General features: G+C 39.2%; 3 protein-coding genes across 5 annotated transcripts; 2 read left to right on the top strand and 1 right to left on the bottom strand.

Annotated features, from left to right (window-relative positions):
* Positions 1-31,476: 31,476 nt before the first annotated feature.
* Positions 31,477-46,562, bottom strand: CZH9orf85 (chromosome Z C9orf85 homolog). The gene is made up of 4 exons (XM_074811558.1): positions 46,253-46,562; positions 37,413-37,519; positions 34,332-34,445; positions 31,477-33,579 (listed from the first exon to the last, which is right to left on the bottom strand). The coding sequence occupies exons 1-4, from the start codon at positions 46,442-46,444 to the stop codon at positions 33,402-33,404; spliced, it is 591 nt and encodes a 196-aa protein (XP_074667659.1). The 5' UTR covers positions 46,445-46,562; the 3' UTR covers positions 31,477-33,401.
* Positions 46,563-46,618: 56 nt separating this feature from the next.
* On the top strand, positions 46,619-65,100 carry ABHD17B (abhydrolase domain containing 17B, depalmitoylase). 2 transcript variants are annotated; one of them, XM_074811557.1, is made up of 5 exons: positions 46,620-46,859; positions 53,163-53,396; positions 53,484-53,637; positions 62,509-62,688; positions 63,570-65,100. In XM_074811557.1, the coding sequence occupies exons 2-5, from the start codon at positions 53,171-53,173 to the stop codon at positions 63,787-63,789; spliced, it is 780 nt and encodes a 259-aa protein (XP_074667658.1). In that variant the 5' UTR covers positions 46,620-46,859; positions 53,163-53,170; the 3' UTR covers positions 63,790-65,100. The 2 variants fall into 2 exon arrangements, with proteins under 2 accessions (XP_074667656.1, XP_074667658.1); XM_074811555.1 differs by having other exon boundaries at positions 46,619-46,859; positions 53,163-53,637.
* Positions 65,101-87,433: 22,333 nt separating this feature from the next.
* CEMIP2 (cell migration inducing hyaluronidase 2) lies at positions 87,434-138,840 on the top strand. 2 transcript variants are annotated; one of them, XM_074812743.1, is made up of 24 exons: positions 87,434-87,684; positions 100,876-101,212; positions 105,932-106,072; positions 106,603-107,164; positions 109,822-109,991; positions 111,296-111,484; positions 115,083-115,252; positions 117,773-117,982; positions 118,370-118,575; positions 119,135-119,204; positions 121,625-121,753; positions 123,354-123,442; positions 125,379-125,510; positions 126,010-126,045; positions 126,745-126,900; positions 129,051-129,228; positions 129,704-129,919; positions 130,619-130,827; positions 131,359-131,544; positions 132,706-132,925; positions 133,532-133,630; positions 134,818-134,966; positions 135,710-135,816; positions 136,568-138,840. In XM_074812743.1, exons 2-24 carry the CDS (start codon positions 100,888-100,890, stop codon positions 136,762-136,764), a joined length of 4,146 nt encoding a protein of 1,381 aa, XP_074668844.1. In that variant the 5' UTR covers positions 87,434-87,684; positions 100,876-100,887; the 3' UTR covers positions 136,765-138,840. The 2 variants fall into 2 exon arrangements, with proteins under 2 accessions (XP_074668844.1, XP_074668843.1); XM_074812742.1 differs by lacking the exon at positions 87,434-87,684 and adding an exon at positions 88,269-88,751.
* Positions 138,841-144,179: the final 5,339 nt, after the last annotated feature.

Here is a 144,179-nt window from a genome sequence, read left to right as displayed (position 1 = left end):
TTTTCTAAGGCTGCAAAAGAACAGGTGTTGATGGGCCTTAATTTTTCCTGTATCCATTTCCTTAGTCCTAGTTTTTGTTTATGTTTTGCTTGTGTTTTCCAGGAGGCTTTCAGTAGTGTGAGTTTCCCTCATAAAATTACTGTTTTATCTTGCTTGCTGACTCTCAAACACTCAGTGGTATAACTCCAAAGTACTACATGTGTGTGCCATATTGTCACCCAATAAATGTGTTTATGTTAGCAATTTACTGTGCTGGACATGCAAATTTCCCAGATGAGATTTTTTTTTTGGGTGCAGATTTGTCTTGTGTCTACATTTAGAGTCATGCAGTGCACCACTTGTGTGCTTGGCATGGTTTCCCTCTTGGTCAGAGGGAACCCATGATGACATTAAACCACATAGAGGTCCCCACCTGCAATGTGTCTGCAAGGTCCTTCAGTAGTTTGCTCTTTACATGTGCCCAGGTTTCTGTTAGTAAAGACTAGGTAGTCTGGGATGTTTCTACAGAAATCTGGTTTCACTTATCAGCTGTGGACATATTCATCTGGGGATTGCTTATTAGGTGTGGACACATGGTGTGTACTAAAGACCAGCAACTAGCATGAACTCCATCACTGGTAAACACAGCTTGGGTATATAATCCTAGAGCCATAACAGATAGCATCAAATCAAACTGCTATCCCTTTGAATCACACCAGTGAGTAAAATGGGATCCTTAAGCCATTAAGGACACCATCCCACACAACATCCTTGTCACTAAATTAGAGAGAGATGTGTTTGATGGATGAACTATTAGATGGGTCAGGAACTGGCTGGATGACTCTATCCAAAGAATCAATGCCTCAGTACCAAATAGACTGGGACTGGTACTCGTCAGTATCTTTATTAATGAAATATAAACCGCGGATTGAGTGCATCCTCAGCAAGTTTGTGGATGACACCAGTCTGAGTGGTGCAGCTGATATGCTTGAGGGAAGGGATGCTATCCAGAGGGACCTTGACAGGCTTGAGGAGTGGGCCCATGTGAACCTCATGAAGATCAAAAAGGCTAAGTGCAAAGTCCTGTACCTAGGTGTGGTGGTTTAGCCCCCGCCGGGGTCTGAGACCACGCGGCCGCTACCCCTCCCCCACAAAGGGAGTGAAATACAAAGCCCCAAGACTGAAATAAGGAAAGGTTTAATACAACAATGCAATAGCAACACAACCAACAACAACAATAACAATGACAGTAATAGTGATAGCAATGAACAGAGCAAAATAGCAACCAAATACAGCAGTTTGAAGCACGATGTACAAAACCACGAGTGCACCGTGCTCCTGTGCCAGGGAAAATGTGACCTGCCAGGATGTGAGGTCCGCATGGTATCTGAATAACCCGGCTAGAGCTCCCCCCCACTGCTGGGGAAACTTAACCCTATCCTGGTTAAACCAGGACACTAGGTTGGGGCAATCACCAGCATCAGTAGAGGCTGGGTGATGAATGGATTGAGAGCAGTCCTGCAGAGAAGGACTTGGGGATACTGGTAGATGAAAAATTAGATATGAATCAGCAATGTGCTCTTGCAGCCCAGAAAGCCAATTATATGCTGGACTCCATAAAAGGAAGTGTGACCAACAGGTCAAGGGAGGTGATTTTCGCCCTGTATTCTGCTCTTGTGAGACTCCATCTGGAGTACTGCATGCAGTTCTGGGGTCCCCAGCACAAGAAAGACATGGAACTGTTAGAGCAGGTCCAGAGGAGGGCCATGAAAATGATCAGAGGGTTGGAACACATATCCTGTGAGAGAGCTGGAGTTGTTCAGCCTAGAGAAGAGACGGCTCCAAGGGAGACGTTATTGCAGCCTTCCAATATATATCCTTTCTTATATATATCTTATATAATTATTTCTTATATGAAAGACAAAGAAAGGGCCTTTACCAGGGCCTTTAGTGATAGGACAAGAGGTCACAGTTTTAAACTGAAAGAGGGTGGATTAAGATTGAACGTAAGAAAGAAATCCTTTACTATAAGGCTGGTGAGGCACTGGAACAGGTTGCCCAGACAAACTGTGGCTGCCCCCTCCCTGGAAGTGTTCAAGGCCAGGTTGGATGGGGCTTTGAGCAACCTGGTCTAGTAGAAGGTGTCCCTGCTTATGGCAGGGGGTTGGACTAGATGAACTTTAAAGGTCAAAAAACCCCCAAACTTTCTGTGATTCTAAGTATCAGCCTGCTGAAAAAAAACAATCTCTTTTTTTTCCAAAGGTAGTAACAGTGTTCAGAATTTTATAGTGTGCTATTTTTCTTGAATCTCGAGTTGACATCTGGGAAACACAGTCACACATCCCATGCTGTTGTTGACACCTCCAGAAAGGAATTCTGACAGAATTTACAAAAGCATCACAGGGCTTCTCTCAACACCAATGGCAAGGCAAAATTGTTCTGCTGGAAATGTGCCTGCAAAAGCCGTGGAGAAACTATACTGACTGGAGCATTCTGAACATATACAAAGACAGCATACTGCCATAAAGCAGAACACTGTGACATGGAGACATGTTGTAGAGGCCATGTGTTAGTGGTAAGAGGCATTGGATCAGTTCTCATTTTCAGACAAGTGTTGTCCACAAACATTGTCTCATCATGATTGTCATTCTTTATTTCTTCATCTCAATTTATTGACTAGCATCATAACTAACAGCTCTTTTTCAGTTCTGTTTTTATGTGACTCCTATTTATGCTGCAGTCTTTCTGCTGTTTATGAATACTGTCAGACTCAGGTTTGTTTTCAGATGTTTTTGTTGTCCTGCAGCATTCAAGGATTGCCATAGTTTGTACAATGTTTTCTTCAGACTTCCTTGAAACTTTAAGTAAAATTCCAAATTTTTTTTTAAAAGTGCTTTGCAGTTTTTCACATTAGTGATATTAATATATATTATATAATATATATTATGTGTATGTTATATATATAATATATATATCAACATATAGGTATATTAATACACCTGAGATTGTTAAGCTGTGATGTATTCCATGGCTGTTCCCTTCATCCAGCTACATTTATATAAAGGAGAAGGGACAACTGTGATCCTGTAGTCTAATCATCTATGTAATATGCATCATTGGCTATGCCTGAGGTTATGCATGTTTGGGTATAGCTCTAGGAAGATCTTGATACATAATTTGCCAGTAATGGAGAATTCATTATGGCCTTTAATAAGATATGCCAATTTATTTTTATGGATAACTAACTTTCCTGGCAAAAAAAGGACGAAAGACACCTTATTTATAATTTGAATTTGTTTACCTTGGATTTTCAGACTCAAAGTATTTTTATATTGAGTAGAAGAAACTCTTATGAAAGCTGTGCTTTCTGAGATCAAGCAGATTCCTTCACTCTCTCTTTGACAAGCTAAATAGATTGTGCTCTTTTTCTTTCAATGTACAGTTTGTTTTCTCAGCCTTAGATGTTCCTTATGGCTCTTTTCTGGATCTTGTCTAATTTCAGTGTCTTTCATGGACATTGAGAACTGGACATGATATGCCAGAAGCAGTCATGCCAAATGCAGAAGTTATGTAACATCCCTATTTATACAGCTGAAACCAACATATTTGCCATTTTGCTTGTGCTGTTGCACTGAGAAGTCATATTCTCTTGATTATCAATCACAGCCAATCCCATGGCACAGTTAGCTACTGAATAAATACACCCTACATTCTTTATTCCTAAGCATACACCTTATATTCATTTTTGTTGAAATATGTCCTCTTTGTTTGACACAATGCAGTTAAGCTGTCCAGATCACAGAACTGTACTCACTATTTACTACTCTCCTTACCTCCATGTCTTTTTGCAGATTTTACCAATGACATGACAGCTTTGTATTTTCTTCCAAATGGCTGGTAAAAATAGTGTAGAGCCAAGCAGTGGTATCTGCACAATTCTAGTAGAGACACACCATAATGTACTTGCACATTTATAGTATGCCTAGAGATCTGTCTGCTTTCTCATATGAGTTGGTGGGGTGGTCAACAGCAGACTGTCTATGGTACCCCATCTTGTGTTTCATCTGATAAAATACATTTGCTAAACATTCGGTGTGAAGTTTTTTCTGAATTTTCAGTATTTTGAAAACAGAATTACTTTTTTTTAATTTTAACACTTTGTTATAGCAGAAAATTCTTATTTAAAAAAAAAAAAAAAAAAGAAAAAGGCAATCAGAAACACTGGGGTAATTGCTTTCTGTGTTTTTGTTTTTTCTCATCACTTCTTTTAATGGTTGCAAAAAAGAGCAGTAGGATCTCCACTCCAAAGCATCCGCGTGCATCAGCTGGCACACGTTAGCAAATGTCAGCTCTGAAATGCTTTCAAAATTAGTTAAAAAAAAGTATGAAGCAACCTGTCAAGCTGTCACAGATGAGGCAGATTGAATGACAACCCACCAAGGATCTGGGTACTGGGGTTTGTTTAAGAGCCAACAGGATTAAGGTTTCTTCATGCACTCACTTCCTCGCTTCCCCCAGCATTAGGCTCCCAAGCTCTCGACCTCCGTCCCCAGCAAGGAGGTCACTCCTGATCCAGTATGGGTGGAAAGTCACATAGGCTGCTGCTGTGATGCTGCTAGCAGTTACTTCTCTTGGGTGTTACTGGCTAAGGATGCTGGGCATCCCCTAGTACTCATCTCCACTCAGCTCTCTGATCTCCAGCATCTTCCCCCACTTCCAGGATGTTTCCTTCAGCCAGGATCTTCACCTGCTTTTTTTCCAGGCCTCAGCTTTCCCAGCCTGAATAGTCTGTGTGCAGAAGCAGGTCAGCAGTCAGCCTCTTAAGTGGTGCAGATCTGCCTCTTAAGTGGTGTCTCATGTCCCTTCATCAGTTGGAGTATTCAGGACGTGCCACCTGTGTTTAGACCAGGTGTTACCAACATTTACAACTGTCCCTTGTACCAGTTGCAACTAGCAAGTAGCAGGCTTCTGCTTGGGAGTGTAAAAGTTCAGTTTCGGACATCTACTCACATACACACATGCATCTAATTATCCACCACCTGCTAGCATTCACAGCTAAGCTATTTTTTCATCCACCGCACAAGCAAGATTGTTTTTGTGATTCAGAAGTACTGTCGTGACTCATAGGCCCTTTTGATATGCAAGTATGACACTTTAAATAGTAAGCTGTGACAGAAAGACAGAGCAGGCAAAGTGACTTGTCTCCTTTGAGAATCTTGATCCCTGGTAAGTGACACTCATTCACACACTTTAAGTGTTAAACTGCTGTATTTTTGTAGATTTTTGGATTAGAAACAACAGAGAGAAAAAAATCTAAGCCTTTCTAAAAGGCAGTTAGTTTATGCGAATCAAATGGGTTCCTGTTTCTCAGTCCTCCATACAGTCAGAGTTGCAGAAAAACAGCTGAGACACAATGGATTCTCAGTGCTTCATTGTCTGGGCGAAGAGCACTTTTATCCTACTGCCTTGTCAGTGTGAGAGAAATGGATGTCTGGATTAACAGCCAAGTACCAGCCAAAACTACTGTTTCTGCTCTGGCTGTGTCATTTGAGAAAGAGGACTTTTCTTTGACTCTACAACCACACTGGTTTTGATGTGTTCCTGCCCTACAGCTCCCAAGGCAGATACTGGCAGAAAGACCTGCTGGGCTGAGGGAGAAGAAAAGAAACTCCCATACATTCCCAGGAGAAGTTCTGTAACTCCCACAGTATCAGCACTAATTCCTAGCTTTTTTCTCAAAATGGATGTTAGAGAAAATGTTTCACTCTACTTTTTGCTTTTTAACAGTTTTGTCGAGAGATTTAGGTAAAACATTGCCTGCTAAATAGCAGGAAGCTGAAATGAAGAGCTCATAGCTGTTCTTGTAGCAGCTATATGCCTCCCAAGGAGCCTCCCAAGGCTGCTAGGTCGGGGTCATGTATGTGTACTGTTCTTCAGTGGAAGCTCTGAGTAGATGGATTCCAGGAGAAAGTCTGAGAGATTTTGAAACTGTAATATAACTGGACTCCAGTATAGCAGTAATGGTTCATGAGAAGGAGGACCATCTTCACCATGCAGAAGTGGATAGCCATATCCAGGGAGAATCCCAAGTAGCTACTGATAACTAGTTGGTGGTCCAGGATCAAGAGATGTGTGGTAAATTCTGTTTTTCTAGGCAACACATAGTATATTTCAGAGGTGTTTGCACAGCACAGACAGTGTGCCAGGGGACACTGAGAGACTAAAGAAGTTAGATGTGTCTGGGCTATTCCAGAACCATGTGCTAGCAAACCCTAGAGCACTTTAAATAAGAATTACCAGGCTCCAGTAATGTCAGATCTGGTGTGCCACACCAGAGAATCATGCAGAAATGTAAAATATCCAAGCAAGTTTCTGGCTGGAGAGTTTCATGGACCTCTCAGCTACCCCTATTGATCACTTGAAATGAGTGGTGATCCTCTCCAGACTCTGACCTCAAAGTATCCTCTCTTGTTGCAAAAGTTAGGTCCCATGTACATTTGGTAATCTTGAAGCATGCTGGAACTGGCTGAACTGAAATAATGGGTAGTGATTTTGAAATTATTACTGTTAGACCTCCTGATTTTACCTTAGATATGTAACCACAAAATTGATTTTTAGAAAAGTAGCAACTTTTACAACGAAGGCTGACCTGCACAAGGAGCCTAAGTTGCATCATTCACTGCACAGCTGAACAGTCAAGTCTGAACTGAAAAAGCCAGGCTACGTTGCCACAGGCAAACTACAAAAGAAGAAATGATCAATCGAGGATGTTTTTCATCACAGAATGAAACTGAGGGTTACATTTGTCTATACTTTTGGCAGTAAAATAGAGTAGAAATACAAGATTTTGTGTGCATTAAACTTTTATTTTATTAACAATAGGGAATCATTTATTTCTCCAGGGAGAGGATTCATGAAGTATGTGAAGTAACTGAGTACAGTGAAGGAGTTAACCAGAAAAGCCAACTTGCATTTCACTTTCTAGGCAACTTAATTGAACTAGTTTTGAGATTGAGCAGATACCTTTTCTAATAACCTGTAAGGGTTAAAGATTAAACAACTGAATAGCTGAAGATTGTATTAACACTAACAGCAACCTCAGTTCATGTGCCTTAAACAAAAATAGCAACACCCACCAGTATTTGTTAACTCCTCACTGCCAAATACTTTCATTCACTTCCCACATGCAGACACCCACTCTGTTCATAACTCATTCCTTTAAATCCTGCTCAGATGCACCAGATTAAATACAGTCTTGAGGTTTTTTAAGAGTGATAATGCATTATATATTTTCGAAGAGAAAGTGTGTCTGCTAACAAAATATCTAATTTCATGGAGGGGGGTGTAGCTAAGCTTGCACATGCAAGTCTAATTAATGCTTTTGGGCCTGGGTTTTTTCCTATTTTCTGGTTTAAACTTCTGAAATCATATGTTTCACTTCGCAGCAATTCTTTGTTGTCCCTGTCCAATCCCCACTGGGTGCTTGCTTTCACCCCCAAAGAAAGAGTTTTAATAGCTCTCTGCATAACAGACTGCCAACTGAGGTATAAAAAGTTATAGAGAGGTGGTTTCAATGTGGAGGATGTGAAACAGCTTACTATACTAGGCCCTGTGACTCCTGCCACTAAAGTATTTTGTTAAAGGGCTTATGAGGTTTCTACTTAATAATTTGAAAGTTTAGTTTTACATCAGCAAGAGAGTTAAAGCACTGCGTAGGGAGAAAAAAATGAGGTCACCCTGCCCCTTAAAATGGAGTAGCCTCCACAATTAGTTGTTCTTTCAGCTAGTTCTTTCAGCTAATGAGTTGTTCTATCATCATCACTGTTCCCTTGCACTCAAAAGCTACAGCAATTCCTGCCTTGTCAAGATCGGGCTTCAGATCATATGTCTGTTACTTAAGCTTTTTCAAGGACCTAATTATGACAATTTGTGGTTGGATGCACTTTAGATTAAGAATCTGTGTTTTCAGTAACTTGAGGATAAGAAGGGAAGGGAGAAAAGGAAAAATTATTCACCGCTTTCACATGTAAACTAAGTGCCTTATTTTCCACTAGAAGTTCCATCAGCGAAGGCTGTAATGCAACTCTCACCTGCTATGCACCCGAATTATATATCTCTGCAGCTACAGTAGGAGTTGTTTGATTAAGACTGCATTTATAAGAGTTATGACTAGTACAATGAATAGCACAATGAAGAAGGACCAAATTTAATATAAGTTGTTTGTGTTTTTCTGGAAAAAACAGCCTGGTGTCCTTAAAGAAAGGGGAAGGAAGTTTTCCTTTATATAATTCCCTTCTTTCTCTCTTGGGATGCTGGATAAAACTGCTTCTTTGTTCTTCCCCATCTCACTTCTATAGATGCATAGGTAGATATTTGAACAACTGGCTGATTTTATATTTGAAAGACAGTGCTTGAAAGATTAGGGACTGCTTTCTGCATTAGTGAATCTCCCTAGAATTATTACTAAGTCATATGTGTTTCCATACCATTTTTCCACTTCACAGTAACATCATTTTGGGTGTGTTTTTTATTTAGCTAGCTGTTTGGGAAGTATGATTAAATTTTAATTGCCATTCTTAATAATGGGAAGGTTAGTCCTTCTCTTATGTCCTATATCAGCTCATAAAAAGAGATAATTTTCATGGCTGTACTGAATTTCCTTTCCAAAGACCCTAAGTGTTGCATATATACTAGACTGACACTCACAAGCCACCTTGCCTTATAGATCAGTGTTTAATGGAGTTGAACTGACTTCCACTAGTTGAAAATAAGGCCTTGTGTTTCCAATCATCCTGAGGATTCACTGAACACTAAACGATGCACATATATTCAAGAATCTAAAGTATCATTACAGTTCTTTCCTTTTGGATCTTTGTCTTCCTTAACAAGCCAATTTGTTTTACTGAATCATGACTTTGCAGCTCTTATTCAATATAAAGAAATAATGGGAAAGCAATTTGCCTTTTACTGTTTGTAACTATATGGAAATGAGAGTGGCTAGTGCTGCTACTAGGATGGTACATATTCACTATTCCATAGAATGATCATTCATTTTACCCAGGGCAACCATGTGGAAAGCAGCAAAAGAGACATTCTGAATAATATGAACCCTAAGCATTCATACATCATACAAGTATTTCAGCAGCCCACATACCACAGCCTGCATACGAAACAGTAAAAAACAGCAAAAGTAAAAGAACATTTCTGTTGAATAAAAAATATCAGGTGATCTTCCATCTAGTCTTGGGAGTTACAAGAAGCTGGCATTGGCTAATACATTCCAACCATCCAACCTCCAATAAAAGAGTAAGCATTTCACAGCAGAAGTAAACATTATATAGCTCAATTTATGTTTACTTCAGTAGAATGTCTCATTAATTTCTACACAACATAAGTTCCTTGGATTAAGAGTTTTACTGAAAATCTTTTTCCTGCAGCAACAAATATTATCCAGGAGAGACACTATAAGGCAATAAAAGCATTTGGTGCTGGCATGAAATCACCTCAGTGCAGTGTTTACTGGCACTTAGGCAGTGGGCATTTCAATGGGGCCATGACTAGTTAATACCAATGGCTTTCCATTTTTAATAGCATTGCTTGCTTCAATCAAAGAACATGACTTCAAGAAAGACAGCTCCAGAACCTGCTTCTTTCATTAGTGTCAGCTGTACTGAACTGAGGCTTGTAGACAGAAGATCTCCAAGACCCTTGCTGCAAAGAAGGCACTAAATAGGAGTGAACATTGATATATCACCATATGAAGGACTTCCCTTCTTGCATCAGAGACCGTATGAGCCGTATGTTCTACACCACTGTTTATGGGCTATTCACCTACTGAACTACTTTGAAAAGTCAAGCTGACTCTGCTGTGCATTTGCAGAGCTGGCTTGGTAACTGTTTAAGCCAGTAGGACTTGATATGTGAAAGTTCTAACCCTTTCAATCACTGCTCCCACCAAGGCACATTTCAACTGCTGCACTGTGTTTGAAGTAACACAATTCATGTCATTATTAAGGGACAGATGGAGGCATTAACTCATAAAGTTAGGAGCCTTGTCACACTGCACAGTCAAAGAAAAATCTCAGTTAAGTGCTTAAAGACAGACATTTCCCATTGCCTCTTACATCCTAGGGTATCTTTGTACTTATTTTAAACTGGAGACACTAAGCTTCTTCCTAATATATCTACAGTTAATGTAATCCCAGAATGAATTCTATAATCATTTAAAGATTTATTATATTTATGGTAATATAGCAGCAAGAAAGACCCCCTCAGTCACTGAGATCAGCTATCTGATGCCACCTCGTGAAGTCCCATAAATCCATGCAATATCAATTTCCATCTTAAAGCTAACTAGGATTTCTGTCCTGACTCTTGTGAGGTGGCAGCCATTCCTCATTCTTCTAATGGAAGGATTTTTCTTCTGATTTCTAGCCTAAATGTATTCATGGAGATCTCATAGATCAGACAAACAAGATCTCTTAGTTTATGGATGAAGTAAAATACAGATATAGATATATTTGTTCCATACACCAGCAAATTTGAAATCAGACTGATTCCTGTTAATGATCAATTATAAATTATTTATCTTTTTTTTTTTTTTTCTTTCTATTCATAAAACACTAGAACTGTAGTTAGGTGTCTCAGCTGTTACTACTGCTTGCTTTCTACAGGTTTCCAAATGTAAACATTTCTATGAAAACTCACACATTTTTTATTTGCTTTTGTTTTTACAAAAGGAACAGTAACAGAGATCTGAGTGCTTCCAAAACATGGTAACAGGGTACACAGCCTCTGTATTTCTAATTTCTTGATAGCATGTATTAGTCTCTGAAGGAAGTGCAGTATGGGGTAGGAAGGGGATTTTTAGTCTCAGTCTCCATGAGTATGGATGCCATATGCTGTCAGCATTTGAGAGGTTACAGTAAAGGGAACAGGAGGAGAGCCTTCATTGCTACTGGCCCTATGGTCAAGAAATAGATTTTTGAATTGTAAAATAACAGTTGCAACTCAGCACTGCCTATGTGCATGGTGTATTTATTCATGTTAGCTTTTGTTCATAGGCAATATATTTTTTATTAAACTTTATTAAGTAAGTTACTTCTACATGCTGGAAGAAAAAATATTTCACTATTTTTTTCTAAGTCTGTTGTTTACTAAAGCACTAAGAGGTTAGTTGAAAGCAAGTAAGGTTTGTAAGCCTGGAAAGCGCATATTTTCAGATCATGCATACAGAGACTGCACTGAGTCTGTTATATGCTGCTGCCCTCAGAGGCACAGTTCTGTAGCTGCAGATGTGCAATGGGTTTTCCATCTGTTTTAGCCTTCTGGTTTGTTCAGGGGCCAAAGACACATAACCAGGTCATCCTTTTATTTTCTTTACAGCCAGAATGACAAATAGTTATAACTGCTAACAGAAGACGCAAACACAGAAGCAGAGTGGACATAAAGGCATTTTGTTTGACCATCAGTGTGGGTCCCCATGACAAAGATGACTGGATAAAAGCTGAGATTAACTAGTGAGATTTAAATAAAGGATGTTGATCTGCTCGAAGGTAGGGAGGCTCTGCAGAGAGACCTGGACAGGCTGGAGCGATGGGCTGAGGCCAGCTGTAGGAGTTTCAGTAAGGCCAAATGCCGGGTTCTGCACTTCGGCCACAACAACCCCCAGTAGCGCTACAGGCTTGTAAATTCTCACAAGGATGTATCTAAATAATTCCCTAAATAAAAATTACCAATGCTCCCAAAAGATTTTCATTTTCTGGATATGCACAAATCCACCATTTTTGATTTAGGCAGTTCAAACACATGTTGTGGTCTGAAGAGCTACTCAGAGCTCTGGATTTGCAGTTTATAACTTTCAGGTTCAGGGAAGCAATGCCCTTCTGTCAATAGGTAGCAGTGGTTATCAGTCTGTAACAAATGTTTTCACAGTTTATTCTTCTTATTTATACATCACACTAACTAGATGCTTGAATGAAGAGAATTGGGGAAGGGACTGAGAAAGGAGATAATGCACAGAATGGAGTTGAAATCCTCCTTATAAATGTAATGGCTGTGTCCATGTTAGTCAATAGAGACAGCTTCCTCCCATGGTGCTTCTGCTGGGTAGACTTCCATTCTGCTCCAACTACCAGGATCTCCAGAGTGGTCTGAAGCTCATACTTCCTGAGGAACAGCTGTGCACAGCACACCTGCAGTGTAAGACCAATGTCAAAATCTGCCCCAACTGTGGTTGCAATGATAGTCCAGTTTTGTAAATACTCAGCATGCAGTCTAGCTTTTCCTGAAATAAGCAGTTCAGTCTGCTACATCAGCCTTGAAATTATTATGCCTGACCCCCTCAGATGTAGGATGATGCCTTTAGCACTGCTGTTTGCTGTGACTGACCTGTACCTGTGCTCCTTTCAATCCAAGCATCACCAGGTCTTTTGCCAGTTCTAAGCTGAACATGGATGCCCGAGTCTCTTCTCAGATTTTTGTAACTGCTGTATTGGTCATTTGAAACTGAAAATGATAACAGAGGACATATGGAAGAATGGCAAAAAGTAGGCAACTCTTACTTGCTGGACTGGGTACTTTTGCTCCTGTGGGAAAGACTGCAGTCTTGTGGCTGAGACTTTTGCACTAACATGGTGCGCCATGGGAAGGGGCATTTCTCAGAACATGGAAACTGCAGACAACCTGCTAAGATGATTGGATCTTAAGAAATTCAGGTTGGAAGAGTCCAACTGCCTGGTCAAAGCAGGCACAGCAGTGAGACCAGATTTTATCAGGGCTTTACCCAGATGGGGCATGAAACTTTCCCCATGCTGAAGATGGAGCAACCTCCCTGGGCCCTGGCTCCACCGCTGGACCAGCCCCAGTTCCACAGCCTCTTCTCCTAGGGCAAGAGGTCCAGCTCCATGGTGGCCTGATGTGAAGTCCTCACTTCCTACCAGTTTGTCAGTGTCATTCCTGGGTTGAGGACCCAAACTGGAGGCAGTACCCAGGTGGGGTCTGGCAAGCATTGAGCAGAAGAGACAAGCCCTGCCCTCCTCTAGCTCATGAGGCCATGTCATGATCACACCAGCCTCCAGGCAGTGTCCGAGCCATCACCTGCCACCCTGTGACGCCAACACCCAACCAGATTCTCACCTGCCAATGTGTCCTCCTTCCTAGACTGTAATGTCCCAGCCCAGATAGAAGAATACTGAGGAGACAGTGCCGAAAGCCTGGCTAGAGCAGAGGTAGGTGGCATCTGCTGCTCTCTTCTCATCGCCATGATTTTGTCACAGAAGGCAGTTTGGTGGGTCAGGCATGATTAACACTTGTTAAATCCTTGCCAATTGCTCCCCATCACTGTCTTCTCCCTACTGTGTTCAGATGTCCCTGCTGTGCCCAGACGTGGGCTCCGGGACGTCTCACTCCTTGATTTTACCTGGAACTGACAGGAGACCAGCCAGCCTGCAGTTCCTCAGGTTGACTTTTGCCCTTTTTTGAAGGCAGGTGTGACAGGCAGGTGTGAAGGCAGGCATCAGCCAGCTCCCTCGACACCTTGCGGTGCAGCCCAACAGGTCACAGGGACGTCTGTGGATCAAGTGCTCCTGAGTGATCTTTAACTTGACCATCATCCCTAGCTGGTATCTCAGAATCACAGAATCATCTAGGTTGGAAAAGATCTTGGAGATCATCTAGTCCAACCATTAACCTAACACTGACAGTTCTCAAATACACCATATCCCTAAGTGCTGTGTCCACTCAACTCTTAAACACCTCCAGGGATGGGGACTCCACCACCTCCCTGGGCAGCCCATTCCAACGTCTAACAACCCGTTCTGTAAAGAAATACTTCCTAATATCTAGTCTAAACCTTCCCTGGTGCAACTTGAGGCCATTCCCTCTTGTCCTATCGCTTGTTACTTGGTTCAAGAGGCTCATCCCCACCTTTCTGCAACCTCCTTTCAGGTAGCTGTAAAGGGCGATGAGGTCTCCCCTCAGCCTCCTCTTCTCCAGACTAAACAACCCCAGTTCCCTCAGCTGCTCCTCATACGACCTGTGCTCCAGACCCTTCACCAGCTTCGTTGCCCTTCTCTGGACATGCTCGAGTAATTCAATGTCCTTTTTGGAGTGAGGGGCCCAAAACTGAACACAGGAATCGAGGTGCGGCCTCATCAGTGCCGAGTACAGGGGTAAGATCACTTCCCTGTCCCTGCTGGCCACGCTATTTCTAATACAAGCCAGGATACCACTGGCCTTCTTGGCCACCTGGGCACACTGCTGGCTCATGTTCAGCCGGCTGTCAATCAACACCCCCAGGTCCCTCTCTGACTGGCAGCTCTCCAGCCACTGCTCCCCAAGCCTGTAGCGCTGCTGGGGGTTGTTGTGGCCCAAGTGCAGCACCCGGCATTTGGCCTTAGTGAAACTCCTACAGCTGACCTTAGCCCATCACTCCAGTCTGTCCAGGTCTCTCTGCAGAGCCTCCCTACCCTCGAGCAGATCAACATTCCCACCCAACTTGGTGTCATCTGCAAACTTACTGAGGGTGCACTCGATCCGCTTGTCCAGATCATCAATAAAGATATTAAACAGGAGTGGCCCCAAAACCGAGCCCTGGGGGACACCACTCGTGACCAGCTGCCAACTGGATTTAACTCCATTCACCACAACTCTTTGGGCCCGGCCATCCAGCCAGTTTTTTACCCAGCAAAGCGTGTGCCCATCCAAGCCTCGAGCAGCCAGTTTTGCCAGGAGAATGCTTTGGGAAACGGTGTCAAAGGCCTTACTGAAGTCAAGGTAAACTACATCCACAGCCTTTCCCTCATCCAATAAGCAGGTCGCCCTGTCGTAGAAGGAGATCAGGTTTGTCAAGCAGGACCCGCCTTTCACAAACCCATGCTGACTGGGCCTGATCATCTGGTTGTCCCACATGTGTTGTGTGATGGTACTCTGGATGAGCTGCTCCATCAGCTTCCCGGGCACCGAAGTCAAGCTGACAAGCCTGTAATTTCCTGGATCATCCTTCTGACCCTTCTTATAGATGGGCGTCACATTGGTCAATTTCCAATCTGTCAGGACCTCCCTGGTCAGCCAGGACTGCTGGTAAATGATGGAAAGCAGCTTGGCGAGCACCACAGCCAGCTCCTTCAGCACCCTCGGGTGTATCCCATCCGGTCCCATAGACTTGTGTATGTCTATGTGATGCAGTAGGTCACTGACTACCTCCTCCTGGAATGTGGGGGGGTCGTTCTCCCAGTCTCTGTCTTCTGGCTGAGGAGGCTGGATTCCCTCAATACAACTAGTCTTGTTATTAAAGACTGAGGCAAAGAAGGCATTAAGCACCTCAGCCTTTTCCTCATCACTCGTTGCCATGTTTCCTCCTGCATCTAGCAGGGGATGGAGGCTCTCCCTGGTCTTGTCGCTAGATGCAGAAGTCTGGCAAACCTTGCTGGTGATGACAAAGAAGGTCATGAGGACCTGCCTTATCTGTGTTTGCTGTCACTAAACCACCCACCCCATCCTGCAATGTGCCCACATTTTCCTTGGTCAGCCTTTTGTGACTAACGTAGCCATAGAAGCTCCTGCTGCCCTTGACATTCCTTGCAAATCTCTGCTCCAGCTGAATTTTGGCTTGGCTGATACTGCCTCTACATGCCTGGGCAGTGTTTCTTGATTACTCTTCTGTATCCTGTCCTTGTCCCCCACCTGTACCCTGCCTTTTTGTTTTGGAGCTGTGCCATGAGTTTCTTGCTTTCCCAAGCTGGTGTCCTGATATGTCTCCTTGTTTTCCTGAGGATGGACCATCCTTGCACTCAGACAATTCTATCCTTAAGGGCCAGCCCGCTTTGCTAGGGCCTTTGCCCTTCAGAGCTGCCTGCTATAAGATCCCACCTACAAGTTCTCTGAATAAGGCAAAGATTTTGTGCTTGAAGTCCAGGGTCTGTGCTCTGATGATTACCTTCCCTTATATGGAAAAAATTGTGCTATTTGTGTTAGACATATTTGAGCCATTTTTAAAGGATGGACCAGTGATTGTAACTCCAAAAGAATGCCATCTTCAAAACACTTAGCTGTGATTTCTCTATTCCTGTAAGAAAAGAACACACTCTGTTTCTAGAGAACTATTTTTATTTATTCATTTTTTCTATAAAATCACTCCAATTTTCAATGAAAAGCATGAGAAAGGGGAAAGCTATGCAGAACATTAAGCACAATAACTCCCTAAACTCAAAGTGGAAAATATATATGCATGCATTTGTCCCCACCAAGAACTTTGTATGAAACAACCAGACAACTAATTCCCTATTATTATCTCAGCTAACATTTTCATTTCATTAATAAAGCATGTTAAGCCATGCATAGGTTTCAGCTGCAGTAAGACTGTGACTTAAAAGAATTTCAAATGAGTCCAGATCCAACCTCAGAAAAATTATAGCTCTGTCTAATTTGGAGCTTATTTGATGGTGAAGAGATTCCACAGAAAGGGAAAGAATAAAAGCCCTCTCTCCCACCAAATACCTCCCCCAAATTCTCCCACACCCTAAATTCAGAAGAGTTTGGTGAAACATTAGGCAGAACAGAAACATGAAGACTGTGCTCCGAATCTAGCACACATTTCTGTGTTCACATCTTTTTTCTCTGACTCACCCCTTTAAGTCTGTTTTCATTAACCAGCCACACATGTTTAGTAGAGAAAAAAATACCTTAATTAATTAAAAGACTGGTGTAATTTTTAATTTTTTTTTTAATATCGATTTTTTGCTTTGTAGCTCAGGGAGTGTGGTAAAAAAAGTTTCCACTTCTTAGAAAAAGGTATTATTACACTTCTCAAAGATTACTTCAGCTTTGTTCAAATGGAACAGGAAGACTTCAGTCAAATACACATCTAGTTTCCACACAAAAGGACTGGAACACCTACAGGCTAGAGGATTTAAACTGTTAAGCACTTTAACAGTTTTTTTTAAATTAGAGGAATTTGCTTAGATTCTTTTGAGAGGTAGCATCCAACAGAAATGCTAAATTTGTGAATTGCAAGGAATAAACCAACATTGCCAAAATAAACAAAACCAAGGAACTGGCTTTTCAGACAGATGGCCCCTCTCACCTAGTTACTTAAATTCTATTAAATTCAGTGATGAATGCTTTAGGGCAAGGCTTAGCTCAAGTACTGAAGTGAACCATCAGGCAGCAGCAAGTATTTGGAGAGATTATCCTCAGTTTGGGGCTGGTAGGTTTTAGCATACTCCCAAAAGAATGAGAGCTCACTTTATATTGCTTATTTTTATTCCAACTCATGCATCTCCAGTTTTACTCCACACCAGGTTTGGGCATAAGCAAGGGGAGGTGGTCACCTAGCCTGACCCACTTTTGCTGCCTGCCTACCAGCCTGCCCTGCAAAACCAGCACTATGTTCCTGTTACTTAGAATAAGAAAATACAACTTTTATCAATGGTCCAGATAATCTCTGTAATTCTGCAAGCATTGTGTGGGGTTTATCTCTCCTTCAGGAAAAGATCTTGTAGTTAGCAGCACCCTTCCTCTGTTTTTCATCTTCCACCAAAATGCAGTACTGTGGCGCTCTATCCACCTCTGGTGTTAATTTAGTCATAGCCGTACAGAAACAAACTCTTTCAGTTTTAAAATAAAATCTGGATTACAGCAACAGGCAGCTTCAGTTTCCATTTTGCAGTCACAGTCCAACAGATGTTTAAAATGCAAGCTCTCTCCATGGTTGAGACTTTGTTCAATGAAGTATAGTCAAGGGAATTTTTGTCCTTTATCAAAAAGATTGTACTGAAACTGCTTGAAGAAATGTGTTGTATAGATATACAAAAAAATCACTATGGGACGTCTGTTCTAACCTTGTTCTCAAGTTTTTTTTCTTATCTTTCAGAATAATTGTATAACAAAGGTTGTTAAAGACCTGGAGGCTTCTTTGCAAAATTATTTTAGATAATGGTGTCACGGTTATCTTGATAATTCAATTTCTTCTTTCTGGTAAGGCTTTTTAAGGTAAGAGAGATTTTCAGATTAGCCAATTGCAACTGAGAAAATAAGAGTACGTTTAGTGTTGAGTATGAAAGCAATTTTATGCAAAAAATCCTTCTTTACACATTTAAGAGGTATGCAATCATAGAAGCAAGGAAAAAAGAAACTGAAGAAGCTTTCCCATTGGTGGACCTCAGCCATCATAATGATCGTAGACCTGCTAACCAGGTAGAACAGTTGCTGCTCTAATTTTGTCAGACAGAACCACATGAAGTGATATACCTGAGTACACTTCCTGTAAACAGAGCATTTCACTAGCAGGCATCCCTTTATTGTAAGGACCATTTACAGACATATATATTAAAGTTAATAAAGGTCATCTATAGATGAGATATACCACTCTTCATACTTTTATAATGGAGCAAAAGATGTGGAGATAAGTCCATGATCTTTCATGGAGTGAACACGCACAGTCCACGCTGATGCACAGTCCACACTGATGTACATCCTGTAATCATCAGAAGTACAATAAAACAACTCTAGGGGGATTGGTTGTCAGTGTTAGGCATGATCCTTCACTGGGCAAGAAAACCCAGTATGCATCCCCAAATAGAGCAAGGTGGTGTCCACTGCTGGGGAGAGGCTCCTGGGGTAGTCAGTGGTGGTGGCAGCACTATGGCTCAACTGGGCTGGGAGGCGAGGGGCTCCTTCTTCTGCCAAATGTCCCTTTCCTGCCTCCCTCTGCGCATCATCTCTCTCCTGGCCTTCCCAAGGTGGACTTCCCAGCACACTGGTGATCCTGGAGACACTTCTTGGGTCAGGTACAAAACTCCTGAGCACCGGCTGACCCCTGCTTCAGAAGTGAGATGGACAGCTTGAACAAGCACACCAGTGAGCTTCATCCATTGAGGAGCCAGGCTCCCCAGTCATGTGAGTGCTTTTGAAAGTCTTATCTTGCATGTGAAGAATGTCCTTTGAACTTGTTTGGTCAGCTTTTTTCCAGTTTGCTGTCAGAATTGCCAGGTAGATATGAGACTAGAGATAATCTGCTGCATGATGCAACGACTGCAGTTTGAAGTGAGGATGAATCATAAGAAGCTTTGCTATTAGCATCACATTATGGAGCAGTGGAGTTATTTCGGCAAGGTAATTCTTTTGGGGGGATTAAAGAGGGAGTAAAGCTCTGAGAGATGACAATCTCAGAGTCTGTGCAGAAGTTCAGCTTTTGCTGTCACCATGGTTACTTACTTCTAGGCCAGAAACAGGGAGGGAATGTATAATACATTTCTTGAAACTGTCCTGCCCCACTGAAGCTGTATCATGTTCCAGACTGGCCCCACTTTCAGTACAGCTGTTCAAAGGAATGGGCCTGGGTTAGATGTGAAACACCACAGCCATTAATGAGTGTTCCTGCACTCTGCAAACAGCAATTGTAAAAGAGATGAACTGATAGCAGGAGCAAAAGAAAATGAACTAACCAAGTCAAGGCTCTTTACTGGGGTTTGTTTTTTTTTTTAAGGTGGCACAAAAATAACTTGATTTTTTTCAGAAGGTGAAGTTAAATTCCAGTTGATTGTCTGTACAAGGTCAAGAGGACTATTTAGGCTTTTTAAGCAAGTTGTTTGTGGTGCACAGAACATTTTCTAGGCCTTCTGCACTGATGTGTTTGTTCTTGTAGCTGTCTTCTGTATCAGTAAAAAATTGTTAGTAAGGAAGTTAGTGTCTGAAAACTATGATAAAGAGAATATTAGTGAAAATAGTATTTCTGTTTATTAATTTCTATCTACCAGTCAAAGGAAGGACTTTTTCTTTCTCTCTTCTTGTCCACTTGCTCAAATTCTCATCAACTCACTCCTAATTAGGAAGTAAAACAGCTGGTAGTTCTGAGAGAGGATTTTTCTTCCACCTTTATTCTGCTTGAACTTAGGAAATTCTTCAACTCCAATTCTTCAATAGCTGCTTAATTAACTGGGAAATACCTATCTAAAAATTAACTCTTCACTGAAAGTTTCAACCAGCTCATGCAAGCAGCAATAACTCCATATTGTAGTTGCATCACCAGTCTATTTACATGCCATTTGAATACCTTGCCATTATAAATGTGGCATTTACAACTAAACAATGTTGTCACCTTGCTATATATTTTCTTACTTAACTAAGAAACAATCTAGAGAGAACACAGTTTGCTTTTACTATTTCCTATCTGACGAACTATGTTAGACAAGTGATTTAATGCTAGACCACATTAGCAATAAACAGGGTCTGGCTGTGGAAAATGATGCAAGGCTAAAAATGTAAGTTGAGATCTGTAGAGAGATATATTATCATAAAATCACAGAATCATAGAATGGTTTGTGTTAGACGGGACCTTAAAGATCATTTAGTTCCAACCCTCCTGCCATGGGCAGGGACACCTTCCACTAGATCAGGTTGCTCAAAGCCCCATCCAGCCTGGCCTTGAACCCTTCCAGGGAGGGGGCAGCCACAGCTTCTCTGGGCAACCTGTTCCAGTGTCTCACCATCCTCACAGTAAAGAATTTCTTTCTTATATCTAATCTGAATCTACCCTCTTTCAGTTTAAAACTGTTACCCCTTGTCCTATCACCACACTCCCTGATAAAGAGTCCCTCCCCATGTTTCCTGTAGGTCCCCTTTAAGTACTGGAAGGCCGCTATAAGGTCTCCCAGGAGCTTTCTCTTCTCTAGATTGAACAATCCCAACTCTCTCAGATTGTCTAATAATATTATCTTTTATTAGATAAAAATTCAGCAGATGACCAGTACAAATGTCTGTCATTTGATAAGCAGAATTCCTCCTGTTACACGTTATTTTATGTAAATCAACGAGAGCTTACAGAGCGAAATGATTTTCATATGTTACATCTAATTCCTAAAAGATTACATTACATCTCTTTATATAACATGACTTGTTCCATCTTCATGCACTTAAGGGAAAAACATGTTGCTCCATATATGATTTACTTATGTGATGGCCTGTGCCCTTTACTGCAGTGTCATTTGCAGCACAAGAAGCATTGTGGATCAAATTCAAATATTCCTCAAAAAAGATCTGCTTTCAACATTTAAGAGAGACCTAGACACTGCCTTATCCATTTTAAAAAACACTAGGAATATGCCTACTTAGAATATCGATTATGACACCATTAGATGTATTCTGTGATAACAAATATAAATTTTACATAGTTTTAATAGTAATAATTTTGTTTGTACATTTGATATTATTAGCACTAAATCAGAACTGCATTGTGAAAGCTGTAGCTTTCATGTGCATTTTCATTTCATGCTTTTGATCTGGTCTTTAAATACAACTCCTTGCACTGTAATTCATGGTACAAACATGGTGACATCATCAGTTATGTTTTTGACCAAACATTTGATTTTGACACTTTTATGATTTCCATTATGTGAAGGAAAAGTTCTTGACAGCTGAACATTGGTGGTGTAGTTAATCCAGTCACCACTTTTACTACAGTCAAGGCAAGTGATTCATGAGCTAAACTGTGAACAAAAACAAACTTTTTGCCTGCTGTATCTCCCCTACAAAGTCAAACAATAAAAAATGTATCATTTGTTTAAAGCAAGTCTTAGACTTTACCTATAATAGTTCAACTGCAAATACTTTTCAAATGAGAAGAGCACTGATGCCCACCCCCAGTGTGATGTTATAAATATAGAAATACTGTTCTGCTGTTACCATAGAAATCATTTAAGATCACAACAAAAAATTATTGTGAAATTTAGGGAAGATTTGCCCGATGCTGTTAAATTTCATCTATTTTGCTTTCAGTGCACAAAATACCCTCACAGGCAAAAAACTGTCAAGCTTCTGTTCATTGAGTGTCCTAACAGGGGACCTAGGGATTGTCATGACAATATAAAGCTGTGTAGATTATAGCCATTGGATAGTACACAGGGTTGTGGGGAAGTCTGGTCAGCAGTAGGAGGGATGTCCTCCCTGTTGGATATCTTTGGTGCTGCCACTTCCCAAGAAAGGGCTAGAAAAACAGACACATGGCTGGTAGCCATCTTATTGAACTCCTCTCTGCCCACAAGTCTTACACCATTGGAAGACAGATCCTTCAGCTCAACTTTCCTGAGATTTAGGTCAGAGAATTAATTTGAGGGATGAACAGAATTTACATCAATTTGTTGGGCTGGAAAGAGTTCTATCCCAAAAATCTACTTCATTTGGGAGTTGAGACCTCTGGAACAATAGTCTTTCCATCAAGAGAACTTCACATCAGAATCATATACTGATACAACAGCTTTTCATAGTAGTTTCTGTGTGACCAGTTTGTATAAACAAGGTTGTTACCATTTGTGAGTAAATACCCTTATGAATCATTACATTATAGTGAGACTCCACATGCCCATGAGGTCTTCTCAGCAGAAGCAAGTTTTGCTCTAAGTGTCTAGAATTGCAATTTCATAGTCAAAGTCACAATTAGCACAGTACAAATTTAAAAATGCCAGCTCCAGAGAACATTAGATTTAGTAGCAAAACTCCCATTGATTTTTATACAGTCTGGATTTGACCCAAAATAAAGGAACAATTCCCTAATTCTCAGAAAACCCTTCCATACTAAAATTTTATGCAGTGCGGTTCTCTGAAGTACTATACAGACTTTTAATACTAATTAAAACAACATGCTGGTGTGGATCTGAATGCTCTTATGCACATGGCTAACTGCCAGAGATCACCAAGCAGAGTATGAAATGAATTGTAAAAGTAATAAAAAAGGAGATCTGTTTTCAGGAGTGGCCAATAAGTAGTTTCCAGATTTCTCTTTCCAAGCACTTAGACTGTGATGTGTCCTGCTCATGACCACCCTCATATCTGAACTTCTTCAGAACACACATATCTGTGAAGCGATCCAGGAACCTCCAAAAGAGGAAAAGATAAACCACCTGCTTTGCACAAACTCAGATGTCACTCTTTGATTCCAAATATCCAAATCCTAAACATCCAGCAACTTATAGGTATTTTTTTCCAGAGTCTTCAAATACCTAACTAATGAAGACATTGATTTTTTTAAAAATATAGGTTCAAATCTTTCTTTCAAGAGTTGCTTATCATGCATTTTACCCTTCAGTGAATACAGCAACTAACTTTTAGTGAGAGGCAAACATTTAATCAGATTGATGCATATGGATTCCCATGTGTATGTTCATAAATTTTCTTACAAATTTGCCCAGTCTGTGCCTAAAAAGGTCTGTATTGTCAATTTTATAATAATTTATATTTTTGGCACTCAGACCTGAGTTTGCTGTAACACTGAGACTATTCAGAAAGAAAACTCAATTTGTAAATGTACCAGATCTGTCTGGGATGGGGTTGAATTTCTTCACAGCAGCCCATATGGTGCCAAGATTTGCATTTGTGACCAAAACAGTGTGGCGAGTACACCCATGTTTTGGCTGTTGCTAGACAGTGCTCACAGAGTCAAGGCTCTCTTTCACACTCTGCCCTTCACCAGGAAGTAGGCAAGGGGTGGGTAGAAGGCTGGGAGGGGACACAGCCAGGGCAGCCAACATGAATTGGACAAAGGGATACCCAATACTTTATGACATTGTGCTCAGCAACAAAAGCTGAAGGAAAGGAGAAGGAAGGGGGGGATGTCTGATGGTGTTTGTCTTCTCAAGTAACAGTTACACAAGATGAATCCCTGCTTTCCAGTGTAAGGAACTGAAAGAAGTAATGCCTCAAACATTCATTGACACAGAAAACCTCAAGGACAAGCTGTGGCCTTTGGATTAGTGTAAGGAATGTCACCCAAGGAAGCAGGAGTGTATTGAAGGATGCACCCTCCACTCCCTTGCAGTTGCATTGATAAACTCCTTAGATAAGCCTCAAAGGGGGAGACATGGACTGAGCAAAACCAAATGTTTATCACTGGCTCCATCGTGTAGTCATCTGTGACTCTATTGTGTACATCAGACACCATGCATGCATTGCTGATGAACTGATAAGAGGTGAGCATTTCTGCCCCAGAAGCCAGATGATTGCTCAAGAAGCATGAATTCAGCAAAAACCTGTGGGAACAGAGGAAAAACAAAAGCTGGGCAACAACACTTACTCAACTGGAACCCATGCTCCACCTTTTTCCTCATCTATCATGGAAATGAGTTTATGGAATACCTGCCCATCCTCATCTAGTATGCTAATCAGCTAATAAGATGAACTTAAAAAGGCAACAGAAACTTTGCTGTGTGTGCACCCACCATTGAAGCTAGATCCATGTGCACCCACCACCCAAGACTACCAGACCTGAGACAACGCTGTATCCAGAATTGGTGATCTGGATTTCTTTGACCCCTCCCCTCCCCTCCCCTCCCCTCCCCTCCCCTCCCCTCCCCTCCCCTCCCCTCCCCTCCCCTCCCCTCCCCTCCCCTCCCCTCCCCTTCCCTTCCCTTCCCTTCCCTTCCCTTCCCTTCCCTTCCCTTCCCTTCCCTTCCCTTCCCTTCCCTTCCCTTCCCTTCCCTTCCCTTCCCTTCCCTTCCCTTCCCTTCCCTTTCCCATTGCTTATTATCCTTTTCCAAGTTTAAATTGTTCTCTACCACAAGTAAAACATTTTAACTGGTCATTTGATGTTGTTTCACCTTAATTTAACCTGAGGGGATCACAGAACCATTGCGATTCTCTGGGCTTCCAGTCTGGGTCGTGACATCCACGGAGTAGCTAAACATCTGCCTCGCCATAGGAAGTGGTGGGTGAATTAGTCTTTTTGTTTTGCTTGCATGCACAGCTTTTGCTGTCTCTGTTAACCTGTCATTATCTCAGTCCACAAGTCACCTCGCTTTCCTTCTACTTTCTCCCATGGCATGGGAGAAGGGAGCAAGTGAATGGCTGTGTGGGCATTTGGCTGTTAGCCAAGGCTGCCTCACCATGGTATACGAGCAGGTGCTTATTGAGGTGGAATTCAACAGACGAAGCCAAACTAACTCTTTTTCATCTGCTCTTGTTCTTGGCTAACTGAAGAGAAGGGTAAAACTTTTGTTGGCCGTACTTTCAGGCCCCATCAACTAGCAGCTCAGAGGTGCTCCTGAGAAGCTGCTGCTGAAAAAAAAAAGTGTTCTGGGTGAAATATCATTTAGTTGGCAACATTTTTCATTTTCAAGCTTCTTTCTCTCTCTTTCAGCCACCCTATACCAGTTTTCCAAGATGTCTGAGAAAATTCACAAGCTCTGTTTAATATATCAGTGCGTAATCCTTCCTTTGGTGTGATTGATATGTCATTTGTAACATAATGGATTTTTTTTAATTTGCATGACAGGGGGCCAGAGTACTGAATGAGCACATTAGCACTTACTTTTGAAAATTCAGTATTTGCCTACTTGTGATATTGCAGCTGCATGTGTGGAGGTCAGTCTGGAAAGCATGGCCCTTTAAGCCTTCCCTAAAAGTAGACTGCAAATTAAAAGCAGAATTCCCAGTTCAGGTGTCTGCCCTTGATCACAGCCTCCTCTCCTGAGCAGCTTACTAGAAGTGTAGATCATCTGGGTCGCAGCTCGCTGCACTGATGAGGGAGAGTTGCACTGCTGTGAGATAAAAGCTGGCTAGCCAGCTGCGGGGTATGAACGCAAAGCACTTTCCAGACACCCAGCCTATGGAGCGGAAGTGGCTGGTGGTTTTTAGAGCTGTTGTCACCATGCAGCGTGAAGCCAACTGCCAAGCCAACGTTTTCACTCTGTTATAGTGACACCTGGTGTTGTAAGGGAGCCTTTTCGAGAGAGAAACGTGAGGCCGTCAGTAAAAGCAGCATCAGAAAAGCTTGCATCTTTACGTAGCCATTCACTGTACATCACTGGCAAGCAAATGTGCCGATTTTTGAACACAAGGTTCTTTTCAGCACTGTTTTCTTTGTTCCACATTTATGCAGTGAAAAAGCCCCAAACTGTTAACTTCCTTTCCTTTTTAGATTCTTAGTCTATATGAGATCATACCTCTCATATGTACATTGTGTGTAGAAGTCACATGGTGGGCAGCAAAATCAAATGGGTAAGGCACCGGAGCAGGATGTAAAAGTTTTGAGTTCTGTTGATAGGGTCTTGCTGACCTTGCAGCTTCGGTGACCTCATGCATCTACCCTAACTGATTTATGCAGCATACTCTGGAACAGCAACTGCCACAAAGATCTGGGGTTCTTTTCTACAATGGAGCGCTCCTGTAAATAAAAACATAAAAAAACCCCCAACCCTCAGTCAAAGTAAGTCAAACATGAAGCCCAGTGGACTATCTTGATGTTAAACCACTTAGGGAATGTATATTTAACCACCAATATAGTTTACTCAAGATCAGTAAATCAAGCTCCCTTGTAACAGTCCTTACCTTTAGGAAGGAACACAGCATTTCCAGTTGCAGAATAACACAACTCAGTGGTCTTGTTAAAGCAGTAGCTTTGTGCAGAACAGAGCTACACTCAATTATGTAACTAATGGTAAACATCGCTTTAATATGAAAAAAACCCAACTCATTAAAAAGCCCATCAAATTACAGAGGTAGAGTCGTGATAACACTGTAGTTTGTTATTCTGAAGGTCTACGTTCAGTTCCAGGAATGGGATTCTTAATCTGAATTATTCTTTTTAGGTAATTTCCATTTAGGCCTCAGAAGAACAAGTATGTTACAGAATAGTTACTGTCTATTACAAAGTTTTGTTTAAATTGTTTTCATTTTCATCTAAAATTAAGAGAACTCAAACAACAAGAAGTTATTCATTCCTTGGAGCGTGCTTGCAAATCTCATTTAACATGCTAGGGGGCAATAAACACTAAATTTTTGTCAGGCTAATTATGGTAAACTTGTAGGTTTATTATTTAGATAAATTTCCATGCACATTACAGTGACAGCTGGAGACTGGGAAGATGAAGAGGCAGTTGCAGGCTGTGTGAACCTTTATATTTCCATACTCACAAGCTCAGTGCTGTGTTTATTTCAGTTAGAAGCTTTTTCTTTTTTTTTTCCCCCTCTAAATGGCATTTTGGACAGACCTGGCTTGGGCACCCTGCCTGACACCCTCAGATATTTGGCAGAGACCCTCCTCTCCATTTAAAGACTAGAGGCATATATATTACCATTTCTTTTGAGCCACACGCTGTGTTCTCATTAATGGCAAGCAAAATGCCTCTGCTCAGTGGGGGAACAATGCACACTTTTAATTCCAGCCTCTATAGTAGAGAGAGGTCTGAAATGCCACATGCTAGAGTGGCACAGGACAAGAATGCCCAACAGGATGCATTTCTGCAGCGCACTGGGTGAGCGCTACAGTCTTTTTTTTTTTGTCACAACCAGTCAGCGGCTAATGTGATTTTCTGAAGTAACATAGAGAGCCATCACCTTTGTTTGCTATCCACAGTCCATAGAGAGAAGTTCAGTCATGAGGATTTCAAAGGGGCAACTAGTTGAATGTGGTGATCCAGAATTCTTTCTTGATGTGGAGCGATCATAATGTCAATAATACTTATACCCAAATGCAATCCAAGCTAATACAAAAACTGGAAAGAGTAGAAAACTTTCTGCTGAAACACAGTAAAAACAATAGTTCTGAAGTTCCAGTCAGTGCATAGTTTTGAGATGGCTTAATCCTTCATGTAGCACTTTCCCAAAATAGGAAGATTTTGGCATAACAGCATCAGTCTAGATATTCTATACCGAATTCCTTATAGTCTTTTCAGAAAAGAATATATTACGTCTTTTCTCCAAATAATGCAGGTACAAGCTTGTTCCATTCTGGGAGGTTCCATCACAAAGTTATTGTAAAAAAGACTGAGCCACTACTGAAGAGTTATTATCCTTTGAGCATGAGATATTAGCCGTTCACAGAGAAAGACTTTTTAAATCTCTGTCATGTAAGCAATAGTAAATCTGCTGTTGCTGAAAGAATAGATGTAGTCTGATTTTATAGGTTTTATTTTTCCTTGGAAATTGAAGGTTTGGGGTTATTCTGCATTACTCTATTACAATAAAAAATATTGTAGGACCATTTTGTCCTTTCTCCCTAGACCTGCAGTTTCATTTCACTTCACATACATCTCACAAACATTACCACTTGGAAGGTTTGTTTTACAGTTCTGGCATCAACTCTGTTGCTGCTACTGGGAATAACCCAGAGTACTGTTGCTGTCAGTCAGGGGCTGTATCAGTTCTCATTCAAGCTAGCAACTTCTACAGTGTAGAACCACACTGTGGGACAAAGAAAGTAACCCTAAAAGGAACAAAATAGGAGACAGAGTAAGGTCTATGAAAAAAAAAAAAAAAAAAAATCAAACTGTTACACATGTAACTTGCAATTACTGATTTCATCAATGCTACAAGTTTCACTGCTGCTACATATACTAGAATGTTAAACTATGGATAGGCTTTACAGATTGTTTTTACACATTATGCCACACATGCTCACATAGAAACAGCAAACCAAATGCAAGGAGCATAGCTGTGACAAACTTCAGCCTCAGAAATGCAAGTTGTCCTAAACAGAGAGATTTCAAGTGAGTGCTGCCATTCAGGAACATGCATAATCCATATATATTTTGTACAAAAACATGGTCTTCCATGTTGCAGTTTTAAGAAAAATATTAAAATATTTCCTACTGCTTTCAAAGCACTTGTAGTTATGAGACTACACAAGATCCTTTTAACTTGGGTTTCTAAAGCTATATCAAAGGCAAGTGCAAGTAAAGATGTCACACATATCTGAAATTCAGGTCAAATTTTAATGTGTTGGATGTGGTCTTCAGACCCTGTTTTCAGATCCTCAAATTAAAGCTTCTTATTGATGACTGAATTGAGTTCTATCCCTATTATTAGAATCAGTTGTTTTCTCACTGACTTGAGTAGGAAAAAAGACAATGCCTATGTGACTTCATCTTAACTATTTTAGAGGCTCCAACAGCAAAATCTGATACCTTAAATATGCCAAATATTTCATTTTTAGTCTGTTACTGGTGATCTTTTCTGACAATGTATTATCAATCCCTAGACAGATCTACCTGACCTCAAATACTAGTGTATTTTCAACTGTTCTGAGGCTTAGGAACCCTACTTTACACACTCACTGTATGTGATGAGAGCATGTATGCAGAGCACATACTTTCTTTTTCATATACAGTTTGTCTTTTAACAGCTTTCAGATAAAAGGTAGGCAGAAGAATGAAGTGAAACATATGCTGACAGTGTGCATGACCACCTCTCTAAACAACTGATTATTAAGAATCTATCTCCATGCTACCTACAAACCTTTCCTCATTACCTCTGTCAGTCAGCCTGATGCTTCCTTAAGCAGAGGTAGTTTTGCATTTTCTACCAGCACCTGTTTACTTGTGAGAACTTCTGAACAAAGAAAACATATGTAATTGTAGGGCTAGAGGGTTACAAGGTGGCTTGCATTTGATTACCTGCTATGTTTTCCTCTATTTTCCTTGCTAATGCTATGATTTGCATCTCAGCATCCAAGTACATGCCCATTATAGGGAGAAAACAAGCCATCCTTTTTCTAATTAACCAGTAGTCCTATAAACCTCCAGAGGCTGGTATTATTTTAGTACTTGAGAGGAATACAGATTAATCAGTAGCCAAGACAAGAATAAAAGAGCCCAGCCCATGCAAAACTAGAAGTAAATCATTGGGCAATGTTTTTTGTATCGCCTGATACTTCAAAACATTTGATGATAGCACATCTCAGAGATGCCTGCAAACTTCTGACAAAGAAGAATTATGTCAGGGAATTAGGCTAGGAGGCAGCACTGTGTCCATACTGGACTCTCACACTGCAATGAATCCAGATTGTCCTAAGAAATCCTTATATATGGGAATTCGGTTTTCTGGAAACCTGTATGAGTCAAGAATGACAAGTTCTGACAGCTCAAGCTTATGAGCATTTCCCCTTGTGAAGTAAGAATCACCTTGTGTGCCTGCTTTACACATGCCGACAGTCCATTATTTAATTAATTACTGTCAGTGTTGAGTCACACTAAATGAGAATTGGTAACACTCCTAAGGACAATCAGTTAACAGGAATCCAGCTGTGTCAGCAGTATCACTGCATTGTCTCTATTCTTCAGATGACTAATTATTAACATCTTCTTCAGCAATGTATTCCTGAAACCCCCAATCAGTCATTCTAGATTAAACTGCATTTCAACATCCTGCAGGCATGGTGGTATTATTATTTGCCCTCTTTTGAAGTTTACAAATACAAATTCATTATTGTTTGTAAAAGAAGAGGCAGAAACCTTTCAAAATCTCAATTAAAAACTCTAAAGATTTCTCCTATTGTGCAGCTACCCTAAAGATTTTCTCAGAAATCTCTTTAATGACTTTTATCTCCTTCCTTTTTCTTTTCTCATCTGTATATTTTACTGAAGATCATCGTTTAAAGGGGTCCTGCCCCTGCAATATCCCTCAGTTCAACAAGTTCTTCACAAAAAAAACCCCTCCTTGAAACTCAGAACTATTACTTAGCTCTTAGAAAAATAATCTTACTGTAATTCCAAGTATGTTCTAACTTCAGTCAAAATTAAACAAGAAAACTAAAATTGTTCCTTTTACTCATGTTAGAGGTGTCTTTAGTAAAATACAAACTCCCTTCTCCTATAATAATAGCAAATGTGCCCAAACTCCAAGTTAGCAATTTTGCAAGCTGACTTGCCATCACCGTCATACATGGTTTTAGTTGCAGCAATCATTTCCAGCAGTGTATCTTTTAACTGCAGTTACAACCAAAGACAGAACACTCGCTGGAATGAAAAGCTGTCTCCAGAGAGCTTGGACTACCACCAGCCAGCCACCACTGCAGCTGTGCTCACTGACAGCAAATTTTCACCAACTGTAGCATCAACTGCCCCGTTAAACTCCAAACAGTTGCATGACATGATGATGCTAACTTCAGAGGACTTCCTCTAACAGTTGTGTTTTGTTGCTACATGTTGCTCATCTGCGTGGCACTGCTCTTTGCCAGTACAGGCAGGTTGTCACCACTTTGAGAAGAGAGCTCTTCCCCTTATTTTCTCATTATACAGCTCCTGCCAGTTCCATGACACGTTTTCCTATTGTTACAGGATTTCCTCTCATCTTTGGGCAAAGATATAGGCCATTACCTAATTTTTCCAAGTGGAAGAACATTTCCCGTATGTATGCCACTTTCAAAAGCCAAGTTCACTTTTGATGACGCTTATGGTTTCCCCTTCAGAGACCCTTTTTGAAGCTAATGCCAGATTACTTATTAACTCCCCTCTATCCCCCCAACCAGTCATCTGCAGTGTGTGTGTGGGGGATATTCCTTACTCACTCTGTCTTTATCGATGTCAACGGGCAGGACAAGTGATGTCACACTAAGTCAGACATCACTGCTGTCCTGTTGGGAGGACTTACCTGTCAGTGCAACATGACCTTCAGACCAATTTCCAGTCACTTCTAAACACAACAGACAACCTCCTTTTCTGTCACTAAGATCCTCTTGGTGCTTTACAGCTTCACTGACTCTTCCAAGACAAACCATTGGCCTTCTACAGATTTTAAATTTCCAAAATTCTTGTTTTTTATTAGTTGCAGTTAAGTGAAAGAACCAGTATATTTAATCACAAAACCAGTGGTTTAGCTTATAAACAGCATATTTATAGAGTGGGTGGAAAAAGATGGGTTGTGTGGGTCATCAGTCCTGGTCCTTTATGATTGCAAAGTGTGTAATAAGCAACCCCAGAAGGAAACAGAATACCACCCAAACACTTAGTAAACTTTAGAGTTTGTCTCAGTGAAAAGCCACAAAAGTTACAATGCATCACCGGAAGAGAGTAGACCAGTAGCATGTTTTTAAATACTGCTAGTGGTTATCACAAAACACTTGGCCAAAATCATGTATGCAAAAGATCTATATGGGACAGAAAAAATAATCTTAGGGAATCAAATTCTTCAACAGCACAAGGGCAGCACAGAAAAAGAACAAAAAAAAAGAAACCAAGCAGATTACCAGTCCTTAGAGATCATTACAAAAGCATGTTTTAGATATTGATACAAACTTAGAATAGCTTAGAAAAGGTAAAAGGGTGTTTAAGTGTACAAAACAAAAGTAAACTTATGTGTAGTGACAAACACCCACACAGTTAAGAAAAACCAGTAAAAGCTCACTGTTCCATGGCTGATTACAAGAATTCTGCTGTTGCATGTTATTGTCAATACTAAACAATAAAGCTATCCTTTAAATCAGAAGTTTCTAGGCTATTGACTGCTTAATGCCTTAGTACTCCACATCCTGGTAACTAGATTTTCTTTAAAGTTAAGGTCAACTACAGCAGCCACAGGACGGCCATCTCTACCCAAAGAATAAAGTTTAAGTATTTCCCCCATGGCGGGGGGAGGGCAGGGAATAATCCCCAAGTTTAAATTTCTTACAATTCATTTGAAGAAGGTAGCTTGGGAATGAAATTTTTCCATGCCCACTACTGCAAATCAGGCAGAACACCAAAGCAAGATGTGTACCTGTTTTGCCATCAGTAAAAACAGCATAGTATATTGTCATAGGTCAAACCATTTAATTACTAGGAAATACTTCTTCAGCTTTATTTATAGAGGTAGACAATACAGAAGACATCAAACCATCCTGAATTTATAAAAGATAGCTACTGCAAATTCAGTTAACATCTTCCTAGAGCTTAATCTACATTGAAATAACCCCTAGAAAGAACTGAAAATCAGGAAGAGTGTAACAATATAAGCATCACTACACTACCCAAGTGTTTTCATATCAGCAGCCTACATTAGATCTGCAGTCAAAAGAAAAGAAAGTGTGAGATCTGTAATGAGGAATTCTGAAAAGTCTTCAGGTTTTTTTCTTTTTAAAGCATTGGTAATAACAAGGTCACAAATTTGTAATGCACACTTATATATGGTAAATAAGCATTAACTGCTCATTAACTATACTGGTGATGGCATTTAGATCCTCTTTTTTTTTTCCACAGAAAAGAAACAACAGGTAATGACCACTTGGTGTTTTGACCCTGTTTGGAAACCCATTGATAGAAGTTGCAAATTCTTCCTTCAGTAAACTATTACATGTGGATTAGCTCTTCCTTTTTACAATAAGACTCTGTATTTATACTAGACTTCCATGTAGCTTTCCAAGTAGCAATACAACAGTCATGTAATACTGACTTTAGAACAATTACAGAAAGAGGCTTTATTCCAGAGAAACAGGAAGTTGTTACATGTATGCAAGAAATAACTATGCTTAAAGATTCAATTCCTGAATCTTTTCACAAGAAATTCTGCTCTTAATACAAAAAAAAAATTTTATACAAAACCCCCAACAAGTGTCATAATACACAGTGTCAACATTTATATGCAAGGACCTTAGATGTCAAATCAGGTTTTCAGAGCAGTTTAAGGCAAACATTGGTTTACCACTTTTGATTGCATATAGTCTCTCATATAAACTCCACATTTTAGATCGCTGTCCTTTCAAAATTCATACTTTTAAATTGTTCTTGAAGCACATCAGAATCTTCACCACTCTCTGTGCTACTGAAGTTTGTACCAAAATCCAGCTCACCCTCTAATCCACTGCTCTCTGGGCCATTTTTAGTAGTCACACTCACAGTTCTGTCTTGTCCTTTATCAATCCTGCAGAAAGCAAGAGGATATTATCACCATTCACTTTTGGAATTTATTTTTCTTTTAAACAAGAATGGGATGGAGGGTAAAATATTTTACCAGGGATGGAAACGGGTGGGATATGGGGAAGAGGAGGAGAGGGACAATAACCTAAAGTTCCTTTCACATTGAATAGGAAAGATATAAAAGACAGTAAAGGAAAAAGTCTGTGAAGAAAAAAATAAATATATGAACAGTTTGACCAGCTAAGCAACTGCTGGCCAGTTGTCACAAACTAGCAAATTGATACCAGATGCTCAATAGAGAACTCTAGTAAAAGAAAAAAAAAAAGCTTGATAAATATATTATTGTAACTGTGCTCAATATCAGCCTTATTTAGTGTTTCTGTTCACTAGTAGATGAATCATCAAATAACAGACAAAATGTAAACAGTAAATTGGCTTATGCATATTTTATGGTGCTCTATACTGAAATCCATTTTGAAGTGCTTTGTTCCTAAGGAAGATAAGCAATTTACCCTTTGGAATTAAAATAAAGTGTCTTATCCAAGTGATACTTTTTTTGTCCCGGCCCCACTAACAGCAATAGCCATTTCACTACTTTCAGTAGAAGAAAGTGAGGATAACGACTCCACTTGATTCCTGTCAGGATTACTCAGAATACGGCATAAAGTACAGTTTCTTGGCAGTTCCCAAACAAGCTTTATAAAAAGGGGAAGCAACAGTGCAGTACTGAAACTATGTAATCTATGAGCTACTTACGGAATTACTATTTCTTCTTCTTTTCCACATTTAGCACAAATTTCTAGTTTACCAGCACATGGTCGACAAATAATATGGTAAGGATCTTTTACAGTCTTCTGGAGGCACTTCACACTGTGAAGAGAAAGAAAACATGATTAGAAAAATATTTGTGGACACTTATTAAACATTCTGTGTTCAAAGACAATACAGACATACTCTTCAAAAGAGGAACAACATGTTATAGCCCAGTTTCATATGAAACAATTGGTGTTTTAACAAGCAGCACTACCAAAATCATTGCCTGTCTCCCCTTTCCTTTAACTTTTTCAGGAAGAATTATTAAAACAAGAACTGAAGAAGAAACATAAAACCAAGAATTTTTATATTTAAAGTGACAAAAAAACCCTTTCATTTTACTTCAGTAGGTAGTTTTACTTTAAAACCTACATAACCTTGTCTTCTGGTTTACCGGTAATTCTTAAGTAAGAATATAGTACAAAAAGGTGCATGCTTTTCACAAATAAAAAGCTTTCAATTTTACAGTGTCTTTCTCTTGATTTTCTCAGAGTATAAACAAAGCCCGTGCTAGACTTCACTTTTTGTGCACTGAACTATATTCTAAATAAACCCAACCTAATTACATAGAGGTTTTTGGCTATTCTTTTTCAAGATATGATAAAACTCTGTAGATGAAGTAATTTCTAAAATGCTATAGCTTAACATTCAGCTGACATCTCTAAAGCCTTGTATTTTTGGAGAACAGAACCCAGAACTACACATCCCATGTAATGCAGCTGTCCTAAAAGTCACTCTTTCTTGGTTCCTCAGGCACTCAAAAGTGTCAGGAAAGATTAAGCATACAGTTCTGAAGAGGGGATTTGAAGACTTGGCTAAAACAGGCTGAAGGAAAATATCAAGTTTTTGCATACCTTATAAGGAGAGATGCACTAACTAGCATCTAGTGAAACAGAATTTTTAGTTGCTTTCTCAAATCTCATTCTTAAGCACTATTGCCTTCTTCCTACTATCTTCATCTAGGCTCTGTTGAGCTTTCGTTATTAAGATGCACATACCTAAAAAAAGCTGTAAAATCACAAGAATTGCTGTAGGACACATTTGACAAAAGCAAAGTCTGAACTGCCTAGTCTCTTTGGTCTTCCATTCCTCCAGGAAAAACCTACAGTTAGATGTCACTGGAAATACCTACTTCGGTTGGGTTTTTTTTTCCCCTTTCTTCTATGTTCAGTCACTTTAGTATAAAAAAAAAGTCTACATCTAAAAAAAATGTCTAGATCTTCCGAGCCATGTCACACCAAACAGGGGTACTATCTATGCAAGATGAATAGACTACTTTTTAAAAATAGTATTATTTGTAATAAATAAATAAATACTAGAAATAAAAGTAAAGTAGGGATAACTTGTGGCTGTACTAACAATCATAATATTGAAGGTGTTAAAAAACTAAAAATAAGTCGAGGTACAGAGAAGTCCTCCATTCCCATCGCCTATGAAATGAAGAATTAATTTTTTTCCATATAGTCACGTTTTTAATGTCTGTAATGTGTCTACTTCACCCAGAAGCTTCACCCATTGAAAATTTTCACAGTCTTGTCCTTTCAGAACAGCAGCCCACTCAGCCATTGTACTGCTGTAGGCTGGGCTAGAAACCACCACCTGTAGAGCTAGAATGGTCTGCAGCCCAGTTTACTTGTTTAAAAATATGATGGAAAACATTACATATCCTGTCGTAAGCAGCTGTCCCACAATGCCACTTTTTCTATTTCCAAAGCTTCACCAATTTACATGCTTTTTTGCCTACTTTATTTTCCTTTTGGGGGTAGGCAGAGGCAAAAGAACCAGATTCACCACCACACGATTTGTTACAGCTCATTACTTTTAAACAAGATGCACATAGTCATTTCAGAATGAGTTAAAAAAAGACAAATCCCAACTTTATCTGCGGTGAATAGAACCCAGAATGTTCACTTTGAGAATCAGTGAGACTTCTACCTAATCAATTTTTTTTTTTTTTACAAGGTGAAATCATTTACTAAAACCAAATATTTGTTGCATATGTTTTCATATTAAAAAGAAAAACTTCACACAAATGGGGGATATAGTATGAACTAACCTTCTTTCCCTTTTAATCTACTGAAAATCAAAATAAAATACACTGTCATAAAGGGAACTGCACACATACATTTACAGAACCTCTTCAAGCAGTCCATAAGTATTTCAGGAGTATTTAACAGAGAACAACACACAAACATAGAGTGAATTACTGTGACAAAGCTGGCTGTATCATACACCACAGCCCAGCTGCAGTTTCTTTGAGTTCAATATTTCATTGTTGAAACACCGGCTGTGTCTGCAGCCACAGAAGGACCTCCACAGCTGAGCAAGTAAGAAGGAAGCAGAGAGTATCCACTTCAGAAAATTAACCTGTCACAAACCTATAAATTATTTTAAGATATTTATAATCCTCGTTATGTACTTATCCAAAAACACCTAATACAGAATTGTATGCAAACAATGCTAAACATTTAATATTTGGGATTATAGTTTCACATACAAAAGAGAGAACGTGCTAAGAGGTAATGAAATGGCATGTATTGCAAACATTTTGTAGAAACTGAGGTCTCAGTAATGGTAAGGAATTTTGATATGACACAAAAATAAAGCCTTCTGCTCCTCACTTCTCTATTAGATAGTCTTTGTGAACTACAAAAGCTAAGACACATGCGGATTCCTCTAGTATTGACTTGTAACGAGGCCTTAGAAAATCATGTTACGACTGGGTCAGGTTTGACTTTTTGTTCAGGAGTACACACTAACAGTTTTGAAAACTTACAGCTCCACGGTTCAAGCATTTTAACAGCTAAGAGGTAATCAGTTGGTTTTCCACTATGTTTTCTTTTCAAGAGTTTAAGATACAAGATTACTGAATTAGAAAATTAACACTGGTTATATATTGCCATTGCAGACTCTAAATTTGAAGAATGTCCTATAGTAGCAGCTACTACTTGTGAGTTTCCAAAACTAGAATTTTTTCCAAAAAGTTCACACACTACACGATTAATACAAAGTATCTTAACTTACCATTTTTTAGGTTTTGATAGTAGTTTGTACTTGCTGAATTTTACCCGCCACTCCAAGATTCCTTTGCAATGCTGACAGACTCCATCATGAAGCTTAGCGTTTATTTTCTGAATAAATAAATAAAAATTAAATTAATAATACATTGAAAATTTCCTATTTTTATGAGTATAATCTTGGTCATTCAACCCATCTCGCATTTCAACCCATCATGTAATTAATACAGTATTTAGAAAGATGTTTGTTTGATATTAACATAAGAATTTTACATACATTTACTGCTAGTAATTTTCTTCAGTAGAAAGAGTGCTGAGGTAGTCTTTTACCTCAAAGTAGTCTTCATTATTATTATCATCATCATAATTTTAATATTGTTAATAGTAGTACCTATTTATGTTATTATACTGTTGATAATAACAAAATATTCATAATAATCTATTGTTTCATCTCTACATACTTTACAATACAGATTTAAGTATAAATGAGACCTGAAATAACATGGGTTTTATGCAAGGAAGACACCTTGCAAGACTTAACTTTAAACTTATTATTGTTCAAGCTATATATTACATACTTTAAGTAAGTAGTATCAGGACTTTTTCTCAGATCACATTGAAGTAGAATCCACACATTTGCCATCAAATCATTCAATGTCTCTTTCATCACAAAATTCCTTTATGAAAAAGTAATACATTTTTGCTCTCAAGTAGCTATGATAAAATCCTCAAAATGGTCGTTTGAACTATGGTATATTTTCAAGTCAATGCAAAGTTTACCTTAAGATCTTCTAGAACATTCTGCATTTAGTTTGCTCAGGAATACAAAATGTTAACTGGCCAGTACTATTATCACAAGAGAAGTTAATCTGAGATAGAAGTAGTACCAAACCACAGTTACCTTAAATAACAAGCAACATACACTTGTACATCGAATCCACTTTTACTTCTATTCTAAAAATGCAAGCAGTAACTTTATCTATCATACAGTTATGTGTACTAATTCAGAACTTTAAAAACAGAAATTTCACGATTAAAAAAAGCATATAGCCAAAAAAACCTATTGGGCTTTAAGACTGCCTAAAAATGGCTACCATACCAAAATTACATTATTAACATGGTTTAAAACACATCTATTTTTCAGAATACCTAAAAGTTCACTGAAACAGATTCTGCATTAATTGTGATTACAGTTTATGTTATTATTTTACAAATTGAGAAGTTATTCTATGCATACAGTAACTTCTGAAGTAATTTCCTGGTTTTATGACCCACAAGAGCTTCTTGCTACTCCACAAAGTTCTGCTTCAATACACTAGACAAAAGAACAAGCCCGGTTTTAAAAATACAGTATCTTATTCTATTCTGAAAAATGTACATGGCAAAGGAAATGCAACTTATGACTAACACCAAACTATGGGACTTGTTTTCCATTGTTCCCCTTTTTACTAGATTTCAACCATTCAGAATAAGTTTTTGCACAGTGTGTAGTTAACTGAAGGTGTGGTGTGGGGCTTTTTGGCTGGTTCAGTTTAAAGACAGTAAAACCTTTTTCCAAATGATCAAATACAGATTTTGTTAAAAAAAGAAAGACAGGCAGACAGAAACAAACAAACAAAGTTTTGCAGAATGCTTGAATACTGAATACAGAGAGCTGTGGTTTTGATGTCAGCCATACATCATGAATTAGATGCTCCAAGAAACACAAACATTTGGCTAATGTGGAAACTCTCTGAGAGAACAGCACTGGTAAGTTCTCAGCCAGTATCTGTTAAAGGGCTGACAATTCAAACTGCTGTCAGCACTGACTCTTCATTCTTTCAAAATTCACACAATTTGAAGATAAGCCTTCTTTTCAGTGCTTGACTAGCACAAAGTAAGGCTCCAAATAATATAGCCTGAATAAGCGTCTAATAACCTTCAAATTAGCCTGAACTTCCGGGTTCACCCTCTGACTCTCCTGATTTGCATTAATTAGTAATGCAGGAGGGGAGAAAGACAGAAACACTGTAATTTGTATTCCTAGGTGTTTTTTATTGTGATCAACTATTCTTAGCACTACTAAGGCAGAACCCAATAAACATCAAAAGATGGCAATAGTTTAAGATGGTTGTCTTTCCAAAGGGAGTCAGCTTCCTTGCTGAAAACCACCTCGTTTCCAATAATACATCGTGACATCACAGCTGCAGATGGGAGCCCTGTTACTAAGTGATGCAGGGACAGGCTCAGCAATGCGTAATGCACTTGGAATGCAAGGGGCCACGCTTAGGACTGCATGTGGCATAAGCGGTTCAGAAGAACAAAACAGGAACTACTTTCACCTCTCATCTACAGGAAATCCAAAGTTTGTCAAACAGGCAGCCTATTACAAATTCTGCTAAACATTCGCCATGGAACAAGGAAATATGCAGAATTATTAATGGTGCTTTATAAAGCTCTTCTTCCTCCCAATATGCTTATCATCTGGCTCCAGAATACACAATCATACAGTGATGAATTTATTTTTTATTTTGTTTTTTATCAAACTAAAATGCAGGCCATCCCAAATTCCAAAGATGCTTTTTCATGTTTCTCATTGTAGGCCTTTGCATGAAAATACCACCTCATAGCAAGGCCAAGTGACTAGTCATGTGGCATAAAGACTTTATTATTGGGATTTCTTCACCTTTGCTTCAAATAACAAAGCCCTGCATCTTATCTGATGCCTTCATCCCAAAGATTAGGCCTCCCTCTATATTAACACATTGTTTCACCACTGAAAAAGGTCTTTAGAAGATAAGCAACACACAAGAAGCTCTGAAATTAATGTAATTCAATTGCACAGCAACAATCACAGCCACATAAAGGCAATGAATCTCTATCAGAGCTGGTCTGTGTATTTCCACTACTTCTACACATTCTCATTTGAACTGTTCTGTCTTCTTGGTACGATCAGCAACACTTCAGATATCCAGTCCAAAGGTAAAGATTAAGAACATCGACCAAAATGCTGCCTAAGAGTCTTCTGACACCAAATTAGATTGTAGCTATGAAGATCACAATTATGCGTAACTTTAGATCCTGATCCAGGTGTAAAGATGCCTGGGCTTTTCAACCTAGTCACCTGTAGCACCACAAATCTTAAGAAGCAACCCAGAGAAACCACATGGTACCTGCTCAGAAGGTAACTGGTAATTGGAAGAAAGATTACAACTTTTCAGTTCTAATTTCCTCCTTCTAACATGCACACATACAGCACAGTCTCTTCCTCCCCTTCAGCAACTTCCTCTTTTTTCTACTCAATGTTGGTACTTCAAGTATGGAGTGGTGTAGTTAATCATTGGCTCAGCATATCTGAACATGACAGAGACTATGAGTCTACAATCCTTCTACCACGCTGTGATTTAGAAAGTCAACAAAGAATGATGGATTGATGTTAAGCAAGCAAGCAGGGAAATTTACAGAGTTCAACCTTGACTTGTGTTTGCCTTTTAAGTTTACTCTCCTCAGGAAAAATGCCTGACATTTAAATGTTATTATTACTAAAACAAGTTGATAATTTACTGTGGTTTTCTACACTAAATTCAACATTTCCTTTGACCAAATAAAAGTACCGTATCATTTTCAAAAGTAATGCAGACTTGAAGAAGGAAAGAAAGCTGTCCCTAATTAAAGATTTGGATAAACTGTTATTTTCAGATTTTTGAAATCACCAGAGAACACGTGAGAGTAAGTTGTCCTAACAAACTGGAAGAGAAACTTTCCTAGTCTCTCAGTTCCCAGTCAGAATGGGGAAGTAACAGTTAAATCAAAGAAATCCCTCCGCTGCTTCCTTTTCCTATTAATATTCACTTTTTAATATATTTTGTACATGGTTTAAACTTTCATATATTTGTATTTTCTTCCATTCATCCATTTAATAGCTTGTTTTCCTTTAAAGGTACAAAAAAACAACAAACCACACAAATATCTGAACAAGGCTTGTCAACTTCATTATTCTCTCCCAACTTTTCTACCCAGCTTTTATGCAGGCAGTTAGCTCTCATACACAAAGAGGTGGTAGTGCTTATGGTCTGAAATGGATTTCCTGGTGTGAGAACTACTCTGAGAAGTTAGATTCTGTTTCTGCCACAGCAGTTTCTCTATTTTTTTTAAATGCTTATTTCCCTGTTTTAGTCAATAGTTCTTTCCTCTTTTGTCATATTTCCCTTCAAGCACAAGTGCAACTCATTCAGTGCTTACAGTATGTCTATATACTCCCCAAAGAAATTACACTTATGCAATACAGATATACATAAACAGTCTTAAAGTATACAGTCACAAAATATTCCATGTGCATATTATACACACTGTCAGGTCAACTGCATTAATGAAACATCATCCTTTGTATGTTCACGTAACCCAACATCAATTCATTTAACAACCCACCAAAAGCAATTCAGAATGTATTGAAGTAAACACATGCATCTACACCTACTAACTTGGCACATAAAATAATCCCTAGCTTAAGATAGCATCAAAGCACTCACAAGCAAGATGTAATGATGGGGTTTCAAAGAAGCCTCACTGTCTGTTTGGAAGTTTCTAATTATGTGTGAACCTATGGGTATTTCAATTTACTCTACTGCAAGCAGACTCCTACTACTCAGCACACATCAGTGGTCTGTTCTGCTGTAAAAAAAATGCAATGCCATCCATAAACTTCCTTCCACAGGTGATATTGCTTCAATCAACAAGGCTGAATGCAGTAGTTCTGAATAACTACACTTCTCAGAAAAACAAAAATCCCTAGGATCTCCAGCACATGACTGCAAAGCAGTTAGAGCAGATCAGTTCTGACTAACAAACCTGAAACTGTGATATGAGACATCAGCTTTTCAGGGTTCTAATACACATCTCCCAGGTTGAAATCAAGTCCCCCAGCTTCACTTCCTCACATATTGTATGAGTATTACTTTAAATTCCATTTTCTACACAGTTATTTTCTCATCTCTTTCTAAAGAGAAGTATATTTAGCTTTTTAACCAAAGTCTTAGTCTTCCCTACATACATACTGGTTACATATGGATGGCTATATAGCTAGCATTTAAGGCCCTTTCATGTTTTATTGCTACAGACTATAAAACACATGAAATCAAAAGCTTTCTCTATGTCCAATTCCAAATGGCCATTTGGAGATCATCAACATGTTTAGCTTTTTCCAGATCAGTGACCATGGATCTGAAAACATGCAAGTAACCAGCAAGAGAACATATGCACTTGGAAGGACCAACAGTCAACTCCCATCCTTTTTCCCACAAAGAACTGAACACACACATGCTCACTCTCTCTCCATGCCTCCCCTGAGTTAGGTTAGCATCCAGAATATGCTTGCTCCTCCTCTCCTTACATGAAAGAGTATAACCCAAGCCTGAATGCACTTCTGAACCCAGAATAACAGGGGTGGCTAGAGAGTAGATGTTAGCCTACCAAGCTACTGTATGTTGCATGAAGAACAGAAACTAACGAAACTCCAATGCTGTTATTGGACAATTCCAGGTGGCTACATGTTTATCTGTATCTCCCCTCTGAGCTTCAAGTCACAATCACTGACTCAGCATTTAAGCTCCGTATTCACTTGTTCTGTTACCACTGCTTTCCCACAGTCTTGACCAGTGTCTCCACTGAAACAAGTTATCTATCCATACAGACAGCTGAAGAAGCAGCTGACATCAACACTATGGTAAAGTTGAGGTTCAGAGTTAATAAGCTCTGAAATTTAGGGAAATGTGGATTATCATCTGGAGCATACTTAATGAGAGGAAAGAAATGGAGAAACAGATCAGTCATTTGGGTGTAAATATGAATCACTTTGTGGTTTACCATCTTATTGCAGTGGAGTTCTAAATGTTCTTGTTGAATACTATTTGCTTTCATCTCTAGAACTACTCCAGCTTCCATGTTGATTTATGTAATACACTTTACATAAAATGTATATTCATATAACAATGTATATTCCTCAGCTCGGTGCACAAACAACTGTTCCGGAATATACTATGTAAAGCAAGCACCCATAAACAAACTCCAAGATTCAGAAACTAACAACACAGTGTGTCTTACCCTGTCCCAGCTCTTCCTTCTTCAGGCCATCCTAGGATGCAAGCTTTCCCAGCAGTGTTGTAGGCAGTTACCCAAATACAGTAGAGAGGCAGTGTACTTCGCTGCAAGGGTGTTTTAACTCAACTAGCCTATCCCACAGTAATGCTGTAGTAAAGACTGATCATCAGAGGAAAGACAGATGGATCTTTCAGCATGTTCTGCAAGTAATCAGATCTATGGTCTTTAAAATTAGAAAATGGATGCCAAGCTCGGTGTCAGACAGAGAGCACAAAACCTTTCAAAAAACCACAAAACAACCAGATAATGACTGCCAGCAGGAAAAAGTCATAAGTCTATTAGATCAATTTCCTCTGCAGATATTACTTTACTGAGAGAAACAGCAATAACGCTGCAAGTAACTACAACTCCACCCACAGTACAGCCTAAAGCTACTGTAGTTAATACTCCACAGTGCACAAATGTAGGAGGATAAAAATTTTAAGCTAAACAGCACGCTGCAGCCTTTCAAGATGTATTGCACTGGACAGTGTGTAACAGTAGTCAAAGACAGGGCAAACACCTAAAACTCCCCAAATATTAGCAGTGATTTACAGGAGACCCACCCTCTTTCAGCAGCTCTGAGTATTCCTCTGATCTTCTGAACTAGTGAGAGGTGGAAAGGAAGAATGCCCCACTCCTGTATCAGTCCCTGTGATCAAATTGCTACTATCTCTTCCTTTCCCTCTTCACACTTTGAACATCTGTGGTGCATCTGATCATTGAGGACTACACAAGACCAAGATGCAAAAACTGTAATTATTCAGCATAGCTTGTATCTAAACTATGATATTAATCATCACTTAATCTTTGTTAGTCTAACTTCTTTTCAAATTTCTCAAATAGCAGAATCAGGCCTAGTTATTACTATAAAGACCTCCCTGTATCCTCTTGCACTAGAATTTGTACATAACAGTATGCCAAAAGAAAAATGCATACTTTCCTTTTACCACACACTATCTAACTCCGTAATAAGATGCACCTTCTTCAAGAAGCTTCTTTCTTGTGTTCAGCCATCTCCATGAACTGGCAGGCACACAGAGAAAAGAAATCATTCACTTGAAACAGAAAGAAAAAAGACACAGTCCCATATCACAGTCAATGCCCACAATGAATCCTGACTACATTCAAAAGCTTTAAAAAAAAAAATATTTGTTTGAGTGCATGATATTGTGTAGCCAGTTCTATATGATACAAAATATCTTAAAAGGGAAGAAAGCCAGCCATGTGGATATTAAAGTGATTACTTCAGTTACAAAACTGATGTCAGAACTCAGTTTCTCTTTGAACACTTTCCTGATAGACCTCTACCATATTTTTGTGTGTGCATGTGTGTGGAGGCCAGACAGGAAAACACTCACCTATCAGGGATCATGCAATGACTCACACAATAAATAACACTGGTGCTGCTTAGAGCCCCAGGAAAGCAGCCTGTTCAACTTGCAGAACCAGTCCTACAACATCTGGGAAGAAAAAAAAAAAAACAAAAAACAAACCCCACCACCACATCTCCCTCTTTGGTGCCATTGCTTTAACTTACTACTTTCTTCCCTTCCTCTCAGTTCCTTCTGACAACCCAGTCAGGTTCAGTTAAAGGGATATTGACACGACAGCAATAGCACCAGATAAGCCTCTTCTAGAATGCTCATCGTGTGTTTTGCTTTATTCATCACTTTCACTTTAGCCTGTAAAACAAAACATCCCACTTCAGTGTTGTTAGTGCTCAAGCACACTGCTTGGCACTGCTATTATGTTATCACAACCACAAGCATAGAGCATGTTCCAAGAATATATGGTAAACCATTACTTCTTCCTTGCTTAGAAACAAAAAAAGGACAACAATGGTCTTTTGTAACAGTGTAAGCCAAAACGTTTTACGGTAACAATAGTGCCAAAATATCAAACCATGATAACACCATTCTATGTAACTACTCAGAAAAGCCCCTTAAGATTTTTTTAAAGCCTTAAAGCAAACACTAATAATTTTTAAATTGTCTCAAACATATGTAAAGTGAAATTTGATATTTATATGGACGATGGGGGAAGTTGTTCAAATCAACTTTTCAAAATAAATTCTCAAAGTGTTAAGGTGTCTGAAGTAAAACCACACTGTCACAAACTTTAAGACCATATGCCTTAGAAGAAGTCACATGGATAACACCACAGGGAACGTTTATTTACTGCACTCACACTGCACAAAAGTAAATGCTTTATTTCAGTCTTCCTCTTAACAATTCTTTGGCTTAACGAGGGCTTTTCATGTCATACATATGATTCAAGGATCACACAACGTATTTGCTTACACAACACCTTAAAACACGGGGTCAGGTGACACCTGACTGAGAGGCCTTATTACGGATTACTCCTTTAACGCCGCAGTGAACTTTCTGGACTAACCTGGGCCAAGAGTTTCTCCGCCGCTAAAATGAAAAGGTTTCTCGGCTTCCTCTCCTATCTGGCTTCGTTTACGATCCCGAAGCCCTTCAGGACCTTCCGGCCGAAGGGGACAGGCCATCGCTCCAGCGCCATCCGTGCACCCAGCAGGCCGCACAGGCGCTATTTACCCCTTCCGCCGCTCCACCGCCTCAGAGGGGTCGTCCCTGCCGCCGCATCTCCCCGCCCGCCCGCGGCGCACCCGTGGCCACCGGGCAACGAGCTGCGCGACCCGGCCCAGCACAGTCCTGTGCCGGAAGGGGGCGGCCAGGCCGGTCCCGGGGCGGCCCCGCTGCCTACCTTGCGCTGAGCGCTGGTGTCGTACTTGTCGTTCCTGAAAGCGCGCGCGTTCTGGTAGCGCTGGGGCCGTGTGCGCGAGACGTTCCCCTTCTCCGAGCTCATCCCCCCGCGCACCCGGCGGCGGCGGCGCCTGACCCGGAACCGCTCCCTGCGCCGCCGCAGCCCCGCCGTTGGTCCGGAGCCGACACCCATGTAACCCCTCCGTCCACAACGGTTCGCTGCCTCTTCGCTACTTCCCGCCCACCGGCGTTCAGGCGGAGCCCCAATGGCCGGAGCGGCGCTGCGGGCTGCCCCTCTATTGGCGCGCCGAGGCCGGCGCCGCCCCGCCCCCTGGGCCGCTCCGGCAGGCGCTGGGGCCGATGCAGTCGTTCGGCGAGGCGAGGCCGGCGCCGTTCCCCTAGGCCGCGCGGGGAGCAGCTGTCCAGGGGCCGCCAGCTCTCTGCCGCGGGGCCGCGGGCGCTGGCCGGGGCGCTGACAGCCGCCTGCCGCCGCACCGTTACTCAGCACAACCGGCACCCCTCCCCCGCCGGCCCGGCGCCCGAGCGGCGGTGGTTGGGCAGGTGCGGGGCCGCGCGCGCGCCGCCGCCGAGCGGAGCGCCGGGCGCAGGTACGGGCTCTCCTCCCCGCGGCAGCGGTGGGGTCGGGCGAGCTGTGGTGAGGAGGCGGTGGGGAGCAGCCGGCGCGGCTCCGGCTCGGCGCTGGCGGCGGGGTTGCGGTTCGAGGATCCGCTTCCGAGGTGTGGCGGCGAGTCGGCCTCTCGGCAGGTCCGGCCGTCTCTGCCCTCCGTCCGGGGCAGGCATGTGGCGGCCCGCCTCCCGGGGCTGTGGCGTGGGGCAGGGGGAAGGGCCGCGGCAGGACCGGCTTTTCCTCGGTGAGGGAGGCGACGCGTCGGCTCTCCGACCCGAGCCGGGCAGGGGAGTGTTGGCCCCGGCAACCCCCCTGCCCGCCTTCTCGCTGTGGGCTCGGGCGCCTCTGCCCTGCCGCCCTCGGTGCCCCCAACACCGGAGGCGGGGCGTCGCCTGCCTCCCGAGGTACTGCGGGCGCTCTGCCCCGGGGCTCCCGGCTCCGTGGTCTTGCCGTGGACGCCTTTGTTCGGGAAGCGGGCGTGCTGACTTTTTAAACGCTTGTTAAATTCTGGCTTTTACCGGGTCTAAATAGTGCCTCCCGTGTCAACGTTGTTGACTTCTGCGAAGTCCTTTTTAGATACAGACACCTGAAGAGTTCATTTAATTCTGGCGAGCCTGATTTAATGTATTTCTTAAGCTTCTGATGTTGGTGGTGGGAGTGACGCTGCCGTTAAAATTGTTCTCGGGGATTATTAATTTAAAAGTTTTAAAGTATTTGGCCAGAAGGTAGCTAGAAAAATACATGACTGCAGCAACCAAAATAGTACCGTCTGAACGTAGACAGGTTTTAAAAGCTTGTTCGTGATTGACCGGTTGGTGCAGTGAAGCACCAGGTTGATGCAGCTGAAATACAGGAAGGGGGCTTCTGTGCCTGTCAGCGTGCAGATAGCTTTAGCAGAGCAGGTCCGTGGTGCAGAGTCTTGCTTGGAGCATGCAAAACATCTTGTAATCCGACTTAATCCCACAGTTGTCGATCTGGGATCTTTAGAGCGTTGGTTTGTTCTTTAGGTGAGAAGGAACGGCTAGATTTTTCAGTTGTCAGCGTTTACAGTATTCCCTTAGTTTTTTTCAACTGTGGCATTACTTTTTAAGGTATACAAGGTAACCAGCAGAAGAAGAATGTCTCTACACACAAGTTACACTTTATAATATTGCTAGAAATTGTGAGAATAGTAAAGCTGTTTATTTGTTTAAAATCAGACTAACCAAAATGAAGTTTTGGTCCTACCAAGCTTCTTTGTTTTTAGGTAGATTGCTTTGCTCTTTGAAAACTACCTTAAAGAGTTACTTAGTGGTATTTCTTGGTATGATTTTTTCCTTATTGAATAGACTTCTCTGTTCTTTTCTGGACCTACTGAGCATTCTTCTGTAATAATTCTATTAGTTTCTATATAATACTTAATTGGACACTGATTTTTTTTTTTCCCACTAAATATTTTGTTGCTTTAACTGTTGAAGTAGTTGGAGGGTGTTCATACCCTTCTGTTTCATTTTTAATATAATGCAGATGTTGAAATAAATATGAGTGCTTCAGTAGTGGCTTGAACTCAAGTTTTCATTGCATTGTGTTCAGTGACAGAGTGAGGGAAACTACTTTAGAGTTTCTTATTTCAGCAGTGTATAATTAAAAATGATTATTTAAAAAAAACCCACCCAAACAACAAGCAAAAAACCCTGACAATTTGAATATCTTGCCTGTTACAGTATCACTAAAATTTACAAACCAGCAGCTGTATTTACAAGTTTGACTTTGTTCTCTTGAATAGTTCCTATGAAATAGGTAATTTAATTTAAATATACAATTAGAATAATGTATATTTAATGTAAATGTAAGATTTCTAGATAAGTGTTTGCAAGGGCTGGGCTTTTGAGACTAATATGTAGTGAAGTACTCAAAGATGTGAACAATAGGAGCCACTCTCTTGTTATGATTTGCAGAGGCATGAGGACAGAAATAATTGCTTATATGAAAGAACTACATTTGTGTTATCCTAGAAATCACAAGATAAATATTTGAGGTGTTCTTTCAGATTAGATAGACTTTTTTCCCTCTCTTCTTGTCAGCCTTAATGAAAAGGTTAATTGCCGAAGAATGGATTGAAATTACTGCCTGTGGGCAGGTTTACATTTGTCATTTTCTGTGTTACTTTTTTTACTCATGAGAAAGAGATAAATTTGATGAAACAATCTGGACTTTCTTTTAAAAGCTATCCCAGACAGGGCGGATGATGCTACTTGGACCTGGTTTATTTCTTAGCCTTTCTTGGTGTAATAGTAGTGCAATATCAGTTTTCCACAGTTTCTTCCACAGAGTTGTGATTTTAAAGGATATATATATATGCATATATATATGATTTTAAATGAGATATATATATATATTTTACTTATTATATTCTTTGTGTTGTTAGTGATTTTACCAGCATTAGGAGCTGTGTTTACAGAACAGCACTGGCTTCCTTATTAATACTGAAATGACAAGTGGAAGGTGAAATGGTTATGTTGTTGGGATGTGTTGGACTCTGCATCTGAAGGTGCTAGTGTAATGAGCACAGAGATTTACATCATACATGCTCAGAAGGTGTTAGATTATGACTTAGGTATTCACAGCATATTTTATGCAAATGACTTCCCATTAAAGTTATTCATCCATACTTGTGGAACTGTATGCTTAAGGTAATTTGTGGTCAGTGTTGCTTTTGCCCTGGTTTCAGTAAGAGTCCAGATAAAGCATATATCAAGCCCATTTGTTATTAGAGTGATCTTAAATGCAATTTCACTTGTGATACCGTGTTCACTTTCTATAAATTACATTTTAGACTTAATAAAATAATCAGTCTCTTGAGACTGTTGATGTCTAAAGCTTTTACTAAGGCTAGGTGATGTGAAATGAAGAGGGTTTTGTGACTTAATTTTTATGGTAATAATTTTTGGCTGGATGAATCATTAGTAAATCATGTTACATGTTTTCTGACATTAAAAGAAAAAACGCTATTGGGGAGTTAATGTTAAGTTTAATCCCTCATTGAAGTATCTGAGCAGTATACCTTTTGAGGAAAGATAATGCCTGTTGAAGTTAAATTATGACATCTGGTGAATAACTACTAGGCTGAAATGCTGATTCAGTTAACTTTTAAACAGTGATATCAGAATTACTCTATACACCCTGGGGACTCTGTCACATCCCGGTTCAGTTCCAGATCCGGAGGTTAAGAACACACTCATGTGAATACAATGAATGACAAACTAGTTCCAGTATAATGGAAACATTGTTTGCATTTAGTTGCAGGTATCCTCCTGAGGAAGTTCAGTAGGTGTTTTGTGTCACATTTGTTCAGTTAGTGATGCTAGGGATCTGCTGTTTTTCTTGGCTCTCCTGAGTGAAGAAAGGACAAGTATTTGTTTTAAAGAAAAGAGTTTTTGCTAGCCGTGATTTAGATCAGGAACAACTCTGGAATCAGAGTCTTTAGTTTCAGTAGACAGAGTTTCCATTGGATTAAATGGACATTATATGAAGTCTACGTTACAGTCTAGTATAGGGGAGAAATAAGACTTTAGCCATGGTCCTTAGCATAAGTCATTTGCCATATGTGGCAACAGCCCATTTTTAGCACATTTAAGCTGTCTTGGGGCACAGTACCACCTCAGCTGATTAACTGTGGTTAGTGCAGTACTGCCCTGTGTGTGAATTCCACAGGCCAGCTTTCAGTTTTCTGAAATGACTTTGACAAATAGCAAACATTTTCTGAGTGAAATCATATTTGTGGTGTTGGTGTGCTGTTTATAGTTATAAATAATGTAAACTCCTATTTTAATTCTGACAAGTGGATTGGGAATCAAGTAAAAAATTGTGCAGCTGTGGTATGCTGGAAGAGAGCACAATCTCCTGTTCCTGAGCAGAACAGGCAATTTATACCTTAATTTTGGAGGTACATATTGTTCTAAATGTTTCATATAAAATAATATATATCTCCCTGCTTCCCCGCACCCCCACCCCCCACGCCCCGTAAATTGTAGTATCTAGCTTTTGGCTTCAGCTTTTCTGAAAAGGTGGGAAAATTTACTTGGAACAAATCAGTTTAATAGTTTCTTATAGAAATAGAAGTGTGGTTGAATACTAGGTCATAAACACTTCTTGCAAAAAAAGCCTGTTAAGGCATTACATGAGTTTCTCTGGGCTGTAAACATGAACTTTCTATGTAGAGGTGAAATAAATGGCTCCTTTGGTGCTCACAGCTGTAAGAGAGGTAAAGAAGGAAAGAAGTCGAGTTTTTCGTGTGCATAAGACCCCTCCTCGATTTCTTGTCCTGACTTGCAGGTTAAAATTAAACTTAATTTTATGTCCAGATAATCTCTCCTGACAGGGAATAGATGAGCCATTCCAAATTTGAGTGACTACTTATGCTGATTACATAAACACATGAGGTGGTTGTTTCTTTAGCTGGCAGAAATATGGTCATTTATTTGGGACCTTCATTTAAGAGACAATCTACCTTTTTATGGGAGGTGATCAGTACACCGTTCTTACCATCTCCTCTAAATTGGTAGTGTTGGTCAGTCATATCTAAGAATCTGTGATTTCCCTCTATTGAAGAAAACTAGAGACTGGGGGTGAAAGCAATTGGCTGTAGCAGCCTTGGCAAAAAAAATGGGGTTTTGTGCCCTACAAAGACAAGTAGTATTCCAAGAATGGTCATGTTGTTTATCAGACTTATGCTGTGCCTTACTCTATAAGTAGTCTCTATGTAACATTGTATGCAGTACGTATTCATAGTCTACCACAGGGAAGAGACCATTCACACATCCAAAATACGGATAGTTCTGTGATCTATATTCAACTGCTCTTAGAGCAGCGTCCTTGAAACTTTTCTAAAGAGAAATTTATACAGGCATGAAAACTATGCTTGTATACAAGTTAGAGGACAAACTTTGAAATAGGATCTAAATATTGCCCAGTATTCTAGTTAACAGTAAGATTTTATTGTTGGATTACATGGGTATTTCTGAAATGACATGGGATTGTGGACATCAGAAATCAGCTTGTTTTGTTCACGTTTGTAAACTTGAATGTAGCAGTCAAAGCTGGTACATGAAACCGTAGGAGTGTTTCTGTTTGCATGACCTGGCAGGAACTGAGCTTGAGACCTGTAGATAGATTTGGGATGGAAAACTTGTTTAAGTTGAGATGAAATGTCAGATGCCTTAACACAAGGAATGTAGTGTAAATGCTTATCTTAAATGTGCTGGTTTCCAGCATGGCTCATGGAAGATTTCATCAGTCTTCCTACCTCTGAGAAAAAGTATTGTCACATTTTTTTCCCCCTCTTTTATCCCTGCTGTAAATTAAGAGGACACAATGCCTACTTTTCAGGGCAACTGTATGTTTACCTACTTGCTTTAGGTATATGTGTGTTTACTTTTTTTTTCTCCTCTCCACTCTGTTAACCAATTATTTGAATTGGTAGTATAGGTTATATTGATTTGCCAAATATTTGTCATAGAGCATTTGGTTTGGGATTATTTTAGTAAAGCACAGAATAGAAATAGTCATATCATTAATATAATCCCAATTCCTATGCACAATACAGGAAACCTTAGCTAATAATTTCTTTACAAGGTTTGGAAATGTTTATGGCAGCCAGTATGTGGAGCAAGGAAGAGTTTATGGCTGGATTTTAGTTTACTGAAGGTCTACAGTGTTTGCTAAGCCAGCAGAAGCATCTTGTTTTGCCTTCTAAGTTTTGACCTTCATGCACCTTTCATACTGCTGATACTGCTTGCAGGAGTCTGTAACTCATGATTGCATTACATATTCTCTGTATTTATGAAATACTGTTGTGATTTTTTGCTGCAGAGATCTGCATAGCCTTAGTATCCTGCAAACACTGCAACATATTTTAATTGTTCTTTATATGTATTTGTCAATGGGATGAACATTTCTCTTAATAGCTTAAGATGAGGGCCTTAATTTCCTCCAGAGAAACTCCATAACTAATGCTTGTTCTTTCCCTGGGTAATCATATTTTAGTTTTAATATCTGGCGGGGCTTTAGAGTTATCACCTTTCTTTAATAATATGCCCATTCTAAAGTAGCTAATAATATCAAATAAGCTATTATATAGAAATTTACATATATATTTAAATCTGTGTTTTGTGAAATGTTTCCACTAAAATTATGTATTATTTTCTAGAGAGGTTACGTTTACATTTTCCATGAGTTTTTATTTTTTCTTTTTTTTTTTTATATAGGATCTAGAAACTGATACCATTCTCTCTTCCTGTTTCAGACTAGAAGATGAATAATCTTTCCTTTAGTGAACTGTGTTGCCTGTTCTGTTGTCCACCATGCCCAGGGAAAATTGCTTCCAAACTGGCATTCTTGCCTCCTGATCCCACGTACACATTGATGTGTGATGAGAGTGGTAGTCGCTGGACTTTACATCTCTCTGAGCGAGCAGACTGGCAATATTCTTCTAGAGAAAAAGATGCCATTGAGTGCTTCATGACTAGAACAAGTAAAGGTAACAGGATTGCCTGTATGTTTGTGCGTTGCTCACCTAACGCCAAGTATACTTTGCTCTTCTCACATGGAAATGCTGTTGACCTAGGTCAGATGAGCAGCTTTTACATAGGACTGGGTTCACGGATTAATTGCAACATATTCTCATATGATTATTCTGGATATGGTGCAAGTTCTGGGAAGCCAACAGAGAAGAATTTGTATGCTGACATTGATGCTGCTTGGGTGGCTCTTAGGACAAGGTAAGACATTAGTTGCCATTTTTCTTTTACAGCATGCTTTTCAAATGGTTGTACTTACTCGGCATTAATAGTTTAAACAGAAATGCTGTATTTTAGGATTAATGGATTCATATCCAAGCTGATCAATGGTGCATTATGCTGAAGGCATTGTCAGTATTGAGCAGGATGAGTATATAGTACTGTTACATGAGAAAAATTGAAATGGGATGAAATTTAATAAGGTATGTTTCACTCTTGAATGATTAGAAGATAATCCTTATTGTCACAGCCTGGGATCCTCTCAGGATCCTCTCAGCTGGAAATCTCAGAAGATAGAAAAAACCTATAATAATTGATTCCCTGATAACTGGTGTGATGTGGGTGACGGAAAATGCAGGTTGCTTTTTCAGGTAATTCCATCACCTACTTTTTTTTGTAGGGAGTGACAGTGGAAAAGCTGTTATAAGAGAACCTATTGAGACTCTGTATGGTGTTTAGACCACCTTTGTTTCAGAATTCAAACTAGCAGCTACAGCATTTCCAAAGGTAGCTTTCTATATAAAACAAAAAGGTGTTTTTATCTTAATAATATATGATGTGTGGGAGAGGTTGTAATTGATCTGTGTAAATACATTTATGGTGGGAACAAAAAACCAAGAATTTGAGTCAGTGGTGTTAGCTCAAATAGATTAAAACTGGACAAGGAAAAAAATGCAATTTGAAGGATGTTGTTTCAGTGATTTCTGTGTTCTAAGCCTCTGGTTTTAGGGAGATAAATTAGTAAGATGGAAGACTCTGGAGGCAATCTGATACAGGTAAGAATCCTAGGCACCAAATAAATGCAGCACTGAAAACCCACTTCTTAAATTTGAGAGCAATTTTCACCATGGTTTGTTCCATTTAGAGCAATATTCTTCTTGTGTTGCAAGTACCCAAACTACAGAAAGATTATTTTTTAAAATACTATGTGATCATAAGAATAGCTGTTCACCAAAAAAACTCCCATCATATTGTGTATTTGCACCAAAAAGCTGTGAAAACCTGAATTTAATGTAGAGCAGCATGTTATGTTTCAATCATTGCAACTTGAGTACACTGTTTAATAATATAATATCAGGGATGTGACTTAGTGCAAGGGCATGTGTAAAGACTCTTTAAATCCTGGAGCCTGGTAACTGTTGCAGTGAATTTAGAACTTGATCAGTTAACTGTTTTCCTATTTGGAGCAGATTATCCCTTTTCAGTGTTTTTAAATACACATACTGTCTTGCATTTCTTTTACATCATAACAAAGGTGTGATATTTCTTTTTAAAGAAGCATACTTTATTCATATATTAAAGTAGGTGGAACGCTTATTATTATAAACCTCACACAACCACAGAGGACAGGTATTCAGCCTCATATATTCAAAAACACACATACTGTGTTATTCGATTAGGTTTTGGCATTTCTTTTGATTACAGTGGAAAGTTGAGATATATCTAGACATCCGTTCTGTAAACCAAGAGCGACAACAGGTGCACTGGTGACCGTGATTTGTAGTTAAGTGATCTGGAAGATTGCTGTTAGGCGAGATTCCCAGTAACATTGACCAAAAACATCATATGGTTTGTGAACAAAGTGGACGACGGTCTGAATTGTTTAAATGTACCACAGAATGGAAGAGAAATAGATGATGAAACTTCATCAGTTTACCATCTCTGTTTTATGAATTAATTTGTAGTTATTGTCTCTTTCTCCTGCTGATGAATTTCTGATTGAAAATCTAAAAGGAAATGTGACTGCAACTTGAATTCTTGCCTCCATTTGTGAACAACGCATAGTGTACCTTCCCTAATCAAATAAGATTGTTAATTATAATATCCCATCTGAACATGCCCTCTGCTGAACAGACACTGTTGCAGAGAAACTCTAAATACATACTACATCTATCTGCTTTTTCCTCTTCCATTCAGCAAGGACCTCACTTCAATCCCATTTGCTGTCTGTGTTTATTTTTTGTGTCAAAGTCTTCTTTAGAAATACATAATTCTGTAGAGTGTATAGAGGTTGGATTGGTCTGCCTAACTTGTAGATTTCACAAATATGAACTGAATTTTTTCTATTGCTTGGAAAGTGGTTGCTATTACTAGTTTCCACTGTGGTACTTTCAGCAGCTTTCCAATTGGCAGACCTGGTCTCATCCTTGTATCCAAATGCTGAATGTAGCATGGAGAAGTTCAGCACATGACTCTGAATATACTGGCTCACACAGTTTGGTTACCAGTCCATGATATTCTCTTGAGCCCTGAGACAATGCTCAGCTGTGTTTGAATACTTAATGAATATCTGGACCAGAATGGAGCCTTTGAGTATTTGCTGCAGCATTGATTCACTTTTCTAGCATACCCTGTTCTGTGTTACACTGCCACCATCTTTAATGGTTTATAATGTAAGTGTTCTGCAAAATCAAATTAATTCAGCGGATTGTTTGCAGGGTAGATGTAAGTATAGCTGTGATGCCTTTGAAATTCATAGTGATGGGATGAGAGAAGAAAGGGATCCTAGGCTTTTGAACTGTGCCTCACAGATTGTGATGGGATGAAGAAAAAAATGGAGAAATAACCTTGGTTGGAGATTGATCACAGCCACCCACAGCCCCCTGCATTCTGTATTCTGAGAAATGGGATCATAGAACCCAGCATTAAGAGGTGTTTTTGGGGTAATTGAAATGCTGATGTGGACTTCATTCTACAGTAAGCGCAGCTGCTTATGGTGAAGACACGTTGGTGTGTTAGGTTTTGTATCTTGGAAGGACAGTCCAGTTGGTAATCTGTAAATTGGCACAACTGTCCAGTGGGACTGGACACCTAGGGTGAAATAGCCTGGAACTAGTATTGAGGGTGATGGCGAGGTTGGTCCAACACCTCTTTGTTAAAAGTGGTTGCCATAAGGGTATGTGAATATTATCATCCATGTAAATGAATACAGAAAGCTAATTTGGCAGCAGATCAGAAGAGATAAACAGTCCCTATTCTTTACCTGCTTTGAGTATTTTAATAGGAAGCAGCTATCCATGTGGATGTTGACTGTGGAAGAAGGCAAGGTGATTCACTGCCATCATGTTTTGGAAAGTTGCACATTATTGCATATTCATGTGCATGGAACTATATAAAAGCTGCAAGTGAGGACATTCTTCTTCTGACTGTCATAGCTACAAAGTGTTGAAATGCCAGGAGTCACTTTGGGATACGCCTGTTTCTGCTGTCCTGGTCTCTGAAGGCTTTTGATGACACCCTAGCAATGGTGGAAAGGTTTAACCAGCCCCAGGCAAATGCAGGGCAAGTGGCACTGATTCAGAAACCTGAAGACTTGCCAGAGTTGCCTCATGAGCAGATTTACCTTTAAGAAGCCAAACAGCTTTTTCATTGTTGCTTATCATGGACTGTATAATAATTGAAAAATTGAAGGGTAAATCTCACCATCAGACTGATGTGTCAAGGTAAACAGCCAAATACAGGAGTAATATCAAATCTATTTGAGTGTTGGCTGAAAGTGTTCTTTTGAGAATTCACAAATTACGTTTGTGGGGTTTTTTGATTCAAATTCAGGTTTTTTTTTTTTCTAGAAGATGAGGTGCCTTAACTTTGAATATTTGGAGAGAAATTGACCTTGTATTTAAAGTGATAAGGAAAAGTAGCTTAACTTATCATGAAGAGAAATCTTGCCAGTAAAACAAATGTACCAGTAGCATTGTGAGGTTTAGAAAAGGTCAAACCATCATGAGAGAGACAGAGGAGCTGCAGTTTCATGATTACTACATGTGCTCTTCATGGCCTGGAATGTTGATAGTTAAAGGTGTGGAGGATGTTCATGCCCTTTATGTTCTGCAATTTGCAGCTGTAATTTTGTGTGTTATGTGCATGATGACAAGAGGTTCTGAGATGTGCACTGAAAATTCCCTCAGGATGTTCCCCTGTGTTCCATGTGCTCCTGGCACTGCTGTCAGTTGGTTAAGTGTGTGTGTTGCAATACCTTCACAAATAGTAGTCTCTTTAGAGCATCTGTTGCACTTCTTCATTAGTGTGAGCCTGAGAGGTACTACTGAAAATGTACCCTTCTAAGGTTGATTTTACTGATACTTTATTATTGTAAAGTGAGTAAGTCCTCTAGATTAACAGCAGTAGTTCAGCAGTAAAAAAATACCTCCCTTAGGTGTATCAAGGGCAAAATGGCAGGTACTCTAACAGCCTGCAAGTATAGTATGGTAATTTCAGTTAGTATTTGGTTGTTAAAGGTAACTGAAGTTTAAAAAAAAAATAATCTAAAACAAAATCAAAAACCATTTGTTACAACCAGCCGTGTATTTTGTAGTTTGCATATTGCACATCATGGTAATGTGATATATATCTCCAATGAAAGTATATAATATGATGAATATCCAGTGTAAGTGATATACGGTGTATATATGTGTAAGTGATATATGGTGTATATCCAATTAGTATTCAAAGCAGGTTCAGATGGGACTTTGAGCAACCTATTTTAATGAAGGATGTCTCTGCCTATGGAGCGGGCTGGCCTAGATCGTCTTACAACCCAAACTGTTTTATGATTCTGTGAAAAGAAAAAAAGGAGGAGGGAGGAGTGGAAAAGAGGTGGACTGCTACTAAGATAAGTGTTTAGTAAAGTGCAGAAAAGATCTTGTTACAGCGATAGAAACAAAGTGGAAATGGTGAAAGTGTTTCTGCTCAACACATTGTGAAGTTTATCACAAGGGGGAAAAAAAGAACATGTCATTGTTGTTTAGCAGTTCTTTTCCTGCCAGAAGCTGAAAAGATCAGGCAGGAGTGTTCATGAGTGCTTCTTTTACATGAGACCATCTATATCTGATCAGCATATACAGGCTTGCAGAAGAGAATAGTGGCTTCGTTAGTGTTATCTTGGGCCCTGATTCTAGGGAGTGGTCTGGTAGTACAGTTACAACAATTTATTGGCTTCCTTCTTCCTTTAACCCACCAGTGGCATGTCATTTCTTGCCTGGTCCTGAAGACAGCCAGCACAAAGGAGAAGGAAAAGTAGTTGCTCCCCTGCTCCCAGAAGAGATTAATTTAGTTTCCTAAACTAGTTGGTGAAGCCCAATGAGGGGAAGCATGTGGCTGAAAATAGGAAAGTGGTTCTCTACTGTTTAGCGACAGCTTAGCTTTGTAGTGACATTAACCTGTACCTTTAGTGTGATGATAGGGCAGAAGTTTGTGAGTGCTCAGACACTCTGTGTGGATGCTAGCAAGCTTATGTCAACAGAGGTACATTTAGTTCTATGTAAAAACTGCTTTTCAAGTTCCATGTGCTTTCCAGTCAGGTAGCACTTAGGTGCATGAACATAAAGGATGAATCAGGTGTGGAAAGGAGTTGAAATCTCAGTTGCTGTGGGAAAGAGAAAAATGTTGTGGGCAGCCTTTAAACTGTGGAAAGTAGCTATCTAAATTTTATGCCAGATTCAGTCCAGAATAGCTTGTCCCTGAGGAAGAGTGCTCTCTCTGAGAAGGTACATCTGCGCACAGCTACTTTTACGATTTTGTTCCAAGATTCTTTCTGGTGATTATGGCTTAAAAAAAAAAAAAAAACCAAAACCAAAAAACAAACCACATGAAAACCCCACCATTACCACCACCACCAAACTGAAGGCCTGTCTATTCTGTCACAAGTTATCTAAGATTGCTTGAGTAGACAATAGTGTTTACATTACTTCTATGATTAATATAATGAGCTTTCAAAGATATCAACAGTTTTTACAGCACGTCTTTGAGCTCTTGTCACCAAAACAGCTGCTTACAGCATATGGCTCTCTAACTGTCATGTTCTCCTTCCTCAGGATGGCATGTAATTCTAAGGCACTGATTAAGAGAACAATATTACTGCCACTTTTTCTCTTGATCTGACACTTCCTCATTTGGGAGACCAGGTGTGTAGTCAACTAATAATTTTCTACCAAACTTCTTGGAGTTTACCTGAAGTTTAGCGGACTGTTAAAAGGAGGAGTAGATGGATATTATGCCCAGGGAATTTACCAATAGTTATCTTTTCAAAAATTCTTCCATTTTAGATTGGAAGGTGATACTTTCAGGAGAGAGGAACTGAGGGACAGTTGGGCTCTTCCTTTTTCCCGAACTTTTCAGAAGCCTGTTCAAGAGAAGAGGAAAGACTGCAGACAGACACAGCAGATGTTGTTCTCTGATTTTCAAACTTCTTGTTTTGTTTTGGCCAGAATATTCAAAAGTCTGCTTTGAACCACTTTCGGTGACTGGTTTCACTATTTTAGTTTCCAGACTGCAAACCACATAGTTTCTGGTGGGTGCTGTGAAGGCAATCTGTTTGTCTGTGATAGAGAAAGGATTACTTTAATCCAAATATAGTAAATACTTTTCCTAGATTACTTTTTGTAGCTAACAATTAGCTATCTTTAGGCTGAAGGATTTGGATCCAAAAATAGGGGGAAGATTAATGAGAAAGAGGAGAATATATACTCCAAAATATATTTTAAAGTTTTGCTTTAAATTTCTGTGCAATGGCCTGCATCTTGTAAAACTTAATACCTGAGGAAAAGTGAGTGTGATAATTTGCAAGATTTTTTTTATTTGAGGACTATTATATCATAATGTGCTGTGCAAACTCCATGCCATGCTAATGATGCCGTGTCAGGTATTATGTGAGCTTTGTTCACATTATATGAAAGGGATAGAAGGCTATACTGTACTTTCAGAATGGACAAGTGTGATTTGAATTACTTTGAACTGGGAGATCAATTGTAAAAGGATAGGTGCTAGGCTGTTCTCCAGTGTTTCAGAAGAGATACAGAAATAGTGGAGACCTTATATTTGTTTTGGTTTCAAAGCTTTAATTTATTGTATTTTTTGTGTGTTGGAATTTTGAGAAAATCTTTGTTAATTAGAATATTTGAGGTTTTTTTATTCTCTGAGAACTTTTGTGAGGTGGAGAGCTTGCCTGTAGTTCCAGGCTGATGTTTGAGTCCTAGAGTTTTAGGACTTTTAATTTAATTATGATCCTAGAAACTCTTTGTAGGAAATGCTGATAGTAATTAAGTAGTCATGATACAGATAGATTTCTATTAATGTATCTGTGCTAGTACTTTTACAGCTTTTATGTTTTCCTCTAGCAGAATACAATTTAAATAAATAGGTGAATAGTTAATTAGACAATGTAAGCTGTGAGCAGTGGATTTTAGCCCCAATTTAGAAAGAGTATTGGGGTGCATAATGAGTTCTGCTAGTGATATTTACATTTTAGTAATACTTAAATGTGATTTTGTTTTTGTGGAAATCTTCCCAGATTTTTTTTTTTTTAATTAACTGATTATTACATACTGATGTAACACACAGGGCATGTTTTCTGACTTATTGAAAAGTACTTGTGAATTTTTGGTTTTGTTGGTTGGTAATTTGAATGTATTGTTACATGTGAAACATCTTTTTTTCCTAATATTCCTGATTTTGAGGCTTTTAGACTTTACTGATTTTAGTGTTTGACCTATACAGTTTATAAGATATGGACAGATAAGTTATTAGCCGTGTTTATAAGATACTGGTCAATTTTTTATTACTTCTGTTACCCTGGCTTTTCTGAAGGTATGCAAAATGTACTAATTTGGGAACTCCTTTGTGGCTATGATTGTTGTTATATAGCTTTGACAGAAAAGATGCATGCGTTTTATATAGGAGAGGTAATGATTGCACTTTGCTTCAACGGAAAACAGTTGATTGTCAGTTTTAGGATTATAGTCAGGTGACAAATGTTAAACTTGCCTCATGCTGTTCCACAGTGGTGTTAGGTTTCTGAGTTAGACTAGCCTGAACAAACTTCTGATAATACGTGAGAACAGTGTTTGACTTTTTTTTTTTTTGTAATGCAGTGCAGTATCTCTTCCTATTTAAGGTACCTCCTTTCCCAAATAACTTAAGAAAAGGTACCCAGGTAGATACACTTCTGCAGTCTGAATCTTCATTAAGAGTACTTTCTTAGTGAAGATCAGCTCACTTCCACTGTGGACACTGCTCTTGGCAGCATAGCGTTCTGCTTAGAGGCTTTTCCTGTGTTACTTGGGAACCAGCTACTCTTTGTATCCACACTAATGCAGAAAAATATATTCAATCTGATCTGTATAAGTGTTAACTAGATGTTTCATGACTCTTTTGTTTACCTTGGTTAATTACAAAAAGAATTAGTGTTTTCATTTTACTAGGAGGGGAGGTTTTGACTTTTTAAATTTGTAGTGCTTATTGGACTGTCATAATTGTGGGTTAGGTTGGGTATTCCTCTTGCTAGCTTGCATGTCAAATCAACTGTGATAAGAAAGAAGCATCTCAGCTATTACATAAAATGTATGTTTTGACCACTGTCTGTATGGGCATGCTTTAGGTCACACTAAATTGCTGAGCAATGTTACAGGATTGCAGTTTTTATCAGGTATCGGAAGAGAAAAGCCAACCAAATTTTTGCAGAGTTGACTATGCTCCATTTGATGATAACCATAGAGCTAGTAAGGGTCTAATTAGGTTTTTGTTGTAGGTCCACTAGAGTTACAGTAAAGCCTTTCAACTAGTATACAAGTCAGAACTGCATTCACAAATCCATGTTTGAAAAAAATAAAGCCATGTTTCAGTATCAGTGAGGCATAAGACAAAAAAAAATAATGGAAATGGAGAGTAAATAATTGTCCCTTTAAGTCAGAATGTTATAGAATATACTTGCTTGTTGTTCTACCACCTCCTGTTTCATAGTTTTTCGTCTTCAGGAAATTTTCATCTTCAGAAATGCTTTTTTTTCTTTGCTGTGTGGTTGCAGTTTTGTCTGTTTCACTTTATATGTAATTTTTGTTAACATTTTAAATTTTCTAGGTATGGAATCCGCCCTGAAAATGTGATTATATATGGCCAGAGTATAGGAACAGTACCATCTGTGGATCTTGCTGCTAGGTATGAAAGTGCTGCTGTAATTCTTCATTCTCCACTGACCTCAGGAATGCGAGTAGCTTTTCCTGATACAAAGAAGACCTACTGCTTTGATGCATTCCCGAAGTAAGTTTAGGATTTTTTTTTATTCTGCATGCATTCTCTATTACAGAAGTTTTAGACTAGGGAAACAAGTAATACGGAAAACTGTCTGAAATTTCTTTCAAAGGTTTAAAAAAACAGTTGGAGAAGAATCAGAGTTAATAACAACAATGAGGATCATTTGATTTGAAGGAGTTTGCAGAACTTTGTAAATCTAGGTTTTTCACATCTCTAATCATTTCAGTGGGTATCTGTTAAAGAAGTGATCAGTTTTTCTATATGTAACCCCTAATATCACTAATTCTAACAAGCAGTTCTAGTTCAGTGAATTGTTAATCTGGGCAACTGAACACAGTCTTTTGCATATATTTCTGTAAGTAGCAAAGACTGGCAAACTAAGTCAACTTTAACTGAAGGAAATTCCTGTCGTGTTTCAGAACTATGCCACTAGTTGACCATTACAAACTGGTACACTTGTCTCAAAGAATTACTAGTATTTTGAGCATCTAACTTGAAAGACTTTTTCCCCATATATGATCAGACTTCAAGTGCTAAAATTCTGTTGACAAGCACTTTTTTACTGAAAAACTCTGAAGTAATATTTTCATCAGTCCAGTGACTTTGATTTTTTTCTGAAGTGAACATGGTAATACATACCACTTTTAGATGGATTGCTCTGTTATTTGATCCTAATAGTTTCCAGTAGTGTTTTTCTGTTCTGTGTGGCTTTACATGTAGTGGCTTCCAGGGTGTTGATAATATCTAATTTTCTAATGGTTTAAACAACTTCAGAATCAAATAATTAAAACTACAATATGTAATTAAAAAGTGAAATTAACAGTCTGCTCCTTCAAAAAGATTTAATAAAGCTTACTGTGTTCATAGATACAATCTTTTTCTTACAGCATTGACAAAATTTCTAAAATAACATCTCCTGTGTTAATAATCCATGGGACTGAAGATGAAGTAATTGACTTTTCACATGGCCTAGCATTATTTGAGCGTTGCCAGAGACCTGTAGAACCACTGTGGGTAGAAGGAGCGGGCCATAATGATGTGGAACTCTATGGACAGTACCTTGAAAGACTAAAACAGTTTGTATCACAGGAACTGGTGAACTTGTAATTTTCTTCATGTATTTACATGCTTTTTCATTTCACTGCAGAGCTGCACGCCTTGATAAATACATAACATAAAACCTGAAGGTTGTGTTTTCAAATCATCTTGATTGCCTTCATTAAATGTACAGGTAATGATTTGTCAACATAATTAATGAAGGTTTTAATGCCAGTATTATAAACTGGAATTACATGATCATGCAGTCAAGCTTGGCAGTTCATATTACTTTGTGTGATGTTTTTTCTTCTTAGATGTACAAAAAAAAAATCACAAGGAGTACTGTATGAAATTTTAATTATATAAAATCAAATGCTGTAAAAGTGTTGCCAAATGCTTTAGCATATCAAAACCAAGTTTATAAATATTTTTTAAACATCTCAAAATGTACTGTGACTTACTCTGTTGCACAGGTGTAAATTAAAAACCAGTCTTCTAAGCAGTTGTTCTGTAAAAATCTAATAGCCATGAAATTCGAGGAAATACTAATGTGTGTAATAAGAATACAGAGTCACTGGAAATGATCCATGCCCTGTTATAGGGGGAGGGGGTCAATATAGATCTATCTTTTTCCATATTTTTCATATCTTTTGTGCTTAGTTTTACTTTAGTTGTTTTGTTCTTGTGTTGTGCCTTACCCTTCAGGTTAAACAAATTTACCCACTCATTTAAGCAGTCCTAATATAGCTAAAATAATGCCGCAAGTTATCATTGTTATAATGCAAATACCATTCACGTGATTGCTACTAAGGCCACTAAGTACTACTTTGAAACCAGTAAGACTTTTAGAATCTAGAAGGCTTTGTGGACAATGTGGTTTTAAACATTGACTGCATAGAGATGCAGTACTTCATTGAAAGAACCTGGAAGTTTATCCATATTTGTAATAAACAATTTGCAAATTTGCAGTTGTCTGATCAGGCTTACTTTTGGATGTCTAGAGTAAAAGTTCATTGTTTTTTGACTGTTGTGTGGAAATTTTACTAATAGTGCCTGGATGGGGTGGGGAGAGGGGCAAGAAGAGAATGTTGACATTTTTCTATTAACTCATAGTAAAATAAACTTTGTAAGTTGCCTTTCCCTCGAATGCATTTTGTGTGAATAAAACTATGAAAAATGAGCTTAATTATATGTAGCCTATTTGTAAACAACGTAATATTCCAACAATACACACTGTGCTTCTAATTTTAAGGCCTTATGTAGTTTAATTGTTCTGCTTGGTTTTTGTGATTGAGACTATTGTATACTTAAATGTAGATTCAAGTATTGTGAAAACTTTGGTTAAGATGTGTTGATTAACAGTAAACAATATTCCCCACACTTGCTGTTCTTCCTTTTTTTTTTTTTTTAAGAAATAGCAATAGTTGCTTGCGATATCAAAATAATAAGCAACTCCCCATTTACTCTATAACATCTAAGAACTAAAGCAGTAACCCATTGTTACAAATTGTCACCATATTTCTTTATCAGCAGCTACTGATTTTATCACCCTGCCACCCCCATGCCTCATCTTATTTCTTTCTGCCATTCAGCATACAGGTTTTCTGCTGCAGAGCTACTTATAAACAGTCTTCTGTAATGAATTCAAATTTAACTTTCACTGAAATCATCAGTGACTTCTTGTCTTGTGCTCTTTGGTTTGTTAATTGAATAGAAAGAAATTTAAATTTGTTCTCAAGCAACTGGCTTCTTGTTTGTCTTTTTGATCAAGCATGCTTCAATGTGTTCTGAATTTCAGATTAATATTCGGACACAATAATATTAGACTTAAAGATTTTCATCCTAATCCATGACTTTGCAATTGGAAGTATGCTTAAATAGGTATCTAATTCAGCTTTATTATGTCATACAGTATACACACACAGTTTGATTTCAGTTTCTTACTACCTCCAGCCACTATGTCTGATTTAGATGGAAATAGCTGTCACTGTTTAACTGCTTTCTTGGTGATGAATGAAGTCTGGTTTGAGAGTCCTGTTCAGAAATTCTCAAATAAAAAATGTGGAACTGCAAGGATAAGTGATACAGATTGGCTGGTAGTACTGCAAATTGCAAGCAAAGGATCAAGTGTCATCACAAGAACTATCTGATTGTGCTAGGGAATGTTATGGCACCCTGTAATTGAAAAGACAGAAAAGGTATCATAGCGGTTTTGCTGCTTTTGTTTCTGTGTTTTGTTGAAGCAGAACAAAAGGCTTGACTAATAGTGTTTTGCCTTCAGTAGATGCAGCTGTGCTGGATTACACTGGTGAGCAAAGGTTCTGGTCTCTTAGGGACCACTTATGTGTGGTTGATTATTGCCAGTTTGTTCTGATCTGTATTTTACACCTAGATTTTTCAGACCACTTGTTTACTGAAGGAATTTAAAATTGGTTTTAGGCTCAGCCTAGCTTGTATTGAGAATTGTATTATGTCAACAAACTTGTTACTGACATAAAGCAACTGAGCTATTGCAGCTGGGAGGAAAACATCTGACATGGTGGTTGTCTTGTCCTTAAACCATAGTTTTGGTGAAATTGACAATGGGCTGTTGTTTTATGTTATAAATTCAATTGTCTCATGATAAATAAGAGTTGATTCAGCATTCATTAACAAGACAATGTCTGTATTTTAAGGAAAAAGAAAAGAGCATTTTGTGAACCACGTGGTCTCATTCCTATTTTTTTTCTTTGAGATAAATACTTGACAGTAAACTGTCTTTCAGTTTTGGAAACCTTGGCAAATCAATTTTAAAAACAATTTCATTTATGTAAAATGAGATTACTTTCTAAAGGTGAAGTCTTTTAGGACATATTTTGCTGTCTTGCATCCCCAGCTACACATTGGGGGGGAAAAAAAAAATACATCTCCCCTCTCTTTACTGTCTGCTTGTGGCAGCAAAGAATTCTAGTGTATGTTCACTTAACTGCTCTTACTGACTGATTTCAAACTTGCTTTCCTTTTCAAGGTTTTTTTAGTGAAAAAAAAAACCAAAACAAAACATGTTTACTTTTGGCTCTTTTAATTGGATGATATTGTGCAGCAGGGCTAGCTACTTGATACTTCTTATTATGAAATATTCCAGGTCCTACAGATACAAGTTTTTCTCACTATATGGAAAGCATTGTTAATATCTTAAATACAAAAATAAGGAAAATAGTGTTTGAGAACCAGAGGAAAAAGCATCCTGTGTAAGTAAGGGGCTGATAGCTTGAAAGCAGCTTTGCAGAAAAGGAGTCAGGGACCCTGATGGACAACAAGCTGACTATGAGCCAGCAGTGCACTCTTGCAGCAAAGACCACCAACAGCATCCTGGGCTGCATTAGGTGGAGACTTGCCAGCAGGTCAAGGGAGGTGATTCTTCCTGTCCACTCAGCACTGTGAGCAGAGACACCTCTGGAGCGTGTGGTCCAGTTCTGGGCTCTCCTGTATAAGAAAGACACAGATGTTCTGGAGCAAGCCCAGAGCAGGGCCACAGCTACGATTGAAGGACTGGAGCATCTGTCATAGGAAGAGAGGCTGAGAGAGCTGGGGCTCTTCAGCCTGGAGAAGAAAAGGTTCAGGAGGACCTTGCATGAGAGAGGGGAGGGAGCTAGACTTTCCTTAGTACTGTCCACTGAGAGGTCAAGAGGCAATGAGCACACACCAAAAACCAGGAAAACCAATCTGAATACCAGAAAAAACTTTTTTTTTTTTTTTTTTTTGTGAGGGTGGTCAAACACTGAAACTGACACTGAAGGTCCCATCTTTCCAGATACTCAGAACTCAGGTGAGCACAGCCCTGGGGAACCTGCTGTAGCTGACCCTGCTCTGAGCACAAGAGATGGACTAGATGATCTCAAGGGGTCCCTTTCAACCTCAGCCATTCTCTGGTTTTGTGAACTATGGAATGCAAATCCTTTAGATGGTTGGCACTACACATACTTGTGTGCTGTCACTGTACACCAGCTCAGAAAGTGAAGACTGAGTTACAAGAATTATCTTCATTTAGTGCTCCTGACTTCTGATGGTTTATTTTTCAGCAACAGAAAGCAACAAAGACTGCTACAGAAAAAGCCCTTTATCTCTTAATCCTGAGACCATCACTGTTTGATGTGCTGCTGCTGAGACTGAGACTAATACCAAAATTTATACCACAGACAGTGTCATCAGAGATCACATTATTACCCTACTAAAAAAGGAAGATTGAAAAGCTAGATGTAAAGTATATGCATGCTATCCTGAAAAGGGAAAAAGTGATTGAAAGATGTTTTAAACATTCTCAAAGGTGGGAATATTACATTCACAACTACTATTATCCTGTGTGCTTGGCAAGCAGCAGAGGAGACTGAATGGAGGCAGGGTTGGTTTGGGTTGTTTCAGTAAAATTAGTTAATAAAGCATGTTCTACTTCACTTGAATACTGTTTGTAAAACAAAAATGAAAAGTTGTTTATGTTCTGGGGGAAAAAATTTTTTAGTGAGCTACTAACTGTGCATCAGGCTTGCTCTCCTTTACTTAAACATTTCAGATAACATTTGATTCTTTCCGATCATTAAAAGTTAGTGTGAAAACCCACTGAGCTTAAGTATAACCAGTTTGAAATTTCATCATGAAACAGCCTTAGAACTCTTAACAAATGGAAATTCTTAACCAATTTGTGTTGAGAGAATGTTAATTGTAAAACAGCCATAGAAAGAAACATTTCCCTGTGAAGAAATTTCATTGTATGATTATAATAATAAACTCTACACTATACCACCTTCTTCCTCTTTTTTTATTTTTTTTTTTATTTGTCAGATAAGACCTCTTGCTTGCTCTTTCTGTGAAAGGGAGTAAAATTCTAACATATTTCTGGTAAAATGACAAGGAAAATGCTTTATTAAAGAGGATAGTGTAAAAGCAATGTTTTTGAAAACTGATTACTCTGCCAGTGAGGAAGGGGACAACTTTAAAGTATTTCAGCATCAACTTTTCTCCAGAGGTATTAGTAAGGTATCTTAGTCTAATAATCTATTTCAAAATAGTTAGAAAACCTGGAAGGGGTTTCATTGCTTAGAAGAGGTTTTGTGGTTGGTAAATGAGGCACCGTACAATTGGTTGTAATTTTGACATTTTCAATTTTTTGTTGCTCACAGAGGGCAAATAGTTTTCTAACCCTCAGCACTGAAGAGAACACATGAAAGAGAGATTATTGAAGATTAGTCAATTTACCTTCCTATTATGCTAGAAGATATGCACATGTCAAATAGCTGTGCCCTGCTCCTTCCTAGAGCATAGCATCTATCCATATGAATGGAATCAAGCTGTCCTATTGGGACATTGTTTTCTTCCAAAACCACAAAGCCAGAAACGTTTTTGCACAGTTTTCTTCTGGAGTCAGGTAAATAGCGGGTTTACCATATTGATCTAGAACAGAATTATACCAAAGATCCAAATAAGTCTTAAGCTAGAACAGAATTTTATATCTTTTGATCAGTAACTCATGGAGTACCTTGAAGACATATAATGGCAGTGGAAGTCTTTCTCAAGCATCTTAAGCATTGCAAAGTTCCTTGGTTGGGCAAGTCATCTGCTTTTAAAGATAATACAGTCTTTATTTATTTTACTTTAAATGTAAAAGGGGTGTAAGCCATTCGAAGGAGAGTGTGGATGCAAAATCTCCAGCAGCTTTGTCAAAGCATTACTGATTTGGAGGCACATATAATGGGTTGTAATTTTGCCCCAAATCTTGATTAAAGTGAGTTTGCTAGGTCCATTTGGTAGATGCTGCACACTGTTCAGAACAGGAACAGAACTGTGCTGGTCACCGAATTGAAACGGCCTCTCAGGGTGGTGCTATTTTGTTATGCTAATAGCAATGTTTTAATTCATTAAAAGCACATTCAGAAAAGGTTTGGGTAATAAAACCTAAGTGCTGACAAGAGGCTTTGTGGTTTTCAGACCTTTCTGCTACCGAGGATGGCATGTGATGTTGCTAAATATACAGTTTACTTCTTTATTTAGTATTTGGCCAACTCTTTTGTAGAATGCTGTACAGAGAAGGGCAAAGTATTGCATGGTTTACTTACCAGAATTCTGTTTGTGTTGTAGTATCACTTCTAGTTAACAACAAGCTTGAATAAAAGTCACTATCTGTCAGAGGTTTTGTGGCCACTCAAGTGGTGTAACACAGACCATATGCTTGGAGCCAGAATAGGAGGATAGACAACAAACACAGTCTTAAAAAAAGTGTATGAGTTCCTGTTCTGCTGTAGTTGTAGAATGCAGCACTCTCTCAGTTTGCCCATCGTAGCAATTACGTAATAGATAACTTGTCATTCTGTCATTTATGATTCCTAAACAAAAAACATTGGAGTAATTCTGAAAGTTAGGATGATATGTAGGCTGTATTTTGTGTGTCTCTCTGTAGTCACAAAGGCTAGAGGCTTCTGCTTTAAGGAAAAGTTGAGATTCAGTTGTCAGTAGCTAGAGCTCTTCAGAGACGTGGTATATCATAAGGCATGATAAAACTGTGAGGACTGGCAAATCTGAATATGCAGTCCTGGAGGTGCCTCCAGAATAATGCAGGTAAGATAAATGTTAAATGTAAGTCATGATCATTTCAGACTGTGCTGTTACAGTGCATTATTGTCATGCTAGATTTTCACTTAGTAACGGTAAGGAGATGCATTTTATGTAAGGCATTGTTCATGAATAACAAAATCACATTGTATTTGCCCATGACACTCTGCTCTGTGACATTTGTGCTTTCTTTCTACAGAAATTTGCATAAACAGCTTTGTTTACATGACTTTGGGAAATAGTTACTCTAAAAACCAGTCATATATGAACAAGAGTGTTCATGTGTGAACAAACTATTATGACTGATTTCTGATTATGGCTTCGTAAGTGTTCAACAGCTCTTCTGGGCCAAATTGTCTCTTTTTTCTCTGTGTGGTATGTGAGGACTTGGCCACCCATGAGAATATATGTGTTTCATAGTAATTTTATTGTTCTTTTATTTAAACTTTACCACTTGTTCTGAATTGTAATTAATACTGTATGACTTCGGTGAATAATTGGATTTTGTAAGTAACCAAGAATTGCTAAGGTATAGGTATGTGTTTAAGTATTTGATTAATATTTTTAAATATACACATTCCCATATATCACTGTCAGTGCATGGAAAACTCTGTTAGATATATAGCTGCTGTATAATTGTATAGCTTTATTGGAGTCAATCATTGACCATTTATGATAGCCACGGATTTGAATCTTATTCATAGTGAATGATTTGACTGGCTGCAGTGCATTTCTGGGCTTCCCTTTTATGGTTCATAGGGGTTTTTTTCCTGTTACTTATGTCAAATTAAAGAAGCAATTTGGTCATGATGATAGGAGCTGATCCATTCTGTTAGGCTTCCATGAAACGTACAGACATATGTTTCCACATCTAAATTTTATATTATTGCAGCTTTCTGCACTATATGGCCTGCATTTGGAGCAACAGGATATGGGTGCATAATGAAGTTTTTAGTTAAGCAAACGTATAAATTTCTTATGTGTCAGGTTTTCTGCAATAACCCTGTGACCTTACGCTTCTTTCCTTTCATTGTATCACACTTACACATGGGTCAGAACATGCAAACAGATTAGCAACTAATGCACAGTAAATGCTTTCCTTGTAGTAAATACTCTTTAAAAAGTACCCTAGTGTGTCAGGTAAGTCCCAGTATTATGCCTGCAACAGTGATAGTCAGAGATGCTATTTAGGAAGAATTTGTGGATCTGGGTACTCTCTGTTGCCAGATCTTCTCATACTCCACTGGCATCCTAAATTACAGAACTAGAAATGTTAAAGGGTGCATCCAAAATTATGCCCTTTAATATCTGTTTATCTTTTATATGCAAATTTGTTTATCCCCTTTTTGAACTTCTTGATACTGTTGTTCCATGGCTACAAATCCAAGAATTTCATTACTCACTCTAAATGAAGTACTTTCTTTTCTCTGTTTTAAATCCATTTCCTAAAAATTTCACTCCTAAATGAGTGTCCTCCATTTCACGTTTGCAGGATTTGGTGAACGCTTCTGCTATCATCTTACTCATTTTACCCCTAGCAGATTTCACTCCACTTTAATCTGTAAAGCAGGTTCTCCCTCTCCTTAATCATTTTAGTTGTCCTCTGTTATGTCCTGTCTGAAAAGCAATAATTAGGGTGCAGAAAGAAACTGCATTACTGAAAATATGTGTACATGCTTTCAAATAATCTGATAAAGAGAGAAGACCCAAAGTGTATAAATATAGAATTTAGCACTTGTTCTACATTATGGATCAATACTTATATGGACATATTTTTATTATCTTTTGAGACCATTAGTTTAGAAAAGGAGATGACATTTATGGAATATGGGTACTGATATTGTTTCTGCAATAGAATCATTCAGAAAAAACGTTTTTAGAAGGAAGTATGTCAAAAAAGGAAAACATTCTTTCCAAACCGCTTAGACTTTTTTAACACAGTTAAAGTGGTAAAACTATGTATTGGCGTATATTTTGAGGACTAATTTAAATATTCATCTTTAACTTGTTAGTAAAGTTATGTGATATGTACTTTAATTCTTTGATGTGAGATTTTTGACCAAAAGTATGCATATACATTGATAATTCCTGGAGTGACCCTTTCTTTTAACCCTAGGAATTTTTCTGAGGAAAATAAACAAAACATTAAGTGGTCTAGTATCTATGTTAATATTTTTTGGCTTACACTTCACTGTAACTAATAATTTCTTATACCATTATGTATGTTGAAACACCTAGGGTAATGACTTTTTGAAAATGGCAGCAGCAGGGAAACAACTAAATAAATAGTCTCAGGCTTCAAAGGCTTTTGACCACTAAGTCGCATGTTGCCAGACTGCTTACTGTAATGATTGCTGCTGTAACAATACTCGAATTAATGTGCTCTGGCATGTAATTGCCACCTGCAAATACAGGAAGTCTTTCCTTGAGTTTAGATTGTCTTGTTCTTTAGCTACTACTCCCAGATAGACTCGTGCCCATTTCTTGCTGCAGATTCTTACCTGCTCCCTTTTTTTCACCATTGCACTCTGTCTAGCTGTCCCTGTGCTAGTTTCAGAGCTTTCCAAGCCCTTTTCGAACCTGCTGCCAGAAGTGGATGAGGCTCCACTGGCTGCGTGCCGCCTTCTGCATTTCAGTGGCTTAGAGGACCTCAGACAGGAAGGGACTTGTTGCAGCAAATGGTCAGCTATTCCTGCTTTTGTAAGGGGAGATTTGTTGCCAAGGGAAAGGGTAGCCGGAAGGCTAGAGGAAACAGAACACTACAGAGGCATGCCTCTACTCCCAAGTATTTCTGTTTCATCTTGTTATGGGAAAAGAAAATAACAGGAAAGAGAGGATGTGGAAAATATAAAGTCCCACTGGGGAAAAAGAAAAAAGTTAAGGTTGGGGAGGTGGGTGGGAGGAAACAGGCAATGGGAAGGCCCAAAGATGGGTCTGCAAATATGATAAAAGGGACTTGTGGTTAGGTAGAGGAGGGCAAAAAAGTAGAATGAGACAGAAAAGGAGGAGATGCTGGGAGTATGGAGAGATTATGACAGAACAAGGCAAAATGAGAAAAAGAAAAATGAGAAGAAAAAGACAAAAGGAGTTAAGAGCTTTTGACTTTATAAAATAAAAAATTATTGAAAGAAAAATGTAACTAATCCAAGTGGGAGTGGAGAAGTTAATAGATGGAGAAGTGCCAAATATAATGAAAAACAGAGGGGAAGAAGGAAAATGGAAAAATAAAAGGAAGTGGAAAGGAAAGGGAGAAAAACACCCTACAAATTTACTTCTTTTTTTCCAATTCCTGTGTTTTGTCATATCTCCTTGGAGAATCAGTTTATTCTGATAAGAGAATTTAAGTGTAATGATGGCACATCCTCTGCTTTTTATTCATTGATACAATTACTGTACTAGGGCTAGACCAGTTGTCTCCAAACATTTTTGATCATGCACCTCTATCAGATAAACAATTTTGAGAATGCACCCCTGATAGATGTATATTTATTTATGAATTATATGCATGTACTATTGTACTAATATGTACATTATAAAACATATAGAAAAATATAAATTTTTAAAAAGGATGAGATAAAGATGAAACAAACAGTATTTTTGAAATGTTTTTATTTATTGATGTTAAAAAACATATATTCCTGCACCCCAGTGGATTGTCTTGCATGTAGCCTGGGGTGTACTCCCTCCCCTGCCACACAGACACACTTTGGAGGCAGCTGGACTAGACCCTAATGAAATGTCTAAAGCTTCATGATTAGCTCCCACCAAAGCTATTGCTGGCATTTCTGATGGCCTTGGTGATATTACAAGGTGCAGAGCTGTCTTGGCTCTTTGTGGCAGTGGAATCTAAGAGTTTCCAGTACTGTGCAGGAACAGATCCTGATAAGGACAGTCAAAATCAAATATATGGTCATTCAGTCAGAACACACTTGGATTTTCTATGTTCTTGTCTTATTTTTACCAGCTACAAGGAGAACTACAGTTTTCAAAATATACTGAAGGCAGTGGCCATGACTTTAGAAGTTTTTAGTCCTGCTACAACCAAATTAGACCTAAAAGTATTTGCTAAAGACATTGAGAATTTTATTCTGTTTAAAGTCTTTTATATTCTAAGATTCTTCTCCAAGTAGAATCAGTAAATTAAAGTGAGTTGTGTAAGTTCTTTGAATTAGACCTGACTTTCTAATTTTCTTTATGCCCTCTGCTGACATATAGCTGAATTACCAGACATTAATATATGTAACATGCTAGGCTGAAAAATCTTTGTTACAGGCAGATTAGGTAATACAGTCTTCAGTTCAATGGAAAGACTGAGTTTGAGTGCTGTAGAAATGTAGGAATTTATGCCAGCATGAAAATTGGCAAATGATACTACCCTCTTTAGATGAATTTCCGCATATCTTTCAAATATGTACTTGCAGTGTAGTGGCTTTTTCAGACTTCCTTGTAATTTTACATGTTTTCTTGAAAGAGTCCATCAATGGTATTGACTGTCCTTGTTAATGACTTAAGAACCAGAGAGGGTAGATCCCTAAAAGATATGTTTAATCTTCCTGGACTTGACCTTTCTGCTGAGAATACCAAATAAGACCGTAATTGTTACAAAACAGACATCAGTTTGCATAGAATTGAACTGAGAAGATTGCTCTTCACTGTGCTTCACCACAGTGCCATCAGGCAATTCCTCTGTGCTTTGTTTTTAACTCACTTTATAAACATAAATCCATCATTATTTTCATCTGCTGGAGTACTGGTTGAAGTAGACTCAAAGATAAGATGGTCTGTATCCTGTTAGCTGTCTGCTACCCTTTAAATAGTATTTAATGACCGTACTGTTTGTAAGACAATACTAGCAGAACAATAGGAAGACAATACTGCATTGTGAAATAGAAACGATATTATCAATGAGATAATTTTAAAAAAAAAAGTTTCCTATAGAGCTGTGTAGATAGTGTGTCTGGAATTTAGTTCCAGATAGAATGCATTCTGTGAAGTTTTATAAGAGATCAGTTTCCCTGAGGATGTTTATGGGTCTTTGCAACAAAGAAGAACTAGTGAACTCAAGCCCAGCCCAATCCAGTATATTAAAAACATATGCCAGACCACAAGTCCTGAGTTTATTCCTTTCCCGCAAGACAAACTAACCCAAGCCTGGTCCTTTTGATTTATCTCCTGCATTTTTACCCTGCAAAGGACACAAGTTATGTTGACAAGCTCCAGCTTCAAAATGGAAGCTAAAAATGCTTAATTTGTAAAAGAAAGCTTAGATTATGATGTAACCATAGCATTCTAGAGAGAATAGAGAGTCTAGAGACTGTAAGGCAAACATCTAATTAAACTTCAAGCTAATGAAGGAGGTATGGGAGCTGGCAACACCAGTTTGCATTTGTTCTTATGTGCTGCTACTTGCAGGACCAATTCTGAGATTCTGCATGCTGGGGCTTGAGGGGTCAAGGCCAGGTGCCAGAGGTCATAACTGATGGGTATCTTGGGGTATGTGATGGGGGAGACCACAGCTTTGGCCTCTGTAATTCCACTTCTCTGAGTTTCGGCTGTTTGTAGTCCAGAGGAGATTTCAGTGCTGCAACTGGAAGATTAAATGTTGGTAAGTGTCATCCAGACTTCAAATGTAGTGGTCTCATGCTTTAGATTTACCTGGTCCGCAGTAAGATGCAGCTTTTCTCTTGCTAGCATTATCTGAATGTTTAGAAGAGCCTTAAGCCACAAGGAACTTCATCCTAAGTTTCTGTTCCTTCCAGTTCCTGTGCAAAGTCTAGGAGTCATCCTCTTTTCCAGTACTCTCTTATTCCTTGGCCATGTTCAAGTCCAAGGGAAACAAAAATGTCCTTCACCTGACACTTCTGTTCAGATCTTAAATACTTCTCTTAAATTTTAGCTTGAAAGTAGTCCAAAGAAAGGAACAGGCCTCCTGTGAAGTGTCAGGTGTTGTCAAATGCATATGAAAAAGTCAGCCACAATAAGGAAGATGAAGCTTGTAGCTGTTTGCCTTCCTCATTGAGGAAACATTTGAAAATTTAGCTAGTGAAAGAGACATTATGCATACCAGAAGGGAAGTGAAATTGTTTTAAAGGGAGGAAGAAACCTCATTCTCCAGGCAAGCAATTCCAGATAGCAAGTATCTGTTCCACTCCAGGTTTGGATTGGAATACATCAGTAACCAACAGTGATGGGGAGTTATCAGCCATTCTAACTTACTTTTTTCCAGTCAGGAGTATAGTAATTACTAATACTTCCGTTTAAAATCTGATTATTGAGCTTCAGGATTAGCACCCATGAGACATACAGAAGCCATTCACATCTCATGCCTTTTGTTGTACCAGTCAGCAATCTCTGTCATTAAGTTGTTATCAGTCTGTATTTTGAAACTTAATTGTAGAGCTGCAGGCTTTCCAAGGCAGATATTAAGACTGCCTGAATATATTTGTATAGTATCTCACAAGAAACTTAGACATTGAATTGTAAATACAGCAAATAAAATAGGATCCCTTTTTGAGGGACTGAGAGGTGTGGTAAGCCAAAGCTTAAATTTTGGAGAACAAATAAAGCCATACATTTCAAAACAGGTCATTACTAGTGAATAATCCTTTAGACTTTTATCTAAAGTCACTGAGTATTTGCTATATAGGACAGATGGATCAGGTAGTACTACTTCAAATTTAATGATACTCTATTGGAAGAGATCTGAAATAACAGTATGCAAAGACATTTGCGTCCATTATCTCATTTTAATTATTTCTGTATCAAGTCAATGTTTTGCATTGAGGAGGATGTTTTAAAAGTGAAAGTTATTTCTGTACTGTCTGGATTTCAGACAATTTGTGATTTATTGTCACATTTCTTTGATTCTGAAAAAGTGTTTTCTTTCCCTGGTTATTTGTGAAAGACAGTCCTAATTGTGAAGCTGACTAGAGGTAAACTGTTACCAAAAATGCAAAATAAACAGGGAGAAGCCTTTTTCAGTTCTTTCAATTAAACTGACACACCACAAAGATGAAGCTACTATATAATTGTGGTGGGTTGACCTTGGCTGGCCACCAGGTGCCCACCCAGACACTCTCTCACTCCCCCTTAACAGGACAGGGGGAGAAAATACAACTTAAGATTTGTGGGGTCGAGAGAAGGACAGGGAAATCACTTGGCAATTACCATCATGGGCCAAACAGACAGCTTGGGGAAATTACTTTCATTTATTACCAATCAAATCAGAGTAGGATAATGAGAAATAAAACCAAATCTTAAACAACCTTCCCCTCACCCCTCCCTTCTTCCCAGGCTCAACTTCACTCCTGATTTTCTTTACCTCCTCCCCGCAAGCAGCACAGCGGGGATGGGGAATGGGGGTTGCGGTCAGTTCATCACACAGTTTCTGCTGCTCCTTGCTCCTCAGGGGCTGGACTCCTCACACTCTTCCCTTGCTCCACAGGGTGCAGTCCCTCAGGAACAGACTGCTCCAGCGTGGGTCTCCCGCAGGGTCACTGCTTCCTTCAGGGCACATCCACCTGCTCCAATGTGGGTTCCTCCCCGGGCTGCAGGTGTCTGTCTTCTCCATCGTGGACCTCCAAGGGCTGCAGGGGCACAGCCTGCCTCACCATGGTCTGCACCACAGGCTGCAGGGGAATCTCTGCTCCAGCACCTGGAGCACCTCCTCCTCCTCCTCCTCCTTCACTGACTTTGGTATCTTCAGGGCTGTTTCTCTCACATATTGTCACTCCTCTCTTCAGCTGCAGTTGTACAGCAGTTTTTTCTCCTTGCTAAATAAGTTTTTACAGAAGCGCTTCCACTGTCACTGATGGGCTCAGCTTTAGCCAGCAGTGGGTCTGTCTTGGAGCCAGCTGACACTGGCTCTGTTGGACATGGGGGAATCTTCTGGCACCTTCTCACAGATGTCAGACACCCTGCTTCCAAAACCTTGTCATGCAAACCCTGTACAATAATTTACATGTACAATTTGGTTTTTATTTCCTGAAAGGTGTGAGTTCAAACAGTAATGTCAAAAGTGTTAGACATTAGATAACTGAAGTAAAATAACAAATGTCCTGATAATCTCTATAACTGTGTAATAATCCTTTGTGCATAACAAGAGATTTGACCTAAAAACATCCATTGTTTGGGGAAAAAACAGTATCCCACTCTTTGCCTTTTTTGGTTAGCAGGACTGTGGATGTCTAAAGGTTTGTGTTCCAACTAAAGAGCATTTCAAGGAGAGGACACAAATTTTCCCAGTCTCAGATAGCTTCTTGTTCTGACCAATCCTGCTCAAGAACACCTCCTTTTCTGAAATTATAAGTAGCTCTTATCATATGCATTTAATTATTTGTTTACCAAGTTCAACTCTTGACTCCTTTGTTCTTAATTCCTTAGGATTAGAGTGTGAATCTGGTTCATGTATGGGTGGAGGATTAATCCAAAGCCTGCATGAAGCTTATCCCTTTGACAGAGGCCAGTGAGAAGCTGCTGCATTGCCTAGGCCTCACCTGAGTTTTAGTCTGAACCCATGGAAAGGTCTAATCATCGTATTCGCTCAGCACCATTGGTGATTCCTTATGCTTGTAAACAGTGTAAATCTGTGGTAGGAAACACCATACTCAGTGGAAAACATTGGCCAAATGAGTGTTGTAGACAGGCTGTGTGATACATAAAGCCAGCAGAACCTTTTCTGTTCAACGGTTGTTCCTGTGCAGTCATTACCTCTGATTCTCTAAAGGTTGGTTGTGAGGGGTGTTTTGTAGACCCCCCAACTGTAGCATTGTTTTTCCCAGGGCTTGGTTTAAATTACAGCTAAATTTTTAATCTAATCTCCATAAAGTCTGTGCTCTGTCTAATTCAGACACGGAGAAAATTGCTTTGACAGATACTATGCCATCTGTATGCTCAGCTTGAAGTTTCAGCTGAGAAATCATTGTCTAAGAAATCTTTGCTGTCTGAGTTTTGAATGCATTGTCTGCAAACCTGAAATATGTTCCCAGCTGTAGTCTTTTCTTTTTTTTTTTTTTTGTCCTCTTGTTCCATGGAATTTTGTGGAGGCATGACTTAACTGTAAAATGTTGGTGTCAGTCCAACATGTACATCTGGCTTTCTTAGAAAATGTGCTTCTATTGCAATAAAATAGCCAATAGGGGAAGGGACTGGAACCAAAAAGTAAGAGAGAAACAGTAGGTTGGTAGCAAGAGAACTTGTAGAAAAATTAAGGGGTCAGCAGAAAAGAACCTTCCTGATCTAATGTTGTCTAGCCTTAAGTGTATAAAAAATGGCAAACTTGCACTGGGAACACTATCTTGCCTTGAGCATGTTATATACTGTATTAGGCATTTCTCCTGGTTTTTCTTCCCTTCATTGTTTATCTAAAATTAAATGACAGTGTTTGAGGAGACAAAAGGAAAGTGATGTTCTATTGTTTTAAAAGAACTGGTGTGTTGCAAAGGTTATAATTTTTGCATTTTTTCCTATTTTTTGACTGACACTGAACCAGAACATGCAATTAATCTGAAGTGCAGTTCCTTCTTAAAAATTTACTGATCTGATTTTAGTAGCATGTGGTACTTACAAGTTGTTGGGAAATCTTAAGTAAAGTTCATGTACACAATTACTGGATCTCAACAATTACTGTTCAGAACAGTTCTGAACAGTTACTGTTCAGAAATAAGGTCTTGACATTATCTTGAATACTACTAAGCAAACATCAGCTCAGTATTCAGTGGTGGCCAACAAAGAAAGAAGGCTTTAGAGGTGGTGTGGGGAGAGAAGAGAATATAAAGAAAGAAGATTTTTTTGATCCAAGATGCCCATATTCTGGAGCCTACTGCAATTCTGATTCTGTCATCTTTAAAAAAGGTGCAGCAAAATTGGCAAAAGAACAATAAGGATGGCAAGATATGAAACAACTTTCATGTAAGGGACAAAGAAATATATTTTGTTAATATGTTTAGATTGGAAAAGAGATGAGAATGGAAGAATGTGATGGAGTGGCATGGAGAAGGTGAACAAGGAATGACTGTTTCTTTCAGCGTAAGAACTATGGAGTATCACATGAAACAAGTGGAATCATATGAAACTGATGGAGCAGCTCATCCTGAGTACCATCATACAACACATGCGGGACAACCAGATGATCAGGCCCAGTCAGCATGGGTTTATGAAAGGCAGGTCCTGCTTGACAAACCTGATCTCCTTCTTTGACAGGGTGACCTGCTTATTGGATGAGGGAAAGGCTGTGGATGTTGTCTACCTTGACTTTAGTAAGGCCTTTGACACCATTTTCCACAGCATTCTCCTGGAGAAACTGGCTGCTCGAGGCTTGGATGGGCACATGCTTTGCTGGGTGAAAAACTGGCTGGATGGCCGGGCCCAAAGAGTTGTGGTGAACGGAGTTAAATCCAGTTGGCAGCCGATCACGAGTGGTGTCCCCCAGGGCTCGGTTTTGGGGCCACTCCTGTTTAACATCTTTATTGATGATCTAGACCAGGGGATCGAGTGCACCCTCAGTAAGTTTGCAGATGACACCAAGTTGGGTGGGAGTGTTGATCTGCTCGAGGGTAGGGAGGCTCTGCAGAGAGATCTGGACAGGCTGGAGCGATGGGCTGAGGCCAACTGTAGGAGTTTCACTAAGGCCAAATGCCGGGTGCTGCACTTGGGCCACAACAACCCCCAGCAGCGCTACAGGCTTGGGGAGCAGTGGCTGGAGAGCTGCCAGTCAGAGAGGGACCTGGGGGTGTTGATTGACAGCCGGCTGAACATGAGCCAGCAGTGTGCCCAGGTGGCCAAGAAGGCCAATGCCATCCTGGCCTGTATCAGCAATAGCATGGCCAGCAGGGACAGGGAAGTGATCTTACCCCTGTACTTGGCACTGGTGAGGCCGCACCTCGATGACTGTGTTCAGTTTTGGGCCCCTCACTACAAAAAGGACATTGAATGACTCGAGCGTGTCCAGAGAAGGGCAACGAAGCTGGTGAAGGGTCTGGAGCACAGGTCGTACGAGGAGCAGCTGAGGGAACTGGGGTTGTTTAGTCTGGAGAAGAGGAGGCTGAGGGGAGACCTCATCGCCCTTTACAGCTGTCTGAAAGGAGGTTGCAGAGAGCTGGGGATGAGTCTCTTGAACCAAGTAATAAGCGATAGGACAAGAGGGAATGGCCTCAAGTTGTGCCAGGGAAGGTTTAGACTAGATATTAGGAAGTATTTCTTTCCAGAAGGGGTTGTTAGGCATTGGAATGGGCTGCCCAGGGCAGTGGTGGAGTCCCCATCCCTGGAGGTGTTTAAGAGTTGGGTTGACATAGCGCTGAGGGATATGGTGTAGTTGAGAACGGTCAGTGTTAGGTTAATGGTTGGACTGGATGGTCTTCAAGGTCTTTTCCAACCTAGATGATTCTGTGAAGTGGAAGCTCCAAACCTAACAGAAAGAGGTATTTCTTCTTGCAAGAAGCAGTTAAGCTGCAGAACTCCTTGTTGCAGGATGTCACAGATGCTAGGAACTTATGTGAGTTCAAAAAGCAACAGTTTATTTTAACAGAAGCTGGTAAAAAGTATAGCAATGATGACACAGAGCTGCAAATCACTGGAAGATGGGGAAGTAGAACACAAAGTGTTAATGTATGTTTACTTAACTTTTTTTTTTTTGTACTCTTTCATCTCTTGTCATCCGCTAGTGTTGGAAACAGGCTACTTTGCTAGATGAACCTCTGCTCTGGTATAGGGAGTCCTATTTTAATACCACTTTATGGTTTTATAAAGAAAGAGATCTGCAAAGCCAGTAATGGTCATTGTGCTTTCACTTCGAACTCTTGTTTTAGAAGCTGACTTTGAAAGTGGCATGATTTTTAGCGTTATTGAATATCTCAACCTTTAAGGTGATACACATTCTACAGCACTGCAAATGCACCGCTGAGAATCAAATTATTCATTTCTGATGGGCAAACAAATACTTCTTCTTTTTACATTTGGCTGTCATTCATATGAGACACTTCAATTCCTGTTTTTTTGTAAAAAACAAAAGGTCAGGATGATATCCTATGCAGGGAATGTAACAGATAACTCTTCCTGTAACAGTGATTAGCCTTTATATTTGTTCTTTCCCAAAAGGAAAAAGGTGACACACTGTGTTGACAGAAAACTGAAAATTTACTGGAAACAACCCCCTTCAGTTTTACATATGCATATGATTGTTTTGGTACAAAACAAGGAAAGCTACATAACTGCCTTACTCTACACTATTACTTGAAAGTGTGTCAAATGTGTTTTCACTGAATTTTAGAGTAGTTTTTATAAAAGTATAATTTTGAGGACTATGGTCTGAATGTGTATCAGAGTTGAGAGCTCAAAGCTTTGTATAAAGATTTGCATTAAAAAATCCTCTTGTGCAAGAAATGTGTCTTGCAGTGTTTGATGGAAAGTTCTGTTTCAAACTTGAATTTAATGCCATGGAAATGAAAGTTACCTTGGAGTCCTAAGGTTGCAATTTATCTGTTACATTTTCAAAGACACAGAAAGTATTCCTACCTGTGTATATTTCTTCTTGGAGGAAGTGAGTTACCAGCAAATACAGGTTTTCAGCACTTTTCACATCTGTTTTTGGTGACGATCTAAAAGCATTATAGTGTTGTTCTTTTTTCCGGAGGTATTTATTAATGCTTTTTAATTATGTAATATTCCTGAGCATTTCTACTTGTGAAGACATTTATATTGTCTCTTCAATCGGATGTGTAATAAATAACCGTAAAAACAAAGCACTTAAAATGCATTTCTCTACAGTGGAAGTCAGACTCTCCATCTTTCTCCAAGATTAAAACAAGACAATTTTGTCATGTATCTGACTTACTTGTATATATCTGTTAATGTGAATGGAGATCAGAAATCTGTGGTTTAAGTTCTGCTCTTCTTGTAAATTTCACAGACTCTTAACCAAAATCAACCTCCGTTAAGGTAAAAGTAAAGACTAAAAAAATCAGGACATAAATTTATTGCATAGAACTATTATGTGCATAATTTTAAAGGGATTACACCAAGCACATGAGATGAAACACAAATGATAGATATTCCACATAGTGTCAACTGAAGTCTGGCAAGAAATTTGTTGGAAATTATGTATTTAACAATTTTAGTCTGCCTTATGGATTGTGAAATGTCTCATAATTTGTTGTATATCAAAAATTTCTCTCAGATGTGCAAGGATCTGTAGACTGTAGCTTTTGACTTACAAGCACAGCACTCCAAACTCAACTCTGATGGGATTGACTAGTCTAACAGTTTATGTGGTTACATATTGTTTTTTTTTTTCTTTTTTCTTGACAAAACAAGCAAATAGGACCAGTAGTCCTTATGGTTATGTTTCTGGTAACTCATTTAGCAACCAGTTTCCATCAATATTTCCATGAAATGCAAGCCATATCTACTATTACAGTTTGCTAGCAAAATTGGCATAAATGTCAACCCAATTCACATGAAAAAGTGACTTGGAAAGTGGAAACCTTTCAAGGCAAGCCTTCCCAAGGAAAAAGTGTTTAAATACAGAAAGCAATCACAATCACATGTTTTTAATAACAGTGAATTAAAATGTAAACACAATGGGAAAATATTGTCTGTGTTTCTTAATATGAGTGGATGGTTTGGATTGGTTTGGTAAGGAATTGTGACTTTTGTTGAGATTATATTAAAAATTAATGCAATATGAGTTTGTTGCATTTTGTCTTTCATCAAACTGCACTTTAGGAGAAGTATAAAAGGCAGAATACAGCTCCCTTGTGCACATATTTGCATTGTGGGTTTTTTTTTCTTTTTCCTTTTGTCTCAGTTATCTGCTCCCCTTCATGTATTCCATCTATGGGTATCTGGTTCCTCACAGTTACCCCATTCTCATTTGCTTTTTATATTTGTTTTCAACTATTCTTTTAAAAAACTAATTTATGAATCTTCCTTCAACCTTCAGTGCAGCCTGTATTCTGTTCGTTAACAGGAATTTTGAAATTATTTTGTTGATTGACTGTCAGTGTCTGATTACAGAGGAGAAAATCTAAAAGGCTCTAAAAATTTATCAGTTTTTATTGTTGGGTTTCAACAGTTTCTCATCTTTATATGATCCAGAATTTTGAAATTCTGACATATTTCTCCACTGTAAAATTTTTGGTAACAGCCAAAGTGAGGGGGGAGAATGAAAGGTAGGTTTTAGGCAGAACTCAGTAATGGGACATTAGGGGAACCTTTAGGGAAGCTGGTGAAATTCTGGAAGCACCCAGTGCCAATACCACAGTCTTGAGGCCACGTGTCTCCTGTCAGCATCACTGCTCTGTGGGAGAGTCATTGCCACAGATTTAAAAGACTTTTTGTTTAAGATAAGTAAGGACTGAACCCAGACTTCCAAACTCCTAAGTGAATGTTTGCCACATAACACAGGTTTTTGTTGTTTGCTTTTAATGTTATTAGTTTCAGTAGTAATAAACGAATTCTCTAATAACTTTCTTCACACTTTTTTGTAGACTTGCAAAAAGCAAATGAGTTGTATATGGGTTTGTTCTGACTCGCCCAAAGGAAAAGGCATGATCCTTCAATGGGCAGTGGAAGATGGTACATTGAAACAGTTTCCTACTAAAATTTGGTTACAAATTGTCTCTACATTCCCTCAGTATGCATTTTAAGCTCTTGTCTTCTCCCACAAACTATTGCTACATTTTGTTAACTGCTGTTAACTTTGGTTGAAGCACAGTATGTCAAAGTAAGAACAAGCTATTACGAAGAGCAAACCTCCCCTCAGACTAGGCAGTCTTTGTATTATTTCAGGAATTAACTTTTTTTTTTTTTTTTTTTTTTTTCCACACAAAGTGTTAGACTCTCAGAGAGGTAATTAAAAATCCATGTGTTTAGTATGATAATTTAAAACACAGCTACTATATGGAAAAGGTATTACCACAGAGTACCTGGGACATATGCCAGAAAGGCTTAAATAAGGAAAGAATTATGTATGTTTGCACTCTTATCTCAATAGACCAACAGTAAGTTTTTCTAAATTGCAAGGATCTGGATGGGAATTCAGAGAATAGGACATAATTTTAACTAGTAACTGAATATACTTACTGCTGTCCCCCCCCCCCATCTAGTACTCTTTGTTCAGAAGGACAAATGTTGGCTTCCTTCTTGCTTATCTTGAAATCATCAGACCATAGTGACTGCATCAATGACCTCTTTCAAGTCTATCTTTTGCTATTTTTAAGCTTTGGGTCATACACTTCGCCAAGATTTTTTCTGCTTAAACCCAAAGCAGTATGACAAAGGAAGCCATACCAGATGGAGATGTAATGCTTTAGTGTGCCATTTGGATTTTGCAGAGATTTCAGATACTTGGGTAATCTTAAAGTCCAATCTTTTTCATATTTATAGGTTTTAAGGATTGCTTTGTTCAAATGTATCTGTCACTTTTAAAAAATTATAGCTGTTGGGTGATAATTCCATTCTATAAGAGGTCTAGTATTTTTACAGCTAACAGGTATTTGTGATTTGCCTAAGACTGACAAGTATGTGTTGTCTAAAATATACACTCACACACACACACACATGCATACATATATAATGCAATATATTTAGTTTCAGATTACTTAAAGTATGTAGAAGGGTTTTTACTTTATGTCCCCATATAGTAGTACTAGCAAACATCTACCCAGGTATCACTGAAATGAGCTTTTTGCAGGCTCATGACTGGGAATGTTGATCAGCAGTCTGTGTTTCTTCATTTGGTATACAAGTATATAAAAAGTAAATACTTTCTGTTCCCAGATTCCTATCTTTCCAGTGGATAAGCAGTGCTTTGTGTTAATGAAAAACAAAAGCGTTTGAAGAATAATACATTTGAAGAGCTTAGTTCTATTATTTAAATAGATAACATATCCATCTGGCAAAATCACCTTTACAGATATTTTTTGTGGAAGTACTCCATTAAGTGAAAATAATTTGTCAAAGGAGAAGAAAGGCTTAACCCTAAATAATGTATGGAATACAGGGATTTCCACAAATTAAATTACACATGAACATTTTGTTACAATTGGCATTCTCAAGGAATAATTCAGCATTATTTTTTATACAGGATTATATGATGAAGGGTAATTGAAAGAGTGTTTTGATATTAAAAAAAAAAAAAACTTTCAAAAGGTCAAACACTTACTAAAAACAATCCATGAAGTAAAAACAGTACACCTACTAATTTGCTTCAGTTTCACTGTACGTGAGCACAGTTTGCCCATCCACATAGACAATGGAATTAATAATTGGACATGTGCATTTCATGGACAAACACAATATCACATGTGTAAAATGGATGTCCAGTGCCATCTTGCTTTTTTTTAATTTAAACTGGGCATTCTTTTTCAGCTGAAATGTTTTAATTTCATGTTAAAGAGAAACTATCTTCAATTTCATTTCAGCCAAAGTCATTGGCAAATGTAAATATTCAGTTTGCATGCGCATTTGTTGAAATGAGGCAAAGATTTACAATCACGTGTTAAAAGGATTGTGCTCCTGGGAATTAAAAAAAAAAAAAAATTAAGCTGAAGAGGAAGGAATAGAAACAGAGAGATATGATCAACGTGAAAATGAAACCACCTTATTCATACACCTAAGAGCTTCCTTCACTGTGGTTTAGTGAGAAGGGCAAGTTAGGAACTGTCCCGAACACTTTTGTGTCTATACAGACAAATGTGTGTCTTAAGTACTGTTCTAAATCTCAGACCTGAAAAGTATGGCCTGGAGCTCAAGCTGTGCGGTGGAGCCGTAGCCACAGTCACCGCTTCAATCAGCGTAGCTGCTCATTCCATCACCGTCCCTGCATACAGCAACTGCTCTTTTGCGGTGCGGTGTTTTGCAGTTGTACCACCCTGACTGCTGCAGTCCTAGTGAAATATTGCAAGCAAAGGATCCTGGTATAATCTCTAAAACTTCAGACTAATTGGAGTTGATTTGCAGTTTATTATTTAGTCACTAGATGTCTCCATATGCTGTAAGCAAACACAGGCTATGCTTACTGGTAAACAAAGAAGAAATCGCTAGAACTAAAGTTACGTGGGGCAGTGTTTATAGGAATATAAATGAGTTATCACTTCGTTTCCGGTTGTCTGGAATTTTCCCAAGGAAATAATTATGTTAGAAAACGCTGACTATATTTTCCGAACCATTTCATTTAAAGCATCTCGAATCAGATCAGGGTGCCCCTTTTTTTCTTTTTCTTTTTTTTTTTTTTTTTTTTTTTTAATTTTACTGAGTTTGGCCCAGCCTCGGTGCACTGGAAACGGTGGGAGGTCCCAAACTGAAGAGAAGCCCGTAGTCAGATCCACATCAAAGCTGATAGCCTGGGAGGCTGAGGTGCCCTGGAGCTCTGTGTCCCGAGCAAAGGTAAGTCCTGGAGCTTCACAGTCCCTCCGAGTTTCTAGACCAGACTGATGTTCTTCGCTGTGGAACATCTGAAGGCACTGCTTCCTTGAAATTCAGAACATTTGGAGGTTTAGTTTGATTCTACTCCAAATCAGACTTTAAAAATAAAAAAATACCGGAAAGTGGAATCAGATTTTCGAGCCAGCTCTTTTCCCAGGTTAGAGACTGCCCGGGCTACAACTCTCCTAAGTAACTTTATTCTCTCTTCCCTTTCAGCCCAGTAAGCCTACATGTGATGATAACCGACTTGTACCTTTCTGCTTTACACTACTGCTGCCCCCGTCTTACCCTGCGTGTCCCTGCCTGCCGCGGCAGCACGCTGCCTCTCCCCGCGCCTTTACCTGCTCTCGTACCACGCGGACCCTTTATACCTCCCCGGCAGCACCTGCGCGCTTATATTGTGGATTTTTTTAAATTTTTTTTTTAAATCGGACGTGGGCATCTAACCCTGCGTTTGGTATTTTAGCTGTAATTTATCTTGTTTTCCACGCCGCCCAGAGGAGAGCCGTGGGTCAGGGCAGGGGTGCGAAGTGCCTCCGTGTCTACCCCCCCCCGCCCCCCACCCGGCCCCGGGTGCGGGGGGAGGCGGTACCCAGCCTCTTCCCCGAGGGTGGGAGGGCTGGGGCTGCTGCGGTCCCGTCGGGCCGCGGGTGACGGCCGGGCACCTCCACGGCCGGGCCGGGAGCGCCGCCGTTCCGACGGGCCGGGCAGCGCCGGGCGGAGCGGAAAGGAGCGGAGAGGGCGGTCCCGGCGCGGAGCGGAGCGAGGGGCGGTCGGGGCGGCCCTGCTCCTCCCCCGGCGCGGGGGCGGGGGGCAGCGGGAGGCGGGGCCGCGGCGGCGGGGCGCAGCCGCCTCCTTTTGGGGCCGAGGATCGTCGCCCCGGGGGGGCTGCGGCCGTTGCCAATTGCGTAAGGGCGGCAGCCGGGGCGGGGAGCGGCAAGTAGCCGGGCGGCCTCCCGCCGTGTCCGGGGCAGGGAGCGCCATGCCGCCGCCCTGAGCGCGCCGCCGCCGCGCCGGGCGGGGCCCAGGTGAGTGCGCGCCCGGCCGGGGCCGGGGAACGGCGGGGCCGGGGCTGGTGGAGTGGGCGAGCTGCCGGGGCGCGGGCCGGCCTGCCGCGCTGCCCGGCCGGCCGCTGCGGCACCGGCCTCTTTTGTTCCCGGGGCCGGCGGGAGGGGAGAGAGGAGAAGAGGGGCGGGGAGGGGAGGGAGCGGGGGCGGCGGGGCGGGCAGGGCCGGCGGCGGGCGCAGCTGCGGCTCCCTGGAGGATCCGCCAGCTCCGCCCGGGCCGTGCGAGCGCGTCCGGGGCGCCGCGCATCGTGTGTGTGTCCCCCCGCCGTGTGGCCGACAGGTGTGGGCTCCGCGCCCCTCCGCGGGGCCTGCTGGCAGGTGCCACGGCGGGGGGTGCGCTGGCAGAGGTTTCGCCGCTTCTGTGAGCGCTCCTGGTCAGATGCTCCCGGAACCACGCCGGGAAGCACGGCTGGGCTCCGACCGTGCCCACGGCAGTAACCCCGCAGGGACCGGTCCCGGTAGGCACCCCGGGTGCCTGGGTTACTGCGGATTGCCTTTCCTGCGCCTAAAAACCAGCAGGCTACTTCACTTGCCCAGAGGCACGGAAAAAAACGGAGTGGGAGTTGTGTATCTCAACCCTTCTAATAAAAGAGGGTGTGTGGTGATGAATGCTCTGCATTTGTGCTACATCACAGCTTAAATGAGCGATGTGTGCTGAAGATGCTATCTTTGTTTATATTTTAAATATGAATTAGTGGCACAGATTCTTTAAAAAGGCAGAGATTTTATATTCCCGAGTAGTTATAAAAACGAAACAGTGCCTGGGGCTTCACAAAGACAATGCAATAAGGAAGGTAAAGCAGTACTTCAAATTTTTGTGTGGCATCAGGCAAGTTTTGCTGAATCACAGAAGAAGATTTGTAACATCTTATCTACATTCCTAATATGAAATGATCCATGTTCAGCAGTAGGGAGGAGGGGAGGTTCATCTTTGTTCTTGGGAGTCTGTAGCTCTCAGAGGTGCTTTGTCTATACAGATCCTGCGCACTGCCTGCACGAATGTGAAATCTGCCAGATCAAGCTTGTTGGGCCTGCTCCTCTTGATCTCTCCCTACTAACGCATCCAGCAGAGTGTATGCCAGGGACTCAAGCTAGTCGAAGTGTCCAGAAGAATAACATTTTTATGTAAAGCACAAGTAATGCCCCCAGCTACAAAGGGATTCAGGAAGAAAAAGAAGAAAGTGGAGCAGGCGGGGACAGGGGGACGAAGATAAGAAGACTGCTATGGGGTCCTTGCTAAAGTGAAATTGCAGAAGTGTCTTCTGAAATTTAGTATCTGACGTGAACAGTAGCTGTGGAATGTGCTGGTTTGAGAAGTGGATGGATGTTTTTCAGTGGTAGACTGTATGTTTTTTTCTAATTATGAACATCAGCGCTTTAGCCCCACAATATTTTGTGGGCAAAGTGGTGGTGAGGGTTGGCTGGAAGCTTTTAACCTGTTCAACAGACTTATTGCTAATTGGTGGAGACCCTAAAACAGTAGAGAATGGTGATCCCTGTGTGGAAAAACTGTTGTTTTCATCAGGCCCTGTAAAATCCACTAAAGGTTTCCCAGCTGTAACTGGTCCCATGACTGGAAGAGTTACCATTTGGTGGCACAGTTCACATTTCTTTCAAGTTGACAAACCAGGGGATGGGGCAGGGGAACAAAAACGTTTGTTTTCCTCTAAGGCATGAATATAAGAATAAGCACAGCACAAGGAGATCTACTACTCCTAGAAGCTTGAAGAAAAAAACTCTGGGACTTTCTCAGTTATTTTACAGCTTGACTTTACTTTATTTATTTTTTTTTTAACCTCAGCTGATACATATTTGAATAGTTTGTACTTGAAAGGAGGTTAGAAGATTTTATTTCCTTGAGTAAATGATAGGGTGCAGTGGGACAGGTGCTTTTCAGTCTGATTTAAATACTTGAAAACATTCTTACTGCCAAAAGTGCAAATAGATGCCTACATACCTTGGACAATCTGGACTAGAAATGTTCTTTAATTACAGATAACTTATTAATTTGTTTTTAATACCAAGCCCAGTCATTAACTTCCTTTCTCATGTGTCAGCATGTTGCCAAAACATCTTTAATAAACAGTTTTAGCATACTATTTTTGTGTATTTTGAAATAAGTCAGTTCAGTTTCTGGGTGCGGAAGTCTTGTTTGCGGAAAATGAAGAGTTCTGCAGGCCATTATTTTTCCTCCATGTGAGCAAAGAAAGATGGGTATTAGAAATGTCAAGGATGTTATTCAGTGACTGAGTTATGTCTATCTTACCTGTTGAGTATGAGGTAGTCCTTTGCTTCTTTACCCCTGGGAAGCACTGACTACCATCTATGCTGGCAGCATAGCACCACCTCCTCTTTGTTCTGCCTTGCACAGGAGATGGGGGAAGCTGGGGAGGAGGGGGAACCTGTTCCCCAGTAGTTGCTGGGGGCTGATGCTACAGCCTCCACAGCTGTAGAATTACACCCCTGCTACTCCTGTCCCACACCTAAAGGAGCTCCTCTGCTGATGGGGCCACATCATGCATCTCTGCAAGGAAGCTTGTCCCACAGTACTTGGCAACGACTCCTTTCCTCACCTTCTGTGTACTTGCACCAATGATTTAAAAACTGCTGACAGAAATCAGTGGGAAAATAATCATCCAGTAAATGTCACTTTCTATATATTAAAAAATTATATGGTAGGAGCATAGTCTGAAGTATATTTGGTAAAGTTCATTCTCTGCATTAGCAAGCCAGTTCTATAAAATCACCTAAAGTATACATCAAAACATGATTAAAATCTGTACTGTAATTTACAGTTTCTTGTTTAGAACCAAATAATAATTAGACTTGATCCATTCTCAGCTTATTTTTGCTAAAAAGGATTTCACTACTGATTTAATAGAGATGTTTTTGGCAAGACAAATGGGAATGACTTGTTTGTAGATGTGGGTGTAGAAATCCACAGAAATAGTTTCTTGGAATAGTAATACTGAGAAAGGAAATGGAGGAGGAGTGAAAACTATATACCTTGAAGAAAGATGTGAGGGAGTTAAGTGATGTATTTGCCAATATGGAAAGGAAATACTGAAGACATTAAAGAATGCATACTTTAGAACTTGTAACTGATTTATTCCTTTGTTGTGAAGTAGGTTAACAAAAAGGAATGTATGAATAGCACTTCTATCTTTTTGGTGCATGGAATTAAGAAGAAGAAGGGAAAAAAAAAAAAGAGTACTGCAGTCCTGCAAAATGACTAGCTATACCTGGCAGGATATTGCAGGGCTTGGCTGTTGGGTGCAAAGTTCTTGGAGTTTCCTGGAAAGGAATTTACCACAGTAATCCAAAATATGAATGCAGCCACCAGCTCAGCAGAATGCATACTTAATGATGGATTAGAAGGCTTTGTTTTGCTTTTTGAAGACTTGCTTCTGTTTCAAGGTATCCCAGATATGCTGTTTGTGATTTTTATAAACAGGAAATGATGGAAAATTATTTTCTTTTCTAAAATTATAAAAGAGTTTTATGTTGTGTAAATTATATCACTGTACATTATTCACCAAGCTCTCAACTCATGTAGTTCTTTGTGCGACTCCTGTGATACTGTAGAGTCATAGAGGATGTTTGCGTTCAGACATACAGTCAAGTTATCCTGCATTAGCTTAGCTGTAGAAACTCTTTTCACAAGACTGTTACTTTTAAGGCTTTGTGCTCTCGCAGATTTAGCTGGTATGTGCCCTACCATTCTGCTGGAGGCCACCATTCCTACAGCAAAATGGAAACTGTTCCTGTGTTTCAGCTACGGTATGTCAGTGTGGCACCTTAATTTAAGCCATCAGGTAAAGGTGTCTTTTGTGCTGATAATGTCAACAGACAATTGTAGTGGCTGAGCTGCGGGGGGATTTGACCCTTATAGGAGGAGGTGATTTTGGGAAAGTGGGGGTAGAAGATGACAGTTAAATGAGATCTTAAATCCTAGTAGAAGAATGGCCACATCACATCAGACAAAGTGTCCATCCGCACAATTACCCGATGTCTGACAGTGATGAGTAATAGATGTCTGGTAAAGATACTACATAATGATACTACTGCTTCCAGCCACCAAAAGCTTATGGTTCAAGGACTTCTTAAGCTTGAGGCAGTGTTATTTATGCATCAATTCTCAAATGACTTATCTTTTGCGACTTTGTTACTGTTTGAACCTACATAAATTCCTGAAGTCCATAGTATCCAGTACTGAGTCAGGTTCAGAAATCTCTTTGTCTGCCTTTTTTTTTTTTTTTTTTTTTTTTTCCCCCTTGGAAGACACATGAACAGTCTTTTACATTCTCATCAGTACTTCTGACTGTATGGACCTGTGTCATATATCCTCTATCTTAGTCATCCTTCTCCAGGACTAAGAATCCTTTGGGGGTTCTGATAGCTAAGAGGTGCTGATGTCACAGCTGTTTGCTCAGCGGATGTGATTTGGAGCTCTTAGCTTAATTATCTTTTAATGCAAACTCATTTAACTTGGCTCATACGAATGCAAGACAACTCTAAAAGAATGTGGGTGTGCAGCTACAGCTATTCAGCTTCTCAAGCAGCATTGTTTTCTTTGTGGCTGTTGCACAATTAAAAACTACAGAGGTAATCCTTCAAGTAAGCAGAATAAGGAGTGGCATATCATTTACTAAAATTTGAGTTGGACTGAAAAAAAATTACAAGAACATGAGAGCTTTACTTGAGAAGAAAACGAGGGTCAGTACAAAGAACCAGGATGAAGAAGAAAGAAATGCATATACTGATATGGAAGAGAGCACGTTATGGTACTGATGCATGTTTTAAATACAATTTAAACATGACAACCTACTGATTATTAGGTGATTCTCTCAGTAGGTTCAGGAGTTTCTTGAAGTATTTATGCTAATGTCTGTTGACCAAAGCTAAATACGGGATCTGACTCTTCTCCCCACGGCCTGTTACATTCCGTACTGTCGTATATGCTTATAATCTATTTATGAGAGCTTTTCTAATTTAGTAAGAAGAAAATAGGTATCTAATCTCACCTTCCTTGTCTTGAATGGATTGCAGGCCAGAACTCTGTTTCATCAGTGATTCAAGATAGTGCCAGAACAGGACTTCACCTCTCTGAAGTGTATTGCCATTACATAGAAAATTCTTCTGCAGTGAAGTCCTAAGCTGTAGCTGTTTGGGATGGGATTTGTGTTCTTCTAGAGACTGCAGATAACTGTAGATACCACTTCTTATCATCAATATGAGAAGCAGTTTAAAAACATTTTTTTCCCTGTTCTTAGGTTTTTTTCCCCTACCATCTTCTTTAGTTCTCTAAGATGGGTGCTGCAAATCCGTTACTTTCACATGGAAGCTGTTGATTTAAACAGAGCTATTTATGTGCTTAAAAGTAGGCTTGTACTCAGATGCATCGCTGAGCTGAAGGAGACCAAAGTATTCTGTAAACTAACCCTCACAATGTCCCTGTGAGGCTAGTGACTGCTTTTTTTCTCATGTTACAGGCTTGAGGCCCAAATAAGCTGTGACTCATGCGGCAAGCTAATGGCAGATGCGTGATTAAAATGCAAGTTTCCACTCTTGAGCTCTTAGGCAAGTTATCGAATTTTAATCGAATTTTAATTAATCAGAAAGTTAATCGAATTTCTGAAAATGAGAGAAACAGTAAAAATTATTCCTTTCACGTTGCCTATTTCAGCAGACGTGCTGTACTTTCTAGTGTGGTCTCGGGGATCCTCTGTATTTAAGTCATTGGTAGATTCACTTGTATGCAAAGAAACAAATGGTTTCTGAATTATTTCTTCCAGCAGAACATGCTATTGTTTTTACAATGAATGGAAAAACAGAATACCGTTCCCTAATTTGTAAGTGATTTATAAAGAATAACTGTGGCAAAAAGAAATAAATGGGAAAAAAATTGAAGTCACCGGAAGTGTCAGGCATCATTTTAGATACACAGACCACAGTTCAGTGCTGTGGCTTCTAGCTTATATTTCTTTGTTTCAGTGGGCAAGATCTGAAGATGTTATAAATGTATAAGAGCAGACTGAAAATGGCAGTGTCTTGAGATCAGTTAAGAACACGTTAATGCTTGCAGGATAATGTTTGGTGTCCAGGAACTGGAAAAAACCCAACACATGCCTGCAGTTTCTGCAGTAAGACACATCTCTGCAGAAGAACTACGAAAACCCCTAAATTTTGTACACGAAGTTTTGCAAAGTTAGATATTTCATCTGCTGCATTAAATGTTTTCCTGACAATTATAGAGAATGAAACCACAAGACTGCTACAGAGCTCATTCACACAAACTGTGGATGAAGGATAAAAGGCCGGTTTTCATTGGAGAGGGGAATGATTTTCCTTGTACAAAACCCCACTTTGCCTCTTATCTTTCAACCTTAGCCTTAATGAAAATCTACCAAATGCCTTCAGAAGAGGCTAGGAACTAAATTCATGGCTCTTCTGTATGCTGTAAGCCATGAACCTGAGAGTGGTTTTGCTTGACATGCTGTAGTTTCATACTTGTCCCCACAGACAAACTCATATTCCATGGGCTATAATTACCTGTGCCCTTCCCTTAGGAAGCAGTCATCTCACCATCCTCTCCCCTCCACCCCAGCATCCTTTCTAATCTATAGCTAATAACTAAATTGTTTTGCGATTCACCTAAACATATGTAATTAAATTTTCCCTACTTGTATATAGGTTTGAAATTTGCTTCTGACCTGCAGAGATACTTGTGTGCTCAAAAGATTTCATTTGACCAGCTGATGAATATTACTTGTACAGACCTTCTCTTGCACTGTAAATATTATGCAAGCTTGCACTTCTGTCTCTTGATCTGTGGTACATTGGAAAGACTTGTTTTAGGAAATGTGGTCCTCAGCTCAAGTAGTTTCCAGTGGTTGTGTATCATGCAATTTTGTGCGTTTTCTGTGTGCCAAAAAATTCAGTAAAAATTAATAGTTGCTATGCAGAAAATTCAGAAAATCTGGTGCAATATAATTTATGTTGGAGAAAGCTTTATCATTCATACCATGTTTGTAACTGTTTGTCACTGACTTGCTGTTTTCTTCTGATTTACTTCTGAAACTGCTGGGGAAGGGAGAAGATCAGTGGTGGCATACAACAAACGGTGTATGTGATGGAAGATATCTAGAGTTTTTACACTTTTTTAAGTTAGCTGGAATTTTTCAGGCTGTTATAAATATTGTGATTTCCAAGTTACTTAACTGTGTTAATGTGTTTTACTGTGCACATATTCTTTCCAGCTTTTGCACAGGCAGATGGAAAAGTAGGTTCCTACAAACATGCTGTCTATTATCATAGTGAATTGGTGTAATTTCAAAGCAAGGCAGTGGAAGAAAATGTAGAACCAGATAGGAGACCCTGTAGGCACCCCATGTGTCTGCTGGGAACCATTAAACTTCTTAATGGTGAGGTTAAAATTTGTGGAACTGGGCACTTCTAAGGTGCTTGAAACGTCCGAAATTAGTATCTTTGTTGTAGTTGACAAGCTTGGATGTTTGTAAATGTGTGCATGTCATACTTCGGGAGTTTGCTTTACACCACTTTCTGTTCAATAATTGTAGCTTCTTAGGAGCTTTTTAATACTGACTTCTTGTCCCTTTGCCTTCTCTTGGGTTTCTCACTGCTCTTTGATCTCATACCAGACAAGCGCCTGTGCCAGGAAAGCAGCAGTAACCAGTGTGGTGCTGCATGGGGAAATACTTTTCTTGATGAGTGTGGTTTTCCCCCACCCCTCCTCAGTCTTTCCTTAATGGTGATTATACACTCTGAGATTAAACGGTGTGGTAATAGGTCAGCAGTACAGCTGGTGGTGTTTGACAGCCCAGAGCAACAGAAATGGGGTTTCTTCTAGTTTGTCTTTTATTTTTGGGACCTGTGAACTATGCATCCTTAAAATATGCTTTAAGGGAAGCATTAATTTCTTTGCACTGTATGGAAGTAAGCATACATTGTTTACAAAGTTTTGGGAAGGTGCAAGGGTGTGGAAGTTTTCTAGCATGTTTGACATGCTTTGTTACACTAAGCATTTGACAGTAGAAGAGTGTGAAGTATCTTAGGATATTTCTCATGTTTTGGGTGGTGTCAGGTGATGTTTTGAATTGCCTCCTGAAAGAATCTGATTCCTTTCCAGGAAACCACCCCCAAACCAAGTAACAGATAAGCATGCCACTCATTTCTGAGCGCAGGCTCATGTCTCAGGAGGCTCAGATGTTATCCCTTGGTTGTACAGTGCATATGTTTCTACTTTCTGCCAGTGTGGAACAATGTGGGTTTGTATGAGTGTGTAGTAAGTGGCACAAGTTAAAAGTGGTGAAAGAATACATGAGGACGAGACTGAAGATGTTGCAGCCTGTTCAGTGGCTCATTGCTGTCTGCCTGCTGGGGTTTGCTGTCCACACAGCTCAGATGCTGTGTTGGCAGAGCCAGACTTGGGGGTAATCACTGTTTTTATTTAGACACTGTGCAAATTAAACTTTTTTTTTTTTTTTTTTTTCGTTTAAGGTAGTTTAAACTGAATTGGCTGATGTGATGAGTAGAAGTACTTGGTTACAGAAATCTGGATTGTGTGGAGTAGTACTATTCTTGCAGAAGAGTGACATGCAGATAGCATAGCCTTCCAGCAGATGGGTGGTAACAAGTACAGAGCGGGCTGAAGCATCTGAGATGCTCTAGCCAAATCCGTGCATTGGAAGCTTCCCTGATACTGGTGAGCTGGAAGCACACATTTACGTGTGGCCCTGATGAAATGCTGTGGTGAATAATGGATTTAAAAATACTGCATAATACCCTGTTGAAAGCTAAAGGGCGAGAAGTTTGGGAATACTGAGGTAGCAACCTGCCTGAATGGCATGGCAAATAACAGATTTGTACAGATTGAATTATGTGTAACTCTGTTAGGTAAGGTAATCGGTTGTATATTGTGCAAAAACTTGACTTTTCCTGAAATCACTCTGAAGCAAGCTGCAAAGTAAAATACTGCATCACTCTGTATACTACAGTACAGTTGTAAAAGTGGTGAAGTTCTTGTCTAGACTGCACTACTGGGAGGAGATGCCCAGACCATGAGCTCCTGTAGGAGACCTTCTACTTCTGTGGGTTTAGGAGAGCCTGATGACTGATGACCAGAGCCAGTCCTCTCTGGTGTTTTTAATTGCTAATGGTCTCCTGGGGCCTTTGATCTCAGCATTTTTCTTTTTTTTTTTTTTTTTTTTTTTTTTAAAAGGAACACAGCATAGGCACAGGTCAAAGGGAAATGGCAAACCTTGGGTGGAGAAAGAAAAAAAGCATAACATGGAAAAATTCAGGTGCATAGAAACTTGCAAGGAAATGTGGCATTTAAATAGTTCAAATAGATTTTTTTTTTTTTCCCCCTTGCATTTCACTCAAACTGTATTTGTGCAACCACATGACCACAGTCTCTAGGGCATAACTGGCCATATAGCCAATGACTATACTTGTATTTGGGTGGTGTTATGTGAAGACTTCCACAGGGTGGGAATAAACAAGTCATTTATTTCAATCATATTATCAATGTGTCTTAATTTTAAAGAAAAGCCACTATCTGCTCTACAGAATAGAAAAGATGCTTCAGCTAGAGAATTTCAAATAACACAGGAAGAGGGAAGGAAGTGTTGAAATGGTTACGGCTGTTGTAATGGAAAAACTGTATAGTAAATCTTTTGGTTGTGCTATCTCCTTATGGCTTTGTTTCATCATTTTTATTTTGTAATGGGTAAGACAGTGTTTCTGCAGCCTCTTTTCCACCTGTCCTTGGGGTGACCTGTGTTTGCACATGAGTGGGATAGTTGGAATACTTTTACAGTTTGTTAAATGAGGCTTGCAAACAAGGTGGAATGCTTTGTACAAAGCAAAATATGCTTGAAATATGACACAAGTGTTTTTGATGTCTGTTGTAATGAATGACTTCTCTCTTTAAAGGGCTAGCATACTTAAAGAAGCCTTACTAGGCAAAATTGCGGTAAAATTATTTTGCAAAAGTAAGTTAAGTTTTGCATAACTTAGTGGCTTTAGTTGATATAGCCAAGCAATTAACAAATTTGTTAACTCTTTGTATCATGTTATAATGAACACTCTGTAGTCATTTTGTCAGTGTGAAAGATAAATGCCATATTTGAAAACTTTTTAACCAAGTTTAAGGAGTTGGGAGGCCAAACCATAAAAAAATTCAATGCTAGATCAGTTTTCTTTACATTTTTAATTAAAAAGATACTTTGGTATTTGTTTCAGCTTGACATAAATACTGCCTTTGATTTAGTTGAAAAGCTCCTTCTCTACTCAGCTTTTAACACGACTTCTAAAACATAGAAATCATTGAGTTTTCACTGCTGAAAGATGATTAGTTGAGTATAAAAGCACATGTGGTGAAAGCAAGCTGTTCCACAGTGCTCATAATGTATTGTGCAGTTAAGTTTGAGAGCAGAGGATTAGGTTTGGGAAATAGTTTCTCAAAGAACATAAAGGAGAATGGTGAAAATTGATTTGCTACAATGAACAGGTGCAAGAAACACTGCTGGAGGACTTGCTGTAATTTTTGCGCTCTGGGATAGCTACTCCAGTTAATGTTTCATTAATGTTTCAGTGCCTTTATTGTCATTGTGTGTATATCTGGAGATGCGTTGCCTCCCATGAAAGGGTAATCTAGCCTGTTTAATAATAACAACTCTTTTGCCTTGAAAGAGTGAAGTATCAGATTTTGCAGCATGTGAGACAAAAGATTCCTTTGGTACTTCTCAGAATAAGATTACAGTTATCATGTTTTTCCTTCACCAGCGTGCCTGGCACTTCAGAGTATAGCTCAGACTTCCCTTTGTTAATGGAAGAGAAAGAGGATCTTTATGCTCTTCCGGTTTTGGTAGTTTTTATTTTCATAATTAATTTTGCCATTAATACACGTGATTTATGCCTAAATCCCCTTCAGGATTTGGTTTAGAAAGTTAGGTTTCAGTTAACTGAAACTTGAGCAGTCTTCTCAAAAAATCCCATCCCTAAGAAATGTTAATTTCAAAAAAAAAAAAAAAAACCAAAAACATGCCAACTTTGTGGATACTCCATACAATACAACACAGTTGACCAGAAAGCCTGAGAAAACAGTCAAATGCAGTTTTGCATCTCTTAAAGCACACCAGAAAAGTGTGGTTGGTTAGAACTGCTGGTGAGGATGCGCCAGGCAGTGATGGTTTTGGTAGGCTTTCCTCATTGGCTGCTTCAGAAAAAGATGGAAACAACACTAGTAACCAACATAAAAGTAGCATTCGCTTCTGGGTGTTAGGTGCAGAGATGTGGAACAGTCATGTTTTGTGTTCAAACCCAGGCATCTCAGCAACAAGAAAAACCATGAGGTTTGCTGAACAAGATGCAGATGACTTTCCTACAGGATCATTCCTGATGCACCTTTATTAGCAAGTGAATCCCGCTGTGAGTAAATTAAGAGTTTGCAGGCTCTATATGCCTCAGCTAATTAAAAGTGTTGACTAAGTTTCATCAGTATGAATATAAAGAAATTTGTGTTTGATATTTTACGAATTAAATTTAAATGATTTTTGCTACTTCCAGTGTGGGAGGAAGGCTTGTCTCTTTCAGCTTCTTTTCTATAAAGGAAAACAGTGAGGAGTTTGTTCAGCTTCTGAGTGCAGAAGAAATACACTTAAGCATTCTTTGCATAACTGCGGGGAGGAAGGGGTTGCTAGCTTTCTCATTGTTCAGTTTGTTTCTTAATTGCATTATACAAGTTAACTATGAAAACACTGAAAAATACCTAGTGGAACTACAAAGAAATGCTCTGTGCTGTACTGTGTTCCCATAACAAATGCTTTTGAGTTAATTTTGTTGAAGATGTATATACTGTTGTTTCAAGCTGTTATACCAGGGCAAATGACAGGTAGAAACTGAGTGACTGATACTTTGTAAATAGCCACAGTTTCAGTGACTGTTCTTAAGAACGCAGGTGGCTTAAAATTGCTCTTTGTTTCTTTTTTTCTTTTATGTATCATACCTGTATTCTGAAAGCCTGTCTCTTATTTTTTCCCTCTGTGTGTATGTGTTACAGTGACTTTATAACATGCAAGACACTGATGCGAGGGGGAGCTCCCCTGCTTTCCTCCGGCCTCAGAACGGGAGCAGTCACAGGTCTTCGGGGTACGTCCCGGGGAGAATTGCCCCTCTCCGTCCCCCACCACCTTCGCAGAGCCATGCTGCAGCTGAATTTACCTCTGCAAGACAGGAAGCCCGGACAAGACTCCCATCCTTACCAGTGGATCAGCACCGCCGCCAGGCAGAAGCCAACAGGCATAAAAATACTCTCATTTGCTTTTCCATTTCTAGCCTTTCACTTTTTATTGCACTGGGGATTTTTTTGGGAATAGCTTCAAAATATGCTCCAGATGGTAAGTTCTTTTGCAAACAAAATCATCCTAGAAGTTATGGTCCCTGTGAACGTAATTCAATAAGTCATCATTGGGAGTAGTGTTCAAAGTGCAAAAATAGGACACTTATTGCAATTTTAACATGGAGTGAAGCAGTTTTGGGGGCTAAATTTAGCTCCTTTTTCTGTTATCAGTGTAATTTTTATGTTTTTAATGTGAATAATTTGATTTACTTACATGAAACAAAAAGGCACAGCAGTAAATAAAGACTGCTGGTGAAGGGGAAAGAACCATGAGTGTTGTAGAAGTGTAATTATTTTTGTCTGCAGAAGAAGCTGTCCAGTATGTTCACAAATCGCAGTCAGAATGAAGTCCTGACTGTTTAAGCAGTAACTGAGGAAGGTAGTAAAAGAGTGTTCAAGTGAAAACGTTTAAAAATCTACCAGAATTTATACTAGCAGTATAAACAGTTTGCTTTGTTTATACACAAATTGGGCAGGGATCTTTTTGATCTATTAGCCCTGATTTTTTCCAGATAATCTTAGGAAACTAGGCAACTTTCACTGGATTTGGAAAAACTCCCAAATGTGTTAGAAGGTTATAAAGCATGAAAGGTGATGTGATTAACCGCTGATCACTAAGCATACATTCCTCTGGCCAAATACTGCTAGGAGCTGCTATGACATGCAGTTGCTAAAGTTTGGTAGTATAGTTTGGAGCATGGGCTGTTTTGTTGGATTTGTTTTGTTTTGGTTTTTTTAAAGGCAGAAGTCAGGTTTCTAAAAGCTAAACAGGGTTTTGAATTGAAACTGTTGGCTATTGTAGCACAACAGACTTAGACTCTTCAGTGGCTTTTGGCACAGTAACTCAAAGTTCCAGTTTCCAAAGTCAATGCAACACAGGCTGAACAAATTAGATCATCAATGAAAGATTTCAGATGACAGTACAAAATGAGTGCACACATCTAACTGGACTGTTCTTGGTGGTGGCTTGCCGAGATCTCTTCTTGGGTGAAGTTACTGAGTATTATTCATAATTATGAAGGAAAATAAAAAAAACTGAGGGAGTAGTAAATGGAAAGTTACTGCTATGTTGTGATCCAGATCACTGGTAATAGGGCATATCTGCAGTAAGTACTTCATTTACAGCCAAGTTCAAGAGAAAGCTGAAGGGTGACTTAGCCAGTTGACTCTGAGAAGTACTTTGGGGGGGGAAAAAACCTTCCCGCTTTGATACCAAGACTTTAACTTTTAATTAACTAAAAGTTGTGGATTTTGATGATGGTTTTAGTAGAAGTGGGGTGTTAATTGTGTGTTGTGGGATACATAAAATAGTCCCCTTATGCTTTGAAAGCTGATAATGTTAAGGAGGTGGCTTGACTTTTTAAAAAATGTAAGTGGTTTTGGAATGGTTTTGCTTCATCTGCACTAGCTCATTCCAGAGGCATTGAGTTGTGTGGATTTTTGCACTTAATGCATGGTCAGCACATGGCTGATGGATCACCAGGAGTACTGAGGATGTTGCAGGAAGAGTTGCTGTGATTTAGTAGATGGGCTTTTTTTTGTCTACAGTAATGACTTACATAAGGACTAGGGATTAAGCCAAGGTCGTGACCGCTTTCCTTCAATGTCCCACTGCTTCTTGATGGAAGTCCTGGCCAGTTTTCAGCATTAATTGTTGCACTGTGTCTTTCTGCAGTTTCCCTGCATTGTCCTTTAAAAAAACCAAACACGCACCTATAGAATCCTTTGGGAACCCTGACACAAGGGAAACTCCTACAGTCACCAAGGAAAGGCTGAAATTTTAATCTTGCAGTATAGTTTTTGCAGCAACTCCACAAAAGTTTCCCAACAGGTTGAAACGGTAATACGCTTCGCTCCAACCTAGTACATGTGGTACTGCAGCCAATGACACCAGTTCCAGCTAGGTGTGTTCTTAATGGCTAATTGGAAATCCAAATTGTCAGTACTTTTAATGGCTGTTTAAAAGGCAGGGGAGCGAATGTGACACTTAGTAGTAATTGCGTGTAAATCCTAAACCTCCAGCATACCTTCCCCAAAGGGAAAATGATACTTATCTGCATTTCTGTTCCTGCCTGTCAGCTGGTTTCTCTTTTCCTCCTTGCTTCTATCTTCCTGTCATCATCTTTTTTCCGAAGGACTCCTGAACACTGAAGATCAGGGAGAGCACTGGAAATGCAATTTCCTTCCCTGTTTCCAGGGGCTTGTGCTGCAGGGTCAGGATGACAAGCTGGGGAGATTTTCAGGGAAAAGTTCTGCTTGGCCTTTGCAGCTCTTGGCTGGAGTTTGCCCAGGGTAAACAGGATCCTCAGAAAATTTAGCTGCCAGACTGTGACAAACTTCTGCCGAGCATAATATAACACTGATAACTTTTTCCCAGAGGCCTTCAAAACTCCAGACTTGGTGACTAAGCAGGTAGAAAGTAGCTCTTTATCTCCATCTTGAGAACTGTTTCCTGCTTTTTCTCCTGCCAAATTTCATATCCTTGTTCCAGCATATGGAAGGTTCTAAAATACTTTTTTTTTGCAGGGTATTTTTTGGTTGTGGTTTTTTTTTTCCTTCACCATTTGCAAAAATATTACTTCCTCCCCTCCCTGCCCCCAACTCTATTAGAAGCAACTAAATCTTAAGGAAAGCTGACCCATTTTTGCAAAATACTCTGAAGCAGAGGCTTGACTTCAAGTTTTCAACATGAGTGGTTAAATTTGGCAAGGCCATACTACCTAACATTTTCTAGTCTAAGCTTCTGTTTTCATTTAACCTTAACTGTAGAGGCAAGGACTGTGGCCTGTAAAATCTAATCAGTAATTTTGGAGGTAGCATATGGTGAAGTACTAAATAGTTCATGTTTCCCTGCAACCCACTGCAATTGGTAAGGGAGAATTTCAAAATGCTTTTCCTGAGTACCTCTGATCTGCTTGCCAAAAAGTTGATCCACCATGCTTCAGAAGCATGCTTGCATTACAGGACTGCGTATTTCTGATGCTGATGCTTCCTTGCTGGATTGCAATGTACAGTAGAGTTAATTTTTTTTGTTACCATGCTATACCTCTTCTTTCTGACTCAACAGAAAAGTTTCAGTTACTAGGTCTTCTCTGTGAATCATGTTAAGCAGAAATCATCAGGTTGCTGACTCACGGTTTCCTCACATTGCCCTTTGCTACCAGCCAGGAAATAAGTGTTTCTTCACAGTGCTTGTGTGCGTGGTGTGTGGGGGAAGGGGTTTAGTGATTCTGCCTAAGTCAGGAAATAGAGATGAGTGCTCGGCACTCTTGCTGATCGCAGTGCTTCTTGCTTTTTGGCTTTCCCTCATGTGTTGAATTTCATTTTCTAGACGCTGTCGTCTTAGGATCCCCCCCAAAAGATGTTCTTTTGCTTTTATCTTTATATTACTAGTTGGATGCCTTTTGCCTGTATGCAGTTCTGCTAATTTTTTCCCATTGGTAGTCAAATCTTGGTTTATGTGGGTTTCCTGAGTTGGAAAGGATTGAAATGTGGAGAGTAATACCAAAGGAAAAACATTTCTGTCAGCAAAACTAAGGCTGGCTTGTGTTAAACTTGTGCATAGGTTTCACTTTCTTTAGATTTTGCAAGAATGGGCTTTTGCCAATAGCTTTTTGCCCCCAAAGTTGCATTGCAGATGTGTGGGTGTTTTTCTCCAGAAGATAAGATGTGAAAAGGCTATTTTGACTTAGTCTCAGTCAGACTGCTAACCTGTTTGTTTTGGCATCTTTTGGTTGTCTTTTGCTTAAGAAAAATATTTTCAGTCTGACTTTTCCTTGGGTTTTCTTACCAAAAGAATATCCTTCCCATTTCTGTAGTATGTCTATGCTGCTGCATTACTCAGCTGCTTAATATGCTAAAGATATGTGTGCTGTAAATACTACATAGCTGTAACTTCATCTGAAATCACACAACCCTGTCACTTCTTGCTGCTGCTTCTCTTTTTCTGGCCTCCTAGGATGGTATTACTGCCTGTGTAGTGCCAGACAGACCTTCATCAGGGTTTCAGCAAGGGTTGCGTGTGTTGCTTCTCTCTTGTGGTTTGTAGCCTGACATTTAAGCTGACTTCTTAAGGAGTACAAATTGTGAGTTTAGACCTGAATGTCTTGTCTCCCAGGAAGCTGCTCTAACCAGTAAGGTATTATACTAAATATACTAAGGATGTCTTGTCCCTCTTTATCCCTTACTTGCAAACCCACACTGAGTGATTTGGATGCTTAAAAGCAAGAAGGGATCACTCGTTCTCACAGAGGGAGAGATCTTCAGGGAGGTGAGATATTTAGATGCTTTACAACCATGTTAGCTGGCCCAGGTAACTGGCCTAGGACATCCAGTGATCAGTGTGAGTGCTGTGGATCTGAGTGCTTCCCACTGACCTCTCCTCATTTACTGCAGGTGATATAGAAAATCTTTAAAAAATCAGGTGGCGTTCAAAAATATCTATTGTCAACAGTGTATGTTGACAGTTCAGTCTGTGGTCATCAGTAGTTTAATTCAGTATAAGAATGCCTTCCCACTCTTGAGAGTTTAGCCACCTTTCAGGTATCTTTTTGGCTGCTCGAATACAAACAGTAACATCAGTGGCTGCACTATTGTAACCACAGAAGGAGGTGGGAATCCTTTGTGGGTGACTGCCTTGCTCGTGTTCATCTTAACGCTGACTTGATTGATGTGATGATGCTTGTTTATAAAAGCTGAATTTCACATTGTATTGCAGAGAATTGTCCCGATCAGAATCCTCGTCTTAAAAACTGGAGCCCTGGAAAAGATCCTGAAAAGAGAGTTTTTATCAAAAAGGGGGATTTGTTTCGTCTGAACTCGGATGCTACAGTACACTCTATAGTTATACAAGATGGAGGTATGAAATGACAAGATGAACATCATGCTTCAGTTTACTGCATAGTTTTCCGTTCTGTGATTACATGAAAAACGTGTTGGAATCTTGTATTTCAGCTATTGACCAGTTCCCCTACTTCTACTTTTCAGCCTGCTACCAGGCCAGGGATATCATTAAAAAGATGAAAGAACACTATGGAGTCTTTTCAGTGGAGCACTGACGTGGTTTTCTGTAGGATATAGTAAAAGAAGACTTGTGTAGTAGCCTTCCTTGTACAAAATCTTTTCTGATGGTGACTGTGGTATGATAGTAATTCTACCAAAGTGACAGAAAAAATTGGGAATTAACTGACCAAATTTTTAGAAAGATAAATCACAATTGGTAGGAGTTACTTTCCCAAATATTCTTAAACATATGCAAGAGTGTAAAGCTTAATTCATGGGTGTGGAAAATAAATCTGTAATTTTTCTGTTGTTCTTATTGCAGAACTTGGTTCTTTGACTCTATCTGAATTTTGCTTTGACCTACAGAAATATTTTTTTTTCCTTTAGGGTTACTTGTTTTTGGTGATGATAAAGAAGGTTCTAAAAATATTACCTTGAGAACTCGATTTATCCTGATAAAGGATGGTGGAATGCTTCATGTTGGAGCAGAGAAATGCCGCTATAAATCCAAAGCAACTATTGTTTTGTATGGAAAGTCAAACGAAGGTGCTGATGTGCCAGAATTTGGCAAAAAATTTATTGGTGTGGGCCCTGAAGGAACACTGGAGTTGCATGGGCACCAGAAGTTATCATGGACTCTTCTGTCAAAGACTGTGTATTTCTCAGGGCTGGCCTATGGTCATTATACATTTAAAAAGAATTTTTCTCGAGGACTAAATGTGAGAGTGATCGATCAGGATACAGCAGAGATTTTGGAAGTGCTGAAGTTTGATACTCATGAACGTTCAGAAGAAAGCTCGAAGCTCCAGAACTTACTGGAAACTGGAAGTCCTGGTCGCATTGTTGCTATTGCTGTAGGAGATTCAGCTGCTAAAAATCTATTGGAGAAAACCAGAGTGACTATTCAAAATCTTCTGGGAAGTAAATTTGTCAGAAAATTGAGTTACAGGTAAATAATTTATTTTCCCTTTTGTGCTGAATAAAGATTAGATACATATTCTGCCACCTTTGGGGGATTCGTTAAACTTTGAATGTCTGTTCTTAAAGTCTTCAAAGGATTCTCTGTGTTGTACGTAGTACTGCAGTAGTAGTATTCAGTATTTTGATAGTGCAGAGACTAAGAGTTATAGGTATCTGTGTGATAGACTATTACTCATAATTGCTTTCTTTCACTATTCTTTACAGAAATTAAAACTGGGTGCAGCGAGAAATTTTTCCTCATTCAAACACACAGAAAACAGTTGCTAGGTGAATTTTTAGTATATGTTTGGAGGAGCAAGGAATGCCAAGGTAGAAAGTGAATACAGGGAAGGGGTGCTAATCCTGTATACAAACAGCGTCTTATTCATACCTATGCACTGTTGAAATGAAAGAACATTACCCTTCCACTGATTCTGCAAGGAAACTGATCTCTGAAAGTATTTTGTAATTGAAGTACACTTGTGAGATATTTTTGTATCCTTTGACCGTTCTTTTCAGTTGGTGAGGGTTTGGATGGTAGGACAATAGAAGACATGTAATAGGAATTATTAAAGCACGAAACTTAAACTGCTCTGCCATTCATTTAGTTGTTGCAAATGACTTTTTGCACTGTGTGTTCTGAACGTGGCTTTGTGCTGCACAGGGTTAGGAATACAAGTGAAAAGGACACCAGGTCTCCTAACTAACTGTCAGTCTGTTCTTCAGTTTCCATTAAGATCATGTTGTATAACCTGTTTCTATTTTCCAGGAAATCTGTCATTTAGTTTTTCCGTTCTATTCTTACCCCTTGCTATCCCACAACATCTGGATTCCAGTTAGTTTCCTCCCTCTGCTTTGGCAGAGGCAGGCTGGGGCGTCAGTCAGGATGGCATGTTCTGACCCTGGTTCCTGTCAGGAGCACATCTGTGTCAGTGGCTGTGTAAGCATGTGGTCATGGAATGGAAAGTGCTTGCAGCTCTGCCTCTGAAGCAGTTTGGTCAGAGGTGCTGATGTAATATGTACCACCTCGTGAAAGCAGTGAATCCTGTGTGGAGGTTGTTCAGGTCGCTGTGCAGTCAGCCTCGACCTGGTGCAGAGACCTAGGTTTCTGGTGTTTATCCCTGCCTGTGACCTCCACACTGGTTTGTTTGAAATGAGGATCTTCTTCAGCCTTCAGTAGGGAAGAAGCAGCCTTTCTTCTCTACTGAACAGTTTCTTTTCTGCTTTTTATTAGTTGGTAGAGGCTCCATAAGCACACAAAATTGTCTTCTGCTGTGGAAGACAGGTGAGAAGCTCTCACCAAGTGCTCAGTGAGGAAAAGCGGGGTTGTTTTGTTAAACCTGTAAAGCTAGTGAAGAAGATTTTGGCATGGAGGTGAACACTTCATTACATCCCTCTTCCCTTTGGCCTCTTCCTGCAAAATAGTATGCATTAAAATATCTTGATACTTACTTTAAATGTTGGTATGTGAAACATTCAGCTTGTTCACTGCCACTATTGAAAAGCTGGCCCACTATGTACTATTCTTGTGAACAGGTTAACACTAAACAGTTTAATTTGGTCTTTTAATCCACTCAGTAAGAACAACATGAGGGGACTGAAATAAAGGCAACTGAATTGAAAGTGGCTTTAATATCTGCCTTTGAATCAACCATTAGCAACAGACTACAGTTCATCTAGCTGACACTGTTTTCATTTGGGGTGAATGATTCAACTTTAATGATGCAAAACTGTTCAGCTTTTTAATAGATGATCTCGACTTCTTCCTCTGCACACATAATTATGACATTACAGAGCAGTAAAGGACAGCAAAATAGTCTTGTATTTCGAACTTGGTGGCAGCTTTCTGTGGCGTACATTGTTTGTTTTTCACTTCCAAAAACTTGGGTGCATTGAGCAGAGCTGTAGGAAGGGGAAGTACATCCAGGACAGTTCCTTGCTCCATGCCAGTGCTCAGTCAAGTAGGCGACCAGATGACGGAAGGGGCAGTGAGGGGGAAAAGCAAAAACCTTTGGTCTTAGCCTTCAGAAACATCAGTGATCATTCGTGCAAAGGTTGTATAACAGTGTGCGATTCCTTTTCTGAGTCTGAGCATCCTGAAAGATTCAAAACATATTGCCCATCAAGTGCAGTGATAGCCAGTGGCTGCTGCTGCCTGTGTCCATCCTTCCCGGCCTGATGCAAGCGTGGTCTCCAGGGACTCCTGGGCACCACTCTGGGACGCCACTTGTGCGTTGATGGTAGAGGGCTGTGGCAGGAATGTCGGCACTGGCTCCTAGTCTTCCTGTGGCCTCATAAAGCTGTTAGGGTATAGGATCCTGAATCGCTTCTGTCACTCATGTCTTGTGATTTGCTTTTGGAAAAATGGTATCTTGGATGTTGTACTAAAAATGTGTCTGAACGTCTTCTCCGTTAAGAGTTCTTGTATTTGCCAATTTGTATATAGGACATCCAATTATTTTAAATTGTTTCTTTTCAGTGAGATCTACCCATGTTTCTTCTGCATTTTGAAGTTGAATTTTAACATTAATTTGGAAGAGCGGGCAGAAGGATTATCTATGACTTCTGTGCTCCTTGTCTTGTACCTGTTTGTGAAGAAATTGTTAAGGGCCATTATACTTAAACATTTACTTTCGTTTTTTACAGGCAAGCCTGGGCTTTCGTTGGTGTCATAGGTGGTGGAAATTCTTCCTGTAATGAATCAGTGAGAGACTATGAAAATCACAGCACTGGTGGGAAGGCTCTTGCTCAGAAAGAGTTTTTCACATTGGATGGTCAGAAGTTTGTTGTGAGAGCTTACAGTGAATGGAATGATGGTAGGAAAGCATTTTGTGAAATCCTGCAGTTGGGGAAGAAGTAAAAAATGTTGTATATGCTTTTTTTCACTCGAACTGTTGGTTGTAATTTAAATTTCTGAGTGCTGTAAGGGGGGTTTTTTGTTTGTTTTTTTCTTGTTATGGATGAAGTATGAGGACACAGTTCTTCAGTGCAATCTATTTTCTCAACCTATTTGTATACTGTATGTGAACAACATAACATTAAAAGTCTTCATTTTTAACATATTTAGATACAGATAAGGGGTTTTATAAAAGGCTGAAACAGGCTTTTTTTTCCTTTTAGTAATTAGTCATATATTTTAAATCTCAGCTTCTGAGACGGTGATTATCATTGTAAAAAGAAAACTTGGTAGAAGCAAAGAGAAATTTAATTTTTTATTCTTGTTTTATTTCTAAGTTTTATTCTTGGTACAATCTTCTGTTGCTGTTTGATGCTGAACTTTAGTCAGCTTTTCTCATAACAAGTTGAATCAGTGGTACAAAAAGCCTGGAAGGCCTACCACTCATTTGTTTTTATCCCTTAGTAATTTTTGTGTTTAAGATATCTTTGATCTGAGTTTCACTTTTTATGGGCAGTCATCTTTTTCTCTTTGTAGAATTGCTAAGCAATATTGTATTTGCCTCAGAAGAATTTTTTTGTGGTAGTTGGCTATTTATTTGTTAAGTAATTGAGCTATTTGATACTACTCCTTTACTGTTCATTACAGGCCTATGAAAATATATAGATTTATTTTAAAAAGTAATAAAATCCACCAAAATACATCTTTTACTTACCAGTAGAGTTAGGGTCAAGAGTGAGCAAGAGTTGCTGAACTTATGCAAAGCCATCACAATACAGTGAAATAGCATGTGTGTGTAATTTACCCTGCCAAACTGTTTCATTAGTTGTGAATAAAAAGAAAAGTCCCTCTACTTTGTTTTGCCAGGTCCTTGATTACATCTGTAGAGTTTTAAATTGCAGAAAAATGTCACTTGAAACAAGTAAAGGTAGCTGGACCTACAAATTGTTGCCATATGATATTAGGTCTTTTTTTTTTAAAAAAAAAAGATAAATTTTTTTCCCTGTCACTGTTAGTTCCATCTTCTCCATTTGTTTTATTTGAGATCCACCAAATAAGCAGGCTGAAATGGTATCTCACACTGGCACATTTCAGAGCAGAATTGTACTTTACAGGGCTTTGGAGCTTGTGAAATCTTACAAATTTATTAGTATCTCTTGGAGATGGTTTCATATAAAGGTGAATATAATCTTATATTTACTTCTTTTTTTTTTTTTTAATTAGGTGTCCCAATTTCCGGCTTCCAGGTAGAAGCTGTAGGTGGAGTGATACTGAACCTTCTGGATGATGTTAGTAGTTGGGAGCCTGGAGACCGGATTGTGGTCGCAAGCACAGACTATTCAATGTATCAGACAGAGGAATTCACTCTCCTTCCCTGCCCAGAGTGTACAAAGCATCAGGTCAAAGTCAAAGGTATGAGAGCAGTCACGACTTGAAGATTCATGTGAAATACATATTCACCATAGTACAGCCTGGACAGTCCCTTTCAGTGTGAGCGGTAAAGAACAGGCTGTTCACCTATCTCTGTATTGCTTTTTTTCTGTATACAGGAATGTGTACTTCTGCTTGCTATAAAATTGCTCAGTATAATGCCAGGTTTGCCTCGCAGCTTACCATACTAACTTTTCTTTCTCCTTTCTTCACAGGGTCATTGAACACTTTAGTTTTCTTCCAAGAGGATTACAATTGTTTTCCTTTCTTGGCTCCTTTCTGTCTTTTCACTAGTTCTCTTTATGCTTGAATGGCTGTTGTGGTCATTACCATTTCCTTTAGTGCCCTTCTCATCTTTTGAAGTGTTATCATTATAATTTTTTCTGTTGATATTTATTAAAAAAGGAGAAAAGGAAAACAAAAAAGGGAAGAAAAAAGAAAATGGAAATCTTTGAACCTTTTTTCTTCTCCCTCGCTGTCTCTCTTCTCCCTCGCTGTCTCTCTTCTCCCTCGCTGTCTCTCTTCTCCCTCGCTGTCTCTCTTCTCCCTCGCTGTCTCTCTTCTCCCTCGCTGTCTCTCTTCTCCCTCGCTGTCTCTCTTCTCCCTCGCTGTCTCTCTTCTCCCTCGCTGTCTCTCTTCTCCCTCGCTGTCTCTCTTCTCCCTCGCTGTCTCTCTTCTCCCTCGCTGTCTCTCTTCTCCCTCGCTGTCTCTCTTCTCCCTCGCTGTCTCTCTTCTCCCTCGCTGTCTCTCTTCTCCCTCGCTGTCTCTCTTCTCCCTCGCTGTCTCTCTTCTCCCTCGCTGTCTCTCTTCTCCCTCGCTGTCTCTCTTCTCCCTCGCTGTCTCTCTTCTCCCTCGCTGTCTCTCTTCTCCCTCGCTGTCTCTCTTCTCCCTCGCTGTCTCTCTTCTCCCTCGCTGTCTCTCTTCTCCCTCGCTGTCTCTCTTCTCCCTCGCTGTCTCTCTTCTCCCTCGCTGTCTCTCTTCTCCCTCGCTGTCTCTCTTCTCCCTCGCTGTCTCTCTTCTCCCTCGCTGTCTCTCTTCTCCCTCGCTGTCTCTCTTCTCCCTCGCTGTCTCTCTTCTCCCTCGCTGTCTCTCTTCTCCCTCGCTGTCTCTCTTCTCCCTCGCTGTCTCTCTTCTCCCTCGCTGTCTCTCTTCTCCCTCGCTGTCTCTCTTCTCCCTCGCTGTCTCTCTTCTCCCTTCCCCCTCCACCCCTCACCAACAAAATGGTTATGAAGTAAGTGGCACTTCCAAGCCGCTGCTCATACAAGATATCCCTGAGTAGTTGCAATCTGTTTTTCCTTTGGATGTGATGCATGCAAAATGATCATGCATGTTGTTGACAGTTTCCTTTTTTATTATCTGAGTCATCCTGCTTGACTTCATAAGAGCCTCCCATGGGACTGGCTCCCTGGCTCTGCTGGTGTCGGTGTTTTCCTTCTGCCACTCTGTGCCAGTGCCCTCCTTCGTGGTGGTTGACCAGCCTCAGGTCGAGTGTGCCCTCTTGCTCCCTTTTGGTGGGCTGCAGCATTAGTTTGCAGCACAAACTAACTAGTGTTAGTGTGCAGTATTAGTCTGCAGCAGCCGATTGGTGCTCTTCAGGACCTGGTGTTGTCCCATTCACCTCTGTACAGTGCGACTTCCTCTTCTTCAAACTGCTCTTCTCTTTCTCCATTCTCGGAAGTTTGCTGTGATTGCCCTCAAACTTTTCTGTTCCCCTATGTCTTAAGGGACTGCCTGTTTGTGTGTCCACTTTCCAGTGCAGTTTGTATCCCATGGCATTCGTTATCATGGGTCAGATATGCTTTACTGCATTGTGAAGTCCCAGATATGGAAAAATCATATCTAAGTTCACCTTATTGTACATCAGGGGGTACCAGGCTGCATGAAGCTGCACAGCTGACATAGTGCCATAGAGTATGACACTTCCTGGGCTTTGTTCTTAAGTGTCTTTCTTAAGAGAAAACTTGACTTGAATGTTGCAGTATGAAGTTTAAGAAGGTTTTTGTCACCACTGAATAGTGTATGTGCAAACTCAGTTTCATCTTGGAAATCATGTACTGTGAAAAAGCAGCTGCTTTTAAAGAATTTTTAAAAATTAATTTTTCTTTTACAAGACTTATGGCATAAAATATAAAATCTTGGGTTTTTTTGTTTTAAATAAGTGCTATTTGAACTATATCTATATCTTTAAAATATGTTAAAGGAGCTGAACTGGTCCATCTTGGTTTTTTAACCCCCAATATCAAATTTCCTTTTTCATGGTAACAGATAGTGCTTAAAAATACCCCCCCCCCAAACCACCTTATATATTTTTTCCACAAAGAATGAATGTTCTGTGGAGTGGTAAACTTCACATGTTGAAGAATTCACCATCTTTTGAAACGATTTCTTGTATTTTTTGCTAAGTTTTTGGATATTTTGGCCCCTTTGTTGTAGAAAAACTAAAAAATATTGTTTTGTAGGAGCCTAGTTACTCTTTCTTCGCTTGATTTATGTATGCTACTCAAATACAGGGAAAAACAATAAGCAAGCCTTCAAGGAGGGGGGTACAGTCCCATTTGCAGACATCTATTCTCTTTATAAATCCTCAACAGTACAGAGTTAACACCACTCTTGGTTCTGCTTCATATTGTGATAATGACCAGTTTAGGCTTGTATCCTATTGTAAGCTTTGGAGGGATAGTGACAGTCTATATGCAGGGAATCAATAAATAGGGGAAAAAAAACCCAAACCAAAACAAGGGGTGGGGAAATATTTAAAAAAAATAAACACATAAATACATTTTTTTTAAGCTTTACAGGACCAGAAAATTTTCTCAGTTTGCACAGACAAATAAAAAATTTATTATTTCTTTGGAAGAACAGTGTAAAACCTGAATATCTTGTTTTCCCTAATTTTAGTTTATGCATTCTCAGAAAAGCTATCTAGGAAAGAGCGAATTTAGTTGCTAAAGTACATACATTTTTCTTTAAGAGGGGGATGAATACAGTATTTTTTAAAGGTACTTTGGCCTCATTTTCCATTCTTAACTTTTCTTTGGAACAGATTAAGCAGCCAGCATCTTTTTTTTTTCATTTAAAGCCAATCTGCATCTGTGTTTCATTAAAAGTTTTCTAGATACATTGGATTCATTTAAACTTTTATTTGTTTTTTACCCATTCTGTTCACAAACTATTGGACTGAAGTTAAGATGAACTTGCAAGTAAAATGTTGGGATTTGTTTAGGATTTGTTGTCTTACTGAAATGAAGAGTATGTAGATAGCACTTGTTTTTGTAAGGAAACATAAAGTAACATACTTGATTCATCATCCTGCAAGATGCTTAACTATCACTGAGTCAACTGCAGTCTGGAAGGGGGGAAATTTGCTTGGTGTTAGCTGGGTTAATGTATATCATCTAACAACTGCGTGCTTTTTGTGTGCCTTAGCATAAAAGAGCTAAGAGAGAACAGCATGTTAAGGTATCAGAATGCATGGCTTTTGTTGCTACAATTAGCTTGCTTATATAAAAGCAGTTGGTTTTGGTTTTAATCAATGACAACTCTTTTTTTTTTTTTTTTTTTCAAAATTGTTTTTGAACAGAAAATCCTCAGTTTCCTCATGTAGGAGAAGTTACTGATGGAGTGGACATGAGGGCAGAAGTTGGAGTTCTTACGAGGAACATCTTAATCAAGGGGGAGACAGAAAACACATGCTATCGTGAAAAGGAGTGTCAGTTCTTCAGTTACGATACATTTGGTGGACATATCAAGGTCTGAAAAACATTTTAAAGTAGCTTTCTGTCATGTAAAGGCATGTTGAGGACAAAAAGAATAATGCTAAACTTGGAGGGATTTGAAAACTTAAAGAGCATCAATTCATACAGCTGCTTTACATAGAAAGGACTAGATTAGTTAGATTTAACTCATCAAGTTAGTCTGCAGAATTAGAGGAAGGGATATCAATGCATGAAATGTTGTAGAAGTATTCAGCATATATTGCAGTGTTGTATGGTAGGGATTAAACCTTACAGGTGACATCCATGATTGTGCATCCTGTAATACTGTAGAATAAAGTTTGATCTCCCCTTTTTCTGTCTTCCCTCCTTTCACTGCCTTTCTCCCTCCCCAGGTGATAAGCATTGAATCCTAGAGATCTGCCTTATCTGAAACTGGGCACTAGAGAGGCATGGAGAGGAAAGAAACTGGGTTGGACCGTGGTGTTTTTTTATTTAATTTTTTAAAAATTGAAAGTTCTAAGGTTATGTAAAAGAAACTGCTTCTAATTTCTTGTATTACAATAAATATAAAGAAAGGTGAGAGAAAGTAGTATTATATAAACTAATATGTAAATTCGTATTCACTTATGTTTTTAGATTAAAGGGTTGAACAGCAGTGTATCAAGACTTCACTAATGCTGGAGAAGTTTGAGGCCTTGTATTTTAAATGCAAATATATTTGTACTCATTATGTGTTGGTCACAGTTTAAATCTCTCTTTTTAATATATTTGGATGCAGATTTTAGTTTTATAGTGGTGAACATAATGGTGGGAAAGAAAATACGCCCTTTCCCTACTGTGTGTCAGCTTTTGTTTTGTGAAGGAGTAGTAGGTGGACTCAAGGCACTCTTTTGTGTTTAAGATAATGTAATGAAAGAAGATAATGACAAGCTGTGAATCTTGCAAAGCATGACCTTGACTGTCACAGTAGTGCAAATACAGCAGACCCCTCAGATGTCTGGAAGATGGAACAGAAAACAAACATTTTGAGTCATCAAAGTTGTTAAACTGTTCCCAGGAGACTGTTCAGAGTAGCTGGTGTCTGCTGCCAAACTTAGACTTCAGCACTAAAAGCATTTTCGGCTTATGTTAATCTTGTGTGCTCAAGCAGAGGGAGCCTAGGCACTAGCAAACGTTAATGGCCTCAGGGGCTTTGATCATCCTGGATTTTCTACTGGTCGCTGGAACAGTAGCATAAAGGAGGCTTAGTGGCCGTGAGGAGAGGTGTTGGATTGTAGTTTTATGACTGCATAAGTGCTTTTAAATGTTAAGAGTGGGAGATCTCAGGGATGCCTGGTATTGACCATCCCTTTGTATTTTAGACATACAAACCTTAGGAATGCAATTAGAGGAGGGGAAAAAAAAAGTCCATATTGCTAATTTCCATAGAGGACGAAGTGCATAGGGCAATGGTTATTTTTGATTTAAAAGGGTAAGTTAATGAAATAACAAAAAATTTTTTTTCAATTTAGCTCCTCGCAGTTTAGCTGCTGCACTTGGTTTCTGTTTTCATAGCAAGTTAGGTAGAAGAAAATAGTTTTGCTTTCCTGTCTTACTGGTACAGCCCCATTATGTTTTTACTCTGTCTTGGGTGGTATTACTGTGAAGTTGTATGACTCTGAAGGCAGTTTCATATCTTCCTTAATAAAGAAACTCCTCTGGAATGCTGTGCCCAGTTTTGGGTTCCCATTGCAAAGAAGATGTAGGTGCACTGGACTGTGTCCCATGAAGGTGGGAGTACCTGATGATGATGAGGAGGAGCTGAGAGAACAAGGCTTGTTTGGTGTGGGGAAGATAGAGAAGAGGGATCTTATTGCTGTCTTCAGGCACTGTGGAGAATTCAGACAGGCCAGAGCAATTCTTGGAGGTGCATGGTGATAGAACAAGAGGCAATAGGACCAAGCTTCAACAAGGCAAATTCTGCTTAGATACCAGGAAAACGGAAGGGAAGAAACAGTTGATGTTATGTGAGCATCTCTGTGGCTGGAGGTATTCCTTGGGCGATGTGCTGAGCAGCTGTCTTTAAGCTGACCCTGTGCTGAGCTGGTGGTTGGACCAGGTATTTCAACAGGTTTTTTTGAATCTGTTTTCAGTGATTTTATTCAATTAAGTCTGTCCCAGATGGGCTACACTGCTACAGCTTCAGTATAGACAGGCCTTGATGTCGGTAACTTCTGTTTATTTGGACAATAAGTGGTTATATGTAAAGAATATTTAGCATGCCAGGTGGTAAAGACCAAACAGTGAAGTGTGGCAACATGTCTGGTGAAAATTTCTCTTGTTTTAGCCACATGGAGATTTAGTTTTCATGCTCATTTATGAAGGATAGTGTTTTGTAAGGCAGGATATAAAGCAAGACAGTGACAATTGTTCCAACTTTTCTTGTGTTGGTCTGTGGTAACTGTGTACATCTAACTTCTGTACATCTGATATAGGTGATGTATTAACTTAAATTTCCATTAGTTAAAAAGCAAATAGTTAATTATTCATTCTGGACATCTCACTATGTTTTTAGATTTTGAAGAATTTTACATCTGTTCATCTGTCCTATGTGGAATTGAAGCAAATGGGCCAGCAGCAGATTGGAAGTTACCCTGTTCACTTTCACCTTTGTGGGGATGTGGATGAAAGAGGAGGTTATAGTTTTAAGACTTACCTGGAAGGTCTTTCCATTCATCACTGTTTTTCCAGATGTGTGACTGTTCATGCAACTAATGGCTTGCTGGTAGGTGCAAGGAGAATAAAACATGCTGTGTTGAAAGAAATGTTTTAAAAAGCATTTAGAGTGAAAATAGCCCTCTCCCTTCTTCAAGTTTAATGCTCAGCACTTTTTCTTTTTATTGCAATGAATAAATGAACAAGTGAAAACAGTAACTTATTTTTAACAGATTTCACCATTCTGTTTTTTCAGATTATTCCAGGCAGCTAAGCTGTCCAGACATAGTAGTATGTTTGTAAGGGATAAATAAAACTGTGTGCTTGGATCATCTGAACTGCTGATACTGAAGCCTCACTCTGCAGCTGTGCCAAGATAGTTAAACTAGATGGTACTTGTCAAATAAATCTCAGTAAATGCTATTGCTACTGACCTAATGAACTTGTATTTCTGCAGATAAAGGACACCATTGGCTATGACACACTAGGTCACTGTTTCTTCACAGAAGATGGCATTGAGCAGAGGAATACTTTGTTCCACAACCTTGGGCTAGTCACGAAACCAGGCACTCTTCTTCCTACAGATAGAAACAGCAGCATGTGTATTGGTATTAGGGATAAAGTGTATGGAAGTTATGTCCCAGTGCCAGCCACAGACTGCATGTGAGTCTTTCATGATGAAAAAGTAAAACCAAACCAGCTGCAGCAGTTAAACTGCTGATGGTGTCCTGACAATATACAGATGGGAACATTTTTATGTATAATTTAATGGATGCAGACACTTTAAATGTAGTTCACACAGTAGTGGTATTAAATAAATAAATAAGCATTTTGTCTTTTATTGAAGAGAAAGAAAAAGTTGTTTCTTGTGATACTTGTTCAATAGACTTTTCAGGCCACATGTTTACTTCTGTGTAAAGGCAGGCACATTCTCAAGTTGTCACTGCTAGTTTTTCTGCAAACTACTAATCTCTTGTAGAAGCTTATTAAAACAGTTTATCATTATCTGAACAAGTATGAAATAAAATACTGTGCACTGGACTAAAAAAAGACGCATTTTTGACTTTTAAATGTGGGGGGGGGTTGTGATTTTTATTTCATATGTGAAGTAGTGACTTCACATGTCAGTTTAAGTTTTTGTGATGTGCTTGTTATGAAGGGGAGATATTTCTGTAGGGACTAGACCTTTTCCATAATAACTTTCTTCTGAATAATATTTCAGGGCAGTTTCAACATTTTGGATTTCTCATCCCAACAATCATCTTATAAATAATGCAGCAGCAGGTTCACAGGTGAGGTGTATGGATGTAATTCAACACAAACTACTTATGCTACTGCTATTTGTAAAACCTGTAACATTTACACTGCCAAAAGTACATACACTTTTCTTTTTTATGTATGAATATCTTCTCTTTTATGTTTGACAGCATTTTACCATTACAAGTGCAGGGTTTGTCTAGGTGTGCATTTAAGAGATGCCAGAGATCTTTGTTCTGGCTGGAACAAAGATGATCTCTTCGGCTTTGTAATTAATAGGCCTGACAATAGTGTCAATGTGTGTATGTAGGAATAAATCCTTTTATTTCCAAAGAACTAGTGCATTTCATATTAAGGTTTCTGTATTTTCTGTAGATTGTCATGAATTTGCTGTGTGACTGCTCCACAAGTTTTGTCTTCATAGTTCTAGTCATTGGAATGAAAAATGACTTAAAAAAAAAAAAAGTTCATTGTGTAAGAAGCAGCTAAAACACTTTTATTGTCAGTCATTAGTAATTTGTTTCTCACCAGTGATGGCTTATATGTTTTTGTGAACCTTATATTAGTGCAAATCTCTTGTCACATCTGCTTGTGAAGTAAAGCTGAACTACTCAGTACATGTTGTGGAGGAGGGCTCTGGAGTTTGTTCTATACTGGATGAGAGGATGACATGTGCATGGTTTTGAGTGGATTTTTCTGAAGAGATCAGTGGGAATGGAAAACAGCAAAGACTGTTGTTGTTGCAAAGGCTCCAGTGCTGGAGGTAGAATATGAGTGTGTCTCGGTGTATTCTTAGGCATAGAATACGTAATAAACTGTTATTAATAGAACAGGATTAAAAATATTTAGATGAGTTGATATATTTCAAGTATAAAAATTTAGAAAATTTTGTTCTGCTTTTTGTGTAATCTGGCTTTTTTTTTGGACAAACTTTTCTAGTTGACTGTCTACCACTGGAAAGGTTCTAGACACACTTATTGAATCAAACCAATTCTTCTCTTCCCAATGCAGTGTCTTTCCAGTTCTTCTGCTTTATGTAATACTCCTTTACCTTGTTTTAGCATTGCAGGCTAAGATAAAGGAAATGGCTTCCTTGATATGGTGCTTAAAACATGCAATGTCTTCTGACTCTGTAGCATATCCCAGTAAATGTCACTGCCTTTTACTACCAGTATGTGCATGGTCAGAGCGAGCATTTGTGTGTTGTGAAGTTTTGCCACTCTGATATATCTCCCTTGCATTGGATGTAAACACATTAGTGTAAAGGAACTACAACTTATTGTTTCAGAAACAGAATACTTCAACTGTGTTGATACAAACTCTGCACTGTAGAGCTTTTGCTGGTATAAACTATAACAGTTCACAAGCAAATAAAATAATCCCATTCCCCATCCCCCCCAGCTCCTTCATTACACAATGAAGCCTATTGTAAGGGTGTATCAGCAATAGACGTTTCTTTTGTTTGAGCTGTATATGAGAGAGGGTGAGGAAAAAGAAACTTTGTCATTTTTTCTGAATGCTTGCAAGTGCTTAAGGAGCTTTTAAGTTCATTAAACGTTTTTCCAAGCATCAGGATGTGTTTTGGATAAAAATTACTTGAGTCTGCCAAGCACAGAGCTGTATTTAATTATATGTGAAGTAAGATTTTGGTATTTTTATTAATGGAACATCCACATTTGCTTTGGAACTGTTAATCACCAGAAATGTCAAAGTGTGTCATCATTACAGATGGGAATATGTTACTGAGAAGCAGAATTTCCAGGACTGTTTGGAAGATTAGTATATTCTCAGAGTGAAATGAGTGAACTCTATGACTGTTTTTCATGGGATGGATCACTCAGTAGGCAGTGTTTCTTTAGCTACTGTTTAACCCTTTAATGTGTCTTGTGCAGTGATTTTTTTTTTTTTTTTTTTTTATTTCATATGTGCACAGAGCATGTGGTCAGGCAAAATTTTTCATATTCATAGGTATCTGCTATGCAGGTGCTGTTGTGATGACACCTCTTGTGAACCCAGATATGTTTGAAAGGAAAACTTTTATGGGTCTCATTTAGCAGATAAATCCAGCTTCTTTAAGAGCAGGATGTTGAAGAAGTGGAGAAAATGAACAGATGCTGAAATTATTACTGCATGTTATTGGCATAGTGCTCTGAACTGGCCAGGCTTCTTGATGTGCTTTTTTTCCTTCTTCTGAAAGCCCTTGTGGGTTTTTTGGCTGTGTCATCAAATTCTGATGTGAGCAGAAATGAAGAAATTTTAGTCAGACTGTAACAGTAAGGAGGAGAGGAAAGGTTTTGAGTATTTTGCTGTAAATGGTATGATTTACTAGTAAACAAAGGAAAATCAAGTGTGTGATGAAATATAACTGACATACAAAAATTGCATTAACTCTGACACTTTGACATAGTAGCATCAGACTCACTTATAAGTAATGGCATTCTCTCCTTACTTGCAGGATGCTGGAATATGGTATTTGTTCCACAAGGTTGCTACAGGAGATTCTCATAGTTTAGCCATTGAAACCAAGTCAGAGCTTACACCCCTTGGAATCTTCTATAACAACAGAGTTCATTCTAATTTTAAGGTAATGTATTATCTCATTTTAAAAAATTGAAGTTCTTTTGTTTATAACTATTCTATATTAAGACTTGTCTGTTTACATTTTAAGCTGGTTAGGTGGTGGATTCATGCTGTGTTTGAACTGCATGATTCTATCTAAGTATTGTAGAACAGTGGATAATAAGCATGTGTATAGTTTCTTACCACATTTTGAGTATTCACTGTGTTTAATATCCTCATAAGGCACAAAATACTAAAATGAATTAATACTTCTACTGAAATAATTTTCTCAGAAGTAGCATTTCAGATGCTACTCTCTTACTGATGGCATTGTTTTCTACTCTGAAGAAAGCTGGCCCTTGAAGCATCAAAGTTTTTTACAGTTGTTATTAATCTAATAGCTTCCTGGAATAACTGTGACTGTTTTTCTGAGTCTCTAACGTACAGTAACTCAGGTCTTTGCACATGGTGGCACAGTCTCTGACTAGAGATTAAGCTTCCACGTTGCCTTCAGGAGCCCAGTCATTGGCAACAGTTTTTTGTTAGAGGGTCCTCAGCCTAGATACAGGCATTCAGTATTGTTTTATTAATGTGACTTTAGTATCTTTTCCACATTCAGCTAAGTGAAGTTAAAGTCCTTAAATTAATGTTTTCATTTGGGATCTAGCTGCTCTGTGCATGTGTGAACATATCTATATGTATATATAAAAAATAATGACATTTACAAAGCCACCTAACTTGAAATATTTATTTGTGCTTGAAGTTTACCTAATAAAGTTCAGGATCACTATTGTTTTGGCTTTTTTTTGTCAAGTGAAACTGGTTTTACTTGGCAGTCAGGTGTCTGGGATACCAAGAAACAATGCACGGTTTTATAGAAGTTGTGTTAACGGTGTGTTTGTGATGGATATTTGTTCAGACTGGAATTAAAACATACTGAATAAAAAAGTGTTTCAGCTGTATAGCCTGTATTATCTTTAAACAAGGGTAGCAGTTTGTGCGCTAGCAGGTCTGAGGATCTACTCGTGTAGGAGCACTCAACTGTAATCATAATTTGGATCAGAGGTGAAAGTAGCTGCAGGTATTTGTGTATGTAATTCAGGTTGAATAACACAAATGCTTCCTTCTGCTTCTGTTTCCTCAAATTATTTCACACTGCTTTACTGAGTTTCAAGTTGATTGGGCAAAAATCAGCTTCAATGGTGAAGGTAGTTTAGTTTTAAAGTGAAATGCAAAGCATTTTTTACAGCAGTGGGTTTTTTTTCCATTTGTGAGAATATTTTAAATTCACCACAAGATTGGCTTCCAGGTTTTCTAGAACAGCATCTGGAAATAAGTGTAAAACATCACATAATTAGATGTTGTGAAAGAAATCTGAAATGAACTTTAATGATTTTCCATCACTTTTTTAATTTCAGGCAATTCTTTTCCTCTGCCCAAATTAGCATAGACAGATGCTGTTTTTCCCTTGGATATTATTTCAGTTAACGCCAAACTGAAAGATCTAAGAGTTTCGAATACATGTATTAAATGCAATGTAAAGCTTAAATTTTACAATTTTTTAGAAATGTTTACTCTGTCTTTAGTTTTGGATAATATGAATTTTCTGTCCTTGCTTGTTTCAGGCTGGTTTGTTCATTGATAAGGGTGTTAAAACGACTAATGCTAGTGTTGATGATCCCAGAGAATATCTTTGTTTGGACAACAATGCAAGGTAAAGGATATTGTCTTTAAAGTGTGTCAAAAATGGCAAAATTCTGAGATTGCTGTCACATTCATGTGAGGAAAAACATTTTTAAAACAATGTAATTATTAATAAATAATAAACAACAAGTTTATATTTTTATATATATATATATATATATTTCCCTCACTTGTTTATTTGGTTTGGGAACAACAAAGCATGGTGTGCCTTAAAGGAGTTGGCTGTTTCTTCTGAGTCCTTGCTCAAGATAGTTTTCAGCCTCTTAGAAGACATAATTTTAAACATGCTCTACTGTCATGCTTAAAATATTTTCTGGAATTACTTCTAAAAGTAAAGTCTTACTTTAAAATCTGCTCTCTGATTTATGACTCAGTTTTAAATAATTGGTAGGAAAAGGCTTAATAAGGCCAAGTAATACATCCATTTGCCTTTCCTGCTGCTGAATGCTTTCTGCCATACCTTCTAGACTTGGAGATCATAGCTCAGTGGTACAGTTTTACTGAAGGCTATTTGCAGAGATAGTACAATCAACCACATTTTCTTTAGTTTACAAAGTGAGAAAAAGTAATGGTGAGTCTACGAAGATTTCAGGTTATAGAGTGCCTGGTTAGTCTTGTCCTGAACTTCAAATAAAATAGCCTGGGATAGTGGTCACATGACAATATTGGATAACTGTATCCATTATCATTTTATTGTGACAACTAGGCATTAAGAGTGAAAATATAATTCATAAGATTATCTTTATTTCAGATTGACCTGTGTTTAGGATGAGGATAGTTAAGTGATAGTCGCAGATGCAGAGAGGAAAGTTCCCAATTTTTTTGATACTCAGTACTTCGTGATTTGGAAATGAACTCACTAGTTCAAAGTTTTCACAGAAAACCTATATAACCCTGGTGGATTACCTCAGTCATAACATGTAGTCAAGAGGAACATATGAGGGCAAAATGCCCTGTGAGAACCTGTAGTGTGTTGACAGGGCATCAACAGAGGATGGAAGAAACTCAGTGCATGGGAGAGGGTTCATGTTTAACATCAGCCAAAGAAGTAATGAGACACTCTGTAACTACATGAGACCACTAACCATTGTACATGGAACCAAACTGGGGGGGTTTAAATGTTAATTGAGGAGTCTGAGACTGTCAAAAACAAACATTCACTAGTTCTCCCCTTCATCCCGTGAGGGGGGGCACTGCATATCCAAATCAGAGTACAAGGTGATCAGGATAAGGGGTATACATATCTTTACCTGCTCAGAATGTATTTTCATATTTTTTTTTTTAACGTATTACTTTTTCTCTGGGATCTTGGGGATAATCAAGTGAAAGCTTCCACTGGTCTTTAATCGGGCTCTTTCTTCCTGTTGTCTAAAACAGATTTCAGCCATAACTTAATGTACAAGACCATCCTGGTAGGTGGAGTGTCTAGGTTGGAATAGGAAAATATCTCAGGTGTGCTCAAAGAAAGGGCACTCCTCAATGTCAGAAGAGTTTGAAAGATTTGAAGGAGCAGTTAGACAAACCTCTAACTTTTTTTTGTATAGTGCATGTCATCTCTGTATTCTTCCAAGGAGCTTTAATTCCCTTCATCAAACATTGGCAATTAATGCTGCAATACAAGTGGGGAGGGCAAAAAGAAAAAGCAAGGTGATAAAAGGAGGTGATGTACATCTAAAAAAACTCAGGGAGATTGAGCAAAAGCCTGAGAGTTACTGGAAAAGAGAAGTTTTATGTTCCTGCTTCATTATACCCTGAAGTTACTTTTCTAGAAATAGGGAGCTAGAAGTGCATCTGGTTTTGGCTTCTGTCATTCCAAACATGAAGCAGAGTGGATTTTGCCCATCAGATGAGCATGAGCATCTTTTAGGCTCTCTCAGCCCAACATACATGACACATGTAAAACAACCAGTATTCTTGTATTGAGTGTTTGTTTTTTTCTGTCCCAGGTTTCGACCTCATCAAGATGCGGACCCTGAAAAGCCCCGAGTTGCTGCCCTGATTGACAGATTAATATCTTTCAAAAACAATGATCATGGGGCCTGGGTCAGGGGAGGGGATATCCTCATTCAAAACTCTGGGTAAGTATCCAGAAGCAAGCAGCTGCATGTTGTTAAGTTTCCCCTGAAGCTTTGTTTATGAAAGTACATTACAACGGGGTTATAGGAGAAGATTGATGCTTAACTTGGGGAACTTCTAAGTATTTTGAACTGCTTTCATACCACCCCACTACTTTAAAAGAAAGAAGTTTATATGTGATTAGATGAAAACCTGCCTTAAATGGCAAAAAGAACTTACATAATAAAAAGAAGTCTGAAAGTTGGTAGAGACAGTAAATTTGTACTGAGGTATCTGTGGTTTCCCTGAAGTTCCCATGTTCCTGCTTAAAATAAATAGAAGATTACTTGATTTTTTTTTTAATGGCAACATTTTTTATAAGAGTTATTAAGTGTATGGTGGTTCTAAATTCCATTAACAGAAAAATTCAGGTTTTCTTCAGCACATAGCAGGATGTGCTCTTACGGTAGCTTATTTAGGATAATCCAGAAAATATGACTGAAGCTTTGAACTTTCTTTTAGGTTTGCAGACAATGGAATAGGTTTGACATTTGCTAGGTGAGTGTTTTGTGTTAATAACTTCTGTTTTTTCTTGCATAGAAGCTTAGAAAATATACATCCATCTATTAAAATCAATAGGTATACTTTCATAAGGCTATAGTTTCATTTTAGGGCCTGGTTCTATTTCCAGTGGTGCGGATGATATTATAAAGGCTGTAAACTGACACAGCTGCCAAAGCTTGCACTTTAATTCAACCTGTGATTGGTTTACATCACACTTTGCTGCCTTTTCATCAGAAGTGTTATGTTTATCCAGGTATTTCTGGTATTGTATGATTCCTTAGGCAGTTTTGATTTTCTTCCTGAACAGTTGAAAGTGAGTATGGAAAAGAAAGGGGATGAGCAGTTTGAGGGGGCAGAGCCCCTTTGTAATAAAAAAGAATCAAGTAACTTAGCCAAAATTGCTGCCATTTAGGTTATGACAAACTGGTTCTAGGATTGCAAAAGTGAGCTGTAAAAGTGAGTGCTGCACTACAAAGGGAGATAAAAAATTTAATGCTCAGCTCTCTGCTGGTGTTTCAAACAGCCTGAAATACTGTTAATGATTCAATTTATTGTTCTGTGTATTATAAATGAAGTCTAGACTGATCTGCTTCAGTAGGACTGTTACAGAAGTAAAAGTAGGATTAATGCCTCGGTGTGTTCATCTGCTGGAGAGTCTTGGCTAAAAATATATCTCTGACATTGCTTTGATAGTGATGGAAGCTTTCCAAATGATGAAGGTGCCAGCCAGGAGGTATCTGAATCGCTGTTCATAGGTGAGAGCAAGAATTATGGGTTTCCAGGTGGCCAAAATAAATATGCAGGAACTGGAGGGATAGACAACAAGGCACGCACTCTGCCTAGAAATCGGTAAGTATGTTATGAGTGAAGGAAGTAGAAATGATACAAGAAATATTCTCTGTATCAGATGTAAACACCCTCTTGCTGGAGCTGTGAGAGACTAGGACTCTATTGAAGGTGACGCTCTTTTTCTTTTTAACACTTTGTGTGCAGGTGTGTCACTCTTGCCTTTTTGCTGAGTCAGTTTTCTTCTGATGCTGCCATAGGCTGCGTTTCCATAGCAATATAAGTTACCCTACTTTAATGAAACATTAGTTTTAAACAACATTTGGTCCTGGAAGAGAGAAAGAAAAAGCTTTCAGGTAAAAGGATTTCAACAGTCAGTTTAGGACTAGAGACTACAGTCTGTGACAAATCCCAATCTGGACCATGATCCTTTTCTCTTTTTCTCTGGCTTGCTGTGATGCTTGTTTAACATAGTAGCAAGTCCTACCCTTGCTACAGAATAGGAAAGAAGGGTGAGGTAGGTCTAGGCTGCCCTGTTTTTTTGCTGCTTAGCCACTCAGAGGGAAGTTAATGTGACAGTGATATATGAGGTATTCAGTCTAGTAGAATCACAGAACAGTTGAGGTGGGAAGGGCTCTCTGGAGGTCATCTTGTCAACTCCCCTGCTCAAGAAGGGCCACATAGAGCTGGTTGTCCATGACCATGTTCAGGCAGCTTTAGAATATCTCTGAGGATGGAGATTCCGCAACCTGTGCCAGTGTTGCATCACCTCACAGTGAAAAAGTTTCTCCTTATGTTCAGGAGGAACTTCCTGTTTTTCAGCTTGTGCCCACTGCCTCTGATCCTGTCACTGGGCACCACTGGGAAGAGCCCAGCTCTGCTCTTTTTGCACCCTCCCTTCAGAGATTCTTATACATTGATGTGATTCCTACCTGAGCCTTCTCTGCTCCAGGTGGAACAGTCTGAGGTGTCCCAGTGTTTCCTCCTATGGGAGATGCTTCAGTCACTTAATTATCTTTGTGGCCCTTTGTTGGATTCGCTCCAGTAGCAACAAGTCTGTCTTGCACACCACTCTAGGTGTGGCTTCACCAGTTCTGAATAGATGGGAAGGACCACCTCTCTCAATGTTTGCAACACCTCCCTCAGTGCAGCCCGGGATACCGTTTGCCTCTTTGCACTAAGGGCACATTGTTGGCTTATGGTCAACTTGGTTTCCACCAGGACTCATCGTTTTCACTGGTACATAAGGTTGTTCCTCCCTAGGTGCAGGACTTTGCACTTCCCCATATTGAAGGTCATGGGGTTCCCATCTGCCCATTTATCCAGCCAGTCTATGTGAATGGCAGCACAACCCTCTGGTGTATCAGCTGCTCCTCGCAGTTTTGTGCCCTCTGCAAACTTGCTGAGACTATACTCAGCTGCATCATCCAGATCATTAATGAAGATGTTGAATGAGATTAGACCCAGTATTGACCCCTGCGGTGCACCACTAGTTACTAGCCTCCAAATAGACTTCATGCCACCACCCTCTGGGCCCAACCATTCAACTAGGTTTCAGTCCATCTCACTGTCCCCTCATCCAGCCCATACATTGTGAGGATCTTATGGGACACAGTGTCAAAAGCCTTACTGAAGTTTAGGTGGACCATGTACACTGCTCTCCCCTCAGCTACCACACCAGTCATTTCTTCACAGAAGTTTATCAAGTTGGTCAAGCATGACTGCTCCTTGGTGAATCCATACTATTTATTTCTGATGACTTTCTTGCCCTTCATGTTCCCTGAAATGGTTTCCAGGATTAGCTGCTCCATCACGTTGTTAGGCACCAAGCTGAGACTTGCCACCCTGCAGTTCCCTGGGTGTTAGAAGTGACATTTACTTTCCTCCACTCTACAGGCACTTCTCCCAGTTGCCATAATAAATCAAAGAGTAGGTGGTATTATTCTCCTGCTGTTACTCCCTAATATGGGAAAGGGGCACATTTGCAAATGGACAGTGATAGCTCTTCTAACAGGAAAATCCAAAAGAGTGGGGGATTTTTGTCTCACTAGATAAGTGCAGAAACAAGATATCCTTTACTGAGATCTAAGGTGCAAGTCATTCTCTTAATATTGCTTTCTTGATTCCTCTGCAAGGAAATGCATTTATGACACAGATTCAGGATTATCATGGGGTTTGTTACAGGATGCTATAAATAATGCTTGCATTAACAGGACATTTCCAATCAGAGGCTTTCAAATTTATGATGGACCTATTCACCTTACCAAGTGCACATTCAAAAACTTTGTGCCAACTCCAGACAGATTTACCAGTGCAGTTGGATTTTTGATGAAAAATTCATGGCAGATGACACCAAAAAACAACATTTCTCTTGTGAAGTTTGGTCCAAACGTAAGTTTATTACAAGTTTTCTTCTATATTTTCAGATGGCTTTATTTTCTTCTTGCTGTATTTAAAATAAACATCCAAAGGCCCTAGGTCATCTTTTCCATACAGTTTCTCTCTTGGTTGGAAATCACCCAAGGTGTATCCTTTGTCTCCTGAGCAAAAAAATAATACCAAGAGAGATGTAGGATATGTTGCAATAATGATCTCTTTCATGGCTTATGGTGAAGCTGAAAGGAGATCTTTGTAAGGTTTGGTATATTCTTAGTAATGAATTTTCAGTTGCAAATACTAACACTGTTCAGAAGCAAGAGCTGACCTGAGCCTATTACTAAAAATCAAAATGTTTTGCAAGATTCCACTGCCCTTGCTCTAAGGTTTTAAATCAGTTTTGTCAGATTCCTGTGTGTCTGGAGATGTGCAAGTGTTATCCTGTGCTTTACCTGGGGAAAAAAATAAATATTTTAATTATTTTTGCCAGGTTTCTTTGAAAGCTTTCTTTGGAAAACCTGGTCCCTGGTTTGAAGAAGGAGATCTGGACGGTGACAAGAACTCAGTATTCCATGATCTTGATGGTTCAGTGACTGACTACAAAGATACCTATGTGGGCAGAATGGACAATTACTTGATTCAACACCCCAAATGCATTAATATTACAGAATGGAGTGGAGTGGTTTGCAGTGGCACCTATGCACAGGCTAGTACTCTTGTAGCTTTCTGTTTGGGGCAAATCTAAAATAGGAACAACTTGTGGGGCCAGAGGGAGTGTAAGAACTACAAAATTACCTATCTTTGGATTTAAAAATTCTTTAACCTTTTAAAAATACTTCTATGCATATTACACTTTTCAGCCAGTTTTGTATATTGTGTTCAGCATGTAAACTGGGAGTTCAGTATTAGATGCTGCAAGGTAAAACCAAATATGTATGCGTGACAGGAGTTCTGTGTTGCAGCCCTATCTGCTAAAACATTTTTGTATTGGAGGTGTTTTCTTCCACTGGAGTTCTGTCTTTTACAGAGTGGGTTTTAGGGGAGTTTTTTTATTTGGGTTTTTTTTTTTAAATGGAGATGTTAAATACCACCTTCTGAATACAAATCTCACATAGGTTTGATTCCCTTTCTGGTTCCTGTTCTATATGAGTTTGGCCAAGTACCATAGGTGATTATATATACTTTTTTTTTTTCACCCCTTCCTCCCCATTTTTGTCTGTAAACCAGGCAAAATCTACAACAGCTTTTCAAATAGAGCTGCTCCTCAGGAGATATTTGTGTATTGCATAACTCAGAACATAAAATTGCAGTGTTTTGGCTAACAATGATTATTCTTCACTATTTCAGTTCCTTTTGCACAGTGTCCAGATCCTTCCTCTTTCTTTTCATCCTCCTCAATATGTAGGTTTATGTCCAAACCTGGAATGGACAGAATCTTTCCATGACTATAGTACGAGATGAGTACCCAGCCAATCCCATGGTTCTTCGAGGTATTAATCAAAGAGCTGTCTTTCAACAATACCAGCCAGTAGTGATGCTCCAAAAGGGCTACACAATACATTGGAATGGAAAAGCTCCAAATGTCACCTATCTTTATCTCATTAACTTCAACAAGTATGTTTACTTCCGTTCATGTCATTGATCCATAAGTCAATACTGAAGTAATGTCTTGCAGAATTAGCATGCATGAGAGTTTGCAACCATCAGTAAGACTGGATCTTGGATTGGGTTTTCTTCATAAATACAAATACTAAAGTATAAAAAGCAAGAGATTAAGCAATAGACCTACACCTGAAGTTAAACTTTTGTCCAGTACAGCATCTTTAAGGACAATCCTTTGGAGAAGATAATGTGCAAATAGTGAAGTTGAGTAGAATTGGTGTTGAATAGTTTAGCATACTTGATTTTGTTGTCAGATAAGCTTATGAAATATCTGAAATATGAAATCAAATATATCCTGAGAGTATCAAAGTTACTATAACGTTTAATGAAACACCTCATGTAAAGAGGGAAAGAAAGATCTTCTGGTTGAGGGTTTGGGAGCTTTTAGTGTTCCTATTACTTGTTTTTTTGATTGATCTGTTTGCTGCGTATTGTCATCTAAACTGTTCCTATGGTGAATCATACATTTTATTTTGTTTTCAGGAATGACTGGATTCGTGTTGGTCTTTGTTATCAACCAAATACAGATTTTGTTATAGTATTGGAAACATTTCAAAGGCGATCATCTGCTCTGTCAAGTAAGGTAGAGCGCTACATGCCTGTATCTTCAATGATGGATCTTGAAAAGAATCGATCAGACAAGAAGTTTTACTTTGACAACAGTACTGGGTAACTCCTTGTAACTTGACCCTATTGGAAGACGATGTTTAACCTTAAAATGTCCAGTTTGATAGTGTTAGAAGCAACTGATTGAGACACCTATATAAGAGGAAAGCTGTTGCAAAGGAGCCCAAAGCCTGTTTGAAAGAAGACGTTATGTGACTTTGAATGCCCAAAATGCAGTGGTTGTCACTGAAGTACTTTTCTAAGAGCACCACAGTTGCCGCAGATATTTCCTACCCCATGCCTGGGGAAAATGTGGTATCTGGTGTGCTGCAGAGCAGTGTCTTTCAGGAATTTCAAGGAGAATTTGTGCCTTCTCTGAAAATTCTAGAAACTTCCAAGAAGTTTTTTGTTCCCAGAACATTTAAAGAATGTATTTCTGAAAGTCCTAATCAGTTGTCAGCCTTCTTGAAAGTATTTAAAAGTCCTAGTCTCAGAAGTACTTCTGACAGAGGCCACTGAGATCCTTCTGAGAGGTTTAAGATATGGTCAACTTTGAGTAAAATAAGTCCTACATATATCACTTGTGTGCTTTGCAAAAGTTGATCTTTAATTGTAATTCTTTCTGTTACTTATTTTGTTCCCTTATTTGCTACTTTGTCTGTCTGTAGTAAATATGTAGATGACTGTAACTTTTGAAAAGACATTTAAGTTTCTTTTATCTAAGAGCTATAGTGATAACAGTCAAATATAAAATAGAAGAATTATTAGTCTCTGTGTACTGTGAACGTTAATGACCACCATCCCCTAAAGTGCATTTCCAGACATTTGCAACAGTACAATTACATTGTCCAGTGCTGTTGGGTGAAGCTGAATATCCAAACAGTTACTGCTGGGTGTCTGCAAAGATCTATGATTAAAGAGAACATCTATGCTCTGCAGTTTGTTTTTTCTTTCCTGCAAACCATTGCTTTGAGGAGTGGCTGTTCTTTCAAAGCATATGCATTCATAATGATGTCTCCTTTAATTGTAGGGAATTTCAGATATGTCAGTAGAGACTTCCTAACTCTAACTGTAAATATTTTGTAAAAGTTTGAACAATGGTGCAGAAGTGAGTACTGTTGTTTCCCTCCTTCTGAAAATCATGAAATTATGGCTGTTCAGTTGTACTATAAATGCCTATCTTTCCAGCAATTGATCTAGATTCTTTTTCCCCCTTTTGTGTAGATTACTGTTTTTATTTCTTCAAGCCAAATATAATCGGGATGGTCACAGTTATTGCTCATCTCAGGGATGTGAAAGGGTCAAGATTGTGACCAAAGATTCAGCAAAAGGGATCAGTAACTGCATGGCAAAAGCTTACCCAAAGTACTACCAAGGACCAACTGTCATAAAACAGATGCCTGTAAAAGCTACTGTACCATGTACAAAATGCGGCACAACTCAGGTAAAATAAGCAAAAACTTTCACAAACTGTATAGTTGGTGTTCTGTCTACTTGGTTTAAGGCAGAATTTCAGTCTTTCAGCACAGAATACAACACCTACCAGTTAGCAATTGTCATGTCTCGCTAGCAATGGTCTCCTGTATACTAGAAGGCAGAGAATGCCTTATAACACAAAGGTTTTAGTTTTTGTTCTTTGGAAAATACTCCTTCACCTCTTACTTTGAGTGCTGTGGAGAAAGGACATAGGTAGATTTGATGTCTTGTACTACAGTACTGCCTGTACTCCATGTAGGATAGCTTTGCTGCAGATATGTATATGCTATTGGCCAACCTCTCTCTTTTTTGTACCTTTGCTTATTAACATGAACTTGAAATTGCATTATCCATTTCAGCTATACAAGCTGAGAAGAATACTGTAAGTAAGGAATAAAATTGGTTACACTATACATCACAATATTTATTAGCATTACTAGTACCATAAATAATGCCACTGACAAATGGATGCATTGGCTTTGGAGAACAGGCAGTCTGTTATAAAATGTCTGGCATGATAAAGTGTTGAAGACACATGCATATGTGTACTTAATGTGTTTTCTTTGATATCCAGATGGTATTCACCAGCGATCCTCACAAAAACTACCTCCTTGTGCAAATTAATTCGTCTGGTAAAAAAGAGTTAAGCAGAGGTCAGCAAGCATTTATTTCTGTAAGTATTCCTTATGGTTTTCTTCTAACTACCTTTCTTTTTAGCAGTTTGGATTGCAGCAGTTGTACAGCTCTATATAATGCTGACCTCACTTTTCACTGGAATGAAGAGTGTTGCTTCATAGTTTGAAAACCAAACAATCAAAAAGCAAATGTAACCTCAGAAAATGAAGCTCCAAAACTCCATTTTTTATTTGAATCCTTTCCTGCTGGAGAGGAAATTGTACCAGTAAAGGAGAGTTTAAAATCTTCAGATTCATGTTGAAACCTGGATGGATATGTTTTATTGATGGCCACTTTTGAAAAAAACCCAAAAAAAACCCCAAACCACCTGTTAGTTAAATCCATGTTGTTGAAATTGGTTTTGTGCTAACAGATAAGTGAGTTAATGGGATGAGTCATTCAAGCCATTAAACTTTGCTAAACTCCATCAAAATGGCAATTTATTAAAGAATCCGTAGAGATTTTTTTGTTTTTCTGATTTATTCTGATGTGGTCCTGATAAGTCTAGTGGTATGGTACTGTATAAAAAGTAGTTTACTTCAACTTTTCTATTCGGATGCTGAAGGAGACTTGCATGGGATGCTGAAATAGCGTTTGCAGACATCCTCACACCACAAAGCTTAAAGTCTGTATGTGGCTTATATTCTGCACTATCAGTGTGTTAGCTTGGTTGAAATGGTAAAACTCTTCAATTACTTAGACAGACAAATGGCACGTGAGCAGTGTAACCTTAGCAGCTGCAAACTTCTACAGGAATGTGTGCGCCGTATCCAAAGCAGTAAGAGTGCTCCATGGGAAGAAACTGGGCTGGAACTGGACTGCTGCATAGACAGATTAACTGTGCTATTGCCAAGAAGTCCAGGTGGTTCAGTATCTGAATTTTAGCTTCCTGAAGCAGGAACAACGACTAAGGCAGGTAGTAAGTCACCTGAAATGTATGATCTCTCTGTAGAAGCCAGGGACTGAAGGTTCCAGTGCAATTTCAGAATTCCCCCTGAAAGCCTTCCCTCAAGGGGGAAGATTAAGAGATGCTAGGGAGAAGCAAGTATTTGTAAGGAAATTAGTACACCACTTTGGCTAAACTAGGTGAAAATTAACACTGAGTGCAGTAGAATCACTGTTGGATTCATATTAACTTTAAGAAAGAAAGAAAAAGTTATTCTATGTTTTTCTTCCCCCATTCAGGTCAATGACACTATGTTTTCCTTCAAGGATAATGGTATACTTATTGTTGTAATTAATGCCTGCACTGGCACAGTGTCAGAAAGCAAGTTATTTTCTGGAGTAGACATTAAAAGCGTAGATGCATATTTAAAATCTGGAATTCCACAAAGGTATGTGTAATAACCATTTATTTTCAGTATGTCCTGTAAACTGTAGCTCTGCTCTCTAACAAGGGTGTAAATAACGATGTCTATACAGGAGCACAGAAAGGGAGCAAAACATGTATCTAAGTTGAGAGGAAAGGAGAAACATAGGAGCATTTTAACAGACAGTTTAGCCTTATTTGAGAAAATAATGCAACTCGTATTCTGAAGACTTACAATTTTCCAGTGTTGCCTTTTACCTCAAGAAGAGTTGGTTGGTTTTTTTTAAGTAAACATCATGTAGTAACACTTCTTTGCTTAAAACAAGAATAATTTTGTGTTTATAAGGTCCCTTAAGGACGCTGATAAGAACTACGTGACAAGATATTATACTGTACTCTCCCTGTCTAGGGAGAAAAGTGCTTATCATTAAAGAAAGAGAAAAAGTTCATGTCAGAAAAATCAAAATTTTTCTAATTTTGGATCAATGTCTAAACTTGATTTTTTGGATACAAAATATTAAACTATATTTAAATGACACTTTTCAATGATTTTGAAATTTAAAAGTCAGTTTAAAAAAAAATTCTAGTTGGCTGCTTTTCTAGGTACTGCTTCCAGAGAGGGTTGACTATTTCCATGACATGAAATGACATGTCATGGGTGCTCTCAAGCAAGTGGACTATGAGGCCAGCTAGCTGCGAAAGTGTGTAGCAGAATATTAAGAAAACTTTGTGTTTATAACAGCTGCTGTCTCCATACTCTTTCTGCAGGTCCATCATTCTACTGAGCACAAGAGGTGATGTAGCAATTCCTAATAATTTATCAGAAGCCTTAATGTCCCTTGGGACAGCCAAACCACCTTATCTTCAGAGCAACGGTTGGTCAAAATTTTACATATTTCTTTGACACCACCTTGGGCTGTGTGTTTATGTTGGCATTGTGGGTTTCTCATGGGGTGTGTGAAAAGGATGCAGCTGGCGGAGGATGGTTGCCAGTTTGCACTGGCGTGGGCTGCTGCGTTTCAGCCCTTGTTGAGAGGCGGGGTGGGCAGCCCTTCAGCAGTGGGGCAGAAGACCCTTCCCATTGCCCTGAAGGGCGTTGTATGAAGCTTGTTGCAAGCAAAGAACTGCAGTTCTTTGTGCCTGTGGATTACAGAAAAAGAGCCCCTGGCTTTTTTCCCAAAGCCTGTATTTTGTGTCTCACCCAGTGAATCTACTTTTAAACTATTTCCTGTGCCAGACTAGTATTTCCTGTTCTAACAAAATTTCAAAGTAGAGATGAGAAGCTGTTGGTATTTTGAGGGATGATCACTTTATAGGCCACATGGAGTAGTTCTTGTCTGTTCAGGGCTCTGGCACAAGTCCTGTCTAAGAAAGCAGACTTTATAACTGTCCTGATAGCTGTGTTTTCAAATTGAGATTTCAGAGTATTTAATACTGAATGTTGGAAATGGAAATTGCAAATCAATATTTCCTTGTGAGGTGCACATGAAGCTGAGAGTGAGTTAATGTCCTGAATAGTCTGGAGGGAGGATTACAGAGGAGTGTACCGTTCCCTTCCCAGGAGGTCCTGTGTTGTATTTAGACAGGCTTGACTGGTTTGGTAACACTGTGCTGTTTTTGTCACAGGAAGCCTGGCCTTTCTGGGCTTCAGAGGAAACTTTAAGCCATCCTGGATTAAGCTGTTTACTGGTCCTGCTGGGCATGGGCTCATTCAGATAGAAAAGTATATCCCTTTACAACTGGAAGAATATGGCTGTGACAGAGCAATCAAAAGCCGACGGAAAGACCTTGAGCTTCTGAAGAAGGCTACACAATCTCATTAAAGACTAAGATGTACATAAAAGCTGGGGAAAAAAATGTGAACTAACTTATTTTTTAATTTATGGCATTTTAAACTATATTGTTATCCAAGTAAATCATGTTATTGTCTGACAGATGTTTGCCAGCATTGACTGCTTGAATGCCAATCTGTGCACCTTCTAGTTGTACAAAATATTAAAAAATTATTAGTATTTGTATAAACAGGTTTCAGAGATTTTTCAGATGTTTGTATTTACTGTAAACAAGTTTCTTCTGTTTAATACTCCTTTTGTATGTAAGAAGGTGTTCATAAAGCCTTAAATTTTTGATGGCAGGCATTGGAGTACATCTTGGATTACTTGAAAGGTTAACATTAAAGTCTCCATAACAGCTTGAATTGGTTGTTATAACTTATGCATTTTCCCTCAGCTGTTTAGGTGTTTTCCTGAGGGTTTATTTATCAGTCAACTCAGTTACTTCTCAATCTGCTTTCCAAGGTGTTAAAAAGCAGTTTCTCATATATATGCAGCTGACTCAAGGGCTTTTAACTGCAGTAAAAATTTTGCTTTGCTTTATGAAAGATGGAGAGGGGGGATTCAAAGATCCAGCCTGGGGCTGGGTGAGGATTGTGTACCATGCAACACAGTTTAACAAGACTATGTGTACCAGCATGGCATACAGAGCAGAAAATTACTACCATTCTTTGGGGTAACTGTTTACTAGTCACTCCTAAATATACAGGTGTATGTAGGAGTTATGTAGGAGTCGCTTCAGTAACAGTCTGGATCTTAAGGCTGCAGTCTTGCATACAACTTGACTTCAGCTTTTTCTTTTAAAGCTTTTAGCCAGAAGGGCAAAGCTGAGATATTGTTATTCTCAATTTGTTATGAAACTAAGCTTCTAATCTTGCAGCGATTTTTTTTTTTTTTTTTTTTTCTTTTTTTTTTGGCTATCCCAGCTCTAACTTTAAAGTGAATGGAAAGTGCTCTCAGTTCATTCTGGCATGTTACATCTTTTACCTTAACTTCAATTCTTTTACTATACTCATGTTGCTAATTCCTGATGATTTTGTATTATGTCCATTTGATTTCTTTTGGTTTTGTTGCAATTATTTGACCCTTTCTGCAGATAGTGTGAAAAGCATTTAGAAGAACTGAGACACAGCTGCCCTTTTTCAGGATCCCAGTCTTTGAAATTAAATTTCAGAGGCTGTTAAGATTCATTTTATAATAGGGAACAATAGGTGCCATAGAGCTGAAATGTAACAGTAGTTCTAATAAAACTGACACAGTTCCTCCTCATTCTAGCTGGTACAATGTATCTACCATTCAGAGATGCTTTGTGCTTTGAATTAAAAAAGGAGTGGCTGTTGCAAATGAATTATATGCCTGTCTTCTCCAAAGAAGTTGAAAAGCTGTGGGGATTTTTATTTTTGTGCTTTAAAGGAGAAGAGGCATAGTAGCAGACCTATTATTTTGTTCAGTTAAAATATGCTACCTCAGTGCTACAATTAAACTGCCTGGTCTAGTGTAGTTTCCTAAGTGAAAGGGGAGGGGAAAGGAGCACAACACAAGAGATGAAGTTAACAAATAGATGACTGATGTTATTTTTATTGTAAAACCAAGCCAAATGGATGATTGTGTATTTTGCAGTTGTTTTGATGCACAGTTCTCTTATAATGTTAAAAAAAAAAGTTTTGTTGGGGGAGATGTGGTAAATCTTTAAGACTAGCTATAAAGTTTGGTGTTACTAATGAAAGGCAATGTGATTTAAATGCTCTGAGTGCAGTAGTGATAGTGTTTGGGGATTAAAATGGTTTTAAGACTTCCACTGTTCTATGGGTCATGCTCAGCAGAGAAATACTGATGAGGTAGTGACCTTCAGACTTGTGAAGCTGGCCATTATTTATGAGATTCTGCTGTTCTAAGCCATCTTGTAAAATTGTACTTGGAAGTGTTGAGGGTATTCTGATGTAGGGCTTACTGATGGACAATTTGAACTGAAGTAGAAGTGGGGTCTTTTGTGTAAATTTAAACACTTGATAAATAGCATAAATAAATTTTTACATCTGACAAGGCAATAAAATCTTGGGTATCTTCTGTTCTTGTATCAACTAATTATGTAATGTGTGTTGTGTGAATACTAGAAACTTTTATTTCAGACACCAACAGACCTATGTAGTTTATGGAGTGTTTGGGAATATTGGGAAAGGAGATGGTAATGGTGACTGAAGTTATGGGCCTGTTTCCGAAGTCTGGCATCTTAAAGTCTGTCTGAGCTGCTGAGTGTAAAGTCACTTCTGCATGGTGGGGACCAGGGCGGTATCTTATCTACTCGGAGCTATCTTATCTATGTCTGTAACTACCTGTGGGGGAGTAAAGAAGATGGAGCCAGGCTATTCTCGATGGTGCCCAGCAGCAAAGACAAGAGGCAGTGGGCACACATTAAAATACAGGCAATTCCACATAAACAGAAGAAAAACACTTACTGAGCCAGTGGTCAAGTACTGGAACTGATTGCCAGAGAGGCTGTGGAGTCTTCTTTTGCGGAGGAGCAGCTGTAGCTGACCCTGCTGTGAGACACATAGGATCCTAGGCCATTTCCAGAGGTGGCTGCCAGCCTGGGTGCAGTTAAAATTACCAATGTGCCTAGCCTCTCTTTTTGAAGCATACCAGCCACCACAGCCTGCAAGGGCTGAGCCACACACTTTCCACCTCACACCAGAAACTCAGTGAGGTCTTAAAAATGAGGCATCTCTGCCCCAAACCCAGTCCAAAAGGCATTGTAATTGCATCTTTGTGGTCAGGCTTTGTATACAAATAGGTTGATTTCCATTCCTTACTCAAATGGTGTCATTCTGCAGTAAAGAAATTAAAAACTCACTGGCCTAGGGAAAGGAAGGCAAATTTAAAGTTCTAATGTAATGTGTTAAAGCTTTTTAAGGCACATCTGGGCTCACGTTCCTTCTCCACAGGTTTATTTTTGCATTTATTTTGTAACTGTTATAATGTTTTAAAAACTACAACAAAGAAACAACAAAATAATAAATAAACTACTTGGACCAGGGACCAGATTAAATGTACTATCAATAAGGCACTCTCTGGCCAAAGACACCACTGAAAATCCACTATATGAGGGCCTGGAGACCCATCCCTAAAGAGCCAAGATGATGGTGAGGACATGCTTTAGGAAAAAATTGACTTTATTACGCACACCATGGGACTGCAACAACAGCTGAGGCCCCAGATAGCTTCTCACCCTGAACATGAAAGTAAGGTTTCCTGTTTGGGACAAGTCCCGTGATTTCCTCTGCTTACCCTCAACTCCTTTTCACATTGTGTAGGAAGGATGTACATCTGACAGTCAGTCAGCTCTGACTGAAAAGCCCAGTCCATCGGGTTTGATGATAGCTGTATCATATGATACAGTGGTGAATGAAGGTCAAAGGGTATGTCACGGCTATATTTGTTTAAGGTGATCCTGGTGTCATGCTAGTGTCCAAATGCCTATGAAGTGCAAAGAAAAGCAGTAACTTCTGAACACTAAAATTTCATTTATGTGAGCTTTTCCCAGTAATTACTTTTCCATCTCTTCTGGTCATACTTGTTCTAGCACTTACGGCTATGTTCTGTCCTTTCCTAGAGTTCACAAGCACATTTTTCTCATGCCTTCTTTTTTTCCTGTGTCTTGTACTAGTTAAAACTGTAAAACAATACTCAGTATTGAAGTATATAAGGCCACCTTTGACTTGAGAGAATTATGAGCTTTTTATGGCCTGGGAGTACTGCAATTTTGCATATTAAATTGTATTAACAATTGTAACTTGCTAAAAAGAAAAGCTTGTCTGGCCACTGACTTGCATGACTGAATGATGGGACTGGCAAGACACAGAAATCCACCTCTCCGTTTTTTATATGATGAAACTCTGAAAAATAAATAGTTTTTAGATACAATAGGAACAATTCTGAGAGAGATCAATCTGGGGATTTCCTGAGATCAGCCTAGCCTTCTCTGATACATCACCTTGTGCCTGCTCTTGCATCCTTCCCTTAACCCATACTGAGAAAATACAGATTTGTACTTTTCTTGAATGGTTTGGGGTTGTCAAGTTTGGTGTACTAGTGAGAAATCAGCTTGGTCAGATCACAGATAAATTTCAAAGTAAACAGTCTGTATAAACTTTCTCTTTAAAGGCTAACTTTTTCACTTTTCTGATTTCTATTGTATTTAAAAGTACAAGGCAGGCTTAATTGCCATGCCTGTGAGGCAAATTCTTTGTTTCATCTTTGTCCAAGTTGAATGGGGTGACAGCTGAATATCCTGATTTATAATTTTTTTCTGAGGAAATGTTCTTAGGGCATGTGATGGCCTGTCTTTATATATAATTTATTCTAAACAGAACACAAAGTGATATTTCAGGACTATTTTTGTGCATCTAAAGTTTATAAGTAATAATGCTGTACTACAACTGCTATAAACAGTTAAACTGCTATAAACTATCTCCTGTGCAGCATTTCCAGTGACATTTTCAACAGATACACTAGGGTCAGTTCAGGGTGTGTTTTGTGTAATTGGTAGCTTTTAGGGATGGATCTCAGATGATGATGTGTCGTCTTTTTAATATCTGTGAGGTTCTTCAGCAGAAGATGGTTTACTCCATCTGTAGGGTGTGAACTATGATCTAATAGTTTTCTTCCATCTCTGGTGCAAATGACTGTGCATGTTCTCAGTTAATAGCACACACCACCACAGATATCTGCAGTCTCATATTATTTCCATTTCTGAGAATGATTCAATAATGAGCATCACTCAGTAGTATATATTGCCATTTCTGCTTTTTAATATTTTTTTAATAGTGTAATATAAATTTCCATATCACAGCATGTTCTGGGTTAAATTTTTCTTTTTATATGCCTATATTGATACCAGATTTTTCTGTCCTCTACAACAGTGAAATGCAAAGTATTAGAAGATACGAGTATGTATACTCACATGGATCATAGCAGCATGTACAATTGCCATTGGGTTCCTTCTGCTAGCTAGCAGACAAATGTAAAATAAGAGCTCATGTCAGGCTTTAATAGTTGGACATGGAAGAAAACAAATGAAGGTTCAAGAAAAATTTGTTTGCAGTCTCTTTTCCCTATAAGCCATATACAATTTTCTTCTTTTGCTTTGTAGGGACAGGGTTCTGCTCACCACTTGCTTCTCAGTCCGTAAGGGCTGGGATGCTGTTTTGGGTAAGTATCTTGTTCTCATAGAATTTTCCATTTCTGATATTCCCAATGTTTTGCTGCCTGTGGATTTTTCTGAGTAATTGCCCATCCTTCTTCTCCATTAACTATTTCCAAAGCATCTTGGGAAGTGGTTTGTATCTCTCCTGTTTTCCCACCCTTTTAGTCTACCCAGGCTGACTTGAGTTTCGAAATATAATCTGTCAGTTTTAACAGGTCCGTTCCGCAAAATATACTTTTTCCATTAAATTCTCTTGTCCCCGTGATTCATACTGTAGCAACACGTTCAAGATCAGATAGATGCATGGAAATACCTTTTGCAAATAAGCATCAGGTGTGGGGACACTGCCTGTATCAAACTGAAGGAATTAACAACACAAAACTTGTGTAAAAATGTTGATCTCCATTGCCTATTTTTGTGTGCAGTGTTGCTTGCTGAGCATCAAACAGGCCCTCTATAATCTGGGAGTCAAGGTGGGTGTGAATTCTTCCATAGCTATCACGTTGAATGAACCAGACCAAACACTTTACTCTCCAGAGTATAGAATTAGAATGAGTACCAATATGAAGCTTAGAAATGTTGATACCCACTCTTTTTAGGAATAATTGGCTGGGTTTTTTTCTTATGATACTTCAGTTTCATTACTTTCACACTTAAGTCATTGTGCATTCTTCTCTCCCTTCGCCCCCCACCCCAGGTAGTCCTCTACACAAACTCCATGACATCATTGTTAATAGTGACATAAAAGCCAGTTTCTAAAATGAAGCTAATAAATTAAGTTCACACTAACAAGCATATGCCTCACAGTTACTGATTATACAAGTACTAAACCAGGGTCTTAAGTGAACTGCAGTTTCTAGATTTATATGTGTTTAATACGTAGGTGTGTAAATGACTGTATAATGTATTTCCTAAAGTAGATCCTAAAATTACAAAAATATTTTTGTGTACAAACAGTTCCCCTATTTGCCTCTGAAAGCCTGGTGTTGAACATCTGTGAAAGGGTAAATGACATTGCAAATTGCCTGGAATCTACACTAAAGTTGTTAAAGAAGGCTGTTGCTGGAGGGCCCCAGGACACAGAGCTTAACAGGGAAGCAAATGCTCTGTTAGGAGCACAGTGTGTTGTAAATTTGAGTCAAAATCATGTTTTCTCTCTCACATACATACACTAAAACCAGTACGTGAACCCACATCTATAGTTAACCAAATTCTGATCAAGCACTTAAAAGAGTCAAACACTCTGTGTCTTGATTGTAAGCATTAAGACTTTTCAGAAATTATACAAAAGTAATGAAGTTGAACAGAGTTTAACTCTGTTTCAGAGTAGCTGTAGCCATTTGCTAGAATATACCTGCAATGTGAAAGTACAAGCTGAGATGACGTTTCTCATTCGGCAGGGACACAAAAATATATAGGTGTAGGCAAATCTCTTGATCTCCAAAGGCATTCATTGCCCTTGACATCTTTGTAATTTTTTTAAGTTGTCATCCCATAAGTGCTTAACCCATGAATAATCAACTGCATGAACTTAAGGTCATAGGAACAAGCATTTGAAGTGTGGTTTTTTTGTTCATGATTCTTGTTGCAGAAGTGATTTAGCAATTTGTACCTAAAGAGAGTGTTTCATTCTGCTTTTCTTTTTGTAGTCTGTTAACTCTTGCTTTAACTTCTACTTCTGGCAAACCAGGTTCTTACATTGGATCTGTAAAGCTCCTTCTTACACAATTAATGAACCCAACTACATATAGAAGAGCCATCAGTGAGACTTTTGAGACAAAAAACCCTTACAAAGCTCTTTCCCAAAGAGGGAAAGTGGGTAGGGAGAAGTGTGGGTTTTGTGTGTGTTCACTGACTCTTTTGCAGATTTGTTAGCATCTTCCCTAATGTTGATAAATTTGTAGTAATACAGCTTATTTTTCATGTGAGACAGATACATCTTTTTTTGAAAGATGGGAAGCCAACTATAATGGTACCAAAAAAATGCAGTCCACATGTACATACATAATGCTGTAGTAATGGGGTACCCAGATCTTCAGGACTGGTTTTGCAATCCAAGGCACTAATTATATATATATATATATAGTTTAATTTCCAGCCAAGTGGCCAAAGCTCATCCATTCTTTCACTGTGTGTGTAGAGTCTGTCCCAGAGAAAATGTGGAGGGATCACAGAATACCCAGAAAGAGAGCTGATTCATCAT

This window comes from Strix aluco, chromosome Z (genome assembly GCF_031877795.1).
Source record: "Strix aluco isolate bStrAlu1 chromosome Z, bStrAlu1.hap1, whole genome shotgun sequence".
Lineage (NCBI taxonomy): Eukaryota > Metazoa > Chordata > Aves > Strigiformes > Strigidae > Strix > Strix aluco.
This window is presented reverse-complemented; position numbering and strand designations above follow the sequence as displayed.

Coding starts and splice junctions, on each gene's coding strand:
- CEMIP2 (XM_074812743.1), top strand. CDS start 100,888: ATGCAAGACACTGATGCGAGGGGGAGCTCCCCTGCTTTCCTCCGGCCT. Junction 121,754..123,353: donor GAGTTCATTCTAATTTTAAG/GTAATGTATTAT, acceptor TGCTTGTTTCAG/GCTGGTTTGTTCATTGATAA. Junction 132,926..133,531: donor CAAAATGCGGCACAACTCAG/GTAAAATAAGCA, acceptor TTTGATATCCAG/ATGGTATTCACCAGCGATCC.
- CZH9orf85 (XM_074811558.1), bottom strand. CDS start 46,444: ATGGGTGTCGGCTCCGGACCAACGGCGGGGCTGCGGCGGCGCAGGGAG. Junction 34,446..37,412: donor CTATCAAAACCTAAAAAATG/GTAAGTTAAGAT, acceptor TTCTCTTCACAG/TGTGAAGTGCCTCCAGAAGA. Junction 33,580..34,331: donor GAAGAAGAAATAGTAATTCC/GTAAGTAGCTCA, acceptor TGCTTTCTGCAG/GATTGATAAAGGACAAGACA.
- ABHD17B (XM_074811555.1), top strand. CDS start 53,171: ATGAATAATCTTTCCTTTAGTGAACTGTGTTGCCTGTTCTGTTGTCCA. Junction 53,638..62,508: donor TGGGTGGCTCTTAGGACAAG/GTAAGACATTAG, acceptor TAAATTTTCTAG/GTATGGAATCCGCCCTGAAA. Junction 62,689..63,569: donor TGCTTTGATGCATTCCCGAA/GTAAGTTTAGGA, acceptor TTTTTCTTACAG/CATTGACAAAATTTCTAAAA.